Raw genomic sequence first — 144,179 nt, forward strand, 5'->3', positions numbered from 1 at the left:
TGATACTGAATTGCGTGATACTTTATAACATGTTGCTCTATTACACAATGCCAAATTACATGATACTCTACCACATGATACTGTATCACATGACACTTTATTACATGAAGCTGCATTACAGGGTCCTGCCTTACATGATACTGCACAAGGTCCATGGGAAGGGGTTTTCTTATATTTAGAGTAAAAGGTAATAGGCTTCATAGATGCCAGGTAGTACCCTAAGTCATGTAATAGTCAAAACCCCTTTTCGAAGCAGGTGTTCATTCATAACTAACTAATCAACATTGTTAATTAATTACCCATCTAAAAGTTGATCCATATGCTAATAAACAGTTCATCCCGAAGAAGGAAATGAAGCCCAGAGAGGGTAAGTCACTAGCTAGAGGCAGCAGAGCTGGGATTTGAACCCAGGCCGTCTGGTTCTTGATCACCTCACCCTGCCCTTTTATTGACCCGAAATACCGGAAGCACACCTCCACCATCACCGTCCCTGCAAGCACCTGCTGGGGAATGTTCAGAAAATTCCCGGAGCTGGGCGAGGCCAATGTGGCTGGAACAGACTGGGTGGTCAGAGCTGAGTCCGAGGAGTCACGAGGGAAGATCACAAAGGATGGCTTATTTACTGAGTGACCTGTCCAGGGGCAGGGACCACAGCCGGAGACAAGGAGCCTGTTTACATCCTAGGGAGGGGAAGCAGACAGTGGGCTAGTAGAGTGTGAAATATATTAGATGGTGCTAAGTGCTCTGGAGTGAAATAAAGCAGGGGTGGAGAAAAGGATGCTGCAGTGGGGTTGGTTATAGTTTTAAACATGGCTTCCCTGAGAAGGTGGTATTTGGGCAAAGCCTGGACTTTGAGAGAACAAGCTCTTCCAATATTGGGGATGGGGGAAGAGTGTGGCTGGCAGAGGGAACAGCATGTGCAAAGGCCCTGAGGTGGAAGTTTGCCTGGTCTTTGGAAAGAGTAAGAAAGCCCGGGTGTGTGCAGCGGAGCGGGAGAGGCGGACAGAGTGCAGCCTCACCGCCACGGCAGCACCGCGGTTTTACTCTGGGTGACGAGGACCACTGAGGGGTTCTGAGCAGAGGAGGGGCACGACCCACCTTCTGGGTGCAAAGACCCCTCAGTCTGCGCGCGGCCGGGGGTTGGCCTCAGGGTGGGCATCTGGCCAGTTCGGGCCAGCAAGACCAAAGGGGAGATCGTCAGGCACACTCTGGAAAGACGTTCCTCCTTGAAGTGATGGAGAATAAAGGCTCCCTTTCCTTCCTGTGGGACATTGTCCGCACCAGAGAGCGGTGTCCGGAGCAGGGAACCTTCTGGAAGCTTCCTAGGAGCTCAGTGCAGCCCCCATGCCCCCCAGTCCTGCTAGCAGCTTGGCTCAGTGCCTCGTCTCGGTGGGAATGGGCGGCATCCAGGTGCCATGCTGTTCCCACGCCTGGACTCCTCCCACAGCCCTTCCTGGGTGGGGGGGGGGTGGCGCAGGGGGGCTCCATCACCTGCCTCTGGTCTCCGCTTCTTCTTGGTGAGGCTCCGGCCACTTCAGTGAATACCTCCAGCCTCTGCCACACCTGCAGCTCCATAGCCCCCCGTCCCACGCCGTATTTTTCTCCTTAACACTTAGGACCACCTGAAACACTCCATATCGTTTAATATACTTGGGTAGGGTCTGTCTCTCCCTCTCGAGTGTGAACTCCAAGAGACTTGGTTTTGTGTGTGCCTGTTTTCACTGCTGTCACCTTCAGAACCCAGGGTGGTGACTGGCACATGACAAGTACTTGGTAATTGTTTGTTGAATGAATGAGTGAATGAGCGAGTGAATGAGTGAGTCTTCAATATAGTATTGGATTGACATTTCATCACAGGATTAGGCTATGTGAAATAGCCAGTCTTAGAAGTCAAAATGATTGAATATCAATTTTAGTGGTTCGACCGAACGCTTCTTGTTGCAATTGACATTTCCTTGTTTATTTGCTTGCCTATGTCCTTTCTTACCCGCTCGCGCAATTAGAATGTCCATCCGTGGAGGCAGGACCCTGTTGTTCTGGATGCCAGTGTCGTGGCACATGACAGGTACCCAATAAATGCTGGCTGAATGAATAAATATACAGAAGTAAATGAATGAAGGAATGGAACAGAAATACTCCTCTCTAGAACGAAAAGCCTCACACACACGGTCCCCTCGACCCTCTGACAACCCCATGAGAGTTGGTGGAGGATAGGTTATTAATGAACTCTAGTGCCCTTAAGAAGAAACCCAACACCAGACAAAAGTAATATCCCTCTGAGTCAGTGACAAGTGTTTGTGGAAGAATTTCCACAGCTTCTTGGAAGCTCAGAGAATTCCTGACATCTTTAGAGGCTCTGGGGGTTCGTCTTAGTGTTCCTGAAAATGCCCGGTGCCTTGGGCCACTGGTTGGGGGGGAATCAGGGTGGGTTGGTGGTGGGCAGGGGGGAGTCGAATCTGTCACAAGAGATCATCAGAAATTGCTAGGCCCAAATTGGTAATGAGAGCTCCGCAGGGCCAGGAGAGCCGTGTTCAAGACTGGCTCTTGGGAAGCTACGTGGCAATAACCCCCTCCTGTCCAGGAAGGCGAGGCGCAGTCAGAGCAGGAGGGCTGGAGGCTGGAGCGGGTGCAAGAAGACGCGTGTGTGCTGTTTCTCCTCCCGCCCACGTATAGACACAAACGACCCACTCCAGTCCCAACTCGGGGCAGGCTATAGTCATTGACAAACACACCCATTTCCACCTTTTCAGGGGATTTGGTTCATGTTTGAGGGGTTCTAACTTCCCAGGATACTGGGTTCTGGTGAGAGTTTCCATAGCGACAGTGAAACCAGCACTGGTCCACCAAGGGGCCAAGAAATTGCAACTTCCCAGGGAAGTAAGACAGCAGAGGGGCTGCAAGGTTGTTTAGCCCCAAACTGGAGACAAAGCCAGAGCGTGATGTCGCCACGCATGTAACACGTGCAACACCGGCGGCAGGAAGACTTCACTTTTTAATGCAAAAACAAAAACAAAAACGTAGAACTTTGGGATGTGAACCCGCAAAGCTTCCCCATCTGCAGTTAAAATCGTTGAGTGCCAAGATCTTTCCTAGAAGGAAAGAGCTTTTGGTGGCAGTGGGTGGGATGGACTTGGGAAAAATGGTGAAGAGAATAAATGTGCCTCTCTGCCCTTATCTCTCCGAGACCCCTTCCCCAGCCTGGGGGATAAAAATAAGTAAAAGAATTAAAACAAAATTTAAAAGTAGTAATAATAAGTCATCAACATTCAAGCTAAGGAGGAAGGTATGTTAGGGTCCCTTCCCCATTATATCAAGGTGTCTTCTGTCCGTATACCATGGGTCATGCCCTCGGATGTCAGGTCACAGGAAGGTGGGGCTGGGCCTGCAGGGACAGCGGCAAAAAGGAGGCGTGTGCTCGGGAAGGGAGCAGCTCTGACTCAGCCTCTGCCAGCCCCTCCAGGTGGGACACATAGCTAAAACTTTTGTGAAAAGATCCAGATTTTTAAAATGTTGATTGCTAAGCCACCTTTGGCATAGATCTCGTTATAAAAAAGAAATAGGAAAGAAAGAAGAAGGAAGGAAGGAGGGAAGGAAGGAAGGAAGGGAGGGAGGGAGGGAAGGAGGGGAGGGGAGGGGAGGGGACGGGAGGGGAAGTGGGGAGGGGAAGGGAGGGGAGGGGAGGGGAGGAAGCTGAATTCAAATGTTGTGCATCTGGTTTGCCATGAAACATTCCCTGTGATTCTGCCTGTGTGAAAGTCTATTCCCCCCATGCCTTTTTTCTACATGGTGTCATTTCTCATGTTTCCTCCCCACCAGGGTTCACAGGTGGTCACTGTTAGGGCCGGGGAGGTCCCGGTGTCCTCGGATGCTTGCTGGTGGGTTCTCCTGGGGGATGACTTTGGGTGACGAGAAATCATCAGAGGTGGGGAGAAGATGCTCTGGTCAGAGGAAAGGTCCAGCCCTGGGACTCCCTGCCTCGGTGGGACCGTTGCAGAGGGACAAATGAGGGGGCATTTGGACTTGTTGGGGCTGAGCACCCCGCTTCACCAGGGCGAGCGGACAGGACCAAACCCTGAGATTCAGAGGCTCCACGGAGGCGTCCGATTTGAATCCCAGACGGCCACTCGCCATGTGTGACAAACAAGGAATGCTTGGTGTGTCAGTTTTCCCATCTGTAGAATGGGGCTAGTTACAGTACCTCCCTCCTACGATTGTTGTGGATGACGTGAGTTAAATGGTAGTAAACAGCTTGGAACAGTACCCCTCTGTAGGGAAAGGTCCATAGGTCTTGGCTGGTATTTGCAGAAGACCTGGGGGAAGAACACGGAGAGAAGGGAGGATTTTTTCCAGACAGGAAGAAGAGGGCTTCACCTCCACAGCACGGGAACCTGCAGCTCTGCTCACGTGCTCCTGGCATGTAAACTAGAAAATGTGAAAACGGGGGAGGAAGGCTTGTGGGTGTGAGGGTTTCCCCGGCTGGTCCTGCTGCCCTCGGGAGAAGCCGGGGATGCAGGCGGTGAGTCAGAGCGGGGAGCCGGCTGTGGGGACCCAGGACGCAGCTCCCTGCGGGACGCTGGGCTGACCTGCCCTGCCCTCCCCCCAACGCAGCACATGCGAGAGGCCGCGGAACGGCGGCAGCAGCTGGAGTTGGAGCATGAACAAGCCCTGGCCGTCCTCAACGCCAAGCAGCAGGAAATCGACCTCCTGCAGAAGGTGAGCCGGGCTGAGGCTGGGGGCTGGGAGGAGGTGGGCGGTGGACTGGGGATCTGGGTGCGGGCGGCCGGCTGCTCTCCCGAGCCCTTCCTCCCAGGCTAGGGAGCGCCTCCCTCTCCTTCCTGGTGCGGAAACAGTCCCTGCGCTCTCTAGTTTCTCCTAAGTTGACTTGTGATTATGTTCTAAGCTGCAAAAAACCAAAGGCAAAGCTCGAACAGTCGATGCTGGCGAGATTGTAGGGAAAATGACACGCCTGTGGATTATTGAAAAGGGTATGAATTGCTTCCGCTCTGGGGGCAAGCAACCTGACAGCATCAATGAAAACTAAAAACACAGGTCTATTTTGACCCTGCAACCTTCCATTCTGGGAATATGCTGAAGATGCCCTGTAAGAAACACAGGAACCCGTTCAAACTGATGGTTTGGTTTGGTTTGGTTTGCAGTTCTGTCGTGTGGGCACAGGTAACGGGGTTAAATCGAATGCTCATCCCAGGGCGTGGTTGTGTGAATCGTGGGGCATCCGTACCACAGAGCAGCGCGACAGCATTGGGAGGAATCATTGTGGTTTACAGCTGCTCTCTTGGGGAGGTTTACATGATGGTTTGCTAAGTGATCTCATGAACGAAGGACAAGAGAGAAAGAGAGAGACGGAACACAAAAGGAAGAAAGAAAAGGAGAGAAATAAGGAGAGAAAAGAGGGAGGAAGACGAAAGAACAGAAAGCAGAGGGAGGGAGGAGGGGAGGGGAGTGGGGCACTGAGCAGCTCAGAATGTGTATCCCCACGTGTCCCAATTTGATGGTTTGGGGACCAAGAAAGTTAATTCCTGCCCCATCCTTAGTCACAGGCCTTGGTCCCCTTGTCTCTCTCCAAATGCGTCTGAGGATTCCTCTTTCAGAGCCATGGGTCTTGGGTCCCTGTGTCTATCTCTCATTGCGTTTCTTTCCCAAAGCCCGGTGCCCCCCACCCATGGGAGGGCAGCCAGCCTTTCCAGCCAGGGCCCAGTGTGACCGTTGGCACAGGTGCTGGTCCCTGACGCCCCCCGGCGCCAGCTGGGATGAGCGGCAGACATCTCTTCCTCCAGTCGGTGGGTCCTTCCATCCCCCAACAGCCCCTCCAGGTCTTTGATCTCAAATAAAGGACACGATGGCTTACCCTGCCTGGGTGGTGACCCCTATCTGTCAGAGTGGTTTTTCTTCTCCCGAGTTTATTAGCGGAGCGTGTGGCATCGGGCAGATAACTTCCCATGCTGTTTCTCTTATCACTTATGGAGACCTCGTGCTAAGGATAGATTTCATCGGGCCGGTGCGATGGAGAGAGTCGCAGGCCTTGTTACCTGTCACAGTAAGTCGGCTGGCCCGCTAAGCAGCTCTGTTTCATTAGATGCTCTCCAGAAAGGATATTGCTGGGGTACAGACAGCGATATTACTCTTCTCTTCCCCTGCCGTGTGGGAGGGACCTTTCTGTGCCTGGAGATACCTGCCTGGGACGCACGCTCCTTCACTGCCTCCCCAGAAGCCGTGTCCCCAGGCTGGGAATTTCCAGGACAGGTAATAAGCCGACAGAAATACAAGCATTGTCCAGCAAGGGTGACAGGCCGGTTTTTCTCAGTAGAGCATCATTTTCCGTGAGCCTGGAGTTTTATTTACGAAGCACTTGATGCCGGGGAAAGTGCACTAGAGCCAAGTCCGTTATTCAGCCCCCAAAGTCTCTCCTGAGCACCATACAACTTCTTTTGCTTCTTTTTTCCCCTGTGTTCATCCTTGTCTCTATTTTGGACATACTGATGCTTCATCAGTGGGGGAGCACAGGAAGAAAAACTAATGAAGGATGAATGTGTCGACTTCGTAATTTCTTAGAGCTCTGATTTTTTTTTTTTTTAAAGTGTTAGAAGAGAAAGGTTGAGACTTGAATGGAACAAGACTGATGAGTTCTTTCCAGAGTTTGCGTGTCCATTTGATTTCCAGCACGGACGGCCCTCGTGCTACACTTGCTGCCCTGATCACTCATTCCTTCCTTCCTTCCTTCCTTCCTTCCTTCCTTCCTTCCTTCCTTCCTTCCTTCCTTCCTTCCTTCCTTCCTTCCGCAAATGTTTGCTGGCTGCCACCTATGTGTTGGCTGCTCAGCCATTGTTCTGAAAACTGGGAATGCAGTGCAGGGTAGGACAAGACCTCAGCCTTACAGAGTGAGAGTAAGTGAACAAGTACATGAAGAATTCAATAAGTTCAGATCAAGAAAATGCCATGAAGGAAAACACACAGAATGAAGTGAGAGATTGATGAGGGCAACGGCTTTAGATGGGGTGAATTTGAAATGAGTGGCAGACACCCATTATGCAAGTGCTCATGTCCTATGGAAAGACAAAGTCTAGCCCTTGTCCCCCTACCTCAATAAAAGTCACCAGAGCTCTCTGAGTTCCAGTTTGATTCTCATGAGACCACAGTGTGAGATATCTCCAAGGGGCTGTCTATTCTGACTACAACTCCCATTATTTCTTTTTTTTTTAAATTGAAGTATAGTTGATATACAATGTTGTGTTAATTTCTGGTGCACAGCAAAGTGATTCAGTTATACATATATATACATTCTTTTTTTTAGTATTCTTTTTCATTATGGTTTATCATAGGATACTGGATGTAGCCCTCTGTGCTATACAGTAGGACCTTGTTGTTCACCATGCCATATATAGCCTGCCTCTGCTAATCCCAACCTCCCACTCCGTCCCTCCCCCAACGCCCTCCCCCTTGGCAACCACCAGTCTGTCCTCTGGGTCTGTGAGTCCGTTTCGCAGATACGTTCGTTTGTGTCGTATTTTAGATTCCACGTGTACGTGATATCCTATGGTATTTGTCTTTCTCTGTCTGACTTGCTTCACTTAGTATGATCATCTCTAGTTGCCTCCATGCTGCTGCAAATCCCAATATTTCTTGAACCCACTCCCATGGGACCCACCTTCATCTCCCCAGTGCTGCGGCTCTTGTTAAGTCACCCGGGACGTCCTGCTCAGTGGTTAGTGCCCTGCCCTCATCCTCTTTGACCCAGAGGCACAGTTTGAGGGGGTCCACCTCCCCACCCCCCAGGCTTCCAGGACCCCACCCTCTTCCAGTTTTCCTCCTTCCCCACAGACGCCCTCTAAACATCCCCAAGAATCAGTCCGCAAGCCACATCTCTTCTTGACCTACACTCGCCAGGTCCCCGTGGGTTTGAATGCCACCTGTGTGCCAACTGCCAGATTTGGTTCTCCAAGTCACACTCTGCCTCTGAACCCCACTTCTTTTGTCCAACTAGACATCCAGCTTGGACGGCCTCAAATGTCACGTCCCCAGTTGAGTTCTGTTCCGTCCTCCCCGACATGTGCTCGGCACACGGCCTGCCAGGCTCTGCAAAGGGCAGCTTTTCCCTTTTTGTACAGCTTTTCCTTTTCCCGGGAGTGAATTGCCTCTTTGTGTGTTTGCTCAGTCCTCTGTGCACCCGTCACTCCCCTATTCCCAGACTTTCTGCCAGAGCCGTAGAGTTCCCCTCAAGATGGTCCTGCTTCTCAGGGGATGTTTTAATTCCATTCTCCCCCGAGACGTCCTGCCTGGAGCCCGGCCTCTTCTTCCCAGTCCAGGCTGGTTGCTCCAGAGGCCAAATCAGAGCTGGGCCTGGAAATGCCCTTCCCCATCGTCTGGGGAATTCCCTTTCCGCCTTTCTGTACTTTGTTGGATCCGCTGCTTCCTGGCTCCCATAATATTTTTTTTTCTTGATGCACAGGATGTGTCTAAGGAAGCTAGGGGTATATTTTCCCATGAAATGTAGGTGGATTTTTTGACATTTTACACTCCTTGGAGATCCCTTTGTGGTTTCAGCCTCACCTCTGGACCTGGCCACCCTAAGGAAGGTCTGGGCATTCAGCCAGCTCGAGGGTCAGGAACCCGGAACCTTCTCCAGGTGCCTCTCCCTCCCTGGAGGCTCAGCTTATTCCTCTGCTGAACACGGAGGTTGGGAGAAGCAGGTGAAATAATGTGCAAGTGAAAACACTCGTTGAATTAAAGAATGAACGAATGATCAAACTGCCCAAGGCTATTCTAATGGGAATAAGGTAAGATAGGACCATCAGCCAACCCTTATCTCTGGTAGCTGGTGGAGGCATAGCTTAAAAAACTAAAAGTCCAAGCAGAGCAAGTCCCATCTACGAGGACTTTTCCACGGGACACCTGCTCGTGGAGATCAGGGAGCCAAGAATCCTCACTTCCATTCATTCAAAAAGCAGCTCTTGGGCTTCCCTGGTGGCGCAGTGGTTGAGAATCTGCCTGCCAATGCAGGGGACACGGGTTCGAGCCCTGGTCTGGGAAGATCCCACATGCCGCGGAGCAACTGGGCCCGTGAGCCACAACTACTGAGCCTGCGCGTCTGGAGCCTGTGCTCCGCAACAAGAGAGGCCGCGACAGTGAGAGGCCCGCGCACCGTGATGAAGAGTGGCCCCCGCTCGCCACAACGGGAGAAAGCCCTCGCACAGAAACGAAGACCCAACACAGCCATAAATAAATAAATAAATAAATAAAAATTAAAAAAAAAAAAAAAAGCAGCTCTTGGGCACCCTGTGTCAGCCACGTGTAGGGCCAGCGGCACAGCGGTGAGCGTGAGCGAGGCTGTGACGTAGGCTGTGGACGGTGACAGTACTAGTAAAGCTACACCGTGAGCATTCGCTGTGAGTGCAGCGCGTTCTGGGCCCAGTACCTGGACTGCACATGTCGCCTTCTTGAAGTCCCCGCCTGCCTCTGTCTCCGCCTGTCCTGTGTCACTCTCCGCCCAGAATGCCTGGTCCCCAGATAACGGCAGAGCCGGCTTACTGCTGGCACTGAAGTCTCCACCTGTCCTCCCTGCCTGAATGGCCTCAACCCGCCAGCCCTGGTGCTCTCTGCCACCTCACCCCATTTAGTGATGCCACTTGCCCTTTGATGTACCTATTTGCCTATTGTCTGCACTCCCAGAACATTGCCTGCCACAGAGCAGGTACTCAACAAATGATGCTCGGCAACTTTGAATGAATGAATGGATGAGTTAGTGGGGGAATGAATGGATGAATTAATGGGGGAATGAATGAATGAATAAACGGAGATGCTTGGGAACTTTGAATGAATGAATGGATGAACGAATGGGAGACCTAGTAAGATTCCATCCATTGATGTAGTTCATGGTCATATGAAATTACCGGGATAACTGATGGTAAGTTCTAGGCAATCCTCTATAAATGTCTGTTGAATGCATGAGTGGCGGCAGCCGTCACCCGTAACCTGTGGGATGCGGGTCCCCTTACAGATGCAGGACCTGGAGGCCCGACTCCGACCCCGATGTCTCTAGGGAAACGGTGACCGGAGTCCAGCTGCTTTAGCTGCTTCACATTTCCAGTTTCTCGTGCGGGTTACATCCTTGTCTTATTACAATTAGCAGCAGAATAATCCAGATGTATGAGCAAAAGAGTTTTTCCACATTTAAAATTCGTCTGCAGATCTGATCAATGTGACTGTCCTTTCAAATTCCTCCCATGTGGGAAATGAAGGTTCCAGGTTTAAGGCCATTACTGACACGTGGGTTGCTAAAAGAAGCCAACTCTCACCCCACATCTCATAAAAGTGCTTTGCCTCCATGCCAAGTGCTTCCCTTGGATGTTTTGGATTTAGCTGTTGTACGTGGATGGTGGGAGGGGGGGATCGCAGGCTGACCCTCCGAGTTCATTCAGCGTCTTGTTTTCTCCTATGACACATGCCTGGAATATTGGTTCATGGCTTCCTCAGCTCTATGGAACTCAGGGACCTGACTTGAGGACCTGTATAGCCCTCAGTCTTGAGTCCATGAATCTTGTTCACTTTTCTGTGGAGCTGAGATTAACAGCGCCCACAAATGACCCTCCCCCTGCTCATACCAACCAGCAGCCGTACTCCCAACCCCATCGCCAAGGTGCTTGGGTACTTATTATTCTGAGTGTTCCGTGTCCAGTCTGTCTGAGCCAAAAGTCCAGAGCTTTGGCAGCGGGAAATCTACATCCCCTCTACACAGCTATGCCTCCCCTGAAGCAAATGTGTTTGCTGCGGTGTCAACCCACCCCCTGGACATTTGATCCCCTAGATGGCAGGCCCCTTCTTCTGACAGCAGGACTGTGGGCCTCCCTAGGAGTCGTGGTCCCTCTCAAGTTCACTGTGTTCTGTAGGAAATCGCGTCTGCGTGAAGATCTCAGCTTCCCCCATGCGCTGGCAGTGGCCCCCGAAATGAGCCTTGCTTAAGCTGTTGCTTAGATTCTGCAAGAATTCAGCGCTGCCAATTTTAACTGTTAATTTTATCCATCTATTCTGATTGCCCAAATGGCCCAGCTTGCAAGTAGCCTACAAAAACGAACTCCTGATTTTCACTTGAAGCCAGAAATGAAGTTGTTACTGCCAGCTTGGCTGTGTTTTAACAGCCTGCGATGGAGTTTTTAGTTGTTTTTCATTCTGCCACTTGAAAACTATCTTTGACTCAAGTGGCTCAGTGATGGTGTTATTTATATAATCCCTGTATGTTCTCTGGTTGTTTGTCTTTTTTTTCCTATTTCGTGATGTATTGTCCCTCTTGTTGTTTTTGCTCTGAAAGGAATAATTTTGAGCCTTTGAAGACTGAGCTGAATTCAAGAATGGTCTAGTTAATTTGCTGGGTTCTATTCACTTCCCCAGCTCTTAAAAGCCTCATTGGAAATATGTGAGAATGAAATGCATATGAATGAACTCTATGGAAATCTCAGGCTACTTTTCGCTTTTAGTCTGTGCTGGGGAAGCCAAGCCCTTCCCTCTTTCCGACTCACAGAAGTTTTCAAGTGAGAAGCAGAAGCTGTTAAGATAGCTCTCACTGGCTTATTTATGATGTTAACTCTTCTCCTCATTATTCTCCAGGCACCTGGAGAAAATATTCCTCCAGAAATGAGAATTCTAAATGTAAATCTCAATTTAATACATGGATTCTTCCTTAGTGCTCAATTTTCAGAGGCAGCTACCCTATAGCATCAGGAGAACATCTTCTCTAAATGTTTGTGAGACCTGGGAGACCAGTTTGATGGGAGGCATCAAGGTGGTGATGTGGAGACAGGCCTTCCTCCTCCGTCTTATGACACCCGCACCCTCTCACTAAATTTCGGTGTCCCCAACGTTAAAATGGGAGGTGTCACGCCTTCAGCAATTGACAGTTGTGCTCATTAGGACTTTTGGTTTCAAGTGACAAAAAACACAAAAAGAGAATTTCAGTTGTACACGCAACTGAAAATCTAGCTTCAGATGCAGCTGGATCCAGGGCCCAGATCAGCTGGCTTCAGGCGTGGTTGAACCCAGCACCTCCCAAATCCCATCAGACCTCCATGGCTCTCCTGCCTCTGCTCTCCCTTGCCTTGGCTTCATTTCTGGTTTCCACGTGGAGGCCCCTGGCTGCTGCAGGTTTGCCCCTCGTGGTGGCAAGATGGCTGCAGCTGCGCCAAACTCTCCTCCACTCAGCCTCAAGTTCCAAAGGCAAGGGGCCTCCCTTCCTCCCAGCATTCCCAGGCAAAGTCCCTTTGTTCTAACTGGATCATGCACTCACCCACTAACCAATCACTGTGAGTCTAGAACCTTTCTCATGTATTCAGTGGATCCCCAGCAAAGTCAGGACCTCTTCCCAGGACATAGTTCCAGGCAGGCAAACACAACAGATATTTACTGTCATCACAATATTAGAACTTCAGGGTCCATGAGGACAGGAAATAATAATGTTGCATCTCAGTTTTGTGTGAACTTACCATGTGGTCTGGGCAGCAGCCATCCTGAGAAATTTCTTTGGTGAAACCTGTACAGTTTCTTATTCTGTGGAGCTGATGGCTTTGTGTCAGATAATTTGAAGAAGGCAGGCCCCCTGCTACAGCTGAGAGCCTGGGCGCTCAGGACCACCCGGGCAGCCCCTCCTCAGGGCCTGGTGGGATCTCAGCAGACCTTCGGTTATCCGGGGGTGAAGTTCGCATGATTGTGTTTTATTTCTCAAGCAGTTAAGGACATTTGAGAAAATGATGGTGCTTCCTGAGGCTTTGGGCAGAATTATCCTGCTGTCTGGGTTCAGCCACGTACCGTGTGTGGCCCCTTCTCAAGAACAGAATCGGGCTCCTACCCTCGTGCACCAGCTGAATCCCACCAGCCTCCCTGCTCTCTGCCAGATCAGGGGGCGCGTTCCAGTTTTTACAAAGAGCATCAAACCCACATCCATTCCATCTTGCCCAAAGGGAGAGAAAAATGAGAACTGATTTAGACCCTTAGAATTTAGGGGTTTAGTAGAGGAATAAAAATCAATGACCCACACTCCCTGATAATTTAGACATTAATCTTTAATTCTCTTTTTCTCCCTCTAAACGTTCACTCTTCTGTCTTTTTATCATCAAAAAAGGCTCAGGTTGAAGCTAAGAAAGAACATGAAGGTGCGGTGCAGCTGCTAGAGGTAAGCGAACCAGCCATGATGGCTTTCTTCCTGGGGGTGGGTGAGGTCAGGGGATATTGCGTTACTGCCTCATAGAAGCAATAGCTAACCTTTACTGAGTGCCCACTGGGTACCGGTTACTAGTGCTGTTCACACATCCTCCTGTGTCGTCAGCTCAAGCAGCCTATATGATGGGCGCCATTAGGGCTCCCATTTTACACGTGAGGAAGTGAGGCACAGAGAAGTTAAGCAATTTTCCTGTGGCCACACAGCCAGCACCAGAACTGTGGGTCTCAGAGGTGGTCTGCTCTCCTCTGCTGGCTCCTCCTGGATGGAAAGCAAGGAGGGTGAACCCGCTTGGGGGGGCATGATTTCCTCGAGGAGAAAGGTTGGGGGATGGGCCATTCCAATGGGTGTCAGATGAATGGGGGAGTTTTAAGTGACAGCACTAAGCCCAAGGAAGCACTTGGCATCTGAGGGGGGCGTTGGCAGGAATCACAGCAGTGAACACGATCAAGGTGCTGCCACGGGCACCGTCCCCATGAGCACAGCGGGAGTGACCCTCCCCAGCTGCCCAGAGACCTTTCTCACTGACCCTGATCGTGGGGGCCTGGCAGGAAGTGTGTGGCATGTCTGGACCACTCTTCTGTCCCTAGCTGATGGCCTAATGCCAGCATCCTCGGGAGCAGGGGGGAACTCCCGGGATCACCCGGGGGCCTTTGCCGTCTGCGTTCCTCATGCATGATAAATGGACGGAAGGAGTGTCCCTGCCGAAGACAGAGGTCACCAGTTACTGACCCCTCACTGCAGACACAGCAGCGGGGTGTGGCTACACAGCTTGGGGTGGCCCCACGAGGCCTCCTCCCCTAGTTCCGTTCCGTCAAGAAAGGCCAAGAGGGCCTTTCCGCTGGGCCTGCCACCTCCGCACATGGGAAGCACCTGTCCTCTTTAACATGACCTTGTCTCTTGTCCCCAGGGGACCAGCAGCCACTTAAAACAGAATATATTCATCTCTTACATTACCTTTTAAAATCTATTCCTCCCCCAGGAAAAGGTTTCATCATTATGGTCATGTATATTAAAATTGATTTTTTGAAAGCGTCCATTAGCTAATGAATATCTGGAGGGCTGAGAGTAATAAATAGCAAGTGGGAAAATATATAACCCAGGAGACTGGAAACAGACCTCCAAATGGCCATACATCTCCCTGAAAAATCATTTCATTCCCCCCGCCGGAATCACTCACCGCACTTTGATTTACATAGTCTCCTGGCTGGAAGTGCAGTTTCTTTTTTCCCATCACCCCAAGCCCATCGATCTGATCGTCTGTGTTGTTTTATCCGCCTTCTGAGCTGCTGCTCTGTGACAGCCCCACCGAGGTCATGTCACCCGGCGCTGGTGGCCGTGCGTGCCCCGCACGTGGGGATGGGCGTAACGTGCTTCGGTTGGAAAAACGGGAAAGGCAATGCAGATGCACTGAGAATCTGTGTCTTCCTTTATTCACAACGTCTTCCTGTCATTGTGTCTTGCTTTGCTTTTCACCCAGAACACGCTGGACAGCATGCAGGTATTTTAGGGAATGATGTCTGCCCCTCCCCGTGTGCTTGGTGGTGCTTTCCCCAGTCATGGACCAGCCGTGCACCCCTGGGCCCGCTCCATCCGCCTCTTCTTCCGAAAATGGGTAGCTTTCTGATGCAGTCGTGGGTGCCTGGGGCTCCCTGGGGCCAGGGGAGCCAAGGAACCGCCCCTGGGGGCTCCACCCCAGGGAGATGCTTTATTTTGGGCATTGAGGCCCAGGGCTCTGTCCTCTGAAGTGATGAGCGGGGCCAGCAAAGCCGGCTTCCATTCTCAGGCTGGAAGAACGTTCTGTGAATTCAGATGGCCTCGGGGAGGAGAATTGTCGGGATGATTCTACCCTTGGGCCAGCCACGTGCTTTCGAGCCCGGCCAAGAGCCCAGAATTTGGTGGGTCCGTCATCGGAATTCAAACCTTGCACCTGAGCGGTCCCCCATTCCCATTCTGTGTTGAGTGAGGGCAGCGACCCTTCCAGCAGCTGGGGGCCCTTGCTTGTTCTTCTCACCGGCATCCGCCTGGCGAAGAAGAGAAATGAGCTGCCCCTCCAAACAGGGTTTTGAGCCTTTTCCAAAACTCTGAGTTTGGCCGTGAGTTTGTAGAACCAACGACTTGTCTCACTCTTGGGTGGTTCTCCAAGCGGGGTTCTGGGACCCGCAGTATTGGCATCACTGGGGAGCTTGTCAGACCCACTGAGTCAGAAACCCGGGGTGGGGGACCGAAATCTGCGTGTTAACCAGCCCTCCAGGTGCTTCGAGAAGCGTGGTTTAGAGAGTGCCAGGCTGGTTACAGGAAGGGGAGCTATCTGAAGGAGTAAGCCCCCTGGGAATCTTGGCCAATCCTGGTTCAGCACCTTAGTAACCAGAATTGAGGACCAAGAATAACCCGAGTGAGACCCCACCCGCCTATCCTCCAAGCATCCCTAGCGGGCAGTGTAGTCTTCGTTTGGAAGTTCATGTTCTCTGTGCCTCCTACTTGGCAGGCCGGTGACTTCCTTTAGTCACATAATCTACCAAGCAGAACAACCCACGTCCTTGCGCAGCTAGAGAGAACGCAGTGACGGAGAAGGGCTGCCCCGGAAGACGTGTTAGGTGAACCCCTCAAAACACCTACACGCACACATCCGGTTCTGTGGACGTTTCTCAGTGCTGTTTGCTGATGAATGATTGGCCAGGATGTTTGGAGATGGGGGGGTGTCTTTATTCCTGGTCAGGACACCCAAGGACCGATCCGGGCTGGCTTGGGGGCTGAGCAAAGACAGGGGTCAGGAGTCAACTGAAAATAGAACAGAGCTTTTCAGAATCCAGATGGAGAGCTCTGTTTGCAAACCTAACAGCCTAAGAGCAGGTACCGGCTACGTAGCTTCCTTGGCACTTTATGAGGGAGTGAGTTTAAGACAAAGAAGCAAAAGAAAATAGTTATAACAACAGCAACAGTGCCAACAGCAGGGTTTATTGAACCCTTCTCTGAGCCGGGCACTGTTCTAAGGGTGCATCTGCGGGTTACCTAGGAGATAACGGGCGTATTGTCCCTCTCAGTCTCCATGACAACCAGGGGAACCGAGGCACGGTCAGGCGAAGTGACTTCCCCAAAGCCTCGGAGCTAGTCAGGAGCAGAGTCTGGATGCAAAAGCCCCAGGAGTTTGGCGCCAGGATCCAAACCCTCCACCACTACACGGCAGAATCTTCTGCCCTCGGAATCCTGACCTCCCTGCGAGGTGGGGTCAGGTCTCCTGCCAGCAAAGCTGTACCAAAAGGCGGATCAGCTCCCGCAGCAGCCAGACTTGGAAATGCCGGCCGAGCAGCCCACCTGCCGTTCCCCAGCAGCAGCAGAGACAGGAACGCACACCATGTGGTCACAAGTGACAAGAGTGATGGAACTTAATCCTTTTAATACCACCCAGGGAGGTTGATATCAGCCTCCTCATTTCGCTGATCAAAAACCAAGGCACAGAGACGCTGAGCCGCCCGCCAGGGACACACAGCTTCTAAGGGCAGAGCCTAGGTCCTGAGGGTCCACGGGTAACACCATCTCAAGTCACTGAGAAAAGAGTGTGCAGAGAAGAGATGGCCCGTGACTGGGGGGCCCATAAATCCTAAATCCTGCTGGGTTAGGAGGCAGCGAGTTCTGGGGCCCGTTGCCAGGGGACTCTCGCCCACGATAAGCTGGTTCCCGCCAGTGTGTCAGTGCTGAGGGCTTCGCATGTGCATCTCGCATGCTTTGTGGCTGATTCTCCAGGGCTCCTTCCTAGGTATTTATGGCCTCACTCCCAGCACTTGCTGCCCTCCTCCTGGACCGAGGCATCCACCTGCGGGCGATGCCAGGACAAGCCTGAACGGGCTCCGTTCATCCCTGGGTCTCATTCGAAAGGAGACAGGGCTCATCTGGAGGCAAGGGTCCAGCATCTGAGTTGCACAATGACTCTCCTGGTCCCTGGGCTCCTTTTGCTTTCATGGGTCCTTTCTTCCATAAAAACATTAAAATTATATTTTACATCTGCTTAGGTACAAAGGCGAATATAATCCAGGTTGGATTCATTATTATTATCTTCAGTTTTCCTCTGATTGTAAAGGAAATTAAAATGAAACCATTTCTGTGGGTCCCTAAACAAGGCCCCAGGTACCATGCTGCTTGCCTGACTTGTGTTAAGATGCTCAGTGACCGTCTGGCAAGGGAGCGTGCTTGTGAGTAAATGAGTATGTTTGGTCCCATCAAACAGATGAACTTGGTCTCTGGTGTGTGTGTTAGGTTAGGCCAGGGTGTGCTGCAGTAACAAACACCAAAGTCTCACACTCAACACACAAAGGTTCATTTCTTGCCACTGCAGATATAGGAACACGCCACGAAGCTCCCCTCCACGTGGTGACTCAGGGATCCAGGCTCCCTGCATCTTGAGGCTGTGCCATCCAGAGCGTACGGCTTCCTGATCACCATGGCAGGGAGACCTCTTCCGTGTCTCAGCTACAGAAGGCACAAGTGTCACCTCTGCTTACAGGCCACGGGCCAGAGCTAGTGACCCGGCCCCGCTTCACTGCAGGGGAGGCTGGGAAGTGCAGTCTCCCTGGGTGGGGGCCTGGTGGCATGGCTCTGCCACATCTGAATTCTGGAATCTTTACAGGGCAATGCAATTTTGATACTAAAGTGGACAGACAGAATATTAGCTAAGCTGAGAATCTGAGAAATGCACAGATAAAGAAGTTTATACTTAATGCTTTGCCTTTAAATCTCTTAGGAATTCTCTGTCCCCCAGGAATTGAGGGGATGGGGTCTCTGCCTCCCTAGGGTAGACTTGGGTACCCTGTAACCATGAGTCTTAGCTGGAGGGCGAGGTTGTTAGGGACAAAGAAACTGGGGATGCTCAGGTATTTGGGGGTTCAGCCACCCAGGACTACCTCTGGCTCCAGCTTCATCTCCCTAATGCTCCCCTTCCCAACCGCAGTTGGGAGGACGAAAGCTACAGTCAACGGGAAGCCCCAGGTTTGTTTTTTTTTTAAAGGAACTCATTCATTCATTCATTCATTCATTCATTCATTTATTTATTTATTTATGGCTGTGTTGGGTCTTCGTTTCTGTGTGAGGGCTTTCTCTAGTTGTGGCGAGCGGGGGCCACTCTTCATCGCGGCGCGCGGGCCTCTCACTATCGCGGCCTCTCTTGTTGCGGAACACAGGCTCCAGACGCGCAGGCTCAGTAGTTGTGGCTCACGGGCCCAGTTGCTCCGCGGCATGTGGGATCTTCCCAGACCAGGGCTCGAACCCGTGTCCCCTGCATTGGCAGGCAGATTCTCAACCACTGCGCCACCAGGGAAGGCCCCCAGCCCCAGGTTTTGAAGTCTCATCAGTGAAAGGTGTTTATCTGCACACAGGGTGCCTCTGTGACTAATGCTTGTCTATACAGAAGCAAAAGACTCAAATGATCCAGACCCACCAGCAGCAGAAGTCACTGTGCTTTAGTTGGGCAATTTGATAAAGGCATTAATCGTGTGAACCAAAGCAAACGTTTAAGACACTTGTGTTTTAATAGTGCTGACTCCATACACATTAAAGGAGGCGAAACATTAATTAAAAAGTCATCTTCACCCAAGTCTCCCCTTGGTTATTACTTTGTTACATTTTAGTATCAAGATGGCATTGTCCTGTAAAGATTCTAGAATTCAGAGCAATTACTTGTCAAGATCCTGGAATTCAGAGCCGGTTCAGATGAATTGATGGGGTTTTTCTGTGTATATTATAGTTGCAGGCAAGAGCTGGCTGCGGGTGTGGGTATTAACCTGGCAGTGGAGGGTATTTCTTAACTGGGAATCACCGTGAAAGAGTATGGAGAGACCCTTAATGTCTCCCGCTGATGATGAAAAGTGGGGAAATTCTAATATACTTGCATGGGCTGAAATGCACCATCACCTTTGCTGAAAGCAGAAGTTCGGCCGTCTGAGAGGCAAGGGTGATTGAGTCACTAGTTAGCCGTCCCTCTGGCACTGTCCTTTGCCCACAGAGGACAAAAGATCTTAGTTTCTGCTTATGGAGCCCCTACCATGCCCGCCAGAGTCTGGACTTACAATTTGCCATAGTTCTGGAAGGCAAGCTTCTCTCCCATTTTATAGATGAAGAAACTGAGGCCCAGTGAGCTTATGTGACTTTCCTCCAGGCCCTCTGAGTGAATGAGGGAGTGGGGGGGTCTGGGATCTAGACACAGCCCAGAGCCTGGAGTCAGAGAGGATTGGGTGTGTCCTGCCACTTACTGGGTGTGTGACCTTGGTCTTTAGTCCATCTGGCCTTGTCTTCCTCACCCATGCAACGGGCTCACACCAGCTTACCCCTGGGAGTCTCTCTGGCCATCAGCACTCATGCATAGAGAGCCCCCAGCGGGGCCTGGCACACAGTAGGTACTCATTAAGCAATAAATAGCACCACAAACCTTGTTTACCCCTAAAGACACCGCACAGAACAACTTACTCCCAAATCACTCCTGCACTGCCTGGGACGCCCTGGCTTGGCTGTGCTAGCGTGAGTGTTCACAGCATCCCTGGACCCTCAAAATGGTCCTGGTTTGGACGCTAATTACAGGGCACAGTGCCCTACTCATCCGCTCCCCTTTATGAAGCCTGGAAGTCAGATGAAAGATACAGAGTGGAGGACCTTGGGAACGCTGGCAGGTGCATCTTTGGATGTGTTTTCCTTCGTCTTTATAAATACCCACAGCCAAATTTGCAAGTCTCTGCCGTTTATTCCAGTTCGAATTTACTCGCCCGATGACGGTGCCGTCTGTCCCCGCTGTGGCCAGAATGCAGCCGCCCTCCGATCCTGATGCGCAGGTGGTGGGTTAGGGTGAGGAGAAGCGGGGCCGGGACACACCGGGATGGGGACACTCAAGCAGCCTGGTTAATTCAAGCGGGCGTGGTTCCGCCCCACCAGTGTCGCCACCCAGCCCGGAGAGGGTGTCCATGGAGGCTCTGGAAGGGAAACCTGCTTCCTTCCTGGAAGAGGGAAACAGCAGGGAAGCTGGGTGAACTTTCCAGAGGGAGCGCTCCCCTGTGGGACGTTCTTCCGGTTTAATGGGTCCCTACGCCTCATCTCCTAGTTGTTCAGACCGTTTCCCCCCTGAAATTAGCGAGAAAAGGCATCTGGAAGCTGCCTGACTTTTGGGAATCGTCATCCTGCTGTCTTGAAGCCGTGTCCTCGGATACCCAGAGGAGAAACAAAGCAAGGAATTGATGAGAGAGGGGCAAAGCATTAGGTGTGATCACGCAGGACTCTTAGAATCTTTGAGGTAGAAATGGGAGGTGGGAGAGGCTTAGCCCTACAGCTTCACTCCCGGGTCACAGTGGAAGCAAGTCTCAAACCAAATTGTCGCACGTGTGCAGACGTGTATTACAAAACGCTTGTTGACAAGAAGGCACGAAGCGGCACATCCCTCTTCTCTGCCCGCTTAGGAGCTTCCGCCACCAGCCCCCATGGAAGCCGAGGCCCCGGCCCTGGTTCTGGTAGCCTCGGGCAAAAGCAGAAATCCTCCGAATCAGGATCTGGACACAAGACCACTTTGAGGCCAAGCCTTGGGCGCCATTCCCCCATAACACACTAGTCTTAGACACTGTTCATTCAAGGGTGGGGTAGCGCTAAGATATCCCATATTTTGAATACCTTTAATTTCACCAACAAATGCCCATGTCTTCCATTCATCATGTCTAGGGCTAGGGTTAGGGTTAGGGTTACCAATATTTTTCTGATATCGACCATACTAGGTGGGCGTGCCTGGGCATGGATGGAGATGCAGGTGGCGGATGGCTTCGGGGCAGCGGCCTCTGGAGTGTAGCCTTCCCAGCACCTGCATTGACCTCCCCTGGGGTGGGATTCTCAGTTACGACACCGATTGCCCCAGAATGAAGTTCAAGTCCCTGGGACATATTCTCTCCATCCAGAAGGATCGTATTAATAAACTACAGATCCCAGAGCCCCCTGGCTCCAGACCCTGCGGGGATCATCCTGTGTGTCTGGGACTTAGGTGGGTGCAGCTGGAGCCCATGCACGGGGCCACCAGGGCCATCCAACCCAACCTGACCAGATTGGCTGGGATTGCCATCCACGTTGTCATGTAAAGTGGAATCACAGAGCGGCTGCCCCCAGGCCACGTCCATCTCTCCGTGAGCCTTGTCAGGACAGACAGTTTGTAAGCCTTCGAAATACCCTCCAACGTTTAACGATTGAGAGATTTTACATCAGAACGAAGATTCCCTGAAAACCGGAAGTTTTGCCCAGGGTGGGTCTGGACCGATGCTGAGAAGTAGACGCCCCTCTAGACAGAATGTACACACCCTGGTTCACTGTGTCCCCAAGATCCTGGGGGTTTGCCTCGCTCCTCCTCTCGTGGGCACCTCCCACCACCTCTGGGGATGTTCAGTTTACAAAGATGGTTTGACGTCGGCTCCAATCCACCTGCTCCCAGGACCCTCCCCTCATCACTCACATCAGAGCCAGCCCCCCCTTTCTACAGGCACGTCCTGTGCCAGCTGCCGGGGAAAACCGCCTGTCACAGTCCCCATCAGGGAAGGGGACCCTGAACAAAGAAACGCTCCCTGGAAGGAGGCCGTCCAAGAGCTGGGGTCCTGGCCAGCCAGCAGTGGTACCCAGGAGATGGAGTTCACTGTAGCACCCAAAACGTGCAGCAGTTCAGCACCCCTGCGTGAGCCCCGACCTTCCTCTCTGGTTTTGTCTGAGTCCCGCAGGGCCTGCCAGGAGTACACAGCCTGCCCTCCTTCCTCTCTGTGCCGCCCCTGCCCCCGGCCCCAGCAAATCAAGAGCTCCTGCCCGGGGCCTCTGTTTCCAGGTGCCTCAATGCTCGACCTCCGTGTGGGCTCCTGAGACCTCGGCTGCCCTAACGCTCAAGGCTCCTGATCTGATGTTCCCACAGCACCAGCTTTTCATGTACCGCCTTTGAGATTTTCTCCATGATTATTTCGTATTTTTTTAAAATCCATTCACTTTCTAAAACTCTCTATTTTGAAATAATTTTGAGATTCCTGAGAAGTTACAAAAATATCACAGGTGGTCGCTGTGTACCTTCACCCAGCTCCCCAAGGACAGCGTCGTAGGTGACCAGAGTACACTGCTGAAACCGGGAAGCTGACGCAGGCACAGTATCAGTAACCAAACTACAGAGGGTCACTCTTTGCCCTTCCTTTGGTGTTCAATTCTGTGGAATTTGATGGTACGTATAGATTCATGAACCGCTACCGGGAATACAGATGGCTCCACCCCCCCAAAGACACGCCCTCATCTTAATTCTTAGTACTCGGACCTTCCCCCAACCCCAGACCCTGACAACCATTGATCAGCTCTCCATTGCTTTAGTCTTGTCATTTCACGAATGTTACATCAATGAAAAATCTATCTGCTTTTTGAGTTAGTTCACTTTTCACACACACGCGACATGAAGGATCTGATTACCAGTTGTATTTTTCTTGTGCACATTACAATGAGGACGTGGCCATCTAAATGGCGTTTGTGTTCTTCCACATTCACCTGACACCCTCCCACACACACCACCACGGCACCTGGTGGCACACCTGGATGAACAGGTGAGCTCAGGGCTCTTCTAATGCCCTTCTTGCCTGAGGCTGGGTTGTTGGCGACTGTTCCCTGCGTGAGGACCTGTCGCTCAGCCCTGGAGCAAACATTTAGTCTTCAGGGCTGAGCAGGGAGAGCCAGAACCCTTGGCCTTGAGGCACCTGATGTCGCCATCCTGGGGTCACCGCTGCTCCTGGGCGGGTGCTGCGTCTCCCCGATGGGGGGTGCCCGGGCGGGAGGCGGATCTCTCCACGTCCCCACCTGTGCCCAGGGAAGCCCGGCGTCACTTCTGTGCCTTCCTCGGTGGTGACGGCAATCGTAGCCAAGCTCATTCAGCCTTTTAAGAGAAGAATCCTGCTGATTTTGTTAAATGCATCGAAGAAATTAATTATTGGTTTGGGATTGTTAGGTCTATTTTTAGAATTCCATGATCTCAGACATAAACAGCACTTCATTCTGGCCTAAGGAGCTGAAAAGCTTAACACCAGTGGAGGAGGGACAGGGAAGGTTGGGGGGGGGGGGAGCGGGGAGAGGAGGAAGAGGAAGAGAGCATCAGTCTACCACTGTCCCGCATCCCTGCGTGCACACCTCCATGAAACCAAACATCTCTCAAGCCCCGACTTGGTACCAAGCTCTAGTCCGAGTGCTGGGGACACAGCGGTAAAGAAGCAGACAAAAATTCCTGCCCTCGTGGAGTTGACATTTTAGTGGAGGAAGCCAGACGGTGCCCACGGTTAATAATACAGCAGATGGGATTTTCCACTTATCACAGACTGAGGAAGGGAGACAAGGCAGGACCTCCATGCAGATGACACAAGCTGCTGCCTCTAGGAACGTGATGCCTGCAGATCAGGGGGTCCCCTCTTCTCTGCTTCAGCAAACATTTACGGAGCACCTGCGATGTGGCAGTGCTATGCAACGCGTTGCGGGTGTCTCAGGGAACCAGAAAGCACAAGCTTGGCGCATAAATGATCTAGTCACGGAGGCAGATGAGAAATAATCAGGGAGCTACTAGAATGTGCCAGGAAGGGAGCGTGCAGGGGAAGGGGCAGAGCGGACCCTCCCTGTGCCCCTCTTCCAGTGACCCAGGGCAGGGAGCTCTGACAGCAGGAGAAAGGGCACCAGGGGAGGAGGTGTAGGGAGTGTGCACCACGGTTCCCCAGGGAGAGGAGAGTGGCTGGATGACGCCCGCCCCGCTGAGAACCAAGAACAGGCAAAGATGGGGGTTAATGGGGGGAGCTGCCCGCGGTACCCTTCCCTGCCGTGTGTGCCCAGGGGGCACTCCCAGCTCCCTAGTGCTCCCGAGATGTCTCCGATGTCTGCAAACGGCAGCGATGTTGCTAAGCCAATCCAGCAAACAGCAATTTCCTTTAACGCCAAAGCGGGGTGCTTTGGGGTTCTGCAGCTTACAAGAAAACTGCATCCAGGGGTTAGCAACTGACTGTCCGCAAAGCTGGGCTGTGTCACCGCCTCACGCTCCAAATTTCCAGCAGCTACAGTGAGGCGTGCCAACCGCAAAGTGCCCGGGCTGTACACAGAGCCCAGAAAAATCCGCAGTTGGCTGGGATCTGAGTGTTTGCAAGGTTTCTTGGCTCTTGTACTTTCCCACGTTCGCCCTGAGAGGAAACCTGGCCAACGGCCAGGGTGCACGGGAAGCTTAGTTTGTTCAGACACCGCTCTCGCGTGGAGGAAAGAGGCAGCCCTCCCGCTACACACACGCACACACACGCTGTCATTCACACATGCACACGTGGCACGCAGTCCTGTGCACACCCATGCAACACACATGCACACAGTACACACGCACACGCACTGTCACCCACACATGCACACGTGGCATGCAGTCCTGTGCACACCCATGCAACACACATGCACACAGTACACACGCACACGCACTGTCACCCACACAGGCACACACGGCACCCAGTCCTGTGCACACCCATGCAACACACACGCACACAATACACACGCACACGCACTGTCACCCACACATGCACACGTGGCATGCAGTCCTGTGCACACCCATGCAACACACACGCATACAGTACACACGCACTGTCACCCACCCATGCACACGTGGCATGCAGTCCTGTGCACACCCATGCACACGTGGCATGCAGTCCTGTGCACACGCGTGCACACACACTCACAGACACACATTCGTGCGGAGACACGCGGGGCCCCAGCAGCCCAGGCCGCCTGCTGACCGCGGGTCCGGGTCTCCGCCGCGCAGTGCAGGGTGCGGGAGCTGGAGGAGAAATGCCGCGCGCAGAGTGAGCAGTTCAGCCTGCTGTCCCGGGACCTGGATCAGCTCCGGCAGCACGCGGGCGAGATCGACCTGCTGGGAGGCAGCTCCCTGGACGTCCCCTCGTCCCCTGGCAAGCCCTTCCGGAGGTTCATGAACGGACTGGCTTCCCCCATTGGCAAAGGTAAGTGCCTGGACCTCCCTCCCTCGCACGGCAGCCGGGATGGAGAAGGGGCGCTGGCGAGGGTGCGGGCGGAGGTGTGTGACAGAGCATCTCACCACACCCGGGGCGGTGACCAGCCTAGCAGGCCTTGGGGCGGTACAGGCCAGCCGGCGTCTCCCACATACACCCCACGCACCAGACCTCGTCCTAAGCCCTTGACGGGTGCCGACCAGCGTGGCCTCGCACACGTTCTGAGCCCCGTTCTACAGACAACACGGGTGGAGGGGCTTAGTGGGTCATCCAGCCAGGCGGTGAGCCGGGACTCGGCCCCAAGGGTCTAGCTCTGGGGTCTACACTGGGATCTGCCAGGTGGGCTTCTCAGCTTCCCTTGTTTCCCCTCTTTTCATCCAGTGACCTCTTGTTGACATTGTGATGTACTTGGAACTTCCCTTCTGACAAAGGCAGCGTACTAACAGCAGTGAATTTCAATGCCTGCCCATCACTTTTGTGTTTAGGATGCAGGGGTGGGGAGCAGGGACGTTTGAATTTGCGTGGCGGAGGGGAATTTTGTCTTGATCCCAGAGGCATTTAATTTAACGTCATGGAAGGTTCCCAGTGTAGGCAACAAAGTACCCTACTCAGTCAGGGAACTTTCTCTCCACTGAAGGTTAAACGGGTGGCAGGCCCAGTTTTATCCTCCTGTAAAACAGTCGATTTTTTAAAGCGTACTGGAGATGAGTGTCAGATATTCACTTTGGAATTCCATAAAAGAGAGAGAATTTCCAGAGTTCTCCTAGTTCTTATCAGAACATAGGATGAGTTCTTTGGATGCTTCTTATTTTGAAAACAAGGTGATGCTGCCTGTATCTTGAAAAATAACGTTTCCTGGCTTATTCCGCCTTCCTGCTCCCTTCCCGTCCTGCCCACGCGTTCGGAGAATGCTCAGTGGCCGTGAAACACAAGACAGAGGGAGAGGGAGGTCTGGACACCCCCCGCCCAACAGACAAGTTCTGAGCACAGGGTACCCCCCCAGGCCGCGATGCTGAGCAGGTGACCAGGCCCTGGGTGGAGCCCCTCTGGGTGGGGGGAACACAGACAGGAAACAAGGGGACAGATGAGCAACTAGGCAGCTTCCCACTCGGCCAGATGCGGGAGGTCAGGTGACGAGAGAGCAAGTGACCCAGGGCCACTTAGACGGGTGGTCAGGGAAGGCTGCCTCCCAGAAATGAAGACCATTTCTCCAGCTCCCACTGGGTGAGAAGGTTTGGGGCTGGAGGTTCACGTGATCTCGGCCACGCACGTTTTTCAGGGTCCCCAGGTCCCGAGCACGGTCGGTAAGTCCCAGGACTCAGCATAACGTTGTCCTCCTGGCTCAGAACTGTTACGGTGACACAGGACAGACACACGGTGGGCGCACAGAGATGGGCGTCCGGAGGGATCCACGTGCAGACAGCCTGTGCCTTCTTCCTCTGGAAGGACCACCCAGAGCGCCCACCGTGCAGCCAAACGATCAGCCACCCGCGTGCGGTGGTGAGACCCGGGGACGCCCAGGAGAGATGCAGCATCCAGGGTCCACTGGGGGCTGGTCACGTGGGCACCTCTGCCTGGCACACACCAGAACCCCAGAACCCCCCAGAGCAAGGCAGGCGCTCGGCACAAACCAGGCCGTGCATACAGTCTAGTTACAGGGAAACCCCCCTGTCACTTAGGGAGCCTTTCCTATTGGTGTAGGAACAGTTTAGAAGCTGTGTTCCCGGATACAGCCCAGCCCAACTTGCAAGCAGGCCCTTCTAAAAGTAGCAGCCCGGGGCCCCCTGCGTGAATTCGTTGCTGCACAGCGTGAGAATGTGTTAGTCCAGGGCAAGCTCGCGGGTCAGTGGGGATGGGGAGGGGAGCAGTGATTGACCTGATTCAGTCGGTGTTGAGATTATCTGGAAAAAAGGATCTAATTCACGACGGAGGAAAATGCATGCTGACTAAGAACAAAACAAACAAAACCAAAACAGGACTCTGTCTCAGATGCCGGTAGAAGGATAGGTTTGCACCAAGGCTTCTGTGTAGCCATTTGGAAGAGCCATCGTGATAACAGACCAGCTCATTTAATAAGCTGCTACCTTGCCCACGAGGGGCCCCTGCTGGCAAAGCCGGACACGCTTGGCATCATTCTTGCCGCATCCTTGGTGTGCCAGCATCACTTGGTCATGGGAGGAATGCCTGCTAGGGGGCTTCCTTGTGCAACCCTGAAGTCCCCCTCAAAGTCATTCTTTGACGGCAGATGGCAGGGGCCCCTTTAAGGGTGAGAGTGACAGGGAACTCGCTGCTGGGCTGGCCTTTCCTCCTTACGCAGGAGGGGAGGGTGGCGGGGGGGGGGGGGCAGAAGGAGCAGGCAGGGCCAGTGCAGGATCAGAGCAGGACCTGGCAGGTGTGCTGTGCATCCCCTGGGGGCCTCCTGCCTGAGGCTGCGTCCGCCCAAGGTTGAGGAAGACAAGGACCGCTTGATCGTGAGCCCCTAAGGGACTCGCCTTCTGTGCAGTGGAGTCACATCTGCAAGCAGCAAGGCAGAAATCACACAGGGACAGAATCATCCCTAGAAATCTCCTAGGAAGGGGGCATGTCATCTCCCAGGGCTGCTCCTACACAGCCAGTTTCCTTCCAGTATTGGAGCTGGGTTTTGGTGAAACACTGGATAAAGTCATTGATTTGACCTTAGTGGCCATATTTTCCAGAAAATGCATATCTTGAAACACACGGAGCATGAAGGGGTGTGCAGCTGAGGGCACTGCATGATTTTGTCTCTAATCTCACATTCACTCAGAGAGCAGAAGGGCAGGTAAAATGCCACATGCAACAAAATATTTTTCTCTAGACAACTGGATTTGTTTAAGTAAAATGTGAATACGAGGTGACTCTACTATACTCATTTCACCTTGTTGGTGGTGTCACCCCCTGCTATTCCCGGCAGCAGTGTATCAGCCAGGATGGGCTAGGTTCAGCTGCAGTAACAAACATCCCCAAATCTCAGGGGCTTGAAACGGCACAAGTCTCGTTCTCGATCGCACTGCACATCCATCTCAGGTTGGCTCAGGGAATGGGTTCCACACTGTCTTCACTCGGGCATGCTGAGCCTCTCCCATCTGGAATGTTCCATTGCAAGGGAAAGGAAGCATAACAAATTAGACACTGGCTCAAAAAGGCTTCTGCCCCAAAGCAGGACACGTCTCTTCCACTCACAGTTCGTTGGCCTGGGCGAGTCCTGTGTCGGGGTGAAACACCTCCCCTGCAGCACTGAAGCACCCTGCAGCCAGGCCCACCCTCAGCCGGCTTTCTGAGGGAGTCAATTAATTCAGTAAATACGGACTTTGCACCTGCTGTATGCCAAGCGCTGGCTGCTGTGGTCATTAGGGGTCCTGGGCAGTGACCAGAGCCAGGCCGCTGCGCTCTGGGATATGGCCTCCTAGCAGGGACCCCGGGTCCACTTCAGCATCAGTTCTTTGTTGCAGTGATGCTCCCCGAGGTTCTCAGTTCTCTTAATCAGCTAGGGGAGTGGGGGTTCTCTGGGGGTGACTTCTACGCAGCCTTTGTGGGAGCACTTCTCACCCTGTATGTTCTTCCTGATTTGGGCTCAGCGAGTCATCTTCCTCAGTGCAGCAGTCCCTGTGATGGGAGAGCCACAGCCAGCCAGAGACTAGACAAAGCCAGAAAGGAACATCCGCAGGCCACCAGGCAGTGAGAACGTGGGGAAGGGAAATGGTTGCTTCTGTAATTCACATCTGATCCTAAAAAAACACGCCTGACTTAATCCGACAGTCCGGGCCAACATTGGTCAAGGTGCTCAGTTCTCCCCACCCCGCCACATGTCACTGGGATGGGGCTCAGCAGCCCCATGAGGACAGGATGGGCAGATCTGCTTTGGTCCTAGTGAGTCTCAAGGATATTTTTTAGCCATAAACCTGGCCATCTGGCCACTTTGTGTATAAGTCAGGTCTCTTTCAGTCATAAGTGACAGCAAAGCCGGCTTAAACTGGTGTGAGCAAAAAGGAATTTATTTATCGCATAGAGTAGGTGAAGAGCCTAGGTTTAGCCTCAGGTACAGCTGGATTCAGGGGCTCCAGCCATGCCACCCGGATCCAGTTCCTCCCTCTCCGTCTTCCAGCTCCTCCTTCTATGAGCAGTCTCCATTCTCAGATGGACTTTCCTCCTCCTGGTGGCAATGTGGCTGCAGTATCACTGAGTCTCATCTCCTCTCCATTTTAAGCCAGAGAAAAGGAGAGCCTCTTTGCCCATGACTCCCACGAAGTTCTCTCTGATTGGACCTTCCCATCTCATGTGCAACACCACCATCTCCACCAAACAATTGGTGTAGCCATGCGTGGACTCTGCCGGATGGACAGCCCAGAGTGGGGGCTGTAGATTAAGAGTGGGAGATGGGTGGGTCCCAAAATAAAAGCCCAAGACTGATGCCAAAGACAGGGAAAGACCCACAGGGAAGGCAAATGACCAGTGCACTTTGATTATTTCCTTGGTGTCTTCTTTCAAATTGCTCCAATGTTGGTGTCCAGGTCAGGAAAGCTCCATTGGAAGCCGCGCTGTGATCGGGGAATATATCCAGCCCCTCCCGCTCCCGGGTGACAAGCCAGAACCTCTGTCCGTCAAGCCCGCCTTTCTGTCAAGATCTGGTGGCCCAAGATGCAGATTTGAATCAGACGTGAGTCCTGTCCTGGCTGAGGCAGCTGCCCCGCTGCGCCGTGATGCGGGCTGTGGGTGTTGGCAGCCCTCCCCCTCTCTCCCCAGCCCCCTTTCTCTTGCCTTCACCCCCGTTCATTGAGCACCTACTATGTGCCAGGACGTGAGGCCCCAGTTTACAGACAGGTGGGGAGGGGAGTCCCTGCTCTCATGGGCTGAATGACCATAAGTAAGTCAACACCTAGAAGTCGGGTAACAGCGAGTGTCGTGAACCCAACAGGCCGGTGACCCGGAGGGACGAGGTGGAGGGCAGGGTGGCCCTTCTCGGCCACTCGTGGTCTGTTTATCTGTGAGAAGGAGCCCAGGGGAAGCCCGCTGGGGCTGGAGAGAAGCTGGGAGCTGGGGAGGTGAGTTGAGGCCTCAGGGAAGCTCTCGACTTTTGGTCCAAGTCCAGGGGGAAACCACTGAAGGCCTTGAGACGGGGAGTGACGTGGTGTGACCCCCAGGAGAGCCCTCTCCCCGGGTGAGGGAGTGTCAGGAGGGACCGGACAGGAGTCCCGGGGCTTCTTCTCCGGGGATGGGCGGGGTTCATGGTCACTCCCACCCTCCCCTGCTGCCCTCTCCTCATCCTCCAGCCTGGTGCCCTCTCCTCCCTCCCCCGACCCCAAGACAGTTGTAGCCGGTGTAAGGGAACCCCTATAGGCAGCGTTCTGGTGCCCTGCAGACTCGGGCAGCAGAGAGGAGCGGGGCAGGGGGAGGGCCATCGGGAGGAAGGAGCCCCCGTGTCACTTTTTCTGATCAGGATTCCCGGGGACCACCGGGCGCCATCCACGCGTGAGCGCTCCCTTCCCTGCACTGAGCCCTTGAGGGCTGAGGGCACAAAGCATTACCTAAATGTGTCCTCCAAGGAGCCTGGGTCTGGGGCAGTGACGTCTCAGGCCTTAAATTATGTCGGGGAATGGTCCTTACCTTGAGTCCAATCTGGGTGTGGGAAGATGAGGTCTTTTTAAAAGTAGCTTTTAATTAATTAATTTTTATTGAAGTATAGTTGATTTACAATATTGTGTTAGTGTCAGGCGTACAGCATAGTGATTCAGTATTTTTGCAGATTATATACTCCATTATAAGTTATTACAAGGCAATGGCTATAGTTCCCTGTGCTATACAGTAAATCCTGTTGCTTATCTATTTTATATAAAGTAGTTTGTATCTGCTAATCCCATACTCCTAACTCTTCCCCCATTTTGGTAACCACAAAATTGTTGTCTATGTCTGTGAGTCTATTTCTGTAGTGCGTATACCTTCATTTGTGTTATTTTTTAGATTCCACATAGAAGTGGTATCATACAGTATTGGGGGAGACAAGTTCTTTATGTCCTCTGTGTGACCAAGAAGCCCGAAGTGAGGGACCCCGCTCCCATCTCTGGGTCACACCCAAGACCAAGAACCCGGGTGTGGCAGCATTTCATGGGGGTCCCACCCTCTGAGGCTGAAAAGCCCAGGGGGACCGTGGAAGGGATCTCCTGCGTGTTTCCGGCATGAAATGTGAAGCCTACAGCTTCAATGACCTGCACATCCACTGTGTCTTTAATAGATGGATAATGAATGGAATTCCAGCACCGCCAAGCAGAGATACTCGGGGAAGGTCCACTTGTGTGTCGCCCGCTATAGGTAAGAGCGATGGTCCTCTCCACATGCTCTGAGCGTCCGTAAGCGCGGGCAGCCTCTGGGCAGGTGGGGTGATGGGGGTGGGAACACTCCGTGAGCTGAGGGGACCCTTCCCAGGTGCCGAGAGAAAGCGGGCAGTTCAGCCAGGCTTTGGAGGACGGCAAGCGTTTGTCTGTTCTGATAGAAAGAGTTCGGATGGCGTGTTAGTTTCCCAGGGCTGCCATTCAAAACTGTCACCAACTGGGTGGCTTAAAAACAGCAAAAATCCGTTCTCTCCCCGTTCCGGAAGGCAGAAGTGGGAAATCAAGGTGTGGGGAGGACCAGCTTCTGCTGGCTGTCCGCATCCTTGACATCCCTCAGCTGTAGACTCCCCGCTCCAACCTCTGCTTCCATCTTCACGTGCTCTCCTTCCCTGTGGGTCTCTGGGTGTTCCCTCCTCTTTTTATAAGGACCCCTGTCCTTGGATTAGGGCCCACCCTCCTCCAGTATGACCCCGTCTTAACTCGATCACACCTGCAAAGACCCTATTTCCAAATAAGCTCACCTCCCCAGGGGCCAGGACCTGAACGTCTCTTCTGGGGGACACAGTTCACTCCATGACAGGCAGCAAGCTGAAACGCAAAGAGGGGCCCCCTTGCCCAGAGCCCCCTGCTTGGTGCCTTTCCGGCGTCTTCCCTGCCCGCCCGGTGCCTGGGCCACATCACGTAGCTGTTGCAGCTGCGGAGCTGAGCTCTCGTTGGAGGACCTGGGTGCCTGTGCCCACCAACGTGAGCCAGTCTGGCCATGCACGGCCCTCAGGTTCCTTGTGGTTACCACTGAAAACCTTCAGACGGACGAGGGTTAGTCGCTCCCTGCAGCTTCCCTGCCTGGTTATAATGCAGCAGGCATTATAAGGTCCAGAGTTTGCTGGCTGTGCAGACACGGATGAATCAGATAGTCACCAAAAGCAGACGGTGAACAGTCAGACCTCCCGTACTTTATGCTTAGTGAAGACCTGGGCTCTTGTGTTTCCAGATGCTCCAGTGACCCTTTGCCTCCTGGGTTGGCCGGGCGGTCGGGGCAGTGTTCTGGGAGCAGACGCCACTGCCCTCTTAGTGGGCGACGGGCAACCAGAGTCCCCCGTAAGGGGACTGAACTGTGCACGGAGCTGTTTAGGAATCAAACCTCAGGAGCCGTCACCAAGGGTGGATGCCTCCCTCACTAGATCCTTAAAATCTGTTCACGTGGAGGAGGTGGGTGAGCTTCCATGTAGCCCGTCTGCATACCTTCAATGCCTTCTGCCTTCTCCAATGAGAACCATTTCTAATAACTATGCTGCCTATCAGTGGATTATTTTCCGCTGACCCACTAATTTCACCAACGCAAACCCACTTCCGACGTCCAGATAACGGAAGCCCGTGGAGTAGCCGCCCTGGGCTGGGGCGTCCTGGATGAGGATGCCAGCCGGCCCCTGAGGAGGGCCCCCCCCGCCCCGATCTGAATGCCGGCTGCCCCCGCCTGCATCCTTCATAGGGTCCATGGGGACATCGCCATATCACTGGAGAGAGCTTTGAGGACGCCAGTCCTGGGGCCCAAGGAGGCGGGCTCAGCCCCGCCCCATGTCTGGCAGGAGGACGGTTCTTCCTCTGTGTGTGTGGAGCCGGGCTGGCACAGCTTTTCAGGCAGAGCCCTCCGGGCCGGCCGGCTGGGGCCGCGGCCGGTACGCTCATCTGGCTTCCAGGCTTGTTTCCCTCGCCAGCTGGGCCCTTCCCAGCGATGAGCCTGGTCCCTTGAGGCTGCGGTGGCCACCTGCTCCCTGGGCACGCCCTCCCTCCGCTCTCCCGGGGAGACGAGACCTTATTCTGGGGAAGGTGCCCAAGAGCTGAGGCATCCAGAGGCTGGATCCTCAGCCAGCGTGAAAGCAGGCAGAGAGAAAGCCTGAGCGGTCAACCAGTGTATAGCCGGCACCGCGGGCACCAGCCACGGCCAGGGCGCTCGCTGAGCTCCATCTCCATTCTCTGCTGGTGTTCTTGGTGTTTTCCTGGCGGTGTGTTTACCACCTCACCCCCAGCCAAATCAAACCACATTGTGAACAGCGCAGAGAATAGTCCCAGAGAGAATCGTGCGGATCTGAGTTCCCTAAACACCCTGCGGATCCCTGGAGGAGTGGCTCGAAGGCAAGGGGAGTTTGGGGGTGTTTCCCCGCCGGAGCTAAACACCGTCCTTACTCAGCACCCTGCTTCGAAGTTTCCCCAGACTCGAAACAGCAGAAGCCCTGCTCCACGTGGCCCCGTTCCCTCCTCCCACCTCTGCTCTAGGAGCTGCCTGTGGAGCGGCCTTTGCTTTCCCATCTCTTGCCTCCTCTTCAGCCCGGTCTCCCCTCCCGCAACAGCAGGACAAGCCTCGCTGAGGCTCCAGGGGGCCCCTTTCCAGAAGTCCGGCAGGCACCCGACCCAGGCCTCCCGCACCCTTCCCTTTAAACAGCTTTACTGAGGGGTCAGTCACATACCTTACAACCCCCCCATTTTTTAAAATTGGAGTACAGTTGATTTGCAATGCTGTGTTAGTTTCTGCTGCCCAGCAAAGTGCATCTGTTATACATATTCATGTACCCACTCTTTTTTAGAATCTTGTCCCATGTAGACCATTACAGAGTATTGAGCAGAGTTCCCTGTGCTCTGCAGTAGCTCCTTATTAGTTCTCTATTTTATGTAGTGTGTCTATGTCCATCCCAATCTCCCAGTTCGTCCCACCCCCCGACCCGCCTTGGTCAACGTAAGTTTGTTCTCTGCGTCTGTGACTCTCTTTCTGCTTTGCCAATAAGTTCATCTGGACTGGTTTTCTAGATCCCGCATGTAAGCGACATTACACCGTATTGGTTTTCCTCTTTCTGACTTACTTCACTCTGTATGACAGTCTCTAGATGCGACGCACAGTATGTGCCATCCTTGCCACTGTCAAGTTGAGAACGTTCCTGTCTGCTCACCAAGACCCCCGTCCCTTTCAGGTGTCAGCCCATCCCCTCCATCCGCACCCCAAATAACCACTAATCTTTCAGTCGCTGTGGGTTCCCCGTTCTGGACATTTCCTTCCCGTCTTAGCATTGTGTCATCAAGGCTCACCTGCTGCAGCTCTGTCCCCTTCTATAGCCGGATCACAGCGGACTTTGGGGAGACCGCATTTTATCCGTCCACCCCCGACGGATGCACCCCCTCGGTGCACGGTTCCGCTCGGCGCCCATGGTTCCCTCCCCACACTGGCCTCTTCCACCCTCTTTCTCACCCGCTGAGACTTCTCTTCCTGAGAGTGAAGTGCGGGCCTCCTGAAGTCTGGGCCCCTGTCCCCTGTCTTCCTGCTCCATCCTCCCCGCCTTGGGCGACCTCTTCTGCACGTGGACCACTCCAGGCTCCACCTGCAGCCACAGCCTCTCTGAGCCTAGGCAGCATAGGCGCCTGCAACTGGACCCTGGGCCTCCCGTCTCCCCGCATCCAGCCCCGCTCCCGCCAACCCCTGCTCAGTAATTGCACCCACATCTGCACCTCCTGAGGCCAGAAAGCTTCGAGTCCTGCGGGACCCTGCTCCCCAGCCCTCACACCCAGGCAGCCCCCCCTTCCATCTCCTCTAAGATCACTCCCTGCCCAGCTAGACCCCATCCACACAGCATCAAAGGGACCCCTCTGTAAAACGCAAATGCGATCACATCACTCCGTAGGTGACAACTCCTTCCCGATACCTGTTAGCTCTGGAGGTTAAATCCACACTGATCTGGCCCCTCTGACCCACGTCCCCCAGCGCTCCTACCCTCACCCGTCCTTCTCCAGCAGCTGGCCGCTCAGTTCCCTGAGGGGACCGTGCTCCCTCCCTCCTGGCCTTTGCACGTGCCATTCCCTCTGCCAGAAACCACGTTTGGCGTCGCTCCACCCGCTGGGCTTTCACATCATACGTCCGTCTGCTTTCCATCCTGATGCAGATGCCCCGGCAGTCACTGACTCAGTAAAACCCTCAGGGCGTTGGATGACGTCCCTGGACCTCTGGACTCTGAGGGACAGGGCGATGTGGTGTGGTTAAACCCACACAGGGTGAGAATCAGGAGGCCTTCGTTCCGCTCCCACCCACACCTCCTGATGAGCTTGTGGCTTTGGACAAGTCGTCGCACTTCAGTCGGCCATGAGAATGGGGAATGAGAATGATATTATCATCTCTGCTCTCCTCACTGAGCGTCAATGGGGACCAAATAAAACACACAGAGGAAAGTGCTGGTACCTCACGGGGCTGCTGGCCCCCAGGGCGGCGGCTGCGGCTTCACCCTTTGTGTGACAGGACGCTGAGTGACACCCTTTGTTCTTTTTGTTTACGTGATCATCTCCCACGATCGCTAACGTCACTTTTATTTTCTTGTTGAGTCCTTTCCTGTCATTTTAAATTAATTGACCCTTTAATTAGAAAATCAAAAATTCATCTCACATGTTTTATTTGCAAGTTGGACATGACTTTAAAAAATGTTAATTCCAATATTTTGAGGATTTGAGAAGTGGGCATTTTACAGTCCTAATGGGGAGGGGAAGATAAAATGTGCATCCGTTTTTAGAACATTTTGGCTGTACCTACCCAAGACCTCTAAAATGTGCAGGACTTTGACCAAACAAATATACTACCTAGGGGCTTACCTTTAGGAAGAAAGTGGGCAGGTGTGCCACATATGTTGATAAGGATATTGGATGCAGCACTGATTATATCAGCCAAAAGTTTGAAGAAATATCAATGCCCAACGTAGGAAATTGGTTAAATAAAGTATGTTAATCTCTTCAGTGGAGTATTATACAGCCATTAAAAAGGATATGATAGAATATTTCATGAGGGGAAAGATAATCATGTCATATTGCAAAGCGTAAAAAGTAAGCAGGTGACTAAAGAGTATATGTCATATGATTCTAGCTGTGATCAATAGCATATATTGACGATTATAGGATTAATTACTTTTTTATTTGCTTGCTGATTTAGAAATTTATTTAAAAATATAATTTGCAGTCATTTAAATGTCATCTGATACAAAGGACTCAGTGTACAGCTTGCCTCCAGAACTACCATTTAGCATGAAATCTGTGTGAGTTGAGCTACCGATGGCCTGAGTTTTCAGTGCATGGACAATCCACGAGCACCGAACCATCGCGTGGGTCTAAAATGTCCTGGCGACAGCAGGGAGGAGGCCCCGAGCTCTGCAAGGGACGGGCTGGGGTTGGTTTCCATCCAGAGCATTACTGAATGGGTTTTGTTTCTCTCTCTAGTTACAACCCCTTCGACGGGCCAAATGAGAACCCGGAGGCTGAGCTGCCCCTCACGGCGGGGAAGTACCTCTACGTCTATGGAGACATGGACGAGGACGGCTTCTACGAAGGTCAGTGAGAGCGTGGTGGGCAGGTGGCACACACAGGCCAGGCCAGGCCCGGGCCGCCCATCACTCCCGGCCGTCCCAGCCTCTGCTCTGACCCTCCCGCCCTCCAGAGTTACGAGGTGTTTGTTCCCCTTTTGTCTGATTGAGTGGGGTTTCCTATTTTTAACCCCAAGCAGCCCTCTGACACGGGGTGGATACCTTCTCATGTTCACGTCCACAGAGCTTCCCAGGAGCTCCTGCAGACACGTGGGACTGACAGATGAGGGTCTCTCCTCCCCGCCCCTCTTACAGCCCAGCACCTTCTCCGAGGCAGGGCCAGGGACCCTTTCAGGGGACCTCATCTGGTTCACAGCGATCCCACTGACCTTCAGCCTCTGTCATTAACCTAGGGCGGTCCAGCCCCGTATCCTGCCTGACCACTTCCTGCACCTTGCACAGTGTGAGATCAGGAAATGGGAATTCCTCTGCCCAAAACTCATAACCTTTGTAGCCAGAGGATGAATATGGGACATCCCCAGGAGCTTCATAAATCCAGATTCCTCGGTTCCCTAAACTCTTCCATTGCCCTAGTAGAAGGGTCTTGGTTTCCTCCTGTTCCCTCTGAGCAGAAAAAATTGTTTCTTGCTAAACTAGCAGGTTTCTCTTGTGTGACCTCCTGGAGTTTCCTTGGAGCTGATGGTCACACTCTTGGCTCTTGTCCTGGGGTTGATGGGCCCCGAGATCAGGTGGCCTCCGCTGAGGTCGGTGAGCGGCAGCCCAGCCTGGGCTGGTTTTCTGAAGGTGCCAGAACCCGGGGTCATTGAAATTCTTGGTCTCCATTAGTTACCGGAAAAACAGTGGCACAGCTGTGGGTAGGCCTCCTGAGAAATTTCACCACAACTGGTGGCAAAACTGCTTGAACTCTTAACATAAATTCACATTGCCGTCACCGATGTGCGCGCCAGGGGAGAACTATGTGCCCAAGGTGGCTGCCAGATAACCCTTGTTGGAATTCTCTAGAGTATTTGCGCCAGGCACTGTGCCCACAGAGACCTTCCAGAGGCCGGATGAAAGGCAGGCGGCAGAACTCAGCGTTCCGCTGTCCACGTGACAGTGGCAAGCGTACCTTCCCTCACTCTGCAGATGGTCACGGTTCCCACCTTAAGGGGTGGCTGTGACGATAAATGAGGAAGCTGACGTGGGGTCTGAGGATGGGGCCTGGTACATAGGGCTTGCTGTCACCCCCATCCTCCTCCTCCTCCTCATCGTTCCTTGCGTCAAATGAGGCTGTGTTTTCCGAACATCCTCGAGGCAAAGACTGACGTCTCAAGACCCGCCCCCTAGCTGGGGACAGGAGCAGAGTCAGAGAGCCTCATTGACGCTGGGAGAATCAGGACTGACTCAGTGGTCAGCAGCCCTCTCGCCCAGGCCCGGCGCACGTCCCTCGAGGTGTGGGTGTGTCTACTGGGAGCAGACCCCACCCTTCGTTCCACACTGCCCAGCCTCCCGGGTCCCCGGACCCCCAGTCAAGCCCTTTCTGCGACGCATCAGGGGAAACAGCCCTTTCCCGCTGGTGTCACGAGATTACCCAAACTGTGTCATCGCTGAAGCCCCTCCGAACGCTTCTCAGTTCTCCACGGCTCTGCTCTCAGCAGGCTTTCGAGCCCCATGAATAAAGAGAACACAAAGAAATTAGACCATTTCATGAAATAAAAGAATGATCCCCGCTGTGACTGCCCGTGGCCACGAGAGCTAGTTTGGTGGCATTTTTTGGGCCACTCAGCCTCCAGGTGGTTCTGGGACCATGTTGATCGTCTCTCACCAAACGGACACATGTCGGGAATTTCGCCAAGACAGACACATTGCTCTGCAAGGGGGGAAAATTCACCTTCTAATTCCTGTTTGTGTGATCACCTTATCAAAAATCAGAGTAAGGTGTGTAATTTTTTTAGCCTCCAAACCCACGCAGTTTGCACGTCGTTTGTCCTTCTGACAAACACTGAGCACCTACTCTGTGCCAGGTGTCCCTGTAGGACTAGCAGGGGACAAAGTTCCCTGTCCTCCCAGAGCTTCATTCCCGTTGGAAGGGGGGCGTTGACACACGTACGCGCGTGGCTGGCCGCGGTGGGGTGGGCGCCATGGGGGAAGCCAGCCTCACTGGCGGGGTGGCAGACGGCAGGTTGCGGGGTGCTGACGCAGGGGCGGGGGTCCCCAAGAGGTGATGCCGCAGTGATTCCTGTAGAGGGCTGAGGAATCCACTGTGGCCCTGCTGCTTTCCGTACCGTCCCCTGGCGGGGAGGCGCAGACACCACTGCAGGACCTCGGGCCCCCGTGGGACGGTAACCCTGTCCTCGTACCCCACAGGCGAGCTCCTGGACGGGCAGAGGGGCCTGGTGCCCTCCAACTTCGTGGATTTTGTCCAGGACGAGTCTCGGCTGGCAAGCACTCTGGGGAAAGACCAGGATCAGAGCGTCGTCAGCCATGCCGGCGTCGGCTCGGAGGCGGAGCACATCCTGGACCTCCAGTCCCCGACGCACGCGGACTCCGGCCTCTCCGACCACGGGGCGGGGACGCGGGACGTGAACATCGATGACGTCGGAGAAGACACCGTGCCTTACCCTCGGAAAATCACCCTCATCAAACAACTTGCCAAAAGTGTCATCGTGGGCTGGGAGCCCCCGGCGGTGCCCCCGGGCTGGGGGGCTGTGAGCAGCTACAGCGTGCTGGTGGACGCAGAGACGCGCCTGAGCCTGGCGCCGGGTGGCAGGACCAAGGCCCTGGTGGAGAAGCTGAACATGGCAGCCTGCACCTACCGCATCTCCGTGCAGTGCGTCACCAGCCGGGGCAGCTCGGACAAGCTGCGCTGCACGCTGCTGGTGGGCAAGGACGTGGTGGTGGCGCCGTCCCACCTGCGCGTGGACAGCATCACGCAGGTCTCCGCCCGGCTCTCCTGGGCGCCCGCCAACAGCAACTACAGCCACGCCATCTTCCTCAACGAGCAGGAGCTGGACGTGGTCCGGGCCGCCAGCTACAAGTACCAGTTCTGCAACCTCAGGCCCAACGCGGCTTACAAGGTGAAGGTCCTGGCCAAGCCCCACCAGATGCCCTGGCAGCTGCCCCTGGAGCAGAGAGAGAGGAAGGAGGCCTTCGTGGAGTTCTCTACGCTGCCGGCAGGTGAGCTGTCCTCCCGGGGTGGGGGGTCGGGGGGGGGGAGTCAGTCCCCAAGGGAGGGGACACCGGGATGTCACCCCGTGCAAGGGGAGGGGCGGGGGGAGCTGCTGCCGACAGCCGGCGCCGTCCTGGAGCATTCTTCGATCAGCCGGGAACCACGGAACACACCCACGCACGCCTGTGTGTGTGTGTGTGTGTGTGTGAGAGAGAGAGGGAAGGAGAAAACTTGGATTCCATTCAGGGGCCGTGTTGTTGGAAATATTTACCGCTTGCATCTGTAAGAGGCTCGCCCTACAGAAGACAGGAGGCAACGAGAGCACCCTAGGCAATTGGAGGGTTCCGTCTTCCCGGTGTCACCCACTCCTGGACGTGCGCTCACAGAGAGGAACCATGGAGGGGGTGCCCACGGCGCTCTCAAAATTGTTCTCTCTTCTCATGTTTCCTTTTGATATATATACATATACGTATATGTATCTCACACATATGGGCGAATTTGCAAAGACATGAAGTTCCACTGTGGATGCTATCTTGGGTTCCGGGCACCCGTCTGCTTCCTTCCCTGCACGCCCAGCTGTAACAGGAGGAGGAATGCACTCCTCTCCCATCCCCCCGCACACTCTGCCAGGAAACTGTAAAGAGATGGGTTGAGATGGACCATCCTCCCGGGTCGGCTCATCCTCGGATTTATCTAAGGGGCAGCTGCCACCGCCGTCTCCATGAGGTTCCGTCATGCTCATCTTGGCTGGGGCTCACGTACAAGGCAGCCCTTCCGAGCAAGGCAGCTGTGCCCAGGATGGGAGCCCGAACACCTGGGGAAGAGCAACCTTCCTGGAGCAAAGAAGGTTGTGTCTGCAGAGATATGTGAGAGCATATTTTGATACCTCGAGGGCTTTTTTTAGTCCTGTGATGTTCACAGAACTCCCTCAAAGTGCCTGTCTCGACACTCTCCTCGGATTTGTCTTCTGTGATTCATTAATCCAGCTCTGCCCAACCTCAGTTGTCAGCAGGTTGACAAACAATTCAGTGGTTCTCCAGGATCATTTCTACTAATTGCAGAAAGCCTTCCATCTAACCTGAGATTGGCTCTCCAGTTTATGATGGATTTGCTTTTTATTGCATGGTGCTCTCCAGTCTTTTTGAAATCCATCATCAACTAGAGTCTGACCTACAACGCAGCAAGGTCAGGGGCAGGCAGGACAGACAATACTTCAAGGAGGAAGCAGGTCTGAGTAGGAACTAGTTTATGAAGGGTCAGTTCATTCGTCTGTGAGGTGATGCTGGATTTCCTGCTTGACTATTGGGATGTCAGTCGCGGACACTGGGAGAGGGAGAACTTGAGATTTTCATTGGTTCCTGCCGTGAGGTCTTGTGGTCAGTGCTGGGGGTTGAAGAAACCAGAGTCCCCAAACCCAGAGACCCCAGGGGCTCCGAGGAGAGGCAAGAGCACGTACATTGGGACGGCTGGGAGAGTCTTCGTGGAGAAGCTCACGTTGAGATGGAGAGGGACCCGGAGGAGATGCTGAGCCCAGGGCCTGTTCCCATAGGTTCACGCCCAGTTCCTGGCTGTCTTGGTCAGCTCGGGCTGGTGTAACAAAATGCCATAAACTGAGTGGCTTATGAAAAACAGACATTTATTTCTCACAGCCCTGGAGGCTGGAAGTCCGAGATAAGGCGTGGGCAGACTCAGTGTTTGGTGAGGCCCACTTCCTGGCTCGTAGACGGTGAAGACGCCGTGTCCTCACCCGGAGGATGGGGCGAGGGAGCTCTCTGGGGCCTTGTTGATAAGGGCACGAATCCCGCTCATGGGGGCTCCCCCCTCATGACCTGATCACTTCCCACAGGCCCCTCCTCCAAGTGCCGTCACCTTGGGGGTTAGGTTTGCAACATACGAATTTGGGGGGGACGCAAACATGCAGTCCATAGCAGACTAGTGCCTTTGCTTGTCCAGGAGGAGGAGGATTTTGACTGTGGAAATGTCACGAGTGAGAGGCATGGGGAGGGCAGCCCCTGAACCTCGTTCAGCATGAGCTCGACGTCGGGCATACGGTTGGACCAGGTGACCCCACGTGATGGACGTCAGTGCGACCCCCTCACCTCCGGGCCACTGGAGGGATGGGCTGGAGCTGGCAGACCACAGCTACACAAGTCTTCCCCACCCACAAGACCCTGGCCCTCCGCTGTCATTGCTCTTGTGGTAGAAGTGGGCACCCAGCAAACTCCCAAGCCAGTTTCAGTTCTTGACCTTCGCCCTTAAGAACAATGACCCACCTATCATGTTTGAATGGACCGTCCAGGTAGAATTTAACTTCTGAAGCCGGCTGTAGGGAAGTTCAGAAGCCCCGTATTGCAGTGTGTTGAGGGTGGGTTGCATCAGCCTTACTCATGAGCTGCACTGAGCCGCAGGCCGGCGCTTCCAACACCCAATAGCCGAGCAGCTTCCCTGGAACCTTAATTTCCTCATTTGCAAAACAAGGATGCGCTGAATTCACAGGACTGCTGTGCGGATCAAGTGATGTAGGGTCCCAAGTGAGTAGCAAGAATGAGCAGCACACGGAAAACCCTCAGCAAACAGCCACCGCTGCCCTACGCAGACATCCAGGGGGCCAGAGCAAGATCTTGGAGAATGAAGCTCACACCTTCCTCCTGAAAGTTACACGTTCCTTTCCAAATAGAATGCTAGTTACGGGAGTTTTGCACCAGACAGACCCGGGGGGAAAAGGAGCTGCCTGTGGGTTACACGGCAGACAGGTGGTCCTGCTGTCCCCAGGAGCCACCTGGAAGGACCAGCGACATGACCCTTGCCTCCTTGTTGGTTGAAGTAGCTGCTCAAGACTTCCATGGTGAGCACGATTCAAACGGGTTCCGGGGCAAAGGAAGCGGCCCAGCTGGTCAGCCGGGCAGTGTGTGTGCAGAGCCGGTGTCCAGGGCCGGGTGGCTTCATCAGAACCGTCGCTCTCCAGCTCCCGGTTCTGTCCTGTCCCGCAAGGTGGTGAGATTGGGGGGGAGGGGGGTGCGGTCCAGCTCACTGCCCCCACGTCTGATGAAGAGAGAAAGAGACGGAGGGACGGAGGGAAGGCGGAGGGAGGAGGGGCGCAGAAGAGGATGGAGAGGCGGCAGGGATTTCTTTCCTCTGCCAAACGCTGGGTCCTCGTGGCCGGCTGGCCTGGCCTGCGTCACGGGCTGGCCTGGCCCGGGTCACGGGCTCCCCTGGGGACGGAGCACCCGTGAGCGGGGTTCCAGGAGGGCACTGCGTGTGTCCGGGAGCTGCCACTTCCTCACCCTCCTGCTCTGCTTTCACGCTTCATATTCTGCCCGCGACCCCTGGAGGCTTTAACAGACGATCTCGTTTCCGGGTGCCACCAGCCGGGCGTGGTAGCAGCTCTTCTGCCAGAGGGCCGTGTCCTGAAAGCTCCTCTGCCTCTGTCCCCCAGGTCCTCCCGCCCCGCCCCAGGACATTGCCGTCCAGGCCGCGGCCACCCCAGGCACCGTCCAGGTCTCCTGGAAGCCGCCCGCGCTGACGGCCACGGGGCTGTCCAACGGAGCCAACGTCACCGGCTACGGCGTGTATGCCAAAGGGCAGAGGGTGAGTCCTCGCGGGGGCAGCGCTCGCCCCAGAGGTCCCCGCACTCTCCGCTCAGTGACGGGCGACTCTCCCTCTCTCCTCAGCCCCCACGACCCACCAGCAGCTACTTAAGCAACCCCTGCGCCGCCATCCCGGGCTCGGCTGCAGAACACGGAGAATTCCATCCTTTTTGCCCCGTCCTCCTTCACAGAATGCTCTCTGCTCTCCCCCCGCAGTGACTACCTGTTCTGCTCCGGACCTTTCTTGTTCTCCCCTGGGTACCAAAAATTCACATCTTTCGAGACCCACGATATCAGGGCCCACTCAGTAGATTCCACCAAACCGATCCTTGGCGAGACGGTGGTCCAAATGCCCCGGAAACGCTGCAGTGTTAAGCGTTCATGCCCGCTGGAGGGGAGCCCGTAATCTCAAGCCCCAGCCGGTCCCGGCACACGAAACAGACACGGCTGCCCTTGGGGGGGCGGAGCTGGAGCAAGCTTCTGTCTGCTCTCCGCTCCCCACCCTGTTCCCCGCAGCCCCAGGGCCAGGGCTGCTGCATCAGACGCGGGGCAGTGTCCCAGCTCGCCCCGTGAGAGCGGCCGCTGCAGGGCCCCCCCCCTCCTCCCAGCTCCTCGCAGAAGCCCAGCAGGCAGGGCCGCCCACGCCCCCCAACCCGCCCCACCGGAAGGGGCCGCAGTCACGTGTCCAGCCGGAAGCCCGTTTTGGCCTCCGCCTGGCACCTCCCCGGGGCCACGCTTTGGCAGAAACACGCCCGGCGTTCTGATTCCTCCGCGGCGCCGCGTCTGCTCCTGGATTGGCTCTGGACGCGGAAGAAGAGGGTGTGCTCAGCGGCGCCCCCCCCCACCCCCCAGGCCTCCACCGGGGCCGCAGCCTGACGCGGTTTCCGGGCCGGGAGGTGCGGTCTGAGCTGGGCGTAGGCGGGGCCCAGGCCCCTGGCTGCTGGAGGGGCGCCCGGGCGGCCCCCGACCCCGCTCTCTCTGCGCGCAGGTAGCTGAGATCATCTCCCCCACGGCGGACGGCACGGCCGTGGAGCTGGTGCGGCTGCGGAGCCTCGAAGCCAAGAGCGTGACCGTGCGGACCCTCTCCGCCCAGGGCGAGTCCGTAGACTCCGCCGCCGCTGCCATCCCCCCCGACCTCCTGGTGCCTCCTGCCCCCCACCTGAGAACTGCTCCCACACCGAAGCCATTAGCAAGTGCCGGAGCCCCCGATACCAAAGATGAACACCTGGGTCCGCACGCCGCGGCGGATGAGGCCTGGGAGCTCGGCCGGGCGCCTGCTCCGGCCCACGGGCGCCTGCTGGAGCCGCCCGGCCTGCAGGGCTCGGGCCCGGGGCGGCGGTCGCCCTCGCCCAGCCGCATCCTTCCGCAGCCGCAGGGCGCCCCGGTCTCCACCTCCGTCGCCAAGGCCATGGCCCGGGAAGCCGCGCAGCGGGTGGCCGAGAGCAGCAGGGTAAGGCTGGGCGTTTCCTCGCCGGTACCGCTGCCCGTGCCGTGCGGTCCGTCTCTGCAGCCCAGCGGGGATGGGACCTTCCATCGGCACCCCGAGTCTGCGGGGAGACGTGCCCCGAACACTCAGCACCCAGAGTGGCGGGCTTGACCTGGGGAGAAGGATGCCGTGTTCATCCTCCAGTTTTCCCCTAGGGCTGCATTCCGGGGCATTCCAGGCCTAAGCCTGTCGGAATCAACGTGTGTTTTCATTGCGTAGATACGGACCCAGATAACCAGAGGAACTGGTTATCCACCAGCCTGGCTTAGCAGACGAACTAACAACCCGCTGACCAGGCACTGGTCTCTGTCCAGGGATCTGAGAGGTGCCTCCTGGGAGTGGGCTTGGGGGCACATCTTCCTAACCGAGGGTCACCTCCTGGCTGGCTCACTTCAGGCTTCTAGCTGTGTGGGTGTGTGTGTCTGTGCGTGTGTGTATACACACAGATAGACATATGTACGTATGTGTGTGTATACATACACGCACACACGCATTCATATACACGTATGTATACATACATACCTACATATAGAAACGCATGCACATAAATACATTCACATGCCTATCATTAGAAATCGCCTGGACCGTGGGGAGGAGTATTCGGATGACAGTGTGCCCATGTCCCAGAGGAAATGTGCAGTGAGACGAGAAATTGTAAGAAGCAGAAGTGTTGCAGGAGAGCAGGATGTGGACCTGAGCTAGGCCACATGCCCCTCCCTGCTGGGACAAACCCCCATCTCTCTCCCTTGGGCGCATTTGCCTACCAGGGCGCCCAGCTTGTCTGCTGCAAGCCCGAGGTTAGGGCCCTGGCAGAGGGGACAGTGGTGGTCAGTGGTCTTCTCAGCTCTGCCCAGCCAGCCCACGGGGGTCTCTCCAGGACGGCAGCCCCTGGCAGTGCCTTCTCTGAGATGCAGGTGGAGACATCCACGCCGGTGCCGGGAGACCCTCACTTCCTGGGCATCCCAGGGTCCGGGCCAGGCCCCCTCCAGGCTGGAGGCTGGGTCAGGAACTTCAGGAGAGGCCAGACCCCTAGAGGTCAGAGCTGAGGTAGGCGGGCCACGGCCAGGCAACCAGGAGGGGGAAGAGGTACCGTGACAGCACTTCAGTGCCTGTTGAAAAACTGGAAATCCAGGCTTTTTGTGAAATCTCCCGATTTGTTAATAGTTACCCAGCAGTTTGTACCCTTGACTAAAGGAAATGCCTCAGAATGTGCACATTTATTACGGGCAGCCTGGCGCTCTGCCCTGATTTCCCGCAAAGCAGAAGCCCAGGTGCTTTGGGGTGGGAAGGGGCTGGCGGGTGAGCTCTGCACCCACCCACCCCCCCCACCCCCGCCCTCTCGGCTAGCAGCCATGCCTCCCGCCACCCTGAGCTCCCAGACAGGACCCCCGAGAGCGGGCTGGAGCCAGAGGCTGGGCCCAGGAGCGCCTGGGACAGCTGGCACCTCCCCACCGCCCCCCGGCCTGCCTTCCCCTTTCAGAAGGTGTGGAGAGAGAGCAAACCTCTGAGCTTCCATATTCAGGAAAAGGTTAATTGATCACATCAGCAGCCAGGCCAGGGTGGCAAACAGAGGGAGAGGAGCCTTTCTTCAGCACCCCCGCGTCACCTCCTGCAGAGGCAGGAGCTAGTTCTGGTGGGCATGGGAGGGGCATCGGGCACCCAGGGCAGCATCAGAAAACGTCCGCCAGCCTGTGCGGGTCACTCACCCCAAGTCCCTTCACACAGTGGCTCCGACCCACCCCCAGGGTCAGGCGGCCTCTGCCCTGACACCGCCCCTCTTCTCTTCCAAGCTAGAGAAAAGGAGCACCTTCCTGGAGAGAAGCAGTGGGCAGTACGCAAACTCGGACGAGGAAGATGGCTACGAGTCCCCCGACGTCAAGAGGAGGGGCGCGTCGGTGGACGAGTTTCTGAAAGGCTCGGAGCTGGGCAAGCCGGTGAGTGCAGCTGCGGGGTGCACGGCCCCAAGTCCCGGGTGACAGCAATCTCAGTCCGTTTGGAAAGTTTAGATTGCACAGCGCCTGCGCATTTGTGACCTCACTGGGGGACAGTTTCAAAAGTCGGAACGTGAGGGTTTTGCCCTCCCTGACTGCCCTGTGTGAGTATCCGTTCATGGGCTGATTTCGTGCTTCAGGTGAGTCTCCAGGTAACCGCCTGGTCTCGATTTAGGCAAAACCTACCATTTGTTTCTTTACTTTCGTTCATCAGGCAGATGTGTGATGAGCATCTGCTAAGTGCTAAGCATCACGGGAGATTCAGAAATTAAACGGTCGGCATCCCACCCTTGGAGGGACAAAATGTCAGGGCTTCTCGTCCCAGACCAGGCTCACAAGTGACAAATCCATCCAATGTGGATTTGGTCTCCAATTTCTGATTAAGCATATTCCAGTGGGAATGTCCTTTAATGGTGTCAAGACCTAAGTCTGGGCAACAGGAAGAGTGGGGCCTGGAGAGTCCTGAGATCTTGAGATGTCAGAGCTTGAAAACCCCTCAGATGTCAGATCCTCCAGCCCCCTCAACACACAGCTCTGCAGCAAGGCAGTGTCACAACCTCGCCAAGAAGAGGGCCTTGGAATCTCACAGACTTGGACTCATTTCCTGGCTCTGTCACTGCTAGTAGTAGGCAAGTTACTCACCTTCTCCAACCATCAGGTTCTTTATCTAAAAGATTAAAATAATTCTATTTGCATTCATTTAAACACAAGAAATGGAACGCCCAACTAATAATGACTAAGATAACAAAGACATTTCATTCTCCCACATCGCAGGAAGTCTCAGGTAGGAGGTTGCAAGGTTGATTCAGCTGCTCAATTGTGTCCCGGCTCTAGGTTCTGAATCTTCCATTCTTTTGGCCTTTCCCTCGTGGTTACAAAGTGGCTGCCATTGCTCCAATCGTCACACTTTCATATGACAGCACCCCAAGAAGGAAGGAAGGAAGGAAGGGAGGAAGGGAGGGAGGGAGGGAGGGAGGGAGGGAAGGGAAAAAGGAGGGGGGCTTTCTTCTCAGGCACATCTCTTTTAACTGGTAGAAAAATCTTTTCCAGAAGCTCCATCAAGACTTCCCATGACATCTCACTGGGCAGAAAAGAGGAATAGGAGTCCTATGAATGGCTTATCCATGATGTATTTGGCAAACAGCAGACACCTCCTTCCATCCCATGGGTTTATTACTAACTCATCATTGGGTTTGAATCCAGTGAGATTGTGTTCTCGAGGAGCGTTCCTTCCCATTTGCCTTGGGAAGACCTCTTTCAAACCAACCTGATCTTTGTTTATTCATTTAAAATCAATTCACTTTTACGTCTTCTCTGCAGTGCCTGATTGAAAGAATTAGGGCTGGAGCAGCTCAAACGCTGACACACAGACTTCTCAGGCTGAGAGCATCTAGGCCACTTCTCTGAGGGCTCGGCTGGGTCGGGACCCCCAGCCTGGGCACTCACGCTGCCTTCCCATCAGCGGGCCGGGAACTTAGTGCCACTCAGGTGCTGACACGTCTTTATCTAGAGGAGCGATTGAAACTGGGGTATTTTTAATAAACGTGTCTCGAGATGCTATTAAATACACTTGTCTGGTCGCCCACCAGGAGAAGAAAGAAATTGCTCTTAATCGATGCCATCCAGCAGAAACAAGATAGCTTTATGCATGTTTGGGGCTCATAAACCTGAGCTCGTAGGGTGTGCAGTTTGAGTTGCTGCAAATACTCGAGATGCTGAATAATGGACGCTTGCTTTGAGGGTGGGAACGGGACCGCTGAATTGAACCAGCCCCAAAATCCCCAGACCCCATCAGGGCTGCTGGTGGTTCAGTTTACACGTTAGTTAGCAAGCTACTTGTACTTACTTTTCTGTTGACCCTTTCCCGCCGTCCCCAGACTCCTCCCCAAGCACCCCCAGCAGCGGGCCTTCCCCGGTGTCAGTGACCAAACTGGGCACCGAGTGGGCACACCACACAGGGAGGTCCCACCCTGCCCGGACTGGGCTGGTCTTTGACAACCCAGTGTGTGCACGTGTGTGAATTTTAGACTACCTGGTTTTCTTAAAACTCTTAGGCGCCCTTAATGGTGCATTTGCACCCACCTGCCTGCCACCCAGCACTCTCTGCTCCCTGACCCTAGATGCAGCGTACATGCTCACGGGGCCTTGAGTCCTGCTGCCACCTGAGCTTACAACCTGTCGCTTGAGCCTTTGTCCAGCCACTAAGTTGGAGAGGCTGACGGTACCCAGAAAAGTGATGTTTTCCTGTGTGTCTTGTGAGCCTCCTGGCGTTCTGTCCTGCCAAGAGCCCAAGGAGTCTCTGCCTGCCCCCATCCAGATTTCGAGTTGGGAGGCCCGGTCTGGTCCTCTCTCTGCCATCGCAGCTCGCCGCGGGCTTGGGGACTACGACTGCCTCACCTCTGAGGTGAGCAGCTCTCACCCAGACACCCAGACACGACTCTGAGCTCAGAAGTGGGCAAAGCAGGGGAGGGCCAGCCAGGAGGGGCCCCGGGTACTCACGCACGCTGGAGCTGCCCCTCCATCTGCATCCCCTTCTCCTGCCCAGCCGCACTGTTGCCACGGAGACGAGTACCACACGGAGAGCAGCCGCGGGTCCGACCTCTCGGACATCATGGAGGAGGACGAGGAGGAGCTCTACTCTGAGATGCAGCTGGAGGACGGGGGCCGGAGGCGGCCCAGCGGCACGTCCCACAATGCCCTCAAGGTCAGTGCCCAGGGGCGCCGGGCCCCTCCCCACCATCCCCACAGTCGCCCAACCCTGTCCCTTTGCCGGGCCATGAGGCCGGCGCCAGAGGCACCTGGCCCTGCAAGCAGAGCCCACAGATTTGCATGGGCTTCGCTCACTGTTGAGTCTGCGCTCGGGGTCTCCTGTCCCTCCTCTTTCCCAAAATTCTGGGTGAAGGAGTCTGGGAGAATCCGCTGGGCACCCCCAGGGGCACCCAGCTCTGTACCAAGAACTGAATCGGACAGAATAGAACAAAGAAGATTCCCCCCCTGCCAAACCCCTGGCTTTCGTGTCCATCTGCAGAGGAGCAGGGGCTGGGAGGGCAGGAGTCCGCCTCTGAGTCAGACTGGAGATTGGGAGCTGGTGGGGTCGTGCAAAGGTTCTCAACCGAGGTGGACGTTGCTGGACTGCGGGAGGGCCAGGGAGAGGGGATGTCAGAGGAGGTCAGAGGAGGGTCCGCCCTCCTGGAGGACAGCGGGGTCCACACACGAGCCCCTTCTCAGACACCTCCCCCCAGGGGCCCCGGCATCCTCTGCTTCCGCCTCTGGTGTAGCCGTCAGCGAAGGGTTTGCTGGGGGGTCACCTTGACCGAGATGGAGCTCCAGGCCCCAGGACGCACCAGGAGCCGTCCTGCTGCTGCCACTGCCTGTTGCAGCGAGCATCTGTTCACTCGGCACGAGCTGGTCGCCCCTGTGTGCCAGGCCCTCCGCCAGGCTGGGGTATGAGGACGGACGTGACCTCCGAGCTGCAGCTGCTCCCAGCCCAGCGGGGGAGGCAGACAGAGGGCCGGAGAGCTGGTCGGCCGCTGTGGGGTTTTCACATGACAGAGGCCTTGGAGAGGAAAGTCCCGCCCGACCCCGGCCTGGCTCTGGGAACACAGAGCCGTGCATTTTGAACGGTGGACAGAAGGCGACATCCAGATCTGACTGCCAGCTCAGTGCCCGCTTGCGTAGACCAGACTGACTGACGTTCTCCCAGCAAAGGCCCCCCGCAGGGCTGGCGACGCTGTCACTAGAGAACATGCCAGATCCCTGTGCAAACCCCACCGGCCCCCCTCCTCCCCCGCCCCGTGCCGCCGTCCAGCAGGAGTCACGGTGACCTTTCTCGGCAGAGGAAGGTCCCAAGCTGCCCGCGGTCCAGCCTGACCCGCTCCCCAGGCTTCCCCACGAGCTGGGCCGGCGAAGCACGTCTGCTTCCCCTCCCCTCCCCTCCGCCGTGACGCGTCTGGGATGGTACTTCCTGCACAGCGTTAGCAGAGAAACCAAAGGTCACCGGGTCTCCCGGGGAGAAGGCCCAGAGGGCAAGTTCGGCGATCTGGACTCCTGGTTTCTTTTCAGACATTCCAAGACTTCGCTTGGGGATCCGGCCCGCGGGCTCACCTTCCCACGTGGCAGCCCCGGTGGCTCACGTGCGCCCCGCCTGGCGCCCGGGGCGGGGTCCCTGTTTCCTCGCTCTCCCTCCTCACCTCCGTGCTCCCCGGAGTAGACGCCCTCCGTGGGGCTCTCGTGAGCAAATGAGCGAAGCGTGTGCCACGCCCTCCTCGCCTGGCCCTCGTGGGCTCCAGACCCGCGGCAGACGCGGCCCTGGGTCACCCCGCCGGGTCCCCGTGCGCGCGGGGCCCACAGGCCGCTGGGCTAGGGGACAGGGAAGCAAATCCGCTGCTCCCACGCGGAGGCGGCTCTAACGCGCATCCCCGGAGGCCCGTGGCGGGGCAGACGGTGGGCTTACGGCTTCGTGGAGTCACTGGAGTGTCCCAGGAGGGGCGCCCAGCGGGCCGGTTCAGCGGGAGCAGAGGAGGGGGCTGAGGGCAAATCCGGAGAGAGAACCACATCCGGGACAGGGGGCGTGGGGTGTCCGCCCCTCGACATCCATTAGGCCCCTCTGGGTGGGCCAGCCACCGTACTGGCGGGGACACGGCTCCTCGCTGGGGGCCTCGAGGTCCAGGCTGTGGAGGAGAGACAGGCAGGCCTTCGCAGACACGGACAGAGCAAGACCGTGCCCAGAGCCGTGACTTCGGGGCGCTCGGTGCCGAGGTCCCCGCGTTCACAGCCTGAGATCTGAGCCAGGGAGGGAGGCCATGGGTTACTGCGCACGAGGATGGATTTCAGAGGGTGCTGAGAGCTTAGACGGACGTGCAGAGTCCAGTGGCGTGGCCGGGTTGGGGTCCCCGTTTCGTGAATCATCTCCAGTTGCCGGCGGCCCACGGCAGCTGCCTTCCGAGTTTCTGAAGGTGCAGCCGGCGGGCAGCGGGCTCAGACGTCCCTGCCTCTGGGTGTAGCCGCGTCACAGATCCTAGCGCCTCGGTCAGCGTGAGGCCTCCTGCCACTATCCTCCCTGCACCCGCGGCCCAGCTGCCACTCTTCCGTTGTTTGGGCTGCATGGCTGGTCCTGAGGGCGTCAGGCCGCTCTGCGTGCGCTCTGCCCGGCCCCCCTGCTCCGGCGCCATCCGTCTAACCCATTCTGTTCTCATTCCAGAGCCCCGGCCAGAGCATGCCATCTGCCCCTCCCCCCGCTCCCCTCCCCCACGAGTACAAGCATGCTTTCTGCCCCTCATGGCCTCGGAGACTAATTCTGTCTGTATTTTCTTTCCTTCCCTCGGCCCCACTTCATATCTGATCACACACTGACTCGCGGCACCTGTTCTAACACACCACCCCCTTAAGGAGTGCTCTAAGAATAGGACCACTGAACGTGCTTTCTTGGAGCTGCCCGAGTATCCCCAGCAGACTCACCACAGTAAGAAGCTTTTCAGTATCCCCGAAGTAGCCGAGGAGGATGGAGAGCCCTGTGAGTTCTCGTACAAGCAGGGCGTAGGGGTCTCCTCCAGGGCCCGGACCCGGCTGGCCAGAGAGCCCAGGCCCGCCAGGCCCTGCAGGGGGCACGAGGCCCCGCTTGGCTCCCGGGTCCCTGCGAAACCCAGGGGCCCCCGGGCCGAGGACTTCGTGTTCGAAGACAGAGGCTGTCGGTTCAGCCGCTCGGCCGCCAGGAGCCCGGACAGCGGCCTAGACTGTGGGAGCGAAGAGGAGGAGACGCGGTTTAGTTTCAGAAGCCCCGCTGCCCAGTGCAGCCCCGGCCCCGGGCACTGTCCCTGCAGGACGGGCCTGAGGCCCCTGCTGGCCCGGCGCCGGACGCTGACCCGGCAGAGCAGCGTCGAAGAAGATTCTGGGGAGCCAGTGGAGGCCGGCCACGTCGTCAGGAGCGATGAGGCCCAGCCGAGCCCGGAGAGGTCCGCCCCCAGCAAGTGCAGCTGGGACGAGCCCGGGGGCCGTGAGGACTTCCGGGATGTCTGGAAGAAAAGCATAAAAATGTCCGACAGTAGGGCCAGTGCCAGACACGCCCAGCCTCCTCCCCGGGTTGCAGACGGTCCTTTGGTGTGTGAAGTAAACCTCCCGCTCACATCCGCTTGCCAAACCAATCCGTTTTCATTTCTTCACCTTCTTTTATTTTGGTGTCCATCCCGGGGACTCTCTCTGCTGGCTCTCTTTCATTTTCATGCATCTTTGATCTATGCGGCTTCCCAGTCTTTGGACCATGCTGATGATTTCTTTACTTTGCTTTAGAATGATGACCGCCTACCCCCAAATCAGTGATGAGTGTGGCTGCTTTAATTAAAGGACAACTGAATCTAAATTTTAATTAAGGGTTAGCTGAACTATGATTCTCCAAAAGTTTGGCAACACATACTTTGCAAAATGAACCGTGGGGACTTGCTTATGACTTACTGGTATTACTGAAGGTTTTTCTCTCGTTGTGGTTTTGGTGTTTGGCTGTGGTTGGTTTTGGCCTTCATCTATCACTGAAAAAAAGTAGAGAACAATGATTGAAGAGATCCATTTTTGCATCTGTTTCCAAAGGTTTTCTTTTTCTTTTTTTTTCCTGTTTCTTTCCTGCGACCAGTTTTCAGAACGACTTTTCCATCATCAGCTCTAGACCCATCCCCCTGCCTTGTCTTCCAGGCTTGTGAGTGGTTTTCAAGAGTAGGGATTCCTTCAAGGCTTCATTCATCTCTATATATTGTGTCCTCTTTTCAGAACATTTGCTCCTGTCATGCTGAACTTTTCCATGAAAACACAGGTGAGACATCCCAGGGTTCCAGGCCCTGGGTCTGAGCCGGTGCAGTTTGTGATATGTCCACTAGAGGGCGCCGATCCACAGCCGCACCGACACGAGCAAACTGCAGCTCACTCCCTGTTCCCCGCCTGTAACAGACTAACTTCCGTAACTCCCGCCCCCCCGCCCCCCCGTTCCTTCCCTGTGTCCCTGAAAACGTCCTGACTCAAATTACCAGTGAGCTGGAGGTTTTGCTTCGATTCTCATGTATGATGCGATGCAAACCTGTAGCGTGAATCAGAGGCAGACTTATCCGTACAGGAGGACCGTTCAGGTTAGCCCTGGAATGTGATTGGTGTCTTTGGATTAGGGCCAAGATGTTGCCATGAGTTTCCAAGCTGATAACACACAGAAACTTCCGAGTTTTCGGTAACCTCACATGCAACTTTGCCCAAGCGGGACATTTGGAAACGCAGTGTTTCCCCCGCTTTTGTGGTCTCTGGAGGGGCTGTGCTGAGACTAGGAAAGAGGGGGCGAAGGTGTGACGAGTCGCCCTTAAGCCACTCTCGCTGTGGTTCGAAAGATTTGGCTTCGGCGGCAGCAGCGGCAACAGAAAGGTGCCTCCCGAGGGATGCTCTCTCGCCCCCACCCGTGCGTGGTGAAGCACGTGTGCCTGGGGTGAGCACTTTTTCCTCTTTCAGGTTATTCAGCTAACCTTTCAGTTAAAAGCTAAGTTTAGTTGCCTTTAGAGCTTCTGCTTCTAAGTTGAATTGATTTGGCTGACGATTCTTTCCTTCCCACGGCTGGCAAGCCTTCTGACCGTGTTGTTGTTTTGTCTTTAGATTTTAGGAAACCCGGTGACTGCTGGACGGGCTGATCGGGTGGATCTTGTGGGCCGGAGGTTTCCCCACGGCAGTGCTGGCCGCCACAGGTCCCGGCCAACGATGGTCCCGTCTGCCGGTTAGTGGGCCTGATGGAGGCCTCCTTCTTTCTTTTAACCGCAGAGCGCGTGGCTGCTTGGTCCTCCATCTAAATATTTTTAAAAAGTCATTAGGGATAGCATTTTCAACTAAATACAGAACACACTCGGTTATTTATGGCAGAAGAAGGCAGAAACAGCACAAGACAAATAAAACCGAAATTTACGTATTCTCAAAATATACTGACTTTTGACAGCAGTCTTCTCCCTACCAGTTTTTCTTTTTTCACTGCAGAGGCTGCCATGATAGGCATTGAAGAGATGGTGACAGGCCATCTCCCCACCTCCTAGTTCATGCTCTCGTGAGATGCTCATGGTCACAGCAGCAGAGGCGGGGATGGTGGCCGAACTCCAGATATCTAAACAAGCCCTGAGTCCATGGAGATTTATCTGTATGCGTGAAACACTTGGACAACTGGGGTTGAAAGTTATGAAAAACACCAGGAGGCCTGAATGTGTGCCCTGAACTGTGTGTTGACCCCGCCCATCTGGTCACCTCCTTGTGCATGAGTCATTCTCTGGCATCCAATTCCATTCTCTTAATTACTTTTTGGAATTCAGCCAGCCGTGCTGAAAGCTGTCATTGTAGTCATTCTAATCAATCCTCTAAGAGGGGAACGTGGCTGAAGGTCAGATGGGAATCTTTCTACTACTGGAATGAGCCCCAGCAAAACAATTCCAAAAAGTATTATGCACAAGATAATGGAATCTGGTAATCAGCACAAATAAACTAGCTTTGTGTGAAAACACACACACACACACACACACACACACACACACACACACACACACACACACACACGAAACAAAGCAAGAGACCCACTCATGGAGCAGAAGTAGATGAGAGCAAAACATCTTGATCTGGTGAGACAGGGCTCAAGGAAGACAACCCGTGGAGGTCCAGACACCTGAAAACACAGCCCCAATCAAATTTCAATAGCTAAGGTTTAAAAGACAGTCGGGCTTCGTTCACATTAGCCAAAAATAATTAAAGACTTTATACAGCAGTACAGATCCCCTGAAATTTCATCCTTCTTTCAGGCGTTTCTTCCTCATAGAGCCCAAACAATAGGGAAACAAAAGTTTCCTTTTCCATCTTTACAGTTTTTAGAATGTTTTTATTTTTATCAGTAAAAAATTTCATAGACTGTTAACCGACCTTTGGAAACACAGAGTGTATTCGTTTAGCTGAAAAATAACAAAATAAGCCGAAATATAAACAAAATCAGCTGGAAAACACCGGTTTCACTTGTTACAGATGCACTAGCAGAGTTCTGTATGTACTAAGCTTACTCTGTTTTTGAGTGTCGTACACTGCTGCCACATCTCTCAGAGCTTCGTTTAATTTGTGTATAATTCCCGCTGTAGCAATTACAGAGGTTAAGTAGGTGCTCCTGGCTTGTAAGATAAATGACTTGTCGAGACTGACTGTCTTGAGGAACGAGGTGGGGACCAGTTCAAGACTGTTCTTCCTGTTGAGCTTGGTTCCTGAGTCCTCATTCGACTGTGACTTTGATGAGTGAAGGCTCATCACGTGAACTGCCACTCTTCCCGTGGCTGAAGACTAATGCCGCGGCACCAAGAAGGGGTGTGCTCGGGAGGAGGTCTCGTGGGTCTCCTACTCCAGTCTCCTAGGATGGAGAAGGAGAGTCTACGGGACTGAAAATAACGGTGCTACACATTGCCAGCTGGGCAAGGGAGTAAAGGAAAACGTCAGTGGACCCACAGTCTCCCCATCAGAGTCTCTAACAATCATTCAGTCAGTTTTGTCTGAAGGTAAAGAATGCAGAAGGCTGCACACGTGTCTTAATTTCGGTAAGACACTAGCTACGTTGGTAAAAACAGAGTAGTGCTGTGGTAACAGCTTAACCAAAAAGTCTGTTAATAACAGAATTCAAAACATGTTAAATAAATCCGTGATACAGTTGCTTTCATTGTACCTGATTTCTCATCATGGAGAAATGCAAGAAATCACGTAAAAGGCATAATTAATATCAAATACTTTATATATTCATACACATATATACATACACAGACTGAAGAACCTATTATAATTTCAGAAGACAAAAGTGAATCGTGGGACTTGCCTGGTGGCACAGTGGTTAGGAATCCGCCTGCCAATGCAGGGGACATGGGTTCGAGCCCTGGTCTGGGAAGGTCCCACATGCCGCGGAGCAACTAAGCCCATGCGCCACAACTACTGAGCCTGCGCTCTGGAGCCCGCAAGCCACAACTACTGAGCCCTCGAGCCACAACTACTGAAGCCCGCGCGCCTAGAGCCTGTGCTCCGCAACAAGGGAAGCCACTGCAATGAGAAGCCCGCGCACCGCAACGAAGAGTAGCCCCCCGCTCGCTGCAACTAGAGACAGCCTGCGCGCAGCAACGAAGACCCAACGCAGCCAAAAATAAATAAATAAATTTATTTATTTAAAAATAAAAGAGTGAATCGTGTTCAGCAGCTACCAAAAAAGAAGAGAATCATGCCCCAAACCCTAGGAAGTGAATAGTCAGTGACGTGTGAACAGACTATTTTCCTAGATCTAGTCCCTGTGTAACCGGAAGTGGGGTCTGGCTACTCGCTGCTCAAAAGCCAGTAAAGAGGCCAGGTTGGTGGAAAGGAAAGTTTGCTTTATTTTGGATGCCGGCAACCAGGTGGTGGCGGGGGACGCCTGTCCAAAGGCCGACTCCCCCCTCCCCCGAAAGTCGGGGGCTAGCGCTTTTATAGACGGAGGGAGGGGCCTACGTGCAGAACCAGCACAGGCAGCTCCGACAGGCATCTTGAACTTGGTCATCGGTGGTCTGACCAGTGTCATCTTGACGGTTTTAGGTACAGTGAGTCTTCAGTTCTAGGGTTGGATTGTTCCCATTTCCTTGAGGCCAGTTCTGGAATTGTGGCAGCTCATGTCATGGCTACAGTCTGGTCATCGTGTAGTTAACTTCTCCACCTGGTGTGGGTTTCAGTGTCTACGAGACAGCTCCCAGGACACGGCTCAGGATAGTATCTATAGCCCTTGAGGAGGAACTCAAGGTCCCTGATTATGCTTAATGACTAAGCTATTATTATTTGGTCTCCTTTGTGTTCCTTTGCTTCTGCATTTTCTCACTTCTCTGATTAAACTTATTCTTTGGCTAAAGCTTTTCCGCAGACAAAAGGCAGGCGGAGGACATGGCGTGGTGGGCAAGAACCTGCTCTGTTTCACCTGTTTAGTTATATTTTTCTTGTGCAAATATCAGCAATTAATACTTTAGAAATCTGCCGTACTCCAAAAGCATCCATTTTCTTTTTCAGAGGAACTTAAGTCTATAGACCATATGCTTCCTAAATATATTTTTAATAAGCAATGCATTCACAGTTAAAATATACTATACTTTTAATATACCCTGGGTTTCCTAAACTAAGAAAACAATGCCCCTTCTGATTTAAAAAGATAAAAATTATGTAGCTCCACATCTAATAAATTCTAAATCATATAATTAGCAGAAGGAAGGCCTCAGAACATTGATCAGTGACCCCAAAGGAGGATTTCACTGGGTTTGGTTTCTTCCTCTATAATTTTTGGTCTTTGCATTTATCTAGTTATTTACCTGTCAGATGAAAAGGCCCGAGGGTGTACCATTGTAAACATGAAGTACCACATTCAGGAGCATTCTGTTCTTACTAACCGACTGTGCAGGTATCCACCCCCCTAACCCCCCGCCCCATTTTCCTCGGTTATTTTGGCTACTGACCTTGTAGAGCAAAAGGAAATGCAGCACATTTTCTCGTATCCAGATGGGAAAAATTAAAAATGAATAACTAAAGAAACAAAACTTGGCCCTTTAGAAAGGAGGCTCTTCTCCCTGGGTTTCGCTGCAAGGAGAAGATGAGCAACTGTAAAGTATGTTTCACAGGTGACCCCCTTTTTCTCCGTAGAAATTACATTGGACGGGAACAGTGGAAGCGGTGCCCTTGGTCAGGTAGTGAGGGAAGTAGTTCACCTGTAGAAGACGATGCTTATTCTGGCAGCACAGGTGGCCTTGGGAGCCGACAGGGGCCAGTCATGAGCCCCGACTTTGCACATGGTATGCGGACCCTTCTTCCTTCCTGACAAAGACCCCCTCCCACCCCGGGCCAGGACATTCCACATCAGGGCAGAGGGAGGAGCGCCCACTCCCAGGTCAGACCAGCAGCTAGAGATAAGTTCTTCCTTGAGTCTAGCCTGCCACCAAGAAAGAGAAGGACCTCTCGGTCGCCCACTTTGGTCCCTGCGAAGCCAGATCTCCATGAACACGTTCCATGGTGGCCACTGTTCTCTCCCCATGAGGTCTGATTCTCGGACAGCCTCTCGTGCACCTTCTCTGGAGGAAACAGTGCAGTGACATCACACCCACACTTCCGCTCATACACACCAACTCCAAGTGCTCCAACCGCCTCCACCCCATCCCCACTCCTGCCCCCAAACCAGAGAGAGGAGAGAGCCTGTAATGGTGAGGGTGACCCTGCCCGCTGTTTTCACTGAGCATCGGCACTAGCCTCAGATCCCCCCTCCGGTCTCCAGTGCCTAATGCCTCCCACTTGTGCTCGGTGAGATTTGGGACTTAAAGATGTAAAGGCACAGGTTTCCACATATCACGGTGCCTGAACTCGAGCCAACTCCTGAGAGCATGCACTTGATATGGATTATAGGTGTGACTCCAAAGTCTTGCAGGGTGACGCTGACCTACCCAACCCTCCCCTATGAACTGGCCCCTGTGAACTTGCCTGTACGTTTTGACTCCACGTCACTACATCAACTCAGCTGGAGAAGCCCTGGGAACCCTCTGGGTGCAGCCAAAGCTGTAGCCACAGTGCTCTTTCATTGACATTTCCCTCAGCTGAAATGGCATCCAGTGGGTCACATCACCGTTGTGTTGAGTTCCTTCTGCAAATCTCCCACAGTATCTGACCGAATTGAAAACAGGCATCCTTGTCGTGCTTTCACGGTTTCCTCTACCATCAGCCACGAGCACGAGGAACCACTGCATCACTGCATACACCGAGATGTTCATAGTTCACAGGATGGTATACCATTAGCTTCACACTATTCAATTTAGATAACACTGAAAACTAGGGGGAAAAGTATGAGAGCTTCTCACTGACTATAAATGAAAGCAAAACCAGTGTGAAGAAATCAGTAAGGCCCTGCTGCTCAGAAGTTTTGTTCCCTAGCAGAAGCGAAGTTACTGAAGGTTTAGGTTATCTCAGCATCCTAAAACGATCCCAAATTCAAATAGTGTAAACAGTTCACTGCATTTTAAAAGCCAACCTTTCCTGCAGCTAAAGTGCCTTTTTTATTTTTCAACTGCATGTTTCTGCTGGCGAAAGAAGCCGGGGCTCTTGACTCTCCCGCCTCCCCCCACCCCACCCCACCTCTCCTGTGTTTTCCACACACCTGTGACGTCCTCTTCTCCCACTTCCTGTGCTACTTGTGCTGGTGACACCAGTTTTGACTGGCTGCTTGTCCCACCCCTACCCTCTCTTCTAATGATTGCGGTTTTTCTCATTTGTTTCCCCACTGATGTTCTGAGCCCTTATTGTGTGGTCAGAACAGTATAATTTACTAGCAGATGTTCATTCTCTCTCTCTATATTTAAATGTATACATATATAGTGAGATAAATGCATATGTATGATGATATCTAATAATACATGTGCATATATATTAGGATTTCAAAAAGAATTCTCTTTAGAAGCTCGATGGTAGGTAGACTTGAAACTCAATCCCGCTAGGAAGTCATTAATTCGCTGTAATGCATTTGTTGCCACTTACCTATTTGGGGCTAAGTGAGCAGCTTGGTCACCTATATCAAACTTTGACTAATGTACAGATGCATTTCAACGTCCATGTGCTCTGGCTCGGCTGTTATGGACACACACAGAGGGTCTCCGGGTCTCTGGCCCCTGAACAGGCCTGTGCGGCCGCGTCCTAATCCCGAGGACTCGCCCACCTGGCGCTCAGGGCTGCCCTGCAGGGAGGTCGTTGAGACAAAGTCCTTTATCTCTCACTGTCTTCACACGCAGCACACCTAGGGTCATGCTGGTGCGTGTGTTGTATACTAGTTGTTTGCTTGTCAAACCCATCTCTGTCGAGGTGATCCATTTCTGCCTGCATGTTAAGCTACCCATTTTTTTGAAAGACAAAAGTTAAAGTGCCACAGCCTCCCAAAGTGTGGGAGTTTCCAAAACCACACTTCCTATAACAGCTCATGTTTCTGGGTAAAGCTGGGGGATGGCCGCGGGAATTACTTAGCACCCTGTCCTTTATCCCACACGCTCCCAGATGAGTACGGTGGGCGGAACCGGCTTTCTCCAGACTTCTACGAAGAGTCAGAGACGGACCCTGGGGCGGAAGAGCTCCCGCCCCGGATCTTTGTGGCTCTTTTTGACTACGACCCCCTCACCATGTCCCCGAACCCAGATGCTGCGGAAGAGGAGCTTCCCTTTAAAGAAGGGCAGATCATCAAGGTGGGGGCTTGGCTGGGGGTGATGGGGAGGGCACGGTGGGGGGAGTAAGGGGGGAGGATGGGGAGGGGGCACTCGCCAGACCCAAGTTCCTTAACACATCACAACGACAAGCTGCTTTCTCTTGCATTCGACATTCAGCCTTCCTCTCAGCAGAGGAGGGGGGCCTGAGTCGAGTTGGAACGAAAAAGCAGGATGCTCCCTAGGAAAGGGGAAAGGGCCTTGAGTCCTAAGTTTGCAAATTTCCAAAAGGGCACTGACAACTCGCCTTTGAAAGTGGTCCTAATGTTTGTCTGATAAAACGGGGCATTTAAAGGATGGTGCTGCTTACCCCACAGAATAGTACCCTCAGAATTTCTTTGTTAGTTGAGATTTTTTCACTTCTAGAATATCCGACAGTCGCACTGTCTTCTTATGGAAGAACCATTTGCACTTCCAAGTGGGGTGGGGTCTCATCACCTGGCCTCAGCTAGCAGCCCCCCTACTTGATGGGAGGCCCAGGGGCTGTCCAAACCCTGGAGGAGAAACAGGTTCTTAGAGGTAGAGATGTATAGGGTGAGGGCTACGTGTACACATTTACACCCACGTGCTGGTCGTTTTGGTGTTCTTCAAGTCTGTTTCTGACTAGGTATGACTCTACCGTGAGTAGAGCTGATGTGTTTCTGAACCAGCCCAGCCCAATGCCTTAACTTCTTCCCACGGCTCCAGGTTTACGGTGATAAAGATGCTGATGGATTCTACCGCGGGGAAACCTGCGCTCGTCTTGGCCTTATTCCTTGTAACATGGTCTCTGAAATTCAGGCTGACGATGAGGAGGTGATGGACCAGCTTCTCAGACAAGGCTTCCTCCCCCTGAACACACCTGTGGAGAAAATAGGTAAGAGGCATCCCCTTGCTCACCTGTGAACCTGTAGGCTGCGAGGCTCCTGCCCTCCCGAGGGTTTCATAGCACAAAACACCAGCTCAGAGCAGGAGACAGCGCTGAGCAGGATCCCACCTGCACCATCTGAATGTGTCAAAGGAAATCTGAGTGTTAACCATCGGCTTTTCTTGGGCAAAACCCACTCGGTAAACCAGGCTTGTAATAGTCTTGCTGCGATACGGACATATAGGCATCTAAATATTTATGAAACCACAGATGATCTTCTCAGGGAAGATGAAGTACAGCCTTGCTTACTAAAGGTCTATCACATCTAGAAAATAAACAGCTGCTTTTGGGTTGTTCTGGACTGAATGTGTCCCCCCAAAATTCATTCATTAAAATCCTGATCCCCAATGTGATGGTATTAGGAGGTGGGGCCTCTGGGAGGTGATGAGGTCATGAGGGTGGAGCCCCACATGGATGGGATTAGTGCCCTTATAGAAGAGACTGCAGAGAGGCCCCTCACCCCTTCCATCATGTGAGGACACTGTGAGAAGTGAGCCGTCTGTATGCCAGGAAGGAGAGAAGAAGGTCCTCACCAGACACCAAGTCAGCCAGCACCTTGGTCTTGGACCCCCAGCCTCCAGGACTGTGAGAAATAGATATTTGTTGTCTAAGCCACCCAGTCTGTGGCACTTTGTTATATCAGCCTGAATGGACTAAGGTACTGCTAATATACTTTGAACATTGCCTATCTGTGATAAATTTCAAAGGATGATGGGGTAGTGTTATGCCTTCCATTCTTCCAGTGAATTTTGCTTATCCAAAAGGCATAAAAGATTTTTACCCTTTAATTTGGATACTAAATGCCTTCGTTTATCTTGAACCACTCTGCAGCACCAGTGAGCCAGCCAACAGCAAAACTGTTTTCAGCAACATTACATTTACGATCCTTAATTTTTCCCATGTGCAAGGAAAATCTACTCATTCAAAAGGCCTCTACTTTTTCTAAATAGCTGTAGACAGAAATACCTGTTTTATGTCATTCATATTTAAAGTTTTAATACTTCAAAACATTAGATTCACTTCTAAATGACACTCCGAAGACAAAATTCAGTGGCTAAAGAATATGCATGGTTTTAAGGATAAACACAAAATCAAATAAAATGCCTCAGACTTTTTGGTATTAATGAGCTCATGGTCTCAAGTTACGATCCACGTCGAAGAGTCGAGGTTTCATATGATTAAACTGCCCAGATTAAATCCATGAGACTGCGGTTCTCTGAGCCCCTCACACCATCCACTCCCTTGCATTGCTGTCTTCTTTCCTGAAGTGAACAGTGAGTGTTCATAGAGGGAACGGGCTCTGTGCACCACGGACCCAGGGAGCCCAGGAGTGATCTGCTAAAGACCAGAAACTTGATTTACGTGATCAATTAGGTTAAATGTCTTTTTATTCCATTCTAGTTTTCTAAATGTGACTAGTTGAGGGAACCAAGCTGAGATATCTACTTGCCCTTCTATTATTGGGAAATAGCCTTCTTCATGGTGAAAGACCGAATACTTTCCTCCCAAGACTGGGAGTAAGGCTGCAATGTCTGCCCTCACCTCTTCTTTCCAGCATCACTCAGAGCGTGCGGTAAGGGGAGAGCCAGGAAGCAGCGGTACACAGAATGAAAAGGTGACATGAAAATTTACTTTAAAAATCTCACATATCGATAAATAAAGCTCCTAGAACTCACAAGTGAGATTAGCAAGGCCAATGGATACAAAAGCAATGGTATTTCCATAGGTTAGCAATGAAAAATTTGAGATTTAAATTTAAAAAGTAATACCACTTAACAGTAACACAGTGCAGATGTGAAATACTTACGGTTAAATCTAACAAAATATGTGCAGGATCTGTATGCTGAAAACCATAAAACACTGATGAAAGAAATCAAAGAATCCCTGAGTAAATAGAGATAGAATGCTCATAGACTTAATATTGCTAAGATATTAAGATGTCAAATATCCCCAGACTGACCTATAGATTTCATCACAACTGCAATGAAGGTCTGCACAAAGGTTTATGTAGGATCCATAAGCTAAATCTTTCATGCATATGGAAAGTCAAAGGAACTAAAATCGCTAAAACAATTTTTTAGAAGAACAGAAGTGGAAGACTCACATAACTTGATTTTAAGACTCACTATAAAGGCAAACTGATCAAGACCGTGTGGTATTGGAGAAAGGCAGACACACAGATCAACAGAACAGAATGGAGCCCAGAAACAGATCAACACATAACACGGTCAGTTGATTTTCAACAAAGGTAAAAATGCAGTTCAATGGAGAAAGGATAGTCTATTCAATAATAGGTGCTGGAATTATTGGACAGCCACAGGCCAAAAATCAATCTCAAGCCATAGTCTCACCATATTAAAAAACTTAACTCAAGATGGAACACCGTCTTAAATATAAAAACAAAGACTATAAAACTTCTAGAAGAAAACATAGGAGAAAAACTGTGATGATCGGGCAACAATTTCTTTGATATGATATATTTTAAAAATTGTGTTAGACGTCATCAAAATCAAATACTTCTCAGCGTAGAAAGACACCATTAAGAGGATGAAAAGAGAAGCCACAAGCTGGCAGAAAATATTTGCGAGTAACTCAGCAGAAAGGGATTTCTATTTAGAATACAGAAAAAACTTTCAAAACTTGACAATTAAAAAAAACCCCAATAAACAGAAGTTGAGTCACGGATGTAGAAAACAAACTTCTGGTCACCAGGGGATGGGGAGAGAGGGATAAATTGGGAGATTGGGATTGACATATACACACTACTGTATATAAAATAGATAACTAATAAGAACCTGCTGTATAGCACAGGGAACTCTACTCAATAGTCTGTAATGGCCTATATGGGAAAAGAATCTAAAAAAAAAAAAAAAAAGAGTGGATATGTGTATATGTCTAACTGATTCACTTTGCTGTACACATGAAAATAATGCAACATTGTAAATGAACTATACTCCAATAAAAATTTTAAAAAAATTTTTATCATAAAAATTAAATAAAACCATCAATTAACAAATAAAAAATAGCCCAATAAAAATGTTGACAAAAGATTTGAAGAGATCCCTTACCAAAGAAGATATATGGATGGTAAATAAACATATGGAAAAATGCTTAACGTCATTAGTGAATAAAGCCATGATGAGAAGCCAACACACACCCACTAGAATGGCTAAAATGAAAAAGACTGCTCATACCAAGTATGGGCAAGTGTGGAGCAACTGGAACTCTCGTTTGCTTGCGGTGTTACTGAACCAGACTTGGGTCCACTCACCTGATATGCAGCAATGACAATTTATTGACATCAGGTTGTGGTGAAGGAAAGTACAGCATTTATTGCAGGTGCCAAGCGAGGGGAACAGGCAGCTCATGCTCAAATGAACCAAACTCCCAATGGCTTTCAGGGAAGGGTCTCTAAAGCAAGGTGAGGGAGGGGGCTGCAGGGTGCCCGGTCAGCTCGTGGACCTTCTTCTGATTGGTTGGTGGTGAGGTAATTGGGAATCAACATCATCAATCTTCTGGTTCCAACCGGTCTGGGGTCTACGTACGTGCTGGTGGTCGGCAGTTAACTACTTCCACCTGGTGGAGGTTTTAGTGTCTGTAAAACAACTCTCAGAATAGTACCTATAGCCCTTGAGGAGGAACTAAGGATCCTTGACATTGTTTTCTAGCTAAACTATTGTTACTTTGTGTTGCTTGACCTTTTCCCCTTGTTTCCACATTTTCTCACGTCTCTGATTAAATCTGCTCTTTGGAACTCGGGGAAGGCCTAGGAGGCTAAAGCTTTTCTACAAACAAGAGGCAGGGGACACCGTGTGGCAGGGGGTGGGGTCTGTCCCCAGGAAGGCCCTGGAGGGTTCTGCTCAGTTTCACTGGAGTGTAAGATGGTACAACCACTTTGCAAAACAGGTATGGGTTCCTCTAAAGTTAAACCTACACTTACAATCCAATCCTATCCACTCCTGTATACTTACCCAAGAGGCATGAAAACATGTTCACACAAAAGACTGTACATGAGTATTTATGGTGGTTTGACTAATAATCACTGATAAGGGGAAACAACTCAAATGTCTTCCAGTAAATGGATAAAATCACTATGGTGCATCCATCCCATGGGATACTACTCACCGATAAAAGTAGAACAAACTGTTGATCCGTGCAGTAGCATGAATGGATCTCAGATGCATTGTCCAAAGGAAAGAAGCCAGTCCCCAAAAGCTACATCTGTGTGATGCCATTTAAACGATATTCTGAAAAAGGCAAAACTACTGGGACAGAAAACAGGCCAGTGGTTACCCAGGCTGGAGGTGACAACAAGGGGGCATAAAGGAATTTTGGGGGGTGACGGAGCTTCAATATCTTGACGGGACGGCTGTGGTGGTTATAAGACCTCATGAGCTTATCAAAACTTGCTGAATTGAGCACTAGAAAGAGTGAATAGTGTTGTATGTAAACTACACCTCAGTACAGAACATGTGTATTGTTATTGCCCGCTTCAGAAGTTCATCCCTGCAGAAAACATCCCCTGTGAAGTTAGCAATGTTTAGCAGCGCTGTAATTAACCTCTGGTTACCACTATACTTTGCTTCAAGGAAGCGTAGGTCCTGCAGGTCCTGCAAGGGTGTGCTTGCTTATTTTAAATGAAAGCAGTGATTCTTGACCAGGAGCTGAGGGTTGAATTTTGCACATCCACTGCGGGCCCTACACCTGCCGCAAACCACCGCAAAGCCGCGTAACTAACGTTAGTTGCTTTCAAAACACCTGCCTTTGAGAGTTTTCATTTCTATGTTTTGAATTCCAAAAATTAATTGGAGGTGAAAAGCAGCTGTGTTTAGAAGAAATGCTTCAATGCCGGCTTTCTCCAGGAGAAATATCATTTAGAAATCCAGCAACAGCTGTTTGCCCAGGGGGTTCGACGATTTGGGCCAGATCCCACCGTTCTTCATTGACCCTTCTTATAAACGGCTGTTTTCAGAGTTTTCGCCTCTGTTCTGCATGGGGTTTTCCTCTTCCCTCCCGGCTTGTGCTGCCGCGTGTGCTGGGATAGTGCCCTGGGGCTGCGTCTATGGCAGATCACAGCCAGGCAACGGGAGGGGACCTCCCCAGAGCCTTCTCCACAGGTGGCATCGTTTCAGGGACAGCTGTTAAAAGCACAGTGGCAGGGCAGTAGAGGAGAAAGCGGCGGGAGGGACCCCTGAGATGGGTAGAGAGGGCACCGCTTTCTATGGACTCGGGCTTCTCTTGATGCCAGGCCAGTGGCTGTGCCTCTGGTCTGAGCGAGAATAACTTGATTCTGTGGCTTCACGGCAGCTCCACGGGCAGCAGTTTTGACCCGGCGTTTGCGGGGCTTCCTTCGAGCTAGGTGCCAACCTCCAGATGGCCCAGTGGTCCTGCCCATGCCACACCCACCCGGTGCCGCCCCAAACGGTTTAGATCGACTGTGGCAGAGAACCAGTCTAAGTCTCCCTTGTTCACGGATGTGCTGGAGAAAGGGGTGGGAGCTGCCCTGACTTTGCTGGCACTAGTGCCCAGCGGTCGTCTCGGCCACACTGGCCCTCTGTGACCCGGCTCCACTCACCCAGTGTCAAGGAAGAGGGGACGCCACCGGCTCTGAAGTCACTTCATGGTGGCTTTCTTCTTCTCCTTGTGATGTGAACAGAGAGAAACAGAAGAAGCAGCCGGCAGCGCTCAGTGGCGACGCGGAGGATGGTGGCCCTGTACGACTACGACCCGAGGGAGAGCTCGCCCAACATCGATGTCGAGGTACCGGCCAAGCACCCCGTACCTCTGCCGACAACACCGCTCCCTCCCTCCCTTCTCTGGAACCGTCCGAGGGAAGGGCTACCCGACCAGCAACTAGGGACCCAGGCAGGCAGGAGAGAGGTCGTGAGCCTGGTGACACGCTCAGGACATGGCAGCCACTGACATAGGGCTTCCCTGGACCAGCGCCGGGCAAGCCCTGTGACCCACACCTGGTGGTGATGGGTCGTCCTGGAGAGAGAAAGCAAAGCCCCCTGCATGTGGTCCCTGACCCTCATGACCACCACACACACATTCAAGGAAAATAGAGAAGAAAGGATGGATGTTCTCTGTGCATATAGGTTTGGTGTCCTAGGAACATTGTGAAAACTGAAAAGGATTTGCCTTCAGGAATGAAAGATTAGGTTTTCACCCTGTGGAGCTGCTTTCTTAGATGACAAGATGTGTACCAATCCCTGGTCCTCAGTATTTCTGTTACATCTGACGGGCGACCAGCTTGTGGTTCAGATTCAGAGCTCAGGTATATTCAAATTTCTGTACAGGCTTGATTGATGTGTATGTGATGCCTGATGGCTCTTAGGTATGAACTTTAGTCCCTCTTTTCATGTCTAGAGATAAAAATGCAATTTTTTCTGGTATCCTCTGCTGGATTCTATGCACCCACCTGTAGCCTGGAGCCTGGCATAGAGTAGACACTTAATAAATAGACATTTAATTACAGATTTTTTTTTACACTCAGTGAAAGGCTGTTTGTGCAATGGTCCCTACACCGCAGAGAACATCTCCTTGAGGCCCCGGGTTTTTTAAGTTAACTGTTTGACTGGTTCTAAAGACGTGCCACCAGCAGAACGTGGAGATGACCTTGAATACTGGCCGAGAATCAGAGCCTGGTAGCCCTTTTCTTGTAGCCTGGAGTCATCGTGACATAGCCTTCCTTTCTAAGAGGCTAGGGACAGAGGCATTCATCAGATTTATACCTTTCCTCCTTATTTGACTGAAAGAATAGGTTCATACCAAAATAATAAGAAAAAAAGAGAAATCATACCAGAAATCATGAAGAACTTTTTTTTTAAAAAAAGCAACTTCTGTCTCCAGGAGAACACTATTAACTTTATGTTCTTTCTCTACAGGCTGAACTTACATTTTGCACTGGAGATATTATTACTGTTTTTGGTGAAATTGATGAAGATGGATTTTATTATGTAAGTTTTGAAGCATCAAATATATATATATATATATATATATATATATTTTTTTTTTTTTTTTTTTGCTTGCCTGTTCTTTCCCCTGAAATTATGTATGAACTTTGTATGGCTTGCTGACAGGTTGGCTAATTTGCTTGTCTTCCTCCCTGAGGACATATACTATAGGACGGCAGTCGTGTGATCTTCACAGTTCCCTCTTTTCTAACGGAGGTGTTTTCGATGTATACAAGCTGTCAGCAAAGGAAGGGTATTCACATGTTTACATTTAAAATTTCCTTCATCCAAACCTTTACCAAACAGTTTAATGTTCTGGATTACTTACTGCGTAGGTAATAAATACATTTTCAAATAGGAAAAGGAAGAAATACAAAGAAGCATAATTAATTAATTAAAAGCAACAGCGTTTCGGCCTCCTCCCTGACCTCCTTCTCGCAGCCCCGTGGACCCAGCCTCTGGGGGGCATTCCTGGCTCTACCCCGGTGCCAGCCTCCTTCCTTCTCATTCCCTTTCCCGTGGAGGAGCCGGTCTCCCCATAATCCCCGAGGAAGAGAAGGTGGTCATCTTAGCGGCCCCTGCCCGGCCAGACACCCACCGCTGTCCCCTGCCTTGGGAGTGGGGTCACCATCTTGCATCAGAGTCCAAACTTCCTCCTTTTTCTTTTCTTTTTCTAAAAAATCAAAGTAGCTGAGAAACTCTCAAGTACTGATATGGCAGGTTTCTCCTGGGGTCAAAGGAATTTTACAAACTCAGGCACACGTGGCCTTTCAAAGCTCTCTCCTCTGCGCAGTTTCTGAGTTTTAAGAGTATAGTTTTCAGTGAGTACTATTCATACTGTTACTGACCAGGGCTCTTGGCCTCCTTAATCAATAGATATTGATCAGAGACCAGACAAGAAATTCAGGCAAGGCTTTGTTGGGCCCCTGCTGCTGCAGGTGGAGCGAAAACAAGCATGAGGTTCCCTTGCTTGCTTGCTCCCTGAGGGGGTGCCAGCTGGTTCCTTATATGGGGTGAGGGTAGGGGTGTGCTGGGGGGTCGGGCTGGAGGCGTGGCTTAGGTGGTCTGCCCGCCCCTTTGGTGGTGTTGCGTGCAGGGGGCATGCGCAGTGCCCTGCTTTTGCCCCCGACCCCCTGCTTTTGCTCCCAGCTCTTCAGAAGTGGCAGTTGGGGTTTTTTTTGGTCTTTTTGTATCTTGTTGTCCATAATTTGCCCCAACTGTGCATGCATGCGGTTATTTTTAGTCCCTTATAGTTTCTTTGTATTTTGTTGCTTGAGGAGATGACATCTGTCCAGGTACAAGCACTGCAGCAAAGGGTCCCAGGTCCCAGGTCCCAGCCTGTCTCAATACTTTGTCCCGTATGTTGCAAATAGTTCTTTTTCTAGGTCATTATCTGCTTTTTAACTTTTCCTTTTTTGTGTGTGTGGTTTTGTTGCTTTGTTTTTCTTTTATGAAGCAGAAGTTTTAAATTTGTCTGTAGTCAGTTTTTTCTGCCCTTGGGAGTCATGCTTAAAAAGTTCTTCAAGGTGATTGATAGAAATTATCTTATTTTGGTTCTTCACTTTTATAGCTTCATTTTCACATGTAAATCTCAAGTGTTTAACTTTATTTTTGATTTCTAATTAGAGAAACTAATGTCCCCACACCACTTATTAAATAATCCGTCCTTTCTCCACTGGTTAAAGATCCCATCTTTCTCCTATGAACTGCATTCCTACCTAGAGTGTTTCTGGACTTCAGTGCTACTTGACGCTATCTCAGTTATTGTATTTTTATAATTCATTTTCACATTTGGGAGGAACCGTTATTGTAAAGAGCCTGCCCTACACCAAACCCATAGTATTTTGTTTAGAGGTGCGTTTAGTTTTTAGGTTAAACTGGGGGGAACTTGACATAATATTGTCTTTTGATTTGGACACATGGTGTGTCTGACATTTTTTAAGTTTTCCCTTTCATCTGTCAGAAGGTTCATGAATTTCTTCTTACACGTCCTTTTATATATCTTTTAAAGTTCTTTCTTATGTTCTTGCTATTATGATTTTTTTCTGGTATATATTTTACTGGTTATTTAGAAAATATGTTGGAAATGTGTGTGCATATATGTGTATGTATGACCGTGTTTGTGTGAGTATATGTGTATGTATGCAACATAACACGTGTGTGTGCATATACGTGTACACGCATGTGTACATGTGTACATGAATTGTATGTGCACGTGTATATTGCATGTGTGTGCGCATATGCATGTGTGTATATATGTGTGCGTGTTTATGTGCATGCATGTGTATGTACTGTGTGCCCATTTATGTGCATGTGTGTTTATGTGCATGAGTATACATGTGTGCATGTGTGTATATGTGTGCATGTGTGTGTGCTGTGTGCCTGTTTATGTGCATGTGCATGTATGTGTATATATCATGTGCCTATTTATGTGCACGTGTATGTGTGCGCGTATGCATGTGTGTGTGCATGTATGTATGTGCATGCATATGTATGCACTGTGTGCCCGTTTATGTGCATGTGTGTTTATGTGCATGAGTATACATGTGTGCATGCGTGTATATGTGTGCATGTGTGTGTGCTGTGTGCCTATTTATGTGCATGTGCATGTATGTGTATATATCGTGTGCCTGTTTATGTGCACGTGTATGTGTGTGCGCGTATGCATGTGTGTGCATGTATGTGTGTGCATGTTTGTGTGCATGCATATGTATGCACTGTGTGCCTATTTATGTGCATGTGTGTTTATGTTCCCCTACAAATCTTGTTTCTGAATGTATTTATATCCATTGTCATCAGTTGGTTCTCTCGGGTTCCCCAAATCATGACATTTTGTCTTTTCTTCAATATTTGTCAGTCGTCTTTTTATTGTCTTACTGCATCATTGAAAACAATTCTGAATGACAGGGATGGGGGATCCCTGACAGTCTGTATTTTAGTAAGAATATCACTAATCTTTACACTGTTATGTGTTAAGCTAGATTATCAATAAAGATAGATCATCTTTGTAATGTTAAGCATCCTGTTTTTCATTTGCTGAACTTATTTTTTTTTTTGGTCAGTAAATTATTGACCATGGTGTACAACTATTTTTTTTTACAATTATTTTTAAAGCCCTGGATTTGACTTGCTAACATTTTATTCAGAAGTTATATTTATATTCCAGAAATTATATTGGTTTATATGTATTGGAGTATCTTTTTTTGTGGCCTTTGGTATCAGGATTATGCTAGAATTATGAATGAACCGGTAAGCTTCCAATATTTTTCATGCTCCAAACAGATTAAATGACATAGTTAGGTCCTACAATTACATGAAGGTTATTACAACCTGCCTAAAAATCGTTTAGGTTCAGTGTCTTTTTAGGATGCAGTTGTACAAAAGTTTTCACTTGCTTAAATAATTATCTTCTTATTGAGTCAATTTTTAATACTTTATATATATTTAGAAAGCCATGCCTTTCATTTAGATTTTCAAACGTATAGACAAAACTGGACATAGTATTTTCTGGTAATTTAAAAATATTTTTCTAATATGATCTGCATGTTCCCATTCCTACATTGTTTTATCTAATTTATTTTCTTGAATAGCCTACCTAAATTTTATATGATAGGAGGAATCAGATCTAAATTGATATGTACACGTTTTAGTTCTCTCTCCACCAAATGGCTTTAGTATTATTTTGTTGGTCAAATTTGCTGAGTAGACTGCCCAGTGCAGTTATTATTTCTTATTTAATAAACAAGAACCGCGGATACCTAACTTAATACCAAAAATCTTAAATTTCACCCCACTTGCATTGTCTGACATCATGTGCAATCTTAAAAGCTCTCAAGAGAGCTTTCAGCTATTTTATGGGACCTAGTCCTGTGATCTCTTCCTAGTCTCTCCTCAGTTCCACCACATCCCATAATGAACAGAGTGTAGACAGAGGGGCCTCTGCTGTCTACCTGGGCCTTCCCCTCCACAATTCACAGCATCCCCAGTTAAAAGTCCCTGCTTTGTCTCCAATCATCTGAGACTCCCAGGGCCCCATAATCCTTTAACCCTTATGCTGTGTTAGCCAGATGCTTGCACTACCCGGTGTTTCTACACCCAAACTCTTAAATCATATACTTTGATAGGTCAGAAGGAAATAGGCCGTACAGTAGCATTCTAAAGTATTAAAGGAAGCAAAGGAGAACTATGCAAGCGTGATGGGGCCTCGTGCTGACTGGGCATGAAGAAAAAGGGGCCGGGATAGACTGTAAGGTTTTCTACCGTTCAGCCCAGCGGATTCCAATTCTGTTCGAACGTAAGGTCTTCACACGGTTCGTATCTAGCCTCAAACACAAAAGCGGTAGAAATGAGGCTCGAAGAGGAGCAGAGATCAGACTGTGAAGGGTCTGCAAGGGGGGGGAGATGTCAGGTTTTCTCTTAGAGAGAGTTATGGTCAAGGGTTTCGCAAGTGGGCCGTCTAAGGGAGGTGGGAGTCCCAAGAGGCCAGGTGACGAGCGATGGAACTGCCCAGGTGAGGGGCAGGGGCCTGCACTGAGACGGTGACAAAGCTAGGCTCGCGGCCACCCAGGGCTCAGATCTGTAGTTGTGACCTCTTCCAGGAGGATCTGCAGATTCTGCCTCAGCCGACGGGTGCCTTTGGGAACACAGAAATAAGGACACGGTAGCGAGGAAAACACGGCTTAGAAACTATTGAGCTTGAGGCTACAGAGCCTCTCCAATGCGGAGGGGGGCTCACGCAGGCGCACGACTCTAGCGACCACGCCTCGTGCAGGGGTACGTGGCGGCGGACGCCAACAGTGAAGTCATGTCGTGTGCACTTCTGACGTGTGATTTAGCAGAACTGTGCTGAAGGCTCAAGAGAAGAGAGAAAACAATGAAGAGTGCAGGCAGTTCCCTCCACCGCTGTATCAGGGAGCCCAGGGCAGGGCTCAGCCCGGGAGCCTGAACACGCGGCCCCTGTCGGTCTTGGTTCACACAGGTGCCTCCTGTGATGTGAACATGGTGCTGATGGGGATGTGTGTGTAAAGCTGTGCGTTTTCATAGAACGTAGCCCCCAGCACGAGCCAGCTACTCTGTCTGGCGCTTACCTCTGGTGCTGGACGGAAAATCTGGCTGTTGGACCTACTGAGAGGTCTGGACTGGACAGAAGTTCCAGCGCCTTTGCACATACATGTTGTCTGCAAGCGCTGGCGTGGAAGAAGTCACCAGGGACACATGCACAGCAAAAAGCAAAGATGTCCTAGAAAGAGTGCCTAAGTATCACCAACGGAGAAAGACAAGCTAAGAGTGGAGCCTGAGGAAGAAGGGTTGAAGTGGCCACAGGTAAACAGGAGGGTGGGATCGTCAAGGTCAAGGCAGAAGGAGCTGGTGGCCGACGTGGTGGGCACGTGGCTGTCGGGCTCAGGAGGGATTACCGCACAGGAAGACATGGGAGGTACCTGGACCTGCCTCTTTAAAAAAAATTAATTTTAATTTTTAATTGTGAGCAAATACACATAATTTACCATCTTAATCACTTATAAGTGTACAGTTCAACAGCGTTAGGTACACTCACATTGTTGTGCAACCATCACCACCACCCATCTCCAGAACTCTTTTCATCTTGCAAAATTAACTCTGTCCCCATCAAACACCAAGTCCCCCACTGTCCCCTCCCCCTGGCGCCCACCCTTCTCCTTTCTGTCTCTAGACTCTTGACTACTCTCCGGACCTATGTAAGTGGAATCACGCAGTATATGTCTGCTTATGACCCTTCACTTAGCATAATGTCCTCAAGGTTCGTCTCTGTTGTGGCATAGGTCAGAATATCCTTCCTTTCTTAAGGCTGAATAACACTCCACTGGACCACATTTTGTTTATCCATTCACCTGCTGATGCACAGCTAGGTTGCTTCCATTCTTTGGCTATTGTGAAGAATGCTGCTGTGAATATAGGTGCACAATTCAGTCTTCAAAATTCTGCTTTCAATTCTTCTGGGTAAATACCCAGAAGTGGAATTGTTGGATCATATCACATGATAATTGTATTTTTAATTTTTTGAGGAACCACCATACTGTTTCCTCCATAGTGGCTGTACCGTTTTACAGTCCCACCAAAAGTGTACAAGCATTCCAATTTCTCCATATCTACACCAACGTTAAAATATTTTTATAGTAGCCATCCTAGTGGATGTGAGGTGGTATCTTGAGGCTTTGATTTACACTTCCCCCTTGAGTAGCGATGCTGAGCATCTTGTATGTGCTAGTTAGCCATTTGTCTTTATTTTTTTTTTTTTTGAGAAATTATCTATTCAAGTCCTTCGCCCACTTTTTAATTGGGTTGTTTATTTTGATAAGTTGTAGAAGTTCTTTATATATCCTTTATAACCCCTTACTAGATATCTGACTTGCAAGTATTTTCTCCCATTGTGTAGGTTTCTCTTTCACTCTGTTGGTCATGTTCTTGGATGCACAGTTCTTAATTTTGATGTTGTAGGCTGGCTCTTTCAAGTTGTCATCTCCTAGACCTACTGGACACAGAAACACACTCCCAGGTTGTCTGGGGCCGGTTCTGAACTTGGTTTTGGGTTCTGTGGGGCAAGTTGGCACTGGGGGGTTGACGTGGTGGGCTGTGAACTGCTCGGGACTGACGTCCAGTGGGCAGTTGGAACTGTGTTACATGCATGGACATGTGAGTGCGCAGAAAGGTCCGGAAGGATATATACCAACCTGAAGCAGTCACCTCGAGGAGGTGCCAACACTTTCACCTTCCCCTCTTGGGTGGATTCTTACAGTGAGGCTGTAGCGACGCACAGGACGAAAGACACCAGGTGGAACCGGCCGGCCCCCTCAGCCCTGCCCCCGCATGCGGCACCCGCCCCCGCTCCCCTCTCTCAGTGCACCCAAGCAACGGTATTTGTACCAGTTCCCATGGGACTCAGAGCTCGGTCAGGGCTGAGAACCTCTAAGTGAGATCCTCCCAAGGACTGTTCCTAAGTGTGCCTGACCCTGAGAACCACCCAGGCCCCTTGGCCGCAACAGATCCTCGGCTCCACTCCAGACGGGCCAGATCGAGACCTCAGGGTGGGCGCCGGGACCCTGCACTTCCAGCACGTGGCCGAGGTCACTCTCGTGATCAGGGGAGTCCGGAAACACTGGAGTGCCGGTTCTGTCTGCCACTTTTGAGCCAGAATACACTCGCTACTCTGAGCCGTATTCCTTTACCTAAAAGCAAGAAGTGGGTTTCCGGAAAAATAGAGTCAGTTGTTCTTCGCATCCTTGTGTTTTTAGGGGGAGCTTAATGGGCAGAAAGGCCTCGTACCCTCCAACTTCCTAGAAGAAGTGCCTGATGATGTAGAAGTCTATCTTTCTGACGCGCCGTCCCACTACCCGCAGGACACGCCGACGCGCTCGAAGACGAAAAGGGTAAGCACGTGTGTTCAGCATTTTTAACGCCTGTCCCACTCTGCCACAGATGGTCTATTGCCGTCTTTGCATTGCTCTTTTTATGTCTTAGGCCGAAAAGCATATACCCTGAATTTTTTCTCTGCCCTTCCATGGGGGTTGTGCCTAAAAATTCCTAATTCTCAATCAAGTTGACTTGTTTCACCAAAATGCCCCTTTCAATCTAATCAGTCTGCTTTGCTCACAAAGGAACGTCCCGTCCTACATCACAGACGCACAGTCCAGCTTAAGAGAGAAAAGGGGATGGGTGGTCCTTAGAGTCGGTGGGCAATAGCGGTTATTTGCCCTGTCAGGGTTTTAACAGATCTTCCGAACAAAGGTCAAAGAACTTCTCAGCCATATATAACTATCAGATTACATTTGTTTGGTGTCTCATTTTTATTTTATTTCATCACTGCGAGTTTTTATATATTATATTTTTATATATATTTTATTTCTTTGCTCATCTGCTTGGAAACAGAAGAAGAGTGTGCATTTCACCCCTTAATCAGGCAATGTAGCCTTCACGTAAGTGAGCAACTGAAGATACCTGTAAACATAGCAACCTAAGCTACCTGCAATGGACCAATGCGGTAGACTTAAGGCTTCACTGGGGGGCTAAAAAAAAGAAGAAATATGTCTCAAAAACTCACTGGACCTAAAGTGTTATTGGTCTCAGTTGTAAAGCAACTGAATTTGTAGTGAAATAAATCATCTTTGATAATCATTTCCTACGATTTACATTAAGAATATTTGGAAGGCCAACATTGGGAACATATTTCTTAACCGGCTAATTGTTTGTTTACACAGAGTGTTCCAATGTCTATTCATAATTAAAGCTGCATATTGCATTGTTAGCCACTCTTGGAAAAAGCACAACCTAATAAATGTTTACTCTGGAAATTTTACCTAAAAAAACCACAACTCAAGATCGAGCGGATGAGTAGTGAGCACGAGGTGATCTAGAGTTGGCTCTGAACACTCCCCATGCTGGCTGGAATAGCAGACAGCTTTTTCTTAAGTGACCATCCCTCTACCTTACGGGAGAGCTGGTGCTTCTCCTCAAAGCACAAGCAAGTGTCCTGAACACACAGGCGTTTGGTTGGAAGACTGCTTTGTTGGTATACCAATGCAATACCAAGTTTAATGAAACATGCAGCTCAAATGATTGCATTAGATGGAATAGATGGTATCTTCAGGTGTACTTTGGGATGATTTAGTAGGTGTTCTCCATTAGAATTAGACCCTGATTTTAAATCCAAGGAAGCTTGAGGCCCCTGGGCTCATATTTGCCTGACGGATAATGAATACTCATATTAGAAAGAGGTTGGCTCTGGTGAGGTAAGGGAGCGAGAGGAAAGGTGATATTCTATAATCGCAGGCATGCACGCGACCGTAAACGTGGGTGAGCCCACGTCGTCATGCCCGCGTTAGAATACAGTTCTGCTCCTGTGAAGCACCAGGAAGCACTCAAGTGTACGGAAACCCTACCGTGTGCTCTGTATCGACAAAAACGCATCTTTAATACCTTGGAAATAATGAAAGCGTACGATAAGGGCCTTTAAGCTTTCTTTGATTGAAATTAAGGTTCATTTTATTTTTTATTTTTTATTTTTTTTCTTTCAACCGGTGTGCCATCTCCAGTATTTCTATAGTATACTAACCCAGGAATGTACTCAACAATGTCAGGATTTCATATACCCAAGTAGTTTTCAAATACAAAATTCCCTTTAAGAACTTTTGCTTTTAAGATTACTGATGGGTACTCGGCCAGTCTTACTCTCACCCTAATTCAAAATGACTCCTCCTTCCTGCTTCTGGTCTTAAGTTACAAAGTAGATGATTACCCAGCTTTGTTTTGCCAAAGCAATGGCCACCCCCTCCCCCGACGACAAAGAAACCGAAAACCCCACACCGCTGGCCCTCTCCCTGAGGGCCCTCCCCTCAGACCCCCTCTCTGAGCTATGCCGTGGGAGGGCCGCGTGCCTCTCACGGGATACTTCAACCCTTCAGAGAAGAAACGAAGCACCCTTACCTTGCCCGGTGGGAAACGGGGCAGCGCGGCGCTGCTGATGGCGCGCGGCGAGCGGAGGGATGCCGCCGGCGCTCACGCACTCAACGACCTGTCCCAATGTGCCTACTAGGTTCCTCCTGAGGGTTCAGGTACAGCAAGGAGAGTGCCATCTCCCACAGCCCATCTCCATTCTGGGTCACCTACGTCATCTATGGGTACTGGTAGTCCCGGGAGAGGCAGGGAAATGTCCTCGAGAAAGAAAAAGGGGCTGCTTTCCAAAGGCAAGAAACTGCTGAAAAAGCTGGGTGCAGTGAAGTGATTCACGTGCTTCCGGACAACTTCCAAATCTATGTAATTTTCTTTAATTCCAAACTAGGGCTTTCATGACTCAAGTACTTCCTAAAAAACCAATCTTCTCCCCTGACACCAGTAGAGAAATGCTCTTTGCACCACCGTCCCCTTTAAACCCAGCGCCAGGACACAGGGCTGCTGGTGCTCCCGCCGGGCCTCCGCGCCCATCGCTCTTGTTATTGCCCGGGCCCTGGCGGGAGCTGGGCTGTCTCGTGAGCACGCAGGGCGGCCAGTAGCTCTTTGTAGCTCACTCCCTACCTGGGGTCCCAGTCTTTGTGCATTTGTCATCTGCCCTGAAAGGAATGATTTCAACCTCTCTCCCTTTTCAAAAAAGCTTGCCTCATGATGCATAACTCTCACTTTAACGCTGGTCTTGAAATTCCTAGTTTAATCGCCTTGATGTTCTGCCTTATAAATGCACAATGATTTGTACTGTCCAATAAAAACTACAGTGTACACTTTGTATGTGTTGTGCATTCAGTGCCCTTCACCCTCACAGACACAGTGGTTTGAAACCAAGTTGCACAGGCTGTGCAATTATAAGATCCTGGTTTTTCGTCTTTTCGAAGCAAGCCAGGCAACACACAGGAAATGTTTACTTATTCAAATCATTTAAAAAAGAGGAGAGGAAGTAACTCTGGTAAAGTACCGCTACTCCAACCTGCCAAAAAGCTGGTAACATTCATTGCTTTCAGTGTTACATTTTGTGGCATATGGATTTACGTTACTTTCATCATTTGTCAAAATGCCATACACAAATAATCAACAGTGAACAGCATACACGTAAAGCAATCCACATAATGCATAAGCCACACCAAAAACATACTAAATTTAAGTCTGTTCAAAATGATTCCATACCAATCTTCACCATTGGCACCTGAACAACAACAACAAAAAGATTTACAAAGTTGCCGGCAGATGTATTTGATGGTTACTATTTTGTAATTCGTGTCCACTTGTAAATTGTTTTTACTCTTTATACATACTTTTCAGACTGCCTTTCTTTTGTAATTTATGGAAGGTTTATAAATGAATGATGAAGCTTTCCCCACTGTGTCTTCAAAAACTATATTGTAAATTGTAATATAATAGTATGTGGTAGATTTATTAAAAGGAAATTAGTGTGTGATTAAGTTCTGTGTGGGTGTGTGCATGTGTACAGCTAGTGTAAAATATTTTATAGAAATAAAATTTGTTATTTTATACAATGCCATTTATTCTGTATGTTTGTTTTTAACACTTTTTAAAAAAATCATAGCAGCATAACTGAGTTCCTTTCTCCTATATGTACAAGAAAAACTCTGTAACGTTACCTTTTCTGGCACTATTTTTTTTTCTAAAATAATTCTGACCTGTGTTTTGGCAGTCATTTACAAAGTGCTGTCACCCTCGCATTGTTGGTGACAATCCACTCAGTGGCAAAAGAAAGGTAATTCGCACCGAGTATTTCTTGTGAAATACACACGTGCAACAAAGACGTCGAGAGTGAGTTCAAACCATATTCATAACATCTCCCTTTGGCAACTCCAGAATTCAAATGATCTGAATAAAGAGGTACACCAGCTAAGTATAATAAAACACAGCTTAATTTTTCAAATACAAAGCATTTTCCTGAAATCCTTAATTATTTTAAAATTCTCCAAATAATAGGGTTTATTATCATTAAGAGGTAACACCAACGTGCAAGGTGAAAATATAATTCAAATGCATAACTTTATGAAACTATATACAAGTATATAAAATAAGTGCTATCATAATGTCATTCACATCGAACTATGTTTTCACCTAACGCATTTACAAAAAAGGTTACGTATGAATAATTGATGACAGAGAAATACTGCGTGATCTCACTCATATGTGGAACTTAAAACAGTCAAACAAACACTTAGAAGCAGAGGGCAGGATGGTGGTTGCCAGGGGCTGAGGGTGGGGGAAATGGGGAGATGTGGGTCAAACGGGACAAAGTTTCAGTTACACAAGATCAATCAATTCTGGAGATCTTCTTAAGTTAAAAAAAAAGCTGAAATGCTAGATTAAATAGAATGTCTTTAATTTAAAAATATTCCAGTTTAAGAAATATCAGTATAAGAAATTAAAGTCTGCACAACAATGTGAATGTACTTAATGCAACTACACACTTAAAAATGGTTGAAATGGTAAACTTTATGTTACATATACTTTACCACAGTAAAAAGAAATTAATGACAATCTCTCCCAAAAAAATAATAAAATCAGTAAAAGTAACCAGGATTAAATCTTTTGAACACGTTTACAAATTTCCTAAAATATGAAAATGTAGGCAAGCCCAAAGTGATAATGAGCTGGACTTAGCTTTGGTGAATACTACGAAACATTTAAGGAATACATACGGCCCACTGCACACAAATTCTTCCAGAGAAGAGAGAAGAAAGAAAAATGCCCAAACTCATGAGGCCAGCATTATCCTGATACCAAAACTAGGCAAAGACATTGTAAGAAAACTACAGACCAATAGCATCATGAATGTAGATTAGAGAAAAAATCCTTAACCAAACATTAGCAGATTGAATCCAACAATATATAAGGATGATACACTATATTTAACTGTGGTTCAACCCAGGAATGAAGGTTGGTTGAACATGCTGAAGAAAATCAAGGTGTTTTACTGTATTAACGGAACAAAAGAGAAAAGCTACCCAGTCATTTCAATAAATGCAAGGAAAGCACTGGACAAAATCAACAGCTGTTCAGGAAACCAGGAAAATAAAGGAATTTACCTCAACTTGGTAAAGTTAACAGTCAACATACATAATGATGAAAGACTGACCACTTGCCCTTTCTGCCAGACAGAAAAACAACACAAGGATGACCCTTTGACTACTTGTATTCAACACTATACTGGAGTTTCTAGCCTTGCAATAAGGAAAGAAAAGGAAGGAAAAGTCATACGCTTTTGCAAGGAAGAAGTAAAACAGTCTTTATTTGCAGATGACATTGTTTATGCAGAAAACGTTAAGGGATATCCACAAAACGCAGTTAGTACTAATAAGTGAATTTGGCAAGGTGACAGGGCACAAGGTCGACATACAAAAATCAATTGTATTTTTGTATAAAGTGCATATTTTGTATCAATCTTCCCAGCAGGGAACAATTAGACAGAAATTAAAATATCGATATATAACTGATACAAAATAAAGGAAGAAAGAAATGTCATCAGTTACAGTAGCATCAAAAACATGAAATTCTTAGGGACAAATTTAACAAAATACATACAAGACTTCTTATATACTGAAAAATGTAAAACATTGCCTAAAGGCTATGAAAAAGCTCCTAAATAGAGATATAAAAAATGTTAATGGCTTGGAAGATTCAGTATTGTTAAATGCCAATTTCCCTCCGGGTAAATCTACTGATTCAGTGAAATGCCAGTCAAGATTCCAGCAGGCTTATTCCAGAAATTGATAAACTGATTAAAAAATTATAAAGAAATGCAAACGACCTAGAATAGTCAAAACCATTTTGAAAAAGATGAACAAGGTGGAAAGACTAACATTGCCTAATTTTGAGACTTATTATAAAGCTACAGTAATCAAGGCAGTGTTGTTTGTATGTAAAATATAGCTATATATAAATTAAGATATATATAAATCAATGGAACAAATAGATGCTTACATATATAGTAAGTTCATTTTCAACAAAGGTGCCAAAGCAATCAATGGGGGAAATATGGTATTTTCTAGAAATTCTGCAGAAAGAAGGGGGATTCACAGGAGGGAAAACTGACTCTTACCCCATATGATACACACAATTTAACTCAGGACATAGTCCTAGATGAAAATGTTAAAACTATAAAACTTCTAGAAGAAAACACAGGAGAAATTTGGCTAGAAGGATGTCTTATTCAGGACACAAAAAGCACAAATTATAAGAGAAAAAACCCCTGATAACTGGACTCCATCAAATTTAAAAACATCTTCTCTTTGATACTTAAGAAAGCAAAACGGGAAGCCAGAAACAAAGAGGAAACATTCATAGTGCATATACCTGACAAAAGACTTTTACCCAGAATACACAAAGAAATTTTACAAGTCAATAAGACCAACCAATTTAAAAGATGGTATGCAAAAAGATCTGAGCAGCTACTTCATAGACGCTATAAGAATGGTTCATATGCACATAAAAAATGCTCAGTATCATTAGTCAGCAGGGAAATGCAATTAATAATCCAAGTGAGATAACATTACACACCCACTAAAATGAAAAGACTGACATCATCAGAGACTGGCGAGGATGTGGAGCCACTGGAACTCTCGAGCGCTGGAGGGGAGAATAGAAAAGGGTCCAGTCACTTGTCAGCTTATTATAAAGTCAGAGACACTTAGCATATAGATCCAGCAATTCTACTTCTACGTGTTTACCCAAAAGAAATAAAAACCACGTCCATACAAAGGCTTGAACAGAATTTTTCTAGAGTTTATAATAGCCCCAAATAGGAAACGTCCAAAATATCCATCTGTCCATGGTGAGTAAACGATGTGAAATACAACCTTACAATGGAATACTGCTTAAGCAAACAAACCAATTAGACAAAACAGATACATTTTTGAAGCACTCTGAGCAAAAGAAGTCAGATGCAAAGGAGTACATACCGTATGATTCCGTTTACATGAAACTAGAGTAGGTCAAAGGCAGATCATTGTTGCTTGGGGTCAAGGTGGGAAGGACTGTTTGCAAAGAAGCAAGAAGGAACCTTCTGTGGGAGGGAATAGACATTTTTCTAAATCTTGGTGGTGGCAGAGACACTGGAGTGTATACATTTGTCAGAAGCTCATCAAGTTGCACTCACGTACATGTAAGTTACAATAAAGTTGATTTAGAACAATGGCATGTAAGTTGGATAAGAGGGAACAGGATTAGAGTGCTCAAAGATTCTTGTGTTGTCCAGAAAGGAGGTATACATACTACTCCTATCCCCCAACCTCACAGGCCCCTGAGGCCAGATGGGAAGAGGCTGACCCCTCACAGAAAGGGTGAAAGCACGCAAACTCCTAAATCAGGTGGCTCGTAGCCCAGGAACGACCCTCTATGGGCTGGCTGCTTCCTGGGCAGGTGCAATCTCCGCTCACCGCAGGGCCAGGAGCCAAGTGCTTGCCTGTGCTAGGGTAGCCCTGCCACACCACAGCTGAGGCCATACCCCCTCCAAAGGGCTCCTTCCTGCCACACCTGATCGACCCTTGCACTGGACTTGGGTCAGGTGGGTGGGGAGCATGGGCAACGATGGACTGGGCAGGACCTCCTTTTCCAGGTACCCACGAAGAAAACAATCCAACGGCAGAACGTCTGGTGCTGAGGTGTGGCCAGAAGCTGGGACTTAGGATCCAGGTTTCTCGGAAGCCTGATTGGTTGTTACCCACATGGATGATTTCACTTCTTTGCCTTGTATAATATTATTCCAGCTGTTGCTAAGATTTCTGAGTGTTCCTTGTTGCCCACATGGATGATTTCACTTCTTTGCCTTGTATGATATTATTCCAGCTGTTGCTAAGATTTCTGAGTGTTCCTATGTCCAAGTCCCAAGCCAAGAGTCTCACTTACGAGAACTGGGTGGGGGCTTGCCATTAGGAATTTTTAAAGCCCTCTGGTGACCAGAACATACAGCGCAGGACGAGAACCTCTGTGGAGTATACAGGGGCCCCTTGACATTAACATGCATAAGAAGTACAGGGGCTGGTTGACTGAGTTAAGGGTTACATTAGTTATCTGTCCTTTCAATAAATACTTGAGAACCTGTTACGTGCCAGACATTGATGAAGACACTCTGAGACAACAGTGAACAAGACACAAAGATTACTGCCCTCCTGGATTCCTAGAATCATTTGCATTCTAGTGGGGGAGGAGAATATAAAAAGCACAAGTAATATACTATTGATACCAGCAAAGCTGGAGAGAGCAGAAAGGCTATGTCTCTATGCCTGTGGGATGCTAAAAATTTAGAAAGTGGTCCCTCTGCTGGTGACATCTTAGGTGACCTGAAGGAGCACGTGGAAATCTGGGCCTGGAGCACCAGCAAAGGTCCTCGGGCAGGATGAGGGCACCTGGGCGGTCTGTGAAGAGCAGGACGGCACAATGCCACACCCTCGCAACGACTGTCTTCCTGAGATGGGAACCCACTGCAAGACGAGCAGGTGTGTGACTTGATCACTTTGTTGCAAAAAGACCACTTTAGGAGGCTGTGATAGTAATTCAGAGACAGTGGTGGCTTGGAAGAGGGGACAGGAACAGTGGCTGGATATTCATGACATTTTGAAGGCAGAGCTTATAAGATTTACTGAGGAACCCAAAGTGTGACACGAGAAAGACAGGACTCAAGGAAAGATGCCAAGGGTTTTGGTCTGAACATCTGGAAAAATGCAGTTCCAATTAACTGAACTGGAGCAGGTCTGAGAGAAATCACAGTTCAGTTCCAGGCATATTAAATGATTCAACCAGAGGTTCTCATAGTGCGGCCTGGGGACCCCTGGGGTACCCTGAGACTCTTCCAGGCTTCTATGGTCAGAACTATTTTCCTACTGTTGCCAGAGCTGACACCAGATTCTTGCTCAAAACCTGCCAACCCCTCCCTTGAACAGGAACTAACATATCTCTTTAAGTCACAGGGTCCCAAGACAAAGGAACTAAGCGACATGAAGAGAAAAACAAAAACCAGATAGAACCAGCTAGAACCAAGATGGCAACGAATCTGACCTTCAACAGACGCCGAGTCTCATCTACGCTGTTTTTACTACATCAGCTACTAAGTGACACACCTACCAGCGGCCATGACCTGGAAGTTGCCGACCAAAAAAGGACAGAGAAAGGGTGGCATCCCGTTTCAGGGAAACCCCGCCCCTTCCCCCGAAGAACAATGCGAATGCCTCCCCGTCATCGGCCTCGCTCCTCCCCGCACTGTCCTTATTCTTTAAAATCAAATCCCTCTCGCCACATGAGCGTGAGTGAGAGGTTGACCTGTGAACTAAATTCCCACTTCTCCATTCTTTGGCCGTTGACTAAAGCTTGCACTGCACTGATCTCAGCTTCAGTTTTCTTTTTGGCTGTGTGAACCCTAACGGAAAAGAACCTTCCCTGCCAAGGCAGAGGGTCTGGGCTGGGCTAGGACCAGAGTAGGGGACCACAGGACCTAATTTGTTAACACTGAGGTCATCTGCCTTTTTCATTCTTATTCTCTCACGAGTATACAGTATTTTCTAGAGGCTTCATGACATGACGGCAGCATCAGTCTAACAGTTAATGGAATGTGGGTTTCCGTATCGTTTTTAAAATATAATTTCTAATATACAATTAATAAATATAACCCGAATAAACAAAATCTCTCTGGGTCCTCAGCAATTTAAGAGGGTCAGGAAGTTCCTCGACCAAAGAGTTTGAGAACCACTGAATCAGACACTCGGAGACATCTGACTGTGGGAGGCCAGGCCTGGAGATGTAAATTGGCAGCGGTTTCACAGAAATGAGTTAGGAGACTGAATGGAATAACCGAGGGAGGAAGAGTAGAAAGAAACTCTTTTCTTACTGCTTCTCAGAGATCCTACTTCTGAGCGTGGAGGCACTCCAACATTCTGAAGTTAGGGAGACCAGGAAGAACCAGCAAGAGACCGAGAATGCCGGGAGGCAGGATGGGGGGTCTCAGACAGAGGCTGCGGTCTGGAGCTCCCACTGGACTTTGGCTGCAGGCAGCACAGGGTGCTGGGAGGGGCAGTGTGACCTGGAGCAGGGGCACTGCAGCCCAGGGGGCCACCAGCTTGCTACAAAGCAGCCGCACGTGGACTCTCCACTGACTTCATCACTTCACAATTTTAGCATTTCTCTATTTTTCACCCTGGATTTTTAAACGACTTAATTGGGTTGGAATGATGAATGCAAACCGACCTAGACCCAGCCCTTGAAATATTGTATCTGAATGACAATATTATAGCTACAAGAAAGAATTAAACCTTAAAAATGCACAGACTTCTGAAGATTCGTATCATAGCATCAGGCTGAAACTGATGTTGAGACAGACTTTCTGTTCAACCCAGAGAGAACAAAGACACAATTTCCCGACAGAAATTCCAGAATCCTCAAACAAGATTTCTGTGAGCTCTAGGGAACAGCATGTAAAACTAACAGAAAGCTTCAATGAGGGGCACATTTTTGGAGTTTTGAGGGGAAACAAACCCCGTGTACCCAGAAAAAACTAGGCAGATTACCCGTCGTGATGCACTTGAGGAACCACCCCCAACAAACTGCTTCATCACCTAAGGAACCGCCAGGTTGGATGGGTCAGACCAGGCACCGAGAAGGGAGAACCTGAAGTGTCTTTAATGCTAAGGCCTTCGGAAGTAGAACTCGGGTGTGCGTATTTCTCTTTTAAGGAAGAAGCCTGGATTTCAGAGTTTTGGCTTTGTTCTTTGGAAGCACTGCAATCAATTCCCTTACAGGTGCTCGGCTGTACTTGTCCCTCTAGGGACCAGGGCAACTCCTGCTTCCGTCACGAGCTGACCTGCTGTTAAACAAGCAGAGGAGACGCCCAGGAGGCGTCCGCTGTGCTCACTTGTCTGTCCCATCGTCTGGTTGCAGCACCTAAGTTTTCCTTTGGGGAGCCATTCCCCTACCCACTCCCAGACGGGCCTCATCTGACCCGGCAGCTACTGAGTCCCTATCAGGGCCGTGTGTCCCTCAGGTTCAAGGATGTGCAGACAGCCTGAGCTTTGCTGCAGCCATTGTGGACGAGGTGTTCCTTTTCATTGCAGTGAGGCTGAGACATACATCTAGGTTTTGTGACCATCTTTGTAATCCTACCTGATTAGAACCAACCCAGAAGGAAGCAGAGCAAGAGACAGATCCCCGATAGCATTCCATCAGCTAGGTTCTATACACCTTCTCAACCGGCATTTGCCCAGATTCCCGGACAAACCACCCGGGATGCGTTTAATAGTTCACCTGGCCTCTCCCCTACAAGTTCTGATTCCTGGATCTGATCTGGAGCCCAGTAGTCTATGTTATTTCAAAGCAAACAAGGTCACGTTTAACATTCCATTTGGGAACCACTGCCTAGGATGACTTGAGAAAGCCAGTCAATAACCCTTTTTGGCTTACATTAATTTGAGGCTTTTTTGGTCCCTTGCAAAAAAAAAAGGCTTCATGATATAGTGAGGGTCTTTTGAATACTGCAACTTTCCCGGAATTACCACATTTATCAATTTTTCATAGTTTTAAAGATATTAAAGCCTTTCAACTTTAAAGGATAGTTTAAAACCTGCCAAGTATGAGACTTTAATGACTTAAGTTACTGACTAGCCCTAAAAATCCATAAATAAAAGCTGCCCCAAATCAATCTTTTGCAGTTGTATAATTAGACTTCCTTATGTTCCTTAATACTGTGACAACATTTAGCAACTTTCATCGATTTTACTGTCTTTATTTGGCATTCTTCTGAAACGTCACAATCTCCTGTGTTTCATTCCTTCTAACGTCTAGAAATCAAACAGGTTAAGGAACCTCGGCTAATAGCCAAAAACAATGTTAACAACAGCTATTAGCTCAAAGAACTAAAGGGAAAATAAAATGGTTTTCATTCACAATATGTTAATAAGGCTCAATCCAGAAGGCAGCTATTCGATAAGAACAAGCACAGGAATGGTAAGGCAGGGAACGTTACTGAAGGGCACTCGTTGAGATCAGAGTCCCTGTAGCTCGTGTGTGATCGTGAAGGTCCACACCCATCACACTCGCAGGCCGTGTTTAAAGGCGCCTCACGCACACAGCCACTCATGGACTTCGGGCCTGCTCTTTGCAAGGTTCCCTGAAAGTTCCTACACGTGTGTAGGTGTGAATAATTACAACTGACAACTTCACAAAAACACAGACTTCTTAGTCTGCATTTTCTTACAAGTTAAGGATTTCCAGTCTTATACTGTTAATTTTGAGGTGGCAGCGTTTCCTGACAGTTTTACTCTGAAGTTCATAAGTAACACAAATTTAGCTTTTATAAATGGAATTGTGTCCTCTGAGTGCACTCTCCAGCAGTTTTAAAAAATATAATAAATGGAAAGAAAATGCATATGCTTTCAGTAAAAACAAAAACTACACTGTTATTCAAACAAGATGACAATCACTGCAATTTTATTTTATAACAAATGCAATGATGTCCCAGTTGCAAAAAAACAGTAATGTTAATATAGACTACTGGCCTCTTTTATTAAGGAGTCTTAAAATGTATCTTTGGACAGAAATTTAAAACTTTCAACTATCTTCTTTTTTAACCCCCATAACACCTAGCCCCCAAAATGAAATAAAAATAAGCCTATTTCTCCACAGTCTCACACCTTTCCTATACCTTGTATAGGTTATTTAATGGCAGCTGCTTCTTTAAAATGAGATCATCAGACGCTCAAATAAAATCCTACCTATGACTGTGCTGAGCCTCCACTTTATGCCTTTTCTCTCCTTTAAATTCAAAATAAATATTTCAAAAGTAAGGTTAATATAGCCTTACAAGTAGGACTTGCTCACTCCTGAAAGCACTTTCAAGTAAATCCCAACTTTTCCAATACTTTAAGAATCTGTTTATAATCCAAAGCACCTTATCCACACTTTTTTTTTTTCAAAACAAAAAATCCTCACAGCCTATTTACGAGAATCAAACAAGATAAAATATAAAATCCTAATTTTTACCTATAAAATAAGTCAATTAATAGCACTGTTAGAAATAAGACTCTAGATCTCCTAACTTCCTTCCCAAGTTTCACCTGGAAAGGTAACAGTTAAAAAACAGAAGCTTAAAAAAATCCCCAAGTTATAATTTCACAAAGAAAACAAACCGCTACATCTTGTCTTCTTCTGTAGGTTAGAGGTAGTAAAGACGATTTGACAGTGACAGGTTGGGCTCTCTGTGAATGCTCTGGCCAACGAGGAAAGCCAGTTTGTGGGCATACTGGCAAGGAGCAGGAACACGAATGACACCCTTCAGTGGGAAAAGAAAAGGTTCTGTTACTCTGAATCTAGCTCTCTAAATTGAAATCTCTGTATTAACTGTAAAAGCCTTAGACAACACAGCAATTCCATTTTGAAAAGTGAGTCTCATTGATGTGAATAAACATCAATTAAAAAAATACTTACTGGCCAGTTATAATAGACATGACATAGCTTGTAAGTTAACCTCTGTATGTGGTCTGGCTTCAGGCCACTGTTGTCATAGATGACGTTATAATGTGTGGGAGAAACACTACCACTTCTCACTGCCTGGCTCACGATAAAAAAATCATACCTGGGATTACAAAAGAAAGAAACACATGGGTGTAAGGCTCATCTTTTTGAAAGCTAAAATTAAGATGGCTCAAGTTTCTTACAGTGAAAAGATCGGGTACACTAAAATGTAATGTCATCTTCTCAAAACATAATGTGCTTCCTTGAATTCAGAACTTGTTATTCATGAACCATTTTGGAATGCTTACGTGTGAAAGAGGTTTAAGATACTACTACTATTTATATTTTTAAACATCTATCACTGATGCCTCGGGGCATTAACAAACATCCGACACGGCTGCTAATCACGACGGTGCCACTGAGCCGGGTCGCCGTTTCCGCTCCACATCTGAGGGCGATGGCTGGGCGGCAACAGGCTCTAGAATCGAGAACCAAGTAGTGCAAACGTAAAGGAACATCAGGTTTTTACTTGTTTGTTTTTTCATTTTTTTGGTGCCAATTAAACATCAGTCCAGAGATATATTGTAATCTGACCTGATACAGATATTAACAAATTAACTCTAATTTATTATGTCCATTGAAACTAGACAAATTTTAAAATCAGAATTGATCTACAACAGATTACTGTTATTTAGCAAAATGAGGCTTCCAGAAATGTTAAATGACGTGCCCAAAAGAACAGAGAAATCACCAAAGAGCTAGAATCAAAACCTCTGTTCCCAGTTTAGGCACGTTATTATCGTTCAAAGTGGACTTCTCCAAGTATTTGAGTAGTAACAGCAGCTGTTAAGTTTTAAAGAACATCTAGTAAAAAGTAATCAAATTTTTTCATACTTCATAGTTCAACTTGGATTTTACCCAAAGTGTTAAAAAAAAATTATGTCTTTAGGTCAATGTTACAGCTGAGCTTTGGTTATCAGAGTAGCAGCAATGTTAGAAGTATCATGAGGTCGCTCTGAATCATTAAAGAGAATCCTACAGGAAGTGAAATTGTAATATCTTAGTTACTATCTTGGCCATTCTGTCTTCCTCCTTCAGTGATTTTCCCCAACAGGTTAGAATCCTTCTGATAACTAACACCTGCCCGAGAGAAAGACACAATCCAAGATAATGCATCTTGAAATAAAAATGTCTATACATTGTCAGATAACAGGACTAAATAGAACTAAAATCTGTATTATCATTTGTCTACATAAATTTAGTACAGTAATGCCTCATCTGCCTAAGGTTCACACAGGAGAAGTGTTCCACATTTAAACTTTGTACCTAGGCTGACACTTTACCGTGATTAAAGTTGCCCTTTTTAAAAAGGGCTCCAAAAATTTATGTATGAAGACAGAACCATCACAGCTGTTCACTCTCATGAAGAGGGCATCAATGTGGACTGACCAATGACTTGCCGTCGTGAACATGACTTGCTGCCTTGTACTCCATCCCCCACAAAGGGGTTTTGGAGGAACCAAATTTCATGACTTTACAGTTGAACCCTCGTGTGCTAATAAGATCATTACCGTGTGCCCCTGAATGTTCCAGTTGGCTTTCTTATGGCAGGGTGCAGCTCCCGGTTACGTAAAAAGTGTTTGCTCAGAAGCCACTTTTCTACCTGCAACTGCGTTTCAGATGACACATTCTGACCTGTGGGTAACTAAGTGAATCACAGATCTAAAAATTTTGATTGGAAAATAACAATCTATGGATGAGGTTACATGTGTAAATAAAAAAAATGCAAAAGCAATCTAGAGCAGCTGTTCTTAAACTCAGTATGAATAACTAATAGCACAAACAATATCCCGCTTCCCCCAGAGAGAAATGGCACAGAAACCTCTGTTCACCATTTCAGAGACTAAGTTAATAAATCATGGGCATTATTAGATCAAACTAATGAAAGACTTTAGTATTTATAAGAAATAAAGTATAAGAACTATCAAGTAAATGTGTTAAAGGTGATAAAGTACAGAGGCTATGCTAAAACACAAAACAGAAACCAATCTTCATCTAATACAGAACTTACCATTCTGGTCTGGTAACCTCTACATCAATAACTGTTCCAGGAAGTGGATTTTGAAGTCTTCCTCCAGACTGGGCAAAAAATCTGGCGTTCACTCGTTTCTTCACCACAATGACCGTTAGTCTTGGGCTTAAGACGGTGATGAATGTAACTGCATTTATTCAGTCATATTTTCAGGGCACTGAAGCATTCATACATTCATACACTCCATTTAAAAGGAAACGCACATCCCTCTTGGGGCATACTAGCCATCCCAGTTGTGAAGGAAGATTCCACAACTTGTAAGGGCGTGGAGTTAGGGCCGGGAAAATACTGTGAGTAGAAAATAAAATGGCATATTTGGGCCCTGTGACTCAAGGTCATGTAGATGTTTAATCATTAAACCAAGCATATGACATACCTGTCTCATGAAAATGTTAAACCCAGCATGTTTTTAAAGTTCACAGTTTGAAAGCCTTTTCAGTGGGCATTTTCTTCTATGTGGAAAGTAAGATATTAACTCTAAAATCTTTGACAGGTAAGCTAAGTTGAGCAGTCTCAAAGTCTAACTTCCTGCCTTTCAAAATGACTGGCTGACAACATATCGGGGATCTCTGTCTCTCCCGGCTCAGTCACTCCTCAGCCCACCACACAGCAGCACCAGAATACTGCCGTTTCCCCTCTCCCTCCCCTGCCCCATTCTGCAGGTGGTTTCCCATGTCAAGACTAAACTCCTCTCGCCTAGGGAGCTTTCAGCTCTGTGTCACGTTAGATCCACTGCCTCTACATGCCTTTTGGCTCTCCTGAGGGCAGCCCTGTAACTGCCAGTATGCATTCAGCTTGAATACCCTTTCTATCCATCTCTTAAAGGTTCATTTCAGATTCACTGTCTGACACAGTCACACTGTATACACATATCCGTTTGGGAATAAATGAATTAGAACACGTTAAGCACTTAGATCGGTGCTGGCATGTAATAAACTTTGATAAATATTATGATTTTCAATACCTCAAGTTTCCTGTGCTCTTTTTCCAGCTAGAACATTAGTTCCTTAAGAACATAAATATACTTTATTGTAAACACGGGGAAGCAGAGGGCTTCCACATGCAGTATGGACCTGGCTGGTGATGTCTGACCTGGGTAGGCAGTTCACAGCACCCTGTCTAGACTGATGGTCTGAAAGATCCCCAAATGGGAACTTCTGTTCAATCATAAACTTAATGTGCTCCTTCATGGTAGAAGTAACCCAATATACAAGGGGCAGGAAAGTGATTCTACTTAAGTAAATGGAGGAACTTTTTAGGAATATCACTATCTATCTACCCATGTACGATAGACCTCTCACTGCCCAGCTACAGCAGATCTGGATATAACAGAGCCACAGTCTCAGGAATCAAAACACAAAGTGGGGCTTCCCTGGTGGCACAGTGGTTAAGAATCCGCCTGCCAATGCAGGGGACACGGGTTCGAGCCCTGGTCCGGGAAGATCCCACATGCCGCGGAGCAACTAAGCCCATGCACCATAACTACTGAGCCTGTGCTCTAGAGCCCACGAGCCACCACTACTGAGCCCGCGTGCCACAACTACTGAACCCACACGCTTAGAGCCCACGCTCCGCAACAAGAGAAGCCACTGCAGTGAGAAGCCCGCGCACCGCCACAAAGAGTAGCCCCCGGTTGCCGCAACTAGAGAAAGCCTGCACGCAGCAACGAAGACCCGAGACGGTCAAAAATAAACAGTAATAAGTAAAATTAAAAAAAAAAAAGAATCCGCCTGCCAATGCAGGTGACACGGGTTTGAGCCCTGGTCCGGGAGGATCCCACATGCCGCGGAGCAACTAAGCCCGTGCGCCACGACTGCTGGGCCTGCGCTCTGGAGCCTACGAGCCACAACTACCGAAGCCCGTGAGCCTGGAGCCCATGCTCTGCAGCAGGAGAGGCCGCCGCAGTGAGAGGACCATGCACCGCGACGAAGAGGAGCCCCCGGTCGCTGCAACTAGAGAAAGCCCGCGTGCAGCAACGAAGACCCAACACAGCCAAAAATAAATAAATAAATTAATTAATTAAAAAAAAAAAGACAAAGTGGATTTTAGTCCTGTGACATCACAAGAAATGATTTAGCAAATGTGGTGACATAAAGACAAGTCACAAGTATGCTAAAGTGACTTTCTGATTTGTCCTTACACCAAACATTCTAAATCAACTAATCCATGACGCATCTTCATAAAAAGTTAACATCAACATTTCAATTAAAAAACAAACATCGTGGTTCTAAGGATAACTACAAATATTACAGTCCAAACTCTGCATTTCTTCAAAGTGAGGAATAATTCTTGGATATTGTTTTACTTTATATACAACTCCAAACTTGTTTCTAGATGAATTACCTACTATTTATTGAGTGCTTACTGGGTAGTGTGTGACGTACATTGAACACTCTGACTTACTCCTTTCGTCAGCCTCGGTTAAGTTGCCTCCCGTTCCACAGATGAAGGCAAAGCTGGGATTAACCCGACTCTGGTTTTAAGACATATGGCTCCTGCTCACTAATCTCTGCAGCCACCAAACAACAGCGCGGTTCACGACGTGAAATCCACTTCAGGCAATGGTCTGTCATACACCAGTCCAAGCAAGCAGTTTACATCCTCCCTCCCTGCAACATGTGCTCCTATTCGCTCAAGGGAAGCTGAGCAGGAAGTCCCACCAGCCTCCTCGGGCCCAGCTCCACCCCCTTGGAGGGGAGGCCGCGTCCACAGATACGCACTCACAGGGCTAGAGTCTCCTCTTTGGGAACTGTTCCTGCCAGTCCTTCTGGGACCCAACCCAAAGGGCTCAAAAGACTCAAAGAACCAGAGATGCAGGCCCCAGCAGGGACAACAGTGTTATGTTTCCAGTATCCCAAATATTCAGCCTCAGGAAATAAGATGATAATCAGAAAATACAAGCACTAGGAATTTTAAGAGGACAGGAAAGAACATTAACCTTCATTTACAAAATATTATAAAATGCCTATTAGCATTTTAATCTGAAACGCGACTACTTCAAAAGAGATAAAAACACCCCTGACAAGCTCTGAGAACTTACTGGCATAATGGTCTCATTTTAAGAAATGTGCAGAATCAACACTTAGAAGAGGCCTTTCAGGATCTGGCCAAAGAAGACCTGGAAGCGCCTCCAAGTTAGCTAGGAATACGCTCTCAATGCTCACCCCGTGGGCCTACAGATCACAGCGAGCCCAGGTGCAGTCAGATGACTTTCAAAATCCCTCATTTTTTATAATGATAACAAATACCGGCTGAGAAAGTCTGGCAAAAATAATCAGTGCAAGCACATAGAAACCGGTCTCCTGGATTTCCTAAGCACCCTTAAAAATCAAATCCACAAATCTTTACTACATTATGCGCTAAGCTCTTACTAAACAGTCCCTGATCTGGACCTCCTTACAATCTGATAAAGAAAATAGCAAAAGTTAAACAATGTAACTTATTAAGACAGCTATCTTGAGATGGCATGCAATTTACCGCCCAATAGCACGAACAATGACCTCTGCAGGAGAGCAGAGGAAGGCGAAACCCAGTAACAGCTTTCAAAGGAGAACGCGGGCAGCATCAGTTACGAGGAGCACTAACTACCCTGGGCTGTGCAGACCGCCTAAAAGGGCGAAGCAGAACCATCTCCCCTGTGAGGCCAAACACACGCCAATCATCTTACCCACCAAGCGCCAGGCCAGCTGAGTTCACACAGAAACCAAACAAGTATTTACGGTACAGTGAGGTAGAAAAAAGAAGTTAAGACTATTTGGAATACATATTCCAATAACCAATTCTGTGGATGCCTACGGATGTACCGGGTAATCAGACCCTCGTACTTCAAGGCTCTAGGAGAGAAAGGCGGCAGCAGACGATCGGTAAAGGCATCTCCATGCGTCATTCCTTGAAGGAGCTCCCGCTCTACATTTCCAGCCTGCCCCTCCTCCATGAAAACTTCTCCACGAGACACCCCCCCAACCCAAACCTCTTCCACTACCTCAAGCCTGACCGCACCTGTAAGGTTAGATTCTCACCGGTTCACCCTGTGACATTATTTTCAAAGATACAAAAGTGTAATTTTTTTTTTTATTTTTTATTTATTTATTTATGGCTGTGTTGGGTCTTCGCTTCCGTGCGAGGGCTTTCTTCTAGTTGTGGCAAGCGGGGGCCACTCCTCATCGCAGTGCGCAGGCCTCTCACTATCGCGGCCTCTCCTGTTGCGGAGCACAGGCTCCAGAAGCGCAGGCTCAGCAATTGTGGCTCACGGGCCCAGCTGCTCCGCGGCATGTGGGATCTTCCCAGACCAGGGCTCGAACCTGTGCCCCCTGCACTGGCAGGCAGACTCTCAACCGCTGCGCCACCAGGGAAGCCCCAAAAAGTGTAATTTTATAAAGAGGCAATGATTACATTTCGCATGCTTACCTGTAACCTCTACCAACAGATTTCAGGCAATCCAGAAACTGTGGTACTTCATAGTTCACCAATGTTTTAAGCTGACCGTCTCCTACGCCATCCCGATACACGACAATTCGACTAGGCATGTATTCATTGCAGCTATTCCAAGCCCTCAGAGCAGCTGAAAGAAAGCCAGACAAGTTTTAACTACATTAACACAGAACAAAAATATGCTTCTACCAAATTCTGGGCACAGGTTTTTTTCAGAAACATAGCTTTAAGACAATTTCTTGAAGACCCTAGTTCAGAGGCCAGACGGAAACCACAAGAGGAGACTCACCTTGCAAGCAGACTTTGAGCCCATCTACTAGCTCTTGCCCTCTATCTTGAAATACACAGCGAGAGAACCAGCTATTCAGAGAAAAAACATGGCAGCGGTGAGAATGCAACTGTCTAGAAGTTTTTCACTTTTGAATCACTCTATATCTATGTTACCCTTAGCAAATCATGTTCTTTAACTTCCTTTTTGAAATCTTAAGCAGAAGGGACAAGATACAGGAAATCTTCATAAAGTTTTCTTTCGTTATAAATCAGTCCCATAATTCCATCACTGAGAAGAAAATAAAATTTAAGCCAGAGATGCCTCCTAGGTTTACACCTCAAAACACACAGAAGCACACTCTTACTACTATGCTCTTGATAAAAGATACTTTTCTAAAAGATAAAACACCTTGAAATATGCCCATTAGGAACGCTAACACATCAACGCTTCAATTTTCATTCTTCCTATTCTTGGCAATTCTATTAGTTCTAAGAAAAGCACTGAAAAATAATTTCACTATGTCGAAATACAAGTGACTGGGTAAACTCAAGTGGGTTTTCCAAAATAAAGCTAACATGACAACTTGAAATTACATTCAGTGGTCAACAAAATTATTAAAGAAGTTTTTAGAGACAGTCACATTTAAAGAGATGCATCCTCCCCGCAAATACAAATAATAAAATAACCTGAAACGCAGTCTGACCACTACATCAGGTTAAGGGCCAGTGAAGGACATTAAAAATGGGAGGGTAGCTAATAACTGGTTTCCTTTTCTAACTTCTCTCTTTTACTGGATCTAACATAAGAGAAATCAAGGTAAAGAATTAACACGACCCCTGTCCTCCCCAGACACTGGCCCCTGGACTCGTGGCCTGTGTTAGCCTACGTCTAGCAGTTAATCTGCAGCTACCAAAGCCCACTCACCGGGTCATCCCTTCATTGATGCTTGCGACAAAGCCTGCAATTGACCTCCGTCCAGCTGTGGTGTCATGGTAGCAATCAATGCCAACTATCATGGCTAGCTTTAGCTTTAACAAAAACATCGTTATGTTAGATACAACAGAATACCAGCAGTATTTAAAAATTCCATTTTTCTTAAATAACAATGAAAACTTTTATCCACCAATTAAATCAAACTTACAGGCATATCAACCCTCCAAAGCTCTCCTCCCATCTTGCAGTTCATCTGCAGGGCGATCTTTGTAGCAATGGCCATGACAGTCTGTTGTTTGCCTAAGGTTCGGGCCACCACACACTGACTTGGAGTAGGGCAATCTGTACATAAGTATTTTTTAATAGCATCATATTTGTCCTTCCGACTGCTTGACAACAGACAAACAACCTAAAAACGAACAAAACGCCCTCATTACAAAGAATTAGGAAACTTGATAATTGAGTTCAAGGAAGAAGACAGGAAACCAAACCCACAAAATCATTTACTTTACTATTCATCTCTGCCATGTAGCTAGTAAGTATGACATTAACTTTTAGCTAATGCTCATTACATTCAACTAGGTAATAGATACTAATAAAGAAGGCATGTTAAGCAAATAATTCAAAACTTGAGAACTTAGTTAAATATGCTCTATTGCCAGCCTGGACTACTTTAGAGGTAGGGAATAGGGCAAAACAAGTTAGTGATAACCTACAGGTGGACAAATAAAAGATTTTCTAAAATGCTCACAATTTTCTTACTCATGACCCACCTAGAATCATGGCTTTTAAACTTTTAAAGCTCTGGCTTGAGAATACGATCAAACTATGAAATTTCCTAGGAGGTCCATGGGCAGTGCTGGGGAAGCTGAAGTACCTCATCTAAGCAGGCCGCTGCCCCCAACTGGAAGATGTTAGCCAAAGGGCACCGGCTTGCAGCTGGAAGCTGAGTTCTGAGGACCTACTGTACAGCGTGGTGATCGCAGCTAACAGCGCTGTATTATACACCTGAAAGGTGCTAAGGAAGTGGACCTTGAGTGTTACCACCACATACACAGAAAGAACGGTAATTATGGGAGGCGATGGAGGTGTTAACTAACCCTGTGTGGTCGTCATTTCACAACACATACATGTATCAAGTCATCACACTGTACACTTAAAACTCAATGTTACATGTCAAGTACATCGCAAAACGGCTGGAAAATCAACCAACCAACCAAGCCACCCACACCTGCCCAAATTTTGAGGATTCAAGTTTAAGTTTTGGAGTTGAATCCAGCTCTTTAACTCATTGCCGTATTCTCCAATTTATATTCTCAGATTCTTATCTTTCTTTCCATGGCCCCCAATAAAATCATTTTCCTACCCTAGGTGTCTCTATTATTCCAGACAACCTAACAGTAGTTTGCCTGTGGCGTTTAAGTATGAGATAAAGGACTAAAAGGAATCCATTAGAAGAAGCCAATTCATTTCTTGGGTTTAACGCAACACAGATATGCTGTTTATCATTAAATTTGTCTTTGCCACCTCATTCATTATACTTAAGTGTAACTACAGATACCCTAACTATACTGTGTGTGCTGAACAGCTGGTTACTGTTTTTTACTCTTGTGCCTTTTCTCCGCCCCCCCCCCGATTTTCTAGAATAATTAAAGCGTCTGAGTCCCGGAAAATTTAAGATGGCTTTGCTGTTCTCCACCCCTTGTTCACAGGGCACAACAACAAGCTCCTAGGCGCACAAGTAAAGCCGCATTGACTCAGCTATCTTAGGTAGGTCAAGTACGTATGTCGTGACCGGTTTGGGAACCTAATTATCACATTTACAACAATGGACTCAAGTTCTAAGATTTACAACAACTGATTCCAGGTCAACTGCCTCCACATCAAGTAGCTACTTACTATCTGGGTATCTGACGTGACCTTCTGCTGTAAGACTCTTAAATACGCTTCAGTTCTATCATCCACTTCAATCCTAGAACGGAAATACGTAATCCAACATTCAGAAAAAGGAACAACAACTGTACTGTGTGGTGAAAGGTTCCTATAGATTATGACACACAAAACACTTCCGTATAAAACATGAAATACAACACCAGGAGCAGCCGTGTGGTCAAAAGCCTGTTTCTAACACACAACAGCACTAGTCTGAGTTTGTCCTGTTTGTCCTCCCACCCATCCTTAGTGACTCAACTACATTTCTGCATCCGCCTTACAGGGAACTGTATCGCATCTTTCAGATCACCTAATGTTTTTGATAGTTTCATTAACAGTTTGAGTTCCCACACCCTCCAAATGACCGCTAATCAATTTTCAGAGCAGAAATGACCTGATAAACTTACATTATTGCTTTTTTCATTTGTATGCCCATGGCTGGTGTAACTTTAAATAGATTTTGTATCAACGAATTGGCTGCTTCATAATTTCTTCGAGTATAGATCAATAGCCAGTTATCTAGTGGCTTAACACTAATTAATGGTGCACCTCTTGTTTCCTTTGACCAATCTGCAAACTGTGGACTGTAATCAAACTAGAAGAAAGTTCAGAGACACTGTAAATTCCATGTAAGTTCTCGGTGATAAAGCCACAAAGTCTTCAATAATTCTACCATGGCATATTCTAAACCTCAGAGTACCACTCTTAAATTTGAACTGCAGTTGACAGACGAAATGCCCTTAGTGAGGGAAAAAAAGATACAAAAATGTATCCAAAGGGTTATGTCAATTTTATTTAAAATACATGCATATTAACAGCTGCCACTCAAGTGCCTACCTGCCTGCACCAGCTACTCGAAGTATCTCAAGCTGCAGTCTTCTTAATCTTTCTAAACTCTTACAAGGATAAGTGTTATTTCCCTCATGATAAAGATATAAAAAAATAAGGCCTTTTAAGTTAAGCAACTTTATGACTGAGGTGTCAGATACTGAAAGCAAGCTGTGAAAACATCTGACAGCAAGGCAGAAAGCTAACAGACTCAAAGCACAGTGACCCTAGAAACATTTACCATAGAGGAAAAAACCCAGTGCTTTTTACATGTCCTACCCACCTCCGCAACAACCCTTATACAGGAATATATATTAACTACAAAGGGTAATAAAAACAATTGCAATTAAAGTATTAAGCTACATGATTCGGTTGTTATTCATAGAACATTTAGAAGACAGAAGAGCACAGCTTTTTACAAAAGGATTTTTAAAATTTTGGTACTTGTAGTGCTTCAGTTACACAGAAACACATTTTTTGAATACTTGCTTTCCTTTTCTGAAGATAAAATATAAAAGACATCACAATATTTAATATAGATCCCTAACAAACAAGTGGTCCACACAAAAATCAAGCCAAATAAATTGGGAGCTTTCCCTGTAAAAGATCACTTTAGTGGCAGACGAAATATCAACCCATTCAGATACTTAGACTTGTACTATACCTTAATTTAAGTAATTTAGCTTATTTTAAAAAATTAAGCCACCTTTTAGCTAAGTCTCACGGACGGTCTGAGGACCAAGCTACAGGCTTCGCCTCCTCTGTGCTCACATCAGTCGACAGTGGAGGTGCTCGGGGAGGAGAGGACTGGCCTGGCGTGGAACTAGGGCATGTATCCCTGCTTGCTCTACTGTGAGTCTAACCCAAATCTGATTGGACGGACAACTTTAAGAACTGCCTTACTGTTCTTCCACCTTGATGGATCTTTTCTGCTTGCAAGATTCTTCCTGAGAAGGACAGTAAGTTGGAGTCAAAGCTCAGACCCCAGTCTCGAAGCTCCCTCTGCACGTTATCGTCTCTGTAAATTTAACATATTTACATACCGCTAAATGTAAAGAAACGGAACAAGAACTAGTGCACACATGCAAAGAGAGACCCACTGCAACCTACAACAGGTTTCTCTCAGGACTAAAAAGCCTACCGAGAATGCCAGGAAACCCAGACGTACAATCTCTTTTTCTCTCATCACAGCCATGTTTCCCTTCCTGATATCATTTCATTTAAAATTCCTGATGCCCAAACTATCTCCTCCTCAAAGTAAACACAGTGGTATAACAAAGAGAAAAAAATAGACTTGTCCCAAACACTTTTGCTTTCTATTCTATTCTTTTTCTAACAGAAGAATTAGAAATACCACAGGCTACAAGGTTTAACTTAATTATTCCCTGGCAAACAGCAGCGTCACTTAGAAACATGAAGAACCCACCCTGAATACTGCAAATACGAAGCGAAACAAAATTCCCTTCTGTCACTCCTCCAAACCCACGTAAAATAAAGAATTGAAACCATACCCCAGTGAAGCATAGATGACTTACTTATGAATGTAATCAATCAGTCTTCCTACTTCACGCTGCCTTTGTTCTGGAGTTAGTCTTGTATGAACAGCCAAGTCTTTCATCACATTAAAATCATTCCGCATTTTATCAGTTAGACCTTTAAACAAAACGTTTAAAGGGATACGGTTAAAGAAACAAGAATCGTGTCTAAGTATCTGGAGTGTCGGGTGGTGGTGAGTGAAAGAATTCCGAGGAGACAGAGCAGCTTTAAGGGCTTTTGAGGGGACGGAGGGTGTGAAGGAATGTTTAGTGACTTCTAGAACAGACGGGGAAACAAGCTCCGTGGTTTCATTCCAGTAAAGAAAAGTCAGCGGTACCTGTGAGGTAGCAGAGCTCGGGGATCAGCATCGCAGGGCCTGGTAACGTGCCTCCAGGGCCTCTCCTTCTCTTCGGCTGACTGACCAGAACTGGCTGTTTCAAGTCGGTGATTTCTTGGTTATATTGCTATTCAAGGGAAGAAAGTGTCCCTGTTCACAGTGAATGCCTTCAGTCACGTGTCATTTTGTAATGGGACAATAAAAGTTTCTCTTTAACATTAAGAACTGATGCCCACAGCACGGCTAGTATCAGTTTCCAAGTATAAAAATTGTCCTAAATTAATCCTACTACCCAGGTTGGGATTCATATGCTCTGCTGAGCACCTCATCTTTTCTCCTAAAAACGCAGACGGTCAAGGTCAGTAAGGCTCTAAGTTGTGACTTGCAGTCACAGTTCTATTTACTTCATTTTTTGCCCTCTTGGTTTAGAAACAGTAGTCTGTGTAACTCCAAGTCTTCACCACAGTGCAATTCCCCTAAAACTGCTCTTATTACAGTGAGGACTAGCTTGTGAAAGTCGTCTCACTGTGAGAATAAACGGTGCCAGGGAGGAGGCTTGCACACTAGGGGACATTTTTAATCAGTGAACGTTTCTGCTTTGAAGCTGAACTTCCATTTAGTGGTATTAAGATTCCCCACACGTAATCACTATCTAGGGTAAGTTTTTACAACCCGTAAAGAGACCAAACATGTTGACGCTTAGTATCTGACGAACGTGCGAGACGGCTCTCTGGCCTCCAGCTCAGCTCTGCAATTCGAGACCGCGCAGACTTCTCTCAAGTTGTCTTCCCTAGAGCTTCTGGCCCTGTGTCTTAGAGACCCTCTTTCCATCATCTCTTGTATCCTCTCCCACCATCTTTTACTAACCTGGTTAATTCAGTTCTAACTTTTTATCTTTAAAACAATCACATCTCCACTAAGCAGACAAGGTAGTAATACCGTCGTGGCCATTTCCTGAGTCTTGGCCTCTCAGGAGACTATGGTACCTGCCCGTTCCTTCTTCCTATCGTACAGTCAAGGTCCTGGCCATCTATCATCATGAATTAAGAGACCATGACTTCTAGCCTGTCACTGACTTTGTCCTACATTCAACTCTTTACCAACCACCCACGGAAAAGCTTTCATTTCAGACAAGAAAATTCCAAGTAGAACATGCACATCTGACCTCTGCTCTATTTATCTATACTACTTATTTATCACACTACTTTACTGCGGCTCTATTAACAGTCACCCTGCTTACACGTCATTTACTTGGGTACACACACAGCTAGAAACGTGGTAGTAACTTCAGAAGTGTTCCTATTCTCTGTGTCACCAAAGGGCCTTCAATGCACAGTTCTTAATTACAGAGCTGTGGGATTTCCTGCCAGTTCTTTTAACATTTTCCCCTGCATATGAAAAACTAGCACTTTCATTTCTGTTCCATACTACTGTTAATCCTTTTCTTTTTAAAAGTGATTGACCATGATCTTCCCTTCCAAAGGCCCTTCTCTCCCACTGAGTGTTTCCCAGATATTATCTTCAATATACAAGAACTAAGCCATCACTTATTACTAAAACTCCATTTCTGCTAGGAAGTTCTAAGAACACCTTGATTCTTTCAAATATTTCAAGCCCACCCCTTTTGATTAATTCGATCTACTAGACACCTTTATCCCTGGTTGTGACAGAAATCTTTCCTGAAGAAGCAACCTAAGCTGAGATGTCAGCCTGAGAGCACGAGTCAAGCATGCAGAGCGCGTGCTGTCAGGCAGAGGGAGCCCCGCGGTTGGGTAAGACGGCCGGGCAAGTGACAAGGTGAGGACACACAGCGGCTGCATCACTCAGGGTTTCACCGGCTAAGGAAAAACGTGCTTATTAACAAGACACAGGAGCAACGGGAAGCCACTGAATTACTTTGGGTAGAAAGAGTCACATCAGACGTGTATGAGTTTGGAAAGGGATCAGAAACCTAAGAAATGAAAACTCAGAGACCAGCTGAGTGAGAGAGAGAAACGGGGCCTAGACAGGGGTGGCAGTCACTTAGAAATGGAGAAAGATGAAGGTGTTTCAGATAAGCAAGGCAGGGTGATAGGATCTGACAATTAGTTACACAAGGTAAGTTATACAAAGCATGGTGATCTGAGGTTTGAATTATCCATCATTCACCTGTTCGCGCAAATACCTGGTGCCTACTTAGGCACTAGGGCGTATATAAACTATAAAATTCCTGACTTGGTGGAAGCGGTGTTCCCTGCTCCGGTGAAGAGCACCGCACAGGGGCCAGGTTAGGGGGATATCACATGTTCAGTGTTGGTCACAGCTAAGGCATCTCTGAGACATCCAAATATTCAGAACAAGTAGGTTTAGACATGCCTAGGGCTAGAGCTAGAAACCTGAGAACTGTTAACACATCATGTGTGAAGTCTTAGCATAGACTGGAGATCACCTGGAGAGTATAAATATACAGTAACTGGGGACCTGAGGCAGAACCTTTAAGTACGCCGGCATTTAGAAGGTCCCTTAAGGAAGAATAAGCAGGCATGTAAGATTCAACACTGGTCAGGGGAGGGGAGAATCTTCCCTGACTTCACTTCAGGTTTAAATCAAACTTTCAACTGTGTCCTCTTTATATCTGCTGTTGGTATATACCAATTGTTCCCATCTCTGGTCGTGATTATTAACATGAACTACAGAAAAACGCCAAAACTCATTTCTCATGGTAACCTCTGACACCCAGAAGAATCTAGGTTAAACATGGCTGGAGTCCTCAAGGAGTTTTCAGAGGTGGAAAACAGCAGTAGGGAAATCAAGCTGAAATGACCCTTGGCCTGTTTTCATTTTGCCCAGAATAAGACCAGTTCTTAATGGGACTTCTCAAGAGAATCGTTTCCCTCCAGAGTGGTATCTGATCTTCTCACTCACAGCAGAGCAGCTGAAGATCAGGCAACAGTAGATATTCAGGAAAAAGACATTTCAAAGGTCACTAGTCGGATGTATACTTTTGACACAAAATATAAACACATAATAATTCATTTACTCCACTTTTTAGAAAAAGGCAATAATCTAGAGAAAGTAGGAAAAAAATGAAATAAATTTTAGCACTTCAACGACAGGTTTTAAGATTTTAATTAATGTGTTTTCTTTAAATACTTTTCCTGCACTTTTAACAGAGCACATCAAATGGGATGTGACCTTCTAAGGATACAGGGGCAGATCTGCTTATCTCTGAACACTACAGCAATGCTCCGATGCCTTCCTGGAGAAACATTTTATTCTCTTCTAGTCAGTGGCTGCTCTTTCTTGCTATTTGTCTCTCGTGTCTTTGTCAGTTTAGTGACTGCCGTGCCGACAGCTAGAATCATCTTTATAAAACTGGGGCTGGGGGCCACCCAATAACCTGATCTAGCCCACATGAGACAAGTCTCTCTCACTCTGTCAGCATGTAAAACAAAAGTAAGAGTTGACCCATCTGAAGATTTATCACAACGGATGCTAAGGGTTCAAAGATCTTTAGCCCACGCTGCCAGATGAAGTTTAAAAAAAGTGCTGGCTACAGAATAAGAGACAGCACGCTAAACTGTTAACTTGTACTGTTTTCCTACTTGTCCTCCACATGCTGAGGTTCAACTGTAACCTTGTATTCTACCGCAGGAAAGGAACCAGGACAGGGCACAGCTCCTTTGCTAACGAGCTAACTGTGCTGTGACCGCATTAATAAACACATTTATCGACAGCTTCAAAAGCAACTTGTTCCGTACGTACACCTGTCAGAAAATTCTACTGAAGGTGTTTCAGATTCCTCCTAAGGTCTAAGTACTTCACATTACAAAGATAAAAATCCACATTAGCATCTTACCTTCCTGTAGTACTCTAAGAAGCTGACTTCAGAGCCATCTGCTTTCTTAAAGGTACTCTTTGGATTCTGGTCCCAGTCAATATCATCTACTCTGTATGTTTTATTGTTATACCTGTGGAGTGGAGATTTTATTGGTATTTGATTAAAATATGTAGAAACGTTATCAAAAAGAGAGGCTAGACACTATGTACTCTCTAAAAAATAAAATTTCAAATCATTTGGTAACAGACAATATTATGGAAAGATAAAGGGAAAACAATTTCTTAAAGACCATGCTGTACACTAGACGGATGGGGAAGTTAACTAAACTATTAGAAAATAAAATTAAAACTAAAAAGAATAGACATCATTGGCTATTTCTCCTTTTAAGATGAGTATATTCCCCCAAAACTTTTGTTCTTGAGAAAGGTTATAAATATCCCTCCCCTGTTTTTGTGTTATTCCCACCTCTCAACTTTAAACCCTACTTTCTCTCCATCTAACATTACAGGACTAGAAGGCCGCAGTATCTTCAGACTTGTAAAATTATTTTGCGTTATTAAAAGCCTTACTTGGTGAGAACAATTAAACCTATCAGCTCTTTAGAAACTTGTTCTTGAAATTTATGTTCTTCAGTTTGATGAAACAAGTTGAACATGAAATCTAAAACAGTTTCATTTCGAAGGACTTTATGACTGACATCAGTGCAAAGCATGATGTTATTTTCATACTGAAGAATAGAAGTAGTGAAGCCAGGCCAAATCACCAACCTGTCAAAGACAATGAATGCCATGAAGTAACCTCTATGAATATCCAAACGTGTTTTGTATGTATCAAGTTATGGTTTTTACATTTATTAACTGGGCCAACAGTACAAGTCTTGGAGTACATTTACTTAGCTTCAGGTTTTACAGGGTTCCAGATAAAGACTGATCTTTTTAAGATCTTCAACAATGAATGTTTATAATAATATAATAACTTTATAAGTTCCATTTTAAATTTAGTACACTAACTTTATTAAATTTTATTATTTATATTGATCTAAGACTTGAAAAATCTAATTGGAAGCATCTACGTTTATTATAATAAACCTAAACCACTTGAGCTGCAATCCTGATACACTGCAGTCACTTTTGAAGCAATCGTCACTAGCTGATGAATTTTGTTACCTAAGAGCAAATACAAACTTCGTGTTGGACAACTCTTTATGCTTTTCCCCCATGACAAATAAATATCACATGATTTTTTAAAATCCAAATATTCTGGGATGTCTCCTTTATTGTTTAAGCCAGGTTAAATGCTCACTTAATGTGATGGGTACCACTAGCAGCCACAGTAAATCTGATCATTTCAAAACAGAGCATCGCTATCAAAGTCTGTGATTTAAACCTAAGGAACAGAGACTTTCCACTTCATACAAACCTATGATTTGGAATATCAATTGGGTCACTTGGGTTATAATAATTCCGTCCAATCTGCTGCAAATTCATGATCTTTAAAAGCCTAGAATTTGAAAGGTCAGAATAGAGAAATGAATATTGCTAAGTATCTCTAATACTACAATCACAATGGCATGTTGTTCAGAGCAGGAGTTGGCAAACTATGGCTCACAGGGGGGCCACATCCAGCCTACCTGCCGTATGGCCTAGGAGCTATTTTTTCTTTTTACATTTTTTAAAGGTCTGGAAAAAAATCAAAAGATTAATGATGCATGAATTATGTGAAACTCAAATTTCAGTGTCCATCAGTAAAGCTTTATTGGAACACAGCCATGATCATATATGTCCTATGACTGTTTCTGTGCTTTAACAGCAGAGTTGAATAGTTGAGACACAGACCACATGGCCTGCAAAACCTAACATGTTTACTATCTGGTCCTTTGCAAAAAAAAGTTTGCCAACCCATCATTTACAGAAAAATAAATCTGCCATTACATTAATTCAGACAAGTATCCACCGAAATGAGTCAGTGACAGGTTATCTCATGAGCAACTTAGGTAAATTACAAATCCAAGAATTACGTCTCACTATGCTCATGCCAAGCTCAGGCTCATCCAGATTGCTTCCCACTCAGCAGGGGGATGGCAGGGGCGGGGGGCCTTCACAGAACTTGTGTCCAACAACTTTGGGTTTGGAAAACACAGCACCCACACTGAAAGCCAATCATGGAGCACGCACTGTACGTGTCCTACGACGGAAGAAGTAAATCGGAACAGACCTAAACCCTGTCCTGCTTTCTGAATTGGCACCCCCTGTGGGAGAGAAGGAATACAAAGTTAAAGTGCTGAGAGGATGTGTGCTCTTAACGTAAGCTGAAATGGGATTTGAAAGATCTAATCTCAACACAAATGGGGAAGTGAAAGACATGACGCTTGCTTAAAGCAAATAAATGAGATTTATACCAGTACACCACACCTAAAAACGATTAAAACTCAGGGTAACCCAATGATCCTAACCAACCATTGTAAAATCTGGGCACTAAGTATACAGGTACTTATTGTACATGTCTTTCAACTTCTGATTATGTTTAAAATTTCTTAATAAAATGTTAAAAAATACCAACATACCTCCTGAAAATAATATTATAAAACTGCAGACAAGTTGGCGATGTAGGTGGGAGTTCATTTGTCAAGGTGATTGTTATCTTCACATGCTCTCCATTTCGGGTCTGACTAAAAACTTCAGTAACCTGAAGCCAGAGTGGTGGAAAACCAAACTTTTAATTTTGTTAAAATAGGGCCAATCACATAAGCCTGTTGAATAAGGCAACAGTGAAAAGTATGGACAAGTTTTAAATTAAAAAAAAAGAATGACTATGAGAAAAGAGTAACAGAATGGGTATGAGAAAAGAGTGATTAAGCGCCTTATTATTATTTGATTGTAATCATTAAGTCACTCAGGTGGATCTGAGAATGGTATAATAATGCCAAATGCACCCGTGGGTGTATTACAAGTCCTAACAGACAGGAGACCACTGGGGTTTCTCTAAAGCTACCCCAGACTGTGGCAGTTTAGCTTTGAGGTAGAACTCCCCATCTCCCTCTCCCCAACCCGACAACTGAAATAACCTTGTGCTGTAGTCTTTTAGGTAAAAATAATATTGTTCCATCAAAAGCGTGACACCTTCCGATTAAATCTTCATGTTGAAACAGAAGAGCTGAGCGGAGTCTTCTGGCTTCCATTGATGGGCTATAGTCAATGTGATACTGATATAAGGCCCACTGGGGACGGGACGTCAATCGAAAATGGTTAGTGCTTAGCCTTACTATAATACCTGAGGAACCTGTAAAAGTAAGTCACATTCAATTAATGAAATATCAAGTTTACTCTTCCTTGAAATCTTCACTGCCGTGACAAGGCAGACACAGTTCTGTAAACAAGGGGTTAAAAGCAGCAGATAACACAAAAGTTCTCAGACATCTGACTCTGGAGACTATTCTACTTAGGTAAATTACTACAAGCATCCATTTAGAAATAAATCCTCCCTAGGCTGAGTAATTTATAACCAAACCAATGAAATCTCTTTACAGCAAAAAGCTTTAAAAGAAAAAAGTGGTCTATGTAATAAAACAACATTTCAGTGCAGCTAATGACATCTATAACCTATGTCAAAACCAAAAGGGAGAGAGGAAAATGGAAAAGCCATCCATGCAAAATCCTTGACCAAATGTGCTCCTTCACCCTAGTAATGCACCGTACAAATAAATACCGAAATTAAAGTGCTTCAATTCACTGTCCTGTGTACTTGAAAACTGTACTCTTAAGAATTAACCTACCTGTTTTTGATTCTTTCACATGATCTAGGTTCTGTCTTGTATTCACACCGAGATCATGAAAGTCTCTACGACGACCTCCTCTGTCTGCTAATGATAATTCCTGAAATCCAGCAGATATCTGGAGTTCTTAAAAAAAAAAGGAAAAAAAAGACAAAAATGACATCTAAGTAATACGCAGCATGAAATAAAGAATGACGATTCCCAAAGTACTCTACTACATGAAACCCAAAGGCTCCTGAGGTGCTAAAGGTAGTGTGTAACAATCCCATCAGAATGTTTCAGGTAACTGCCAGCCAAAGGAGAGAACAACTTCTCAGCCATAACCTCTTCTGTGAAGCCCTTCTTGTCACTGCCCTAGGCAAACTCAGCTCCCTCACAAGACATATATACCTTTACAAGATCAAGACAACTGGAGTGATTCAAGAACTTAGGAGCACATGTTTATTGACTGGGTAATTATTTTTCTGTCTCTAGGTCTGATAACCACCTGTGGGCCTTAATATCAGTATTTTTCACAATTTTTATGATGTAATTATAGCTGTAGGAATTGGTAGTTCATATGATTTAAATGTGCAACCTGAATTAGAAAACGTTAAGTCTAAAATGTAATTTCCTCACTAATTTCCCTTACGAGCCAGCAGAACAGATGGGATGGGCCTATGTGTATCCCGTGGCCATGGTACACATCTACTGGGATAGGTTAGCTATCAGTTCATGCTTACTTGCTAAAGCTGTGGCTAAAATATGCTAAATCATTAAGTCCTTTAATTTGCATGAAATATATTATGAAGTATCTCATATCAATAGTATGACGTGGGCCAAAGAATGAACATGGGCTTTGTAGTCAAGTGTTAAGATCTAGCTTTCAGTTAATAGGCATGTTATCTTGTGTAGCAGAGACTACTGACTACCCAATAACCAATCTTTCATTCTTCTTTTAAAAGTTTATTTTGGGAGTAAAACAGCTAGAAGACTAGAATTTCCGCCTTCCTTGCAGGTAAGGAGGGCCTAAGAGACTTATGCAGAAATTACTGGACGAAATGTCTGGGAAAGCACCATAGGGGAGTCAATAGCTGGCTCTTCTGTTGTCCATGCCCCTAGCTGCCAATCTTGCCTGGAATCCGGATGTGATGGCAGGAGGGAGCTCAAGCAGACATTCTGAACAAAACGTAAGTCTTAATGACAGAGGTCATGGACTTGGGAGGAGAGAACGAAAGGATGAGAGCCCAGTTCCCTTCTGACCACAAGTGCCAGAACTAGCCCAGAACGGCCAGCTTCTGGAGGAGAAGTAACGCAGCTTAAACAAAACATATCAGTTATTTTAACGTGAGCTTCAATTTCTTCACCTGAAAAATTGATTATAATAAATTTTACAGGATGGAGTAGGTTTTAAATGAGAACTTCATTTATAAGGTGCTTTAAAGGTACTGCTAAATATGTTGGTTCTTGTGCCTGCCTCATGATTTTCAGGGGCTCTATTTTCAAAGTCTTTTAATATGTAACTGTTTATACTTGTCTCCCTTGGTGAACTTTTTATCCCAAAGTCTTTCAGCCTAAGGTATCCGTGGTTTAATTACATTAACAAAGGTCAGGTATACTGAATCTAACCTGATAGCAACAACAGGTCATAAAGGTTTGATCGGAAGTTTTCCCTGAAAAATTTTTGAGTTTCTCTTAAAAAAATATCAGTTCTGGATGTGAAAACCTGATTGCAAGTTTCTGAATATAAACGATGATGAAGTTTGCTCCCCTCTCTACATATAGCACCGCTATTATTCATATTTTAGCCAAAACTTGATTACCTGTCAGTCTAGAAAGATGACACATTTCAAACTGGATACAACTGGAAACCTTGCTAATTCCCCTTCCACGCAGCTGCCAGAGCGCTTTATTAAAAACACGAATCCGATCGATCATGCTGCTGTTCTATTTAAGAGTCCTGCAATGGAACCCTATCCCCCTTCACAGAGTGAAAAATCGAGGTCTTAAACAAGGGCTCATTAACGATAAATCTGTTAAGGTCGTCATTTTAATTTCTAAAACACAGTAGATCCTTGAACATTTACTGTGAGAAGCACTTCTCAGATATAACACGTACAAGACCCGTGAAAGGTGGTAAAACCAGGCCTTGCATTTGTGATCCTGAGTATCATTTGATGCTCACAGTGGCCCTCATCTATAAAGGTACAACATATACCTTTTCATAGGTAGGGAACTGAGTTTCACAGAAGTAAATTTAAATTCATAAGAACTGTTAAAAAAGTATTAGTGAAGATCGATACAAAGAATGTTTAGATTTAAGCTTTTCCAGAAATTTTATTTGCATTTTAATGCTGCAATAATAAGGATATGTTTTTTGAGAAACGGCTTCAGCGCATCTTTTTGCCCAGAGTTTTAATTCAATGAAATTTTGCTCTGTTGAACACAGCTGCACCTGTCAAATATTCTAAGTTTCAAAAGAACTGTCAAGAACAAAGCAAAAGGCATCACACTTCCTGATTTCAAGCTATACTATAAAGGTGCAGTAATCAAAACAGTATGATACCGGCACAAAAACAGACACACAGACCAATGGAACAGAATCAAGAGCCCGGAAATAAACCCAGGAATACATGGTCAACTCATAGCTGACAAAGGAACCAATAATATTCAATGGAAAAAAAGACAGTCTCTTTGAATTATGGTTTTCTCTGGGTATATGCCCAGTAGTGGGATTGCTGGGTCATATGGTAGTTCTATTTTTAGTTTTTTAAGGAACCTCCATACTGTTCTCCATAGTGGCTCTTATCAATTTACATTCCCACCAACAGTGCAAGAGGGCTCCCTTTTCTCCTCACCCTCTCCAGCATTTACTGTTTGTAGATTTTTTGATGATGATCATTCTGACTGGCGTGAGGGAGGGAGACGCAAGAGGGAGGGGATATGGGGATATATGTATACGTATAGCTGATTCACTTTGTTGCCCAGCAGAAACTAACACAACACTGTAAAGCAATTATCCTCCAATAAAGATGTTAAAAAAAAAAAAAGACAGTCTCTTCAATAAATGGTGCTGGGATAATTGGATATTCATATGTAAAAGAGTGAAACTGGACCCCTATCTTACACCACTTACAAAAATTAGCTTGAAATAGATTAAAGACTTAAATGTAAGACCTGAAACCATTAAACTCCGAGAACAAAATAAAACAAACAAAACAAAAAAGCTCCTTGACACGGGATCTTGGTAATGATTTTTTTTTTTTTTTTTTTTTTTTTTAAGATATGACACCTAAAGCACAAGCAACAAAATAGAAAATAAACAGGTGGGACTATAAAAAACTTCTGGACAGCAAAAGAAACCATCAACAAGGTGAAAATACAACCTACAGAATGGGAAAAATATTTGCAAACTTTACATATGATAAGGGGTTAATATCCAAAATATATGAAGAACTCATACAACTCAATAGCAAAAAACCAAATAAGCCAATTTAAAAAACAGGCAAAAGACCTGAACAGACATTTCTCCAAAGAAAATATATGAAAGACTAATAGGTACATGAAAAGATGCTCAACATCACTAGTCATTAGGGAAATACAAATTAAATCCACAATGAGCTATCACCTCACACCTGTTTAGAATGGCCATCATCAAAAGGATAACGATAACATATGCTGGCATGGATGAGGAGAAAAGAGAATCCCCGTGCAGTGCTGGCGGAATTTTAAATTGGTGCAGCCACTATGGAAAAGAGTATGGAGGCTCCTTAAAAAATTAAAAATAGGACCACCATATGATCCAGCAATCCCACTTCTGGAAATATATCCAAAGGAAACGAAAATACTCACTCAAAAAGATATCTGCACCCCCACGTTGGCAGCAGCATTACTGACAATAGCCAGGACATGGAAACAACTTCAGCTGTCCATTGATGGATGAATGGATTAAAGAGTTTGTGGTGCATATATATAATGGATTATTATTCAGGAAATAATAAAAACAGGAAACCCGACCACTTGTGACAACATGGATGGGCCCTGAGGGCATTATCCTAAGTGAAATCAGTCAGACAGAGAAAGACAAATTACTGTACGATCTTGCTTACATGTGGAATCTAAAAACAAACAGAAAAAACCAACCCCAAAACCAAACTCACAGAAACAGAGATCAGACTTGTTACCAGAGGCAGAGGGTAGGGAAGGGAGAATTGGAGGAAAGCGTCTGAAAGTACAAACTTGCAGTCATAAGATAAATAAGTACTAGAGATATAATACACAACATGATGACTATAGCTAACACTGCTGTAATGATATACAGGAAACTTATTATGGGAGTGAATCCGAAGAGTTCTCATACAAGGAGAAAATTTTTTTCCTCTTTTCTTTTGATGGTATCTTTATCAGAAGATGGGTGTTAGGAGAACCTAATGTGGTAATCATTTCACAATACATGTAAATCAAACCATCGTGCTGTATGCCTTAAACTTAGACAGTGATATATGTCAATTATTTCCTCAATAAAACTGGGGAAAAATAATAAAAGCAAGTGACCTGGAGGTGATTTTTGGAGTCACTGGTTTCATCACTTGATGCCCACTTGGGATTTATTCTTGTCATTTCTGGCCTCTGACGATTTTCCAACTCTCTAGCCAGATCAGATGAATTTTAAAAAGATATTTTAAAATTTAGCACATTAAAGGTATTTAGTTGGAGGATATCTAGCCTGCTATAATGCTGGATACAGAATTCTCACTTGGCTTGTATATTTAAAACTCATGCAAGTTTCTATTATTAGAAACATTTGTAATTTACTGTGATATATTTATTCTAGTAGAACAGATTGTACCCCCCTGCTCACTTTTTGGATTAAATGGGTAATTTAAAAAAGAAAGAACTGAGGCATCTAGACAAAGTGACTGGATAAAACCCTATAAATTTAAGGAGATTAATTCCCGTAAAAGAATTGTCATCAGGCACTTTGAAGTTCGAAACATCCTGTAGTACCACAAAAGCAACAGATGTAATTAGATACATAAAGCAACAAATAAAAGGCCCCTTGTCTTCTAATAGAGTCTTCAAATGAAGCACTATTAACCACTGATGTATTTTTCCTCAAAATTTTCTATACAGAAAATATATACATACACATAACACGTATTTACTAAAAATACAAAGCTGTTTTACAAGTTGCTTTCATTTCAGTCAAGTTTTTACATTCTTAAAAATGGCTAAATGGTACTCTATTGTGAAAGTACAGTGGGTTTTACCTCTTATTGGGTAGGGGTTTCCAGTGTCTGGGTACACTACCATGAATGTAACTGCTAATAAAAGTGTACTGCTGCTACACACTACAAAATGCCATCCAAAAGTTAGTACAATCCCACAGGGAGCACAAATTCCAGTTTTACAATTGCCAACATTGGCAAAAAGTAAAATGGAGAATAAACAGATGTTTGTTCTGTTTAAAAAAATCAGTTTAAACTTAATGATAAGGCTTAACATTTTATTGGCCTTTGTATTTTTCAATGCTTTGCCCTTTCCTTTGTCCACTTTGCCAGCAGCTTGTTAATATCACAGATTCATAAGACTGCTCTGTGTATCAGAGAAATGAGCTCCTCCATCATTTAAGTTTCCAGGTTGTCTGCTGACACCGACGTTATTTGTCATAGCTTGATTCACACCACTTCAAGTTCATTTTAGATTCACTCATGTTTTCTTCTAATTTTATGGATTTCATTGGTTATGACTAAATATTCGGAGTACATGGAAACGTAGTGCAAGGCATAAGGCAAGGAACCAGGTTTGTTTTCTAGTTTTCCCTTTGCGTCAACACTATTTTATTGCCCATTTCCCATGCCCATCCCAGGGTTTAAAAGCCAATGTGACTATATTAATTCTCCCTACGTATACATGGGTCTGCTTTTCCTATACCAAAACCAAACTTAGGAACTGGAGAAGAATCTTACACCAAGCAGCCAGTTAATTAGTTTTCGCAACGATGCAGCGAAAAAGCACGAGTTTTGAAATCAGAACCGGTGTTCTGACTCTACTGGCTGTCACAACTTTGACCTCAGTTTTTGCATCTGAGAAACAGGATGAACCAAAACAACACAAGTGAAAGTATGTTTTCTAAGTCAAAGTTACAAATGTAAAAGTTGGTACAGCTTTGATGAAGTCACTAAAGATGATGCCAAGAGAATGTTCTAAAATGATTCATGCGTAATAAGCAAATTTATAATCCGTTTAGAATTTGCTTTGTAATAGCAAGTGTGGGGCTCTGGTAGGCCGGGGTTCATTTCCAAGGAGAAAAGAAATCCTGTGGCCCTGCATTCAGGGGCAGGCTGCAGATTGAGGGAGGTGCTGCCACACTTTCAGGGACTGCTGGGAGTCCCTTTTCTTTACGCAGAGCTTTGGTCACCAACCACACCTAACGCTGCAAGCGCGCGCGCGCGCGCGCGCGCGCGCGCACACACACACACACACACACACACACACACAAGAAGCCTCTTCACGCTCCCTTCACCTTGTGACTGGGCTGTCGCTCCTACTGTTCCTCTCTGTGGTCCACGGCCAACCAATTCCCCCTCGGCCGGTCGCTGCTGAGGCCTAGGCTGAATGTAACCGGGCTGCTGAGTCTGCAGTTACGTGCAAATAAAGAACAGCATGCTTTTTATGTCAAAAGGTCACAGATATCAGAGGCGATAACTACTCAAACAAGTCTAGGGCATTTAAGCAAAACGGATCTAAATTACTAATCAAATATTGTATCCTCAGAAAGAAATTTCTTCAAGAAGGGTCGCCAACTGAAGGCAAGCACCAGCTTCCAATATCCACAGGACACAGAACGTCAGCTTCCTTGTTCAGCCCCTGTCCCTTCACAGGACACGGTCCTTAAACTTCTTTTTGACAGTGCAAGCTGACGAAGGCTTAACAACGCTGTGCTTTAAGACACAGCGGGCTCTCCGCTGTCAGGGAAGGGGAAAGCACTCACTGCAGCGGCGCCCACGTGCTGCACCGCCTCCTGACCACGAGCCCTTCCTCTCGCTCTCGCTCTGGCTCTCCCAGTCATTCTTCTTTCTCTTGAGAGGAAATAATCATGAAGACAATACTCAGTGTTCACAGTTATATTTGAGTGTTTCTACAACGTTACCTTTAAACTGAGTTGGTTGAGATTCTAAAATAAGCTCCTGGGTAATCACATACTTTTCTAACCTCTTAACATACAGTCTAAGGCAATATCCCCACCTTCGATAAACTTAAGTGCTCCTGTGCTAGGTGGGGGCCCTGAAGTGGAAGACCTAATACACTATTTCATTTTTCAGTTGGATTATTTATTATCAAGAGACTTAGGAGGATAAAACTGTTAAGAGACTGAAGGTGCTGGCGACTAGTTCTTTCTTGCACATCTGGATGTGGAACCTACCGTGAAAGAGGGCACCAATGGCAAGTTTTATGCCAGGCTCTTTACGCAATTCTTATACATACGTTACTGTATCTTCCAGGATCTTCCCACAATTCCGCGTGCAGCTTAACCTTTTCTGCCACATCATTTATGTCCCATAATTTCATTCTTGGTGAGGGGCATCCACATCGTCTCTAAAGAAAACTGACTGAGTCATTCGTCTCTAAGCTACTCCTGTACTGCTCCTACCACATCTGATGAACAATTCTCTCCATTTCTTCAACAACACCATGTGCAATGAGTGAGTACCTAATGTGAGCCAGGATCTGGGTCAGGCGTCAAGTATATTCACAGTACTATGTATAGAGGTTCCCCACCAGTCACCCCCAACCACAGGGTAGAAAGCAGGATCATCAGGTCATCATCGGGAGAGACCTCAGAGCCAGACTGCCTGAACTCTACTCCTTCATGTAAGTGACCTTGAGCAAATCACATAACCCAAGACTCATGTCTTTATTTGCAAAACAGCTGTAATAACCTAGACCACACAGGTCAATTGTGCGGCTCAATGAGAACACACATAAAGGCTTACAAAATACCCGGCACACCATGAGAATTCAACCCATGTGAGCCCTGGTGGAAAAGGCAGATAAACTACAAATTCTTAAGCCTAACAGAGGAACTAAGACGCATGTTCTTACAAAGAGGAAAGCAGAAGCTAATTTACATACTGAAGAGGTCTGTCTGCGAGGAAGCTCACATTTACACTGAGAGGCAGGAGGACTAGGACCTGGAAGGTAGGTGGTTCCACTCTTGGGACAAGAGGGAACAACCCGGGACTAGGTGTTGAGAGCTCGGCTCGTCTGCAGATCGGAAAGATGCCCAGTGTGACTGAAGTGCAATGAGCTTGGATGTGACGCTCAACTCAAGGCGAGACTACTGCAGGTTCTAAACAGGGGCAGATGATGACATTATTTACAGTGGAGATCACTCTGCTTGAAGTCAGGATATCTTTTTCGTCTCAGTTTTCTCAGCTTCTAAAAGTTTTTGTCCCACGGCAAGCTTCCTAGATAGAAAACTCTAACGACACCCTCCACTTTGTCTCTCCAAAGACCTCTCTGACTTTCCAGCATGTTCTAAAGGACTAAAACTACAGCAGCTCACCGCGCTGTAAAAACCAACCCGAGTCAGCAACTGCCCAAGAAGGTTACACGATATGACCTGCGGAGGCGCCAGCATATTCGAACGGATTTTTCATACCATTATCAAGTATTCCGTATTTGTACCATGTAGACCATGACCACGGCTGTACATACATAGCTTACACGCTGGGCACACTGGCATACACGCCGGTCTCTTACTGGGGGACAGAATCAAAGTCGGAGGCCTCTGCCTTCGACTCTAGCAAACGTGGCTTTCCTCCACTCAGCAGCCATGATAAATCGCACGGTTCCCTTTGCCCCCCCCCCCCCCCCCCCCCCCCGGCACATCCTTTGCTGAAGCGCCTTACCCTCCTCTCTGACATGCAAGAATCCAGCTTGCCCTTCAAGGACCAGCTCTTCCACCCTCTCCCGCCAAGCTGCGCGCACGCGGATTACACCAGCCACACGGCACGGGTGATCAGTGTCACCCCCCCCCCCCCACACACACACACACGCTGCAAGAGCTCCTCCACACCTGGCGGCTCATCAGTGCGGTCCCTCGCACCTAAGCCCAGAGCCTGGCAACCCAGCAGTGACTCGGGGTGTGTGTGTGAAGAACCGAGGAATGAGCTCAACTGCCGCCCCAGGAGCGAGGATCTTTTAACCAGTGCAGCAGTTCTCAAAGCGTGATCCCCGACGGGCAACACCTGGAACGTGATGCAAACGCGAACGCGACGGGGGTCCCACGCCCCGCCCTGAGCCAGAAGCTCGTGCTCAGCAGGCTGCAGGGGCTTCTGATGATCGCTGAGCCCGAGGACCCCGGAGGACGCTCCCCGCGGCATCAAAGCCGGGACGGGCAGGACCACCCCATGCCGCAGCCCGCTGCACAGGTGCGGGGCTCAGCTGCGCCCTTCCCACCTCAGCATCGCCCAGGCTGGACCACAAGCTACCCCATCACCCGGAAGTGAGAAACCCAGCTGGTGCTCAAAGGACGTCCGGGTCAAGTGGACGTCCACCCCGGGGGCGAGGACACTAGCGTCCACCCCAAAAGCGCAGCCGCTCGCCGCTGCCCCCCAGCCCGCCCGGCCACCCCGCCCCCACCCACGCCCGAGGAGGGCAGAGGCCACCGCAGTCCGGGCCGCCGATGGGCTGAGCGACCGCACGGTGGAGGACGCCCCTCCGCAGGGCCGCGGCCTCACCAGGCCCGCAGGCTGGAGCGCGAGAGGAACCGCAGTGCCGGTGCCGGTCCGCAGCGACACCCTCACAGGACCCTCAGCCTCGCCGACGCCCTCGCAGCACTGACAGTTGCCCCCGCGCTGCCAACGGTTATCTCACGCCGGATCCCTCCGCGCCGGGACTTGAGACTTGGCGCCCCGACGCCGGACCAAACGGACCCCGGCGCCTCTCGGCACCACGGAGCCGCGCCGCCCGCTCTCACCTCGCCGTCCGCTGTGGGCGATTGCGGGGCGCGGGAGCCGGCGGAAGGGGGCGGGGTCCTCTTTTTCTGGGCGGATGGACACTGACTTCAAGGGGTAAACTGCCGTGCACGTGAAACCCAGCTAACGGCGAGGAGGGCGGCGGCCCGCGCTGCGCGCTGATTGGCTGCTGCGCGGATGGCGGTTTCAGTGGGGCACCGGCAGAGGCAGGGCCAGATGAGCCCCGCCCAGGCTCCGCCCCTGCCTCGCCAGGCCCCGCCCACGCCTTGCCCGAGCCTCCCGTTGTACCTGGAGCATCTGTGACTAGGTGTGGACGAGGACTGCGGTGTACTCGGTTCGTTCCTGCTCGTGGAGCAGGTCTGTGCACGCAGCACGCCCTCGGTAAACTGTGAAATTGTGACCAAGTGTGTGTTTTGAGTGCCTGCTGTTTAAAAAAAAAAAAGAAAGAAAGAAAAGGACTCAATTTTGGGCTGGCCCCTTAAAATGATAAGGTATTTCATTTATCAAATAAGAAAATGAGATTTGAATTTTGCCCCCAAAGAAATAAAACTGCATTCTAGAGCCAGAATGCCAGCGGGTGTGTACCTACGCATTTAACTTTCCCCATCAACAAATTGGGTGCAGAGTGAATGCGTGTTCCTGTGGATGACAGTGGTTCTCAAACCTGCCCTGCATCAGGGTCACCTGGAAGGCTGGTTAAACCACAGATCGCGCCGCCGCCTCCTCTAGAGACTCTGAGTCAGCAGGTTCCATAGGTGGGACCCACTAATTTGCATCTCTTGACAAACTGCAGAAGATGCTAATGCAGGTGGTCCAGCGTCTGCCCTGATAGCAGAGGCACTGAGCTAGCTGGATGCCCTCAACAGGAGTTCATTTCCTCACTGGGCAAAAACCACCACAGTTAAAGCTACTGTAAATATTGTAAAATAGAACGGAATTATTTGTCAGCCTGGGAAGTGGGACGGTTGGTGACCAGGTGACCAGTTAAGTCCAGTAATAGTTCAATAACTTCTTTATAATGGGGGGTAGGGGTAGTGCGTCTAGGGACTGGCTTTAATGGGGCGTTTATACAGCAAAAATATTGTTTCTTTTTCATTAAGAGGGTATACTTCGGTGGAGGCGGGGGTTGGAGAGGGCTGCAGTCTCATCCGTGAGCTGAAAGGAACAGGCTAGATTTCAGTGTTTCCCACAGTAGCTTGATTATAAAAAAATCCACTGGGGGAACTTCTGAAAACACACACATTCCCAGGTAATCCTGATTCCGTAGGTTTGGGCTGGCAGCAAGGAATTTTCTTTCAACAATAACACCAAGTGATTCTTATGCTCGGAGAAGTTTGAGAAATGTGAGGCAAGCGCTGTGATCCTGACACCTCCGTCACTTAAAGAATTCATGAGAAAAGGCAAGACGCTTGAAGCGAGGAGTAGTTTGGAGGGAGAAATGGCCTCACAAAGGTTTTCACCTTTTTTTTTTTTTTTTTTTTAAGGGCTCAATTTGGAATACAATATGAACTCCAACTTTCCCAGGAAGGACGTAAAACCTTAGTAGAAAGATGTTCTGTGAAGTTTTGCCAGCAGATGGAGCTGTAGAACAAGAAATATATCTTTACAGCCTCAACTCACAGTCGGGGAGAAAAATATCGCAAACGGACGTTAGAGGGTAGAAGTGACACTTTTCCCTCTGTTTATTTTCTCTATATGCCTGATACTTCTTGGAACTGCTGAAGATACAGTGCTTGTCTGAAATACCACTGAGCGTCTTGGTGTGTGCAATGTATGAAACTGGTTTCTAAAGAAGTTGTGAGACAGCAGATGGAGGCAAAGCCCATCATTCTTCCGATGTTGCAAACATCACACCTCACAAAGCGCACCTAAAACTTAAAAAGAAAAGCTCAGAGAGAGAAGGGTTGGGAAAAAAAAAAAATTTTTTTTAAGTTTCTATGTTGACAGCACGACCAGGACCCCAGGGGCATCAGTTTGGGGAACAACGATGTATGTGTCTGATTCTGGAAACTGGAAACGGAATGGATGTAGGTTCTCCTCCCAGGAGCTGGGTCAAGGGGGCGAATCAACACTGAAAGTGAGCAGAGTGCAAAAAATGATCTGAGTGCTTGGAGGGAGGGTGGGTTGGAAGATGTTTCGTGGAAACGATGCTGTTAAAGTCCTGAATGGGGTTTGCAGGGAGCCATGGGGAAAGTACGGACAGAGTGTGGTTAGGGAATTGCAGTTGGTCCAGCAGGAGTGATGGGACATGTCGGGGAGTGACAGGTGATGACACTGAAGGGACAGACCAGGTTCTAGAAGTTGAGTAACGAAAACTGAACATCCTGACTGCTGGATGCACCCTGCTAGCTGCTGTGAATAAAATACACTCTGTCTTCTTGTTGATGATGCTAAAACCGGGCCGTCTGGAATACACATCAGAGGTGGGCCGGTCACCGAATAGGAGGAGAAGCGGCAGCTGTGGCAAACGGTAGCATAAACACAGTACCTGAAAAGGTCAGTGACTTCTGGGTCCCAGGCCGTCCTTACCAAGAGGAATGAGGTCCCAGATTTGCTGGGTCTAATGAGATTTCATCGTGGTTGTTTGTTTTGTTTCACTGGGGGGAAAATTCACATAACATAACATTAACCATTTCACAGCGAAGAGTTCAGTGGCATTTAGTACATTTGCAGTGCTGGGTAACCACACCTCTATCTAGTTCCAGAGCATTTTCATCACCCCAAAATAAAACCCCGTTCCTATTACGTCATCACTCCCCATCCCACCCCCTGCACCTTCCCAGCCCCTGGCCGGCATAAATCCACTTACCGTCTCTATGGAGTCATCCAGTCAGTTCATTCCGTATCAATGGGATCACATGTGGTCCTTTCGTGTCTGGCTTCTTTCACTCAGCATCATGTGTTCAAGGTTCATCCGTGTAGTAGAACGTGTCAGCGCTTCATTCCTTTTTATGGCTGAATAATATTACGTGGTATAGATAGACCACCTTTTGTTTATCTATTCATCCACCAAAGGATGGGTCTAATGTTTTAACAGAGAAGCAGGAACCTCTGTGGATTCCTGTTCAGCCCACGGCCATTAAGTTCATGACAGCTGCTCTGAAGAGCTTTCTAGTAGAAGGAAACACAATGAGGGAAACAGACAGAAAAATCCCAAGTTAGTTTAGGTACAGATTGGTAAATGTGGTCTTGGTTGATGGTAGCAGGTACGTCAGAAACTGCTGGCTGGAAAAGAAAGTTGGTCAATCATTGTGAGTCCCGAGTGCCACATGCAGGAGTTTTGTCGACCGTGTTCTGTAACCCATCAGCTTCTGAAATTTTTAAAGCCGAAAACTACATAATCAGAGCACTTTTTGACCTAGTTCCTTTCATTCCAAAATGGCAAAACCTCTTTAAAATCATAATCCAGATTTTGTAGGTAAAGTGATAGATGAAGGCTTTGAAAAAGAAAAAAAACTCAGAGCAAGTTACCGTGAATTCTTCAACGGTAATTTTCTAAAGCAATTGTCCCCTCCCTTCATATTTATCTTGGTTCTGATCTGGTTCTGTTGAATTACAGAACTGTCCAGCTTCTCACCTGCCCCTTAGGTACCTGATCCACCCGGAGGAGCAGAATGGAAAGGTGGGTGTGTGCCCCAAGGTACACACACACATGTGCACACACACAGCACGCACAAGCACATACACACGCACACACATACAAGCACACATGCACATGTGCACACACGCACACGCATGCACACACGTGCGTGCATACACACACACACACACACACACACACACACACACTGAATACCTGGGGATATTTATTGTAAGGGAGGGCGATGGGTGAGGCCAGAGTTTATCTGTTTTCTAAATACAGATTTGTGATCAAACTCTGAATATCACAGTCTGGCCACAGGTGGGATGTTTTGGGGTGGGGAAAAGAGAGCACTGACCTGGGTCTACAAAACTGGCCCGATTCTGTTCTAAGGACTGGCCCTGGGCACCACTTAAGCTCTCTGAGTCTCCTCCACTCTAGAAAAGGAGGCGTTGGCCTGGACCAGCACTTCTCACAGTGCCGTCTGTGGACCAGCAGCAGCCCCACCTGTGAGTTTGTACAAAGTGCAGATTTTCAGGTGCACCCTGCACAGACCTGCTGAACCGGGGGATCTCTTGGGACGGTGCCCAGGGCTCTGCGTTAACAAGCCTTCCTCGTGATTCTGTTGCCACTTACGGCTGAGAGGTGCTGGCGTGGGAACAGTGCCCTCGGTCTCATCTTTGCTTCCAGGCTCCCCCAGGTGGTTAAAAAAAATTTCTAACTGCCCAGCTTTAAACCCCAGCAAGTTTCTCGGTCAGAGTCAGTACCAGTAGCCCCCAGCCCGCAAGACGTCCCCCGCTCACCTCTGCAAACAACCTCACCCAGCCACACTGGCCTTTGGGGACAGACATGCCGAGCTCAGTCTTGCTTGGGGCTCTAACCTGGTTCTTCCTTCTATTGGGGCACCTGCCTCCAGGAGGGACTGGCTTCCTCTCCCATCCAGGTCTTTGTTCACATGCCCCATCCTCAGAGGGCCCTTCCCTGAATACCCATCCGCAGGGCTCCCCTCCCCACATGGTCACTCTCTCTCTCCAGTCCATTCCTTCATCTGCTACCACAGGGCCTTTGCACTTCCCATTTCTCTGTTTGGAAGCTCTTGCCCCTAGATTGTCACTGCTTTCCATACAAATGTCCCCTGCTCCCAGGGCCCTTCCCTGAGTGTCCCTCTACCCACCTCCCATCACCCTAACCCTCACCCTGCATATCAGGTCCTAGGACTCCGTAACAAATTACCATGGACTTGGTGGCTTAAAAGCAGAGAAGTTTATTGTCTCCCAGTTCTGGAGGCCATAAGTCTGAAATCAAGGCGTCAGTTGGCAGGGCCATGCTCTCTGAGGGCTCTAGGGAGGAATCCGTCTTTGCCTCCTCCAGCATCTGGTGGCCCCAGGTGCTCCCTGGCTTCTGGCTGCCGTGCTCCAGTCTCTGCTCTCTGGGTTCATTTGACTTCCTTGAGTGTGTCCCTGTGTCCTCTCCTCTTGTTAGAAAGATGCCAGTCACTGGATTTAGAGCCCACCCTAAATCCAGGATGATTTCATCTCGAGATGCTTAACAAATTAATTAAAGATCCTATTTCCAAATAAGGTCACATTCTGAGGTTCCTGATGGCCACGGATTTTTAGGGCACACTGTCCTACCCACTACACCCTGCTCTATTGGGTGTAGTGGGTAAGACAGTGTGCCCTAAAAATTGTTGTCAAGGTCATTTGTTACCTGACACTACCGGCTTATTTATTATTGTCTAGCCTGATAGAATAAAATCTCCATGAGATCAGGGAATGTGCTGCATCCACATGGATATTCCCAATTTCCACAGCGGTGCTTAGCACCCAACAAGCTTTGTAAGAATCTCCGTTAACTAAATAACGAATGAATGAATAAATGAATGAATGAGTTCAATCTACAGTCCCGCCCTTTACTCCAACATTAGCCAGACCCTGGTGCAATCACTTCTCCCAATGTTGCCCCCATGCCTTCAGCATCTCTGCTCTGTGGTCCTTCTTCCAACAGTAGGGATTTCAGCTGGGCACCGTCACTGACCATCATGTTCCTCCTCCTCCTGGTTAATTCCACCTGCCTCACCCCTCTGGGCTGTGATGAACCTTCACAGTCTCCACAAGCACCCCCCCCCCCACAGTCCTTACCCCACTGGCCTTTCTACTGCTCCAAGGAAGGTGAGGTCATTGCCATGAGTGCTGAGTGTCAGGCTTCCATCAGCCTCATCCAGCTGAACCCTTTCGTCTGTGCTCTGGATCCCCCTTCCTGCTTTCTCAAAGATGTCTCTCTATCACAAGTCCTCACTTTTATCCTCCGCTCTCTTCTCTACTGGGGCTTTCTCCTTGGCGTGAGTCTTCCTCATCTTAAAAACAAAGCAAAACAAAAGAAAAGAAACCCCTATCGCTGCTCTTTTCTCTTTCCCCTTCCTACTCCACCTCCTTGAAAGAACGGCATACTGTTCTTTCTGGCCCATCACCTCCCATCCACTTCTTACCCTCCCACAGTATGATTTAGATTCTCTAAGAGACCTTGTTTCCGAATCCAGTGGACACCTGTCAGACCAACCTGTCTTCTCGGTACCTTCTGAGAGGGATGCTGGCTCCATCTATCCTGACAACATCCCATCTTGCCTCCTCTGATCTGGGTTCTCTTCCTCCACTCTGGCTGGTCTTTCTTTTTTTTTTTTTTTTCTATAAATTTACTTATTTTTTATTTTATTTTTGGCTGCGTTGGGTCTTCGTGGCTGCGCGCGGGCTTTCTTTAGTTGTGGCGAGCGGGGGCTACTCTTCGTTGCGGTGCACAGGCTTCTCATTGCAGTGGCTTCTCTTGTTGCGGAGCACGGGCTTTAGGCACGTGGGCTTCAGTAGTTGCAGCACATGGGCTCAGTAGTTGTGGCTCGCCGGCTCTAGAGCACAGGCTCAGTAGTTGTGGTGCACAGGCTTAGTTGCTCCGCGGCATGTGGGATCTTCCCGGACCAAGGCTCGAACCCGTGTCCCCTGCGTTGGCAGGCGGATTCTTTTTTTTTTAAGATTTTTTTAAAAAATTATTTATTTATTTATTTTTGGCCGTGTTGGGTCTTCGTTTCTGTGCAAGGGCTTTCTCTAGTTGCGGCGCTAGAGTGGGGGCCACTCTTCATCGCGGTGCGCGGGCCTCTCACTATCGCGGCCACTCTTGTTGCGGAGCACAGGCTCCAGATGCGCAGGCTCAGTAGTTGTGGCTCACGGGCCTAATTGCTCCACGGCATGTGGGATCTTCCCAGACCAGGGCTGAAACCCGTGTCCCCCGCATTGGCAGGCAGATTCTCAACCACTGCACCACTAGGGAAGCCCGGCAGGCGGATTCTTAAGCACTGTGCCACCAGGGAAGCCCTGGCTGGTCTTTCTTTGTATGATTCATGGGAGTTTCTTCTTCTGCCCATCTCCTAAATATCAATGAGGACCAAGGTTCTCAACATGTGGCCCCCAGGTCAGCAGTATCAGCCTCACCTGGAACGTGTTAGAAATGCAAGTTCTTGGATCTCACCCTACATCTGTTGAATCAGGAACCCTGGGAGGGGGGCCAGAAATTTATGTTTAACCAGGCTGCCAGTTGATTCCAATTCACCAGAGAGTTTGGGAACCACTGGACTAACCAGTGGGCTAAGGGGTTAAGCTTGCCACCTTCCTCAGTCTTTTGGGGTGTCTCACTCTTTTGGGGTACCATGATATCAAATGATCTCTTCAGCTTCATGGACGTGAAGTCTGTGTCAATCCTGTGTTCAGCTCCTGAGCTTTGTACTGGTATATTCTAGTAGCAGTTACTCTATCTGAACTAATCCTGTCTTCAGCTGCTTTGGCAGTGGTCTTGTAAACAGGATGGGCAGGACAGCTGTTGGAGGTAAGGAAAGAGCTTCTACTTACAACTAATTTTTTTTAATAAAAAGAGAAATTAAACTTTAAAAATGTTTAAGATGTAGATGACACTGGTGCCTTCCGGGGTGCCTGTATCTCTACGTGAGGCACCCATATGCAGGGAGTGACAGACATCCCATCTCCCGCCTGTTGTCAGACTATTTTGATGGGCTGCAGCTTGTGTGTGGCCCGGCGGGCAGCGGCTCGGGTTACATTTTCCAACTCTCTCTGAACCAACCCTCACGAATTGCAAAAGCAGCTTGAAAAGATTACTGCAAAGAAACCATGGGTGGGGAAAAAAAAAAACCCAATGAAAAATGCAAACATAGAGGATCGTGAGAGATTACTATAAGCAACTATATGCCAATAAAATGGACAACCTGGAAGAAATGGACAAATTCTTAGAAAAGCCCAACCTTCCGAGACTGAACCAGGAAGAAATAGAAAATATAAAGAGACCAATCACAAGCACTGAAATTGAGACTGTAATTAAAAATCTTCCAAAAAACAAAAGCCCAGCACCAGATGGCTTCACAGGCGAATTCTATCAAACATTTAGGGAAGAGCTAACACCTATCCTTCTCAAACTCTTCCAAAATATAGCAGAGGCAGGAACACTCCCAAACTCATTCTACGAGGCCACTATCACCCTGATACCAAAACCACACAAAGATGTCACAAAGAAAGAAAACTACAGGCCAATATCACTGATGAACATAGATGCAAAAATCCTCAACAAAATACTAGCAAACAGAATCCAACAGCACATTAAAAAGATCACACACCATGATCAAGTGGGGTTTACCCCAGCAATGCAAGGATTCTTCAATATACGCAAATCAATCAATGTGATACACCATATTAACAAACTGAAGGAGAAAAACCATATGATCATCTCAATAGATGCAGAAAAATCTTTTGACAAAATTCAACACCCATTTATGATAAAACCCTCCAGAAAGCAGGCCTAGAGGGAACTTACCTCAACGTAATAAAGGCCATATATGACAAACCCACAGCCAACATCGTTCTCAATGGTGAAAAACGGAAACCATTTCCTCTAAGATCAGGAACAAGACAAGGTTGTCCACTCTCACCACTATTATTCAACATAGTTTTGGAAGTTTTAGCCACAGAAATCAGAGAAGAAAAAGAAATCCAAATCAGAAAAGGAGAAGTAAAGCTGTCACTGTTTGCAGGTGACATGATACTGTACATAGAGAATCCTAAAGATGCTACCAGAAATCTACTAGAGCTAATCAATGAATTTGGTAAAGTAGCAGAATACAAAATTAATGCACAGAAATCTCTTGCATTCCTATACACTAATGATGAAAAATCTGAAAGAGAAATTAAGGAAACACTCCCATTTACCATTGCAACAAAAAGAATAAAATACCTAGGAGTAAACCTACCTAAGGAGACAAAAGACCTGTATGCAGAAAACTATAAGACACTGATGAAAGAAATGAAAGGTGATACAAATAGATGGAGAGATATACCATGTTCTTGGATTGGAAGAATCAACATTGTGAAAATGACTCTACTACCCAAAGCAATCTACAGATTCAATGCAATCACTATCAAACTACCAATGGCATTTTTCACAGAACTAGAACAAAAAATTTCACAATTTGTATGGAATCAAAAAAGACCCCGAATAGCCAAAGCAATCTTGAGAAAGAAAAAACGGAGCTGGAGGAATCAGGCTCCCGGACTTCAGACTACACTACTTAGCTACAATAATCAAGACAGCATGGTACTGGCACAAAAACAGAAATATAGATCAGTGGAACAGGCTAGAAAGCCCAGAGATAAACCCACACACATATGGTCACCTTACCTTTGATGAAGGAGGCAAGAATATACAATGGAGAAGAGACAGCCTCTTCAATAAGTGGTGCTGGGAAAACTGGACAGCTACATGTAAAAGGATGAAATTAGAACCCTCCCTAACACCATACACAAAAATAAACTCAAAATGGATTAAAGACCTAAATGTAAGGCCAGACACTGTCAAACTCTTAGAGGAAGACTATATGCCAATAAAATGGAAACCTGGAAGAAATGGACAAATTCTGAGAAAGGCACAACCTTCGAGACTGAACCAGGAAGAAATAGAAAATATAAACAGACCAATTACAAGCACTGAAATTGAGACTGTGATTAAAAATCTTCCAACAAACCAAAGCCCAGGACCAGATGGCTTCACAGGCGAATTCTATCAAACATTTAGAGAAGAGCTAACACCTATCCTTCTCAAACTCTTCCAAAATATAGCAGAGGGGGGAACACTCCCAAACTCATTCTACAAGGGCACCATCACCCTGAAACCAAAACCAGACAAAGATGTCACAAAGAAAGAAAACAGGCAGAACACTCCATGACATAAATCACAGCAAGATCCTTTTTGACTCACCTCCTAGAGAAATGGAAATAAAAGCAAAAATAAACAAATGGGACCTAATGACACTTAAAAGCTTTTGCACAGTAAAGGAAACCATAAACAAGATGGAAAGACAGCCCTCAGAATGGGAGAAGATATTTGCAAATGAAGCAGCTGACAAAGGATTAATTTCTAAAATATACAAGCAGCTCATGCAGCTCAATATCAAAGAAACATACAACCCAATCCATAAATGGGCAGAAGACCTAAATAGACATTTCTCCAAAGAAGACATACAGATTGCCAACAAACACATGAAAGGACGCTCAACATCACTAATCATTAGAGAAATGCAAATCAAAACTACAATGAGGTATCACCTCACACCGGTCAGAATGGCCATAATCAAAAAATCTACAAACAATAAATGCTGGAGAGGGTGTGGAGAAAAGGGAACCCTCTTGCACTGTTGGTGGGAATGTAAATTGATACAGCCACTATGGAGAACAGTATGAAGGTTCCTTAAAAAACTAAAACTGGAACTGCCATATGACCCAGTAATCCCACTACTGGGCATATACCCTGAGAAAACCATAATTCAAAAAGAGTCATGTACCACAATGTTCATTGCAGCTCTATTTACAATAGCCAGGACATGGAAGCAACCTAAGTGTCCATCGACAGATCAATGGATAAAGAAGATGTGGCACATATATACAATGGAATATTACTCTGCCATAAAAAGAAACGAAATTGAGTTATTTGTAGTGAGGTGGATGGACCTAGAGTCTGTCATACAGAGTGAAGTAAGTCAGAAAGAGAAAAACAAATACCGTATGCTAACACACATATATGGAATCTAAAAAAAAAAAAAAACGGTTCTGAAGAACCTAGGGGCAGGACAGGAATAAAGATGCAGATGTAGAGAATGGACTTGAGGACACGGGGAGGGGAAAGGGTAAGCTGGGACGAAGTGAGAGAGTGGCATTGACATATATACACTACCAAATGTAAAATAGATAGCTAGTGGGAAGCAGCCGCATAGCACAGGGAGATCAGCTTGGTGCTTTGTGACCACCTAGAGGGGTGGGATAGGGAGGGTGGGAGGGAGACGCAAGAGGGAGATGATATGGGGATATATGTATATGTATAGCTGATTCACTTTGTTATAAAGCAGAAACTAACACACCATTGTAAAGCAATTATACTCCAATAAAGTTGTTAAAAAAAAAGATGTTGAGTAAAAGAAGCCAAAAACAACAATAAAAAAACAATGCAAACGTAAGGAAACAACAAGAGCGTCGTAGAGCTGATACTTCTATTCATGGTGCAAACTCTTGGCAGTCCTAAATGCTGAATTATTCAGATTCGACAATCACATTGCTCTGCTGAAAAATATTATTATTAATAATAATTATTTCAGTGATAAAAAGCTTTTATTAAATAAAAATTTCATCTTTAAGATGAAAGGTGATCTTTATTTTGGAGTATATTTTAATCCAGATTTAAATTTTTGATCTTTATTTTGGAGTGTATTTTATCATGTGCCTGATATAGTGGTATACGGTAAATATGTGTAATGGTATATTATGAATAAACACATGCTCCAAGTTTTGCTGTTATGGGTGCGTGTTTGGAGGCCACTGGGCTGCAAGCAGAGGTCCACACGTGCAGCCTGGTGTACCTGCCCTCTGCCTGCTCGTCCAGCTCTGTCCCTTCCCACTGCTCTCCCACCACCCAGCTCCGACTTCCCGTGGCAATGAACTTCCAAACAGCTCCGAGGCGCCCCTCCCGGGTGTCTTTTCCTAATTTTTCTCCCCTGTGGACTAGCAGCCTCCTATCCGGAGCCCTTCGTCTCTGTGATGCATCCAGGAGCGCGCTCGTCACTCTGTACCGTCAATGAAGTGCGTGGATATTCGTTTCCTTCATTATCTTGAACGCTCACTGATGACAGAATCCCCGAGTCACTCAACGTCACGTCGCACAGTTCCCGCAAGCGCAGGAACTCAGGAAATGTTTCTTGAATAAATGAGCACGGCTGACAGTGTTCGGCTTTACTGAAAGCCTTCAGACTCCTTGCTCATGTCCATCCTCACGTGCCTTTCAGAAGTCAGCCGGAGGGTGTTAAGTCACTTGCCGTTGGCGTCTAAGTTCTCTAACACGTGTGTTTGTTTCTCCTTCAAATAACGTGTCCTTCTCTCTGAACTTTTTTTTTTCTTTCCTTTTGCTAATAGCTGTGGGTTTTTTGTTTTGGGCTGTGCTGTTTTGTTTGGAAGTGGCAGTAACAACTGGCTGTGTTGCTCCCAAATTAGATTAGGTGCAATTTCCTCATACCTGGGACTCCCAAGGGCCGTTTCCCACCTCCTTGCTCTCATGACCGCTCCCCCAGCAACTTGGGTTTCGTTTTATATTAGTCTCAACTACTTATGATGGCTCCCAAACCTTTGCCAGTGAATGCTTTTAGACGTTGGCATGTGAAACAATTCTGGCCAAAGACCCATGAGAGGCTGTCAGCTGGGGTCACTAAGAAAAAGAAATAAAAAGAAGGCATCACAAAGAGATGATCTATCCTGGCTCCAGACTTTGAAGCAGATGATGTCCAGAGCTGCTGTGACCCTAAGCAACGTAACCCGAGAGGACTCTTCTTCAGGGCTGAAGCCAGTGGAATCAGGGATTTCAAGCTGATCTTGCCGCCCAAGACACCCTAAGTCAAGATGTTCTCACCCCAAAATGTTGGTCATTGCTCCCAAGGAACTTACACGTGAGCAGTCCCAGCTCCAAGCCTGAACAATGATCCTATAGAATGGAACTGCGCCTGTAGATTGCAGGGATTTCAATTTTTAGAAGGCTTTCTAATTGATACTCATGTCAGTAGATAAGATCGAATTTTGGGATCCAGGTTATGTTTTTGAGTAAGTTTTGAAGCAGAAATGAAATTGAGAATTTAGTTGGGAAAACATCCCATATTGACAAACATGCTGACTATCTTGGTAAACTTCAAGGGTGACTATTTTGAAGTAAAAAACTACCCTAAAATATATGCTTTTGTCATATTTATCCATTGCTCATTAATCTCTATTCCGAATAAAGCTGAACCTCCACCTCCACAGATATCCAAGTTACTTTGTACGTTAGTAAAAATCGTCACGTTTCAGCATGTGTAGTATGTGGAGCCCACGCGTGAGAGAATACTTTGAAAAATATCATTCAGAAAAAGGCTCAGATTGTCTTGAATAACAATAATAAAATTACATACACATAATTAAATTTGTTGGTAGAAATGTCAGTTTCTCCCTATGTTTAATAGTATCGTTACTCTGGGTTTCTAACTAGTATAAATACGTCTCTCTTGGAAATGGTCCAGCATATGAACTGACCAGCAGCAGAGGGGAATGATTTGGCTCACGATGGGCCAACCCAATCTATACTATTAATTATTTACATATTGGTGCCTTTGAAACTTCACCCATCTTCACTTCATTTCTTTAAATTCAAAGAGCAAAAACCAAACACTTACAGTTTTGCTTGCTACAAAATCATGATCAATTAGCTTGAGCTCTGTGACCTGAGGTGTCACTGATCTACTGTGAAGAAACGTACGTGGTGAGGATTTTCTTCTTACATTAGTCAGAAGGGTCATAGAGAATTACACTGAAAGTGTAAGTTTGGGGCGATTTGTACCATACGTTGAGCAGAGCTTGGACTTCAGCGCTAGACAGACCTTGGATTGAGTATATGAGATCAGTAGTTGTAACCCTTTGGGAATCTGGATGTTGTGGGCCTGGTTTTAGAAACACACATGTATATACGTGAATGTGCATGCAATTTCCCACACGTTTTCGGGATGTTTTGGACCCTAGTGAATCCCTAGCTCTACTCTGGCTGTGGACTGGGTTGACCACACTGGGTATTTTTGCATCCTAAGTGCCCGGCCTATACTAGTGTCACCGATAGCATTTCTATTTAGGAGGGGCAATGGGACACACGGAGGGGAAGGGGACTGGGGCCCTTGTCTGGAAGCTCGTTTGCATGGCAAGCACACTGCTGTGATTAAGTTTTAGATGTACGCGGGCTGGCTTGGGTCATGGTTGATAGATTATGGGGGTAGCCAAGCCCCCCCATGCCGCCACCACTTGCTGCCACTGTTAGAACCTCACAAAACTAGCGGCTGAATAAAAAAGAATGAAATAATGCCATTTGCAGCAACATGGATGGACCTAGAGATGATCATACTAAGTGAAGTAAGTCAGACAGAGAAAGACAAATACCATGTGATACCACTTATATGTGAAATCTAAAACAATGATACAAATGAATTTATTTACGAAACAGAAATAGACTCACAGAAGTATGGTTACCAAAGGGGAAACGGAGAGAGGAGAGGGATAAATTAGGAGTTAATAGATACACACTACTCTATGTAAAAAAGATAAAAAAGAAGGACCAACTGTATAGCCAGGGAACTATATTCAATATTTGTAATAACCTATAATGGAAATTAATCTGAAGAAGCGTATATATATATATATATATATATGCATAACTGAATCACTTTGCTGTACACCTGAAACTAACACAACATTGTAAATCAATTATACTTCAATAAAAAATAATAGTGGCTCAGTTTACATCTGTTGAATGAATAAATGATGGAATACATATCTACGGGTGTGTGACCCTGAGAAAATCACAGCTCTCTGGTACCCAGTGTCTCATTATTATATTAGAACCAACAATTCCAGCCTCATAGGAACATCATGAAAATTAAATGAGATAATATACTTAAAACGCCTAAAACTATCCCTCATATAGTGCAGGTGCACAATAAATCTTAGTGCTGGGCTGAGAATGGGGGCCTATAAGTCAGAGTTACAGGTAGACAAGGTTACAGTACCTTGGTTTTGCTTCAATGAACACAAAACCTTATTCATTTGGTAAGTGATAATGCATGAGAAATTTTTGCTATGTTAAATTTTGTTAATAAGAACCAGGGATAAGGTAGTCTTAATTGGGTTGAAGTTTATCTTTGCACTTCAAGGAGGGTGTCAGATGCAAAGCAATGGTGTGAGCAAGGTTACAGAGGCAGATTTAACCTGTTTAAGAGAGAAAACTGTTCTCAAACTGCATAATGTATTGCATGGAAACTGCTACTAGTACCTTACTTTTACCTGTTTAAGGTGAACCTCTATTTGTAAACTCATCATTAGCAGTTTATCCTTGTTGCTATGTATGTTTAAAATTAGTCAAATTGCCTTTTAAAGAAAACAGCCCAAAATTCCTTCCCCCCTCCAATCAAACCTGTTACTCTTCCGTTTAATCCTGATTTGTAACACTTAATGTTTTTAAAAATAAAAATAAAACGTTTTGAAAGTTTGGAAAATAGTAGGAAAAGCTCATCTATCATCTCAAGAAACCAATAATGCGTTTAACATTTTGGTGTATTCTAATCTGTGCTTTCCCCTATGATTATACGTATATTTCTTTCAGTTGTAGCTATGCATTGAATTTTATATCCCATTTCCCTCTTATCATATAACAATCCTGTTATGTAAATTTCACATGCCATTTTAATGACATGCTATTAAGTGGGCTTGTCATAAGTTGAAAAACTATCTCCTTTTGACTTAATTTTTATATTGATTCTAAATTTTCAACATTGTAAACAATGTCTCACCCCACATGTAGTTTTTTCTTTCTTTTAGAAATACCTTTAGGATAAATTCTCTAATCCATGTATTCTCTCTCAATCAAATGGTCGTTTTTTTTTAGGGCCCGTTGTATATTGTAAAATTGCTTTTCAAAAAGAGCTGATTGGGCTACTTTTCATTGCCACTAGCCATGTAGATGTAAGGTTCACTGCATCCTCTCCAGTGTTGGGTTTTATCATTTAGCAAAAAATGTAGGATCTACATGCAGAAACTATAAAGTCACATTGAAGAGCATAAAAAAAAAAGATCTGAATAAATGGAAGGCTATATCACGTTCTAGGATGGGAAGACAATTTAAAATGTCATTTCTTCTAAATTAATTTATAAATTGAAAGTATTCAAATTAAATCTTGTATTGGGGAGATTTTTTAAATGGTCTTATTATTTGTATGGGAGGATAAATTAGAATAGCTCTCATAAAAAAGGAAAATAATGACAAGGCAGTAGCTTTTCTTACCAAGTATGAAGACTTGATTCCAAACAATATGGTATTGACATTGGAATTGACAAATAGACCAGTGAGAATAATGGGTGATAAGAAATAGATCCCAGTATAAACGGAATTTGATAGAGCAAAGGTGATTTTTCAATTTGGTAAGAAAAAGGTTTTTTAATAAATGGCTGACACAACCAACATAGTTTCTAGAGGAAAACCCCATTGCATTTCTAGCTTACAGTGCATACAAAATCAAATTCCTGATGGACCAAAGATTTACATGTAAAAAGTAAACAATACAAATATTTGAAGAAAACTTGGGAGACTGCAAGTTGCAGCCTAGGGGTTAAGGAGGTCTTTATAACTTAGAAAACCCAGAAACTATATATGTATAAGTATGTGTGTGTGTGTATATATATATATATATATATATATATATATATATATATATATATATATATATATATATATATATATGTAAAGATATTTAAGAATGTAAGATTTTGTACAACAAAGGGTACCATGAATAAAGCACGTGAACAAATGACATTTTGGGACAACAATCTGGAACACAGATGACAGGTAAAGTGTTCACAGCTATAACATATGAAGAACTCTTCAATCCATTAGAACAGCAAGAAAAGGATATGAATATATATTTCAGAAAGGAGCATTAAAGTGACCAATAAGGTGTTAAATCTCTCAAGTAGTAAGATGCAAAAGACAATAACATCAGGGATAAAAAGAAAGTATCTGTAGGGCAGAAAAAGGGGTCACAAATCAAGGACTGCTTATCAAAATAACATCAGACTATTTAATATCAACACTGAAAGCTAGAAGTCAGGGAAGAATATCTTCTACATCCCAAGGGAGAGTGATTTCCAACCTAGAATGTTCTACTAACTCTCTCCATGGATCAAGTTTAAGGATAAAATGAAGACATTTGAGAAATGCAGGGAATTAATAATTTACTTCCCTTTCTCAGGAAGCCACTGCAGAATGTGTTTCACCAGATCAATAAAGGGATAAACCAAGAAAGAGAAAGTTTCAGATAGGATAATAGTTAAGGGAAATTACAGGATGATAATTCAAGGAGGTCTTGAGACACAGTGGTTGTGTAGTCTTGAAGACCCATTGGCTCAGAGGTAGTGGCAACTTTTCTTCATGTCTCATTGGCCAGAAATGTGTGACACATGCTTTTATGAACCAATTGTTAGCAAGGATGTGACATTTCCCTAAGATCAGGCCAGTCTGAGGTCCGTAGCCGAATGGGGGTGGGGTGGAGGTGGGTACAGTCTTGAACAAATTCAGGTTCTGTTAGGCAGGAGGAAAAGGGTATTGGGGATGCTTGTTAGGCCAGGGACAATATCTGCTCCAACCACTACAGTCATATATTAATAAATATATGTCAGTGTGTATTGCAGGTTATTGAATCTCTTCCAATAAACTGTATATAAAACTGTGTCAGTTCTAAACTGTTTTAAGTACTATTGTTTTCTAATGTATTTTAATATCTGATGAAACGTTTTACCCACTTGCTTTATTTTCCTTACTGGTTAATTTAACCACACACCTAAAGAAGAATTAATATAAATTCTTCACAAACTTGAAAAAAAATAGGAAGGAACATTTGCCAAGTTTTTGTGACTGTGTGTTTTTTTTTTTAATGAAGCCAGCCTTACCTTGATAGCAAAATCAATCAAAGCTATCACAAGAAAAATATAGACCAATATTCTTTATGAAATAGGTGCAAAAATCCTCAATACTAGCCAACTGAATCCAGGGCATGTAAAAAAGATCATATGCCATGACCAAGTGGGATTTATTCCAGGGATGCAAGGTAGATTTAACATCCACAAATCAATTAATGTCATATACCATATCCATAGATTAAAGAACCAAAAACACAGGGTCATCTTAATACAAGGAGAAAAAGCATTTGACAGAATTCAATATTCTTTCATGATAGAACACTCAGCAAACTAGCAATGGAAAGGAACTTCTTTAATCTAATAAAGGGAATCTATGAAAAACCCACAGCTAATATTAGATTTAATGGTGAAAGACTGCTTTCCTTCTAGGATCAGGAACAAGATAGGAATTCTGCTCTCACAATTTCTGTTCAGGAATGTAGTAGAAGTTCTAGTCAGGGTAATTAGGCAATAAAAGGAAACAAAAGGCTCCAGATTGGAAAGAAAGTAGTAAGACTATCTCTATTTGCAAATGACATGATCTTGTATATAGAAAATCCTAAGGAATCCAGCAAAAACTATTAGAACTAGTAAACAAGTTCATCACAGTCATGGGATACAATATCAATATACAAAAAACAGTTGTATTTCTATACACCAGCAATGAACAAACCAAAAATGAAATTTAAAAAACAATTCTGTTTACACCAGCATCAAAAAGGGTAAAATAATTAGGAATAACTTAACAAAAGAAGTACAAAATGCATACTCTGAAAACTAAAAAGTATTATAGTTTTTGAAAGAAGATCTAAAAAAAATGGAAGGGCATGCAATGTTCATGGATCAGAAGACTTATATTGTTAAGATGAAAATACCCCCTGATTGATCTACAGATTCAACACCATCCCCATTAAAATCCCAACTGTCTTCTTTGCACAAATTGACAAGCTAATCCTAAAACTTACATGAAAATGCAAGAGATCCCAAATAGGCAAAACAGTCTTGAAAGTGTAGAACAAAGTTGGTGGACTTACAATTCCTGATTTCGAATTTTACTACAAAGCTACAATAATCAAGACATTGTTTTACTGATGTTAGGATAGACATTGATCAATGAAATAGAATTGAGAATTCAGCAATAAACGCTTACATATATAGTCAGCTGATTTTTGAGGTTAACAAGACAATTCAATGAGGAAAGAATAGTTTTTTCAACAAATGATGCTAGGATAATTGGATAGCCACATGCAAAAGAATGAAATTAGACCCCTATCTCACACAGCTTACAAAAATTAACTCAAATTGGATTAAAGACCTAAATGTAAGAGCTAAAACTATAAAATCTAAGAAAAAACATAGGAGTAAATCTTCCTGACTTTGGAGTAAGCCATGGTTTCTTAGCTATGACACCAAAAACACAAACACAATTAAAAATAGATAAATTGAATTTCATCAAAATTTTTTTTTAAAAACTGTGCTTCAGAAGACACCATCAAGGGCTTCCCTGGTGGCACAGTGGTTAAGAATCCGCCTGCCAATGCAGGGGACACAGGTTCGAGCCCTGGCCCAGGAAGATCCCACATGCCGCGGAGCAGCTAAGCCCATGTGCCACAACTTCTGAGCCTGCGCTCTAGAGCCCACGAGCCACAACTACTGAGCCCACGTGCTACAACTACTGAAGCCCATGTACCTAGAGCCCATGCTCCACAGCAAGAGAAGCCACCGCAATGAGAAGCCTGCGCACCGCAACGAAGAGTAGCCCCCGCTTGCCACAACTAGAGAAAGCCCAGGCGCAGCAACGAAGACCCAATGCAGCCAAAAATAAATAAATCAAATAAATTTATATAAAAAAAGGACACCATCAAGAAAGTTAAAAAAACAGCTCACAGAATGAAAGAAAATATTTATAAATTGTATTTTTGATAAAGGAGTGGTATCTAGAATATATAAAGAACTCCTACAACTCAGTAATAAAAAGACACATAACCTAATTAGAAATGGACAAAGAAGATACAGAGAAAACATTTAGAAATGGCCAATAAGCATATGAAAGATACTCAATATTAATAGTCAACAAGAAAATTCAAATCAAATTCACAATGAGATAGATACCACTTCACACTCGCTGGGATGATTATAATAGACAAGTGTTAATGAGGATGTGAAGAAATAGGTCCCCCCATACACTGCTGACAGGAATGTAAATTGTGCAGCTGCTTTGGAATAGTCTGAAATTCCCTTAATAGGCCAAACATGGAGGTATCCATGGCCCAGCAATTCTACTCTTAGATTTAAACCTAGGAGAAATAAAAAACATATCCACACAGAAACATGTATGGGAATACTCATAACAGCACTATTTACAAAACTCAAATAGTGGAGACAACCTAAATATCCATCAACTGATGCATGGGTAAACAAAATGTGGTCTATCCATACAATGTAATATTATCTGGGAATATGAAGAATGAAGCATAGACACATGTTACTTTGTGGATGTACCTTGAAAACATGATGCTGAATGAAGGAAGACAATCACAAAGGACAACAAATTATAGGACTCTATTTATATGAATGTCCAGAATATGCAAATCTATAGAGACAGAAATTAGATTATCTATTAGGGCTCAATAGGTCGAGGTAAAATTGGGAGTGACCATTAATGTATGCAAGGTTCGTTTTGGGGATAATGAAAACGTTCTAAACTTGTGGTGATCTCGCAACTCTGAATACACTAAAAACCATTGAATTTTACACTTTAAATGGGCAAATTGTATGGTACCCCAACAAAGCTGTTGTGGAGACAAAATGAGATAATGTAGAGAAATGTACAGTATCTGGTATATCCTGAACTCTCATTAAAGGACAGCCATGACTAGTAAAGATGCTACTACCGCCATCAAGCTCCTGGAAAAGTCCTGTTGTGACTGGTGGTGGAAGAAACCTACATGTTCATTTGGGGGAAACTGACATCTTTATAAGGTTTAATTTTTCCATCTAAAAGAAAGGCGTGTCACTCCAATACGTGTTTTACTTTAGTTCATTTAGATCATACATGATGGACCATGTCACTGCTCACCCGAAAATCTTTCAGTGTGTCCAGAATTTATTATCATTGGCTTCCACTTAAAATATGCCTTCATCGTTTTCATCATCACCATCATGATCATATGGTATTTTTTACTGAATGTTTGCATCAGGCACTATGCTAAGTGGTTTAAGAACATTATTCATTTACTTCTCAGCACTCCTCTGCCAGGTAAGCAGTGTTACTATCTCTGCTTTACAGACGAAGAAATAATTTGTCCAAAGACACATATTTAGCAACTGGAGATTTTTGAGTCTGTGTCTCTTTGAGCCTAAAGCGCATGCTCTCAATTGCTAAGTGATACATCCTTTTAAGCACAAAGAGCTTGCACATGTGTTTGTATTTATCTGCTTAAATAAATACACGCATATTTCAGTGCACAGTACATCAAGACATTACAACCATGTTGACACAATTCTCAGGGTAATAGTTGATGGGCATTAAGTTCTGCGTGATCCTATTAATACAAAGAAAAGATATTTGTAGATTCACATAAAGTAATTAATGTTGCTTGTGTGTTCCTTGCTTCCCAAGACAAATGGCTGGATTTGGGGTTTGGTACAGTTTTAAAAAATAAAACACTTTAGAGGTATATGAGACCATAATGAAGAAGATGGTTGCCAATGTTATTAACATATACAAAATACACCAATTTTATAGATGTACATTCTCTCGATATATTTACAGGACTTACATATACAACTCCTATTAGGCTCTGAGAGTGGTTTCCAAATCCGGCCTCATTCATTCTTGTCATTATTCTTCTCTTTTAGATCAGGTTCATTTCTTCTCTATGCCCATCCTTTTTGTTCCTTGAGGAGATCTGACATAAAAAACGAAGGGAGCGATTCCTACACACTAAGCTGGTAACAGCTGAGAATGAGATAACTGATCGTTCTGTTCAAACCCGACTTTTCCTCATTTGCTCCGAGAAGGGTTTGGTGTGAACCCCCTCTACCTAAAAGCCATAAAGAACAAATGTCATTGGAATGCAGGCTCCATGAAGACAACATCCAACAACTAACAGAAATAGTCTTTAGTGGAGAACGTTCGAATAAGTTATGGCACGGAGGGTAGTAATCTACAGAGTTGTTAAGAATTATGTGCAGGCCCATGTTTACTGGCATGCAAAAAAAGTCCACAGTTCATCGTTACTGGTTAAAGCTAATTCCGTGTAAGATGACCTCTGTTTAGTGTATCTCCCTTCCACTCTTTACTCTCCTGTATCTCTTCCTCTTTCTCTCCATACATTTAGAACTACATCCTCTGTGTGTGTGTGTGTGTGTGTGTGTGTGTGTGTGTTTCATGTGAGTCTCTAAGTCTGGAGGGTTAGATGCTCCGGATGCTGGCAGCATGCACCATTTTTATTTTCTACCATACACATTTTCTTGCATCATTTGAGTTTTTGTGGACATACGTGACTTTGAAAATGATAAAAACAGCAGCTTGTTTCCATTAAAAAAAAAAAAAATCAGACAGTATATGCGATTGACGTTACCCTAGCGGATCAAAAGGTTTCAATTGTGGGTTAGTTTTCATTGTCAAGGTCAGGAACCGATCCCACCAAATCATGATCTCGGTGACCCTTTGAAAGGATGACCTTTAACATGTCGGGACTGAGCTCACAAAGAGGTGATGGAACTTTTCAACCCTAATTTTTATTGCTTCGATATCAATATAGATGAATATTTCATCAAAACAGAGCGCAGTAATGCAAGGCATGACCTCTCCTGATTAGCACTGAACTTGCACTGGGCTCTTCTGCCCACAGTGGGGAGTTTTATTCTATAGTAGCCTGCCGAGCTCACGCGGGGGTCAGGGGGCTAAAGCCACAGAAATACGATTTGTGAATCATCTGAGCTCAGCTTTGTCACAAAGATAAACAGAAAGATTATCAAAGCCTTCTTTACAGTATTCTTTAAATGCCCTGCCACGGGAGAGGGAAGAGAGGTGCAGGGCTGGGAAGTTTAATCAAAACCAAACCTGTAAGCACCAGGATCACTTTCATGAAATATGAAGGATTTTAAACGCCACTCCCCAAAGTTACACTTACAATATGGCTTATCTTTAGTTTGGAAGTGTTCCAGGTTGTCTTCTCCTGGCCTCTCCCTAATCTGTTAAACTCTACCAATTAAAATAAATGTCTGCGAATGTTCTTCTTAGGGATTTCAACTGTCACAGCGCTGGAGCAAAAGGTGACAGCTCCCCATTTTCCTTGGGATCAGGGATGGCCACGTGTTTGGGGGCAGCGGGGCTGCCCCCATGCATAGGAAGCAAGCCCTAAAAAGTAAAAACTTCAGTGTTATGCTCATTTGGGGTGACTTTTTCTTTAAAAATATTTATTTATTTATTTGGTTGCGCCCGGTCTTGGTTGCAGCAGACGGGCTTCTTAGTTGCCACATGCAGGCTCCTTAGTTGTGGCATGTGAACTCTTGGTTGTGGAATGCATGCGGGATCGAGTTCCCTGACCGGGGATCGAACCCGGTCCCCCTGCTTTGGGAGCACGGAGTCTTAATCACTGCGCCACCAGGGAAGTCCCTGGGGTGACTTTGATGAGGATGAACCCCTCCCTCCACTGCCAAGTCATTTATCTTTTAGCATCGCTGCTGTCTGCATGCTGTGAACCCAGGTCTTCTTGTGGGACAAAGAGACCGGAAGTCAAGGGGCATTTGGAAGCATCCAACAGCCTGGTATTTAGGTTTCTCCTGGTGATAATCAGAAACAAACTAGTTTTTTTTTACAAAACAAAAGGGTATATTTTTATAAGGATAAAACATTGTTAAAATATTAAGGTCTTAAAGGTTAAATGCTAAATAATTAACTGTGGTCATTTTTATTTATTTATTTATTTATTGAAGTATAGTTGATTTACAAGGTTGTGTTAGTTTCTGGTATACAGCAAAGTGCTTCAGTTATATATATGTATATATCCTTTTTCATATTCTTTTCCATTACAGGATTTTTTTAATGTTTCTTTCACCTTTTATTTGTTTAATTTATGTTTTACATTGGAGTATAGTTGATCAACAAAGTTGTGTTCGTTTCAGGTGTACAACAAAGTGATTCCGTTATACATACACATGTATCTATTCTTTTTCAAGTTCTTTTCCCATTTAGGCTCAATATTCTGTAATAACATTACAGGATGTTGAATGTAGTTCCCTGTGCTATAAAGAAGGACCTCGTTTATCTGCAGAAACAAAGTAGTTTTGAAGCTGAAAGTTCCAGAGAAGCTTGTGCTCTTATGTCGTTTTGTACAAACTTTCTCCGAAAGGAGTCCACACCTTATCATACCTGATCCTA

General features: G+C 47.2%; 2 protein-coding genes and 1 long non-coding RNA gene across 11 annotated transcripts; 1 reads left to right on the top strand and 2 right to left on the bottom strand.

The window, feature by feature from the left end:
• Positions 1-4,611: 4,611 nt before the first annotated feature.
• RIMBP2 (RIMS binding protein 2) lies at positions 4,612-79,902 on the top strand. 9 transcript variants are annotated; one of them, XM_068562536.1, is made up of 19 exons: positions 4,612-4,713; positions 13,124-13,174; positions 25,017-25,212; positions 29,751-29,896; positions 31,469-31,545; positions 36,807-36,916; positions 39,257-40,066; positions 43,495-43,646; positions 44,634-45,095; positions 46,922-47,065; positions 49,668-49,826; positions 52,511-53,218; positions 54,740-54,857; positions 61,175-61,359; positions 62,065-62,233; positions 67,941-68,044; positions 69,172-69,243; positions 76,509-76,643; positions 78,806-79,902. In XM_068562536.1, exons 1-19 carry the CDS (start codon positions 4,612-4,614, stop codon positions 78,992-78,994), a joined length of 4,089 nt encoding a protein of 1,362 aa, XP_068418637.1. In that variant the 3' UTR covers positions 78,995-79,902. The 9 variants fall into 9 exon arrangements, with proteins under 9 accessions (XP_068418637.1, XP_068418640.1, XP_068418638.1 ...); XM_068562539.1 differs by lacking the exons at positions 52,511-53,218; positions 78,806-79,902 and adding exons at positions 14,700-14,720; positions 77,143-77,313; XM_068562537.1 differs by lacking the exon at positions 78,806-79,902 and adding an exon at positions 77,143-77,313.
• On the bottom strand, positions 58,262-60,757 carry LOC137776270 (uncharacterized). Its single transcript, XR_011076191.1, has 3 exons — positions 60,665-60,757; positions 59,618-59,797; positions 58,262-59,214 (listed from the first exon to the last, which is right to left on the bottom strand). It is a non-coding gene; the product is annotated as an uncharacterized lncRNA (long non-coding RNA).
• Positions 79,903-81,956: 2,054 nt separating the features above from the next.
• Positions 81,957-117,192, bottom strand: PIWIL1 (piwi like RNA-mediated gene silencing 1). Its single transcript, XM_068562546.1, has 21 exons — positions 117,115-117,192; positions 116,647-116,758; positions 110,142-110,267; positions 109,434-109,648; positions 108,933-109,054; positions 107,789-107,869; positions 106,939-107,136; positions 106,388-106,499; positions 102,550-102,676; positions 102,212-102,329; positions 101,580-101,694; positions 100,256-100,443; positions 99,816-99,888; positions 98,125-98,325; positions 97,908-98,011; positions 97,002-97,072; positions 96,689-96,842; positions 92,261-92,386; positions 90,163-90,310; positions 89,865-90,007; positions 81,957-83,322 (listed from the first exon to the last, which is right to left on the bottom strand). The coding sequence occupies exons 1-20, from the start codon at positions 117,190-117,192 to the stop codon at positions 89,891-89,893; spliced, it is 2,586 nt and encodes an 861-aa protein (XP_068418647.1). The 3' UTR covers positions 81,957-83,322; positions 89,865-89,890.
• Between the last annotated feature and the right edge of the window lie 26,987 nt (positions 117,193-144,179).

Source organism: Eschrichtius robustus, chromosome 14 (assembly GCF_028021215.1).
Source record: "Eschrichtius robustus isolate mEscRob2 chromosome 14, mEscRob2.pri, whole genome shotgun sequence".
NCBI classification, from domain to species: domain Eukaryota; kingdom Metazoa; phylum Chordata; class Mammalia; order Artiodactyla; family Eschrichtiidae; genus Eschrichtius; species Eschrichtius robustus.

What these genes read in the sequence shown, in the direction of transcription:
- PIWIL1 (XM_068562546.1), bottom strand. Translation starts at nt 117,192, where the DNA reads ATGACTGGGAGAGCCAGAGCGAGAGCGAGAGGAAGGGCTCGTGGTCAG. An exon ending in GGTTTAATTGTTCTCACCAA is followed by an intron (nt 106,500 to 106,938) that starts GTAAGGCTTTTA and finishes TCCACTCCACAG; the next exon opens with GTATAACAATAAAACATACA. An exon ending in CTGATTGATTACATTCATAA is followed by an intron (nt 101,695 to 102,211) that starts GTAAGTCATCTA and finishes TTAAATTTACAG; the next exon opens with AGACGATAACGTGCAGAGGG.
- RIMBP2 (XM_068562536.1), top strand. Translation starts at nt 4,612, where the DNA reads ATGCGAGAGGCCGCGGAACGGCGGCAGCAGCTGGAGTTGGAGCATGAA. An exon ending in GGGTGGCCGAGAGCAGCAGG is followed by an intron (nt 45,096 to 46,921) that starts GTAAGGCTGGGC and finishes TTCTCTTCCAAG; the next exon opens with CTAGAGAAAAGGAGCACCTT. An exon ending in AACGATGGTCCCGTCTGCCG is followed by an intron (nt 54,858 to 61,174) that starts GTTAGTGGGCCT and finishes ACACGCTCCCAG; the next exon opens with ATGAGTACGGTGGGCGGAAC.